The sequence below is a fragment of the Staurois parvus genome, unplaced genomic scaffold (genome assembly GCF_062004578.1).
Source record: "Staurois parvus isolate SC_StPar_1 unplaced genomic scaffold, SC_StPar_1.0 ptg000236l, whole genome shotgun sequence".
Lineage (NCBI taxonomy): Eukaryota > Metazoa > Chordata > Amphibia > Anura > Ranidae > Staurois > Staurois parvus.
Genome location: NW_028318032.1, coordinates 900,424 through 1,044,602, shown reverse-complemented (window position 1 = coordinate 1,044,602; position 144,179 = coordinate 900,424). Strand labels below are relative to the sequence as shown.

General features: G+C 43.0%; 1 protein-coding gene and 1 long non-coding RNA gene across 2 annotated transcripts; one reads left to right on the top strand and one right to left on the bottom strand.

The window, feature by feature from the left end:
* Positions 1 to 69,195: 69,195 nt before the first annotated feature.
* Positions 69,196 to 114,715, bottom strand: MYOZ1 (myozenin 1). The gene is made up of 6 exons (XM_089680197.1): positions 114,502 to 114,715; positions 89,877 to 89,976; positions 87,517 to 87,704; positions 76,621 to 76,888; positions 71,460 to 71,637; positions 69,196 to 69,867 (listed from the first exon to the last, which is right to left on the bottom strand). Exons 2-6 carry the CDS (start codon positions 89,944 to 89,946, stop codon positions 69,636 to 69,638), a joined length of 936 nt encoding a protein of 311 aa, XP_089536323.1. The 5' UTR covers positions 89,947 to 89,976; positions 114,502 to 114,715; the 3' UTR covers positions 69,196 to 69,635.
* LOC149460055 (uncharacterized) lies at positions 111,558 to 143,154 on the top strand. The gene is made up of 3 exons (XR_016313159.1): positions 111,558 to 111,724; positions 121,406 to 121,497; positions 142,710 to 143,154. It is a non-coding gene; the product is annotated as an uncharacterized LOC149460055 (long non-coding RNA).
* Positions 143,155 to 144,179: the final 1,025 nt, after the last annotated feature.

Below are 144,179 nucleotides of genomic sequence, written 5' to 3'. Positions count from 1 at the left end.
TGTGTCCCTGAGTAACAATTCTGTGGCCCTAAGTAACGGTTCTGTGGCCCTCAGTAACAATTCTGTGTCCCTGAGTAACAATTATGTGTCTGTCCCTGAGTAACAATTCTGTGGCCCTAAGTAACGGTTCTGTGGCCCTCAGTAACAATTCTGTGTCCCTGAGTAACAATTCTGTGTCTGTCCCTGAGTAACAATTCTGTGGCCCTAAGTAACGGTTCTGTGGCCCTCAGTAACAATTCTGTGTCCCTGAGTAACGTTTCTGTGGCCCTAAGTAATGGTTCTGTGGCCCTCAGTAACAATTCTGTGTCCCTCAGTAACAATTCTGTGTCTGTCCCTGAGTAACAATTCTGTGGCCCTAAGTAACGGTTCTGTGGCCCTCAGTAACAATTCTGTGTCCCTGAGTAACGTTTCTGTGGCCCTAAGTAATGGTTCTGTGGCCCTCAGTAACAATTCTGTGTCCCTGAGTAACAATTCTGTGTCTGTCCCTGAGTAACAATTCTGTGGCCCTAAGTAACGGTTCTGTGGCCCTCAGTAACAATTCTGTGTCCCTGAGTAACAATTCTGTGTCTGTCCCTGAGTAACAATTCTGTGGCCCTAAGTAACGGTTCTGTGGCCCTCAGTAACAATTCTGTGTCCCTGAGTAACAATTCTGTGGCCCTCAGTAACAATTCTGTGTCTGTCCCTGAGTAACAATTCTGTGTCCCTAACTAACGTTTCTGTGGCCCTAAGTAACAGTTCTGTGGCCGTCAGTAACAATTCTGTGTCCCTGAGTAACGTTTCTGTGGCCCTAAGTAACAATTCTGTGTCCCTGAGTAACAATTCTGTGGCCCTAAGTAACGGTTCTGTGGCCCTCAGTAACAATTCTGTGTACCTGAGTAACAATTCTGTGGCCCTAAGTAACGGTTCTGTGGCCCTCAGTAACAATTCTGTGTCCCTGAGTAACAATTCTGTGTCTGTCCCTGAGTAACAATTCTGTGGCCCTAAGTAACGGTTCTGTGGCCCTAAGTAACGGTTCTGTGGCCCTCAGTAACAATTCTGTGGCCCTCAGTAACAATTCTGTATCTGTCCGAGTAACAATTCTGTGGCCCTAACTAACGTTTCTGTGGCCCTAAGTAACAGTTCTGTGGCCCTCAGTAACAATTCTGTGTCCCTGAGTAACGTTTCTGTGGCCCTAAGTAACAATTCTGTGGCCCTCAGTAACAATTCTGTGTCTGTCCCTGAGTAACAATTCTGTGGCCCTAACTAACGTTTCTGTGGCCCTAAGTAACAGTTCTCTGGCCCTCAGTAACAATTCTGTGTCTGTCCCTGAGTAACAATTCTGTGGCCCTAACTAACGTTTCTGTGGCCCTAAGTAACAATTCTCTGGCACTCAGTAACAATTCTGTCTGTCCCTGAGTAACAATTCTGTGGCCCTAACTAACGTTTCTGTGGCCCTAAGTAACAGTTCTGTGGCCCTCAGTAACAATTCTGTGTCTGTCCCTGAGTAACAATTCTGTGGCCCTAACTAACGTTTCTGTGGCCCTAAGTAACAATTCTCTGGCACTCAGTAACAATTCTGTCTGTCCCTGAGTAACAATTCTGTGGCCCTAATAACGTTTCTGTGGCCCTAAGTAACAGTTCTGTGGCCCTCAGTAACAATTCTGTGTCTGTCCCTGAGTAACAATTCTGTGGCCCTAACTAACGTTTCTGTGGCCCTAAGTAACAATTCTCTGGCACTCAGTAACAATTCTGTCTGTCCCTGAGTAACAATTCTGTGGCCCTAACTAGCGTTTCTTTGGCCCTAAGTAACGATTCTGTGGCCCTCATTAACAATTCTGTGTCCCTGAGTAATGCTTCTCTGTCCCTAAGTAACGTTTCTCTGTCCATAAGTAATGTTTCTGTGGCCCTAACTCTGTCCCTAATACAGAGCGGTCTGCCTCTCTTGAATGACTGGAGGCAAATGAAGAATTCTAAAATGGCCGCTATTTATAGCTCGACCATTACACAGTGCTGGCTGCCTGGCTGCTGATTGGCTAATGCGATCACATGTCATTAAGGAATGCATTATGGGTCAGCGCGCCTTGTCTGCGTGCCTTCCCAGACATCCCCGCTCCGTCGCCGCACATGTCCGCCGCCATTTTAGGAAAAATTTCGATTCGCGCGTCCGAAGTAGGCTATTTTTCGGATTGGATTTTTCCAATATTCGACTCGAATTCCACTTCGCCTACTTCGATTCGCTCATCTCTAGTCAACATACTGGATTTATATGTTTTTGATGGACTTTTGATTCGATTGGACTTTATACATTCAGACATTTATTATTTATTTATTGATTATTTATTATAAATCTATTTTAATTTTTAATTATTGATTTGGGATATTTAGAATATTTATTTAGATGGTTTGAAAGTACTTGTATTGTCCATTTGGATTTGGAGAGATAGGTGAAGGAAAAGTTTATATTATTCTATTTACTTTCAAGGGTGAAAGTGTCACTTTCTTTTTTGGGGTGATTGTGGGTTTTTTTTCACGTATTTAGGGTTATTGAGGTAAATTTACTCATGGTTAAATATTAAGACCTCTGAGCTGCAAATACCTGTGTCACTTCAGATCCACCACGCAGATATACCTAATTATTTAATATATTGCCTCAGAGAAATTACACAATCAAGGAGGATTCATAAGTTACTTTGACATCAAAGAGCAAGAGATCAGATCTGTGTGACTCTACAAGACATATGGTATGTTGTAATCTCATAAATATCAGTCTCTCAGGGTTCAATGACAGCCCAAAAGATTACAGGACCTTGTGACCATTTTCAAAGCTGAAATGGCTGACCTCAACACTACTGCTAAGAATCTAATTTGCTTATTGAGTGCCTAGGGCCAGAATCTTCTGATTGTATAAAGAGAATGAGGGCAGTATGTGTGGACTACTCAAATGGAGGGCTTGCTGCTGCATGGGCAAGACTTGAGAAAACCTTTGGTAGCTCTGCAACCATACATAGTGCTTTATGTAATCACTTGAGTGGTTAAATAGTGATGAAATAGCAGCTATTCATCCCAGCACTGTTTTAAAATGGCCTTGGGAATTGTTTGCTTCTGTGGGTCCCCCAGCAGGGGTTCAGACTGGAAGTACCAACTGTCTAAAACGATTAGCTTCTTACTTCCCATGCTTCTACAGATCACTGTATAGGAGTGCACAGTATAAGTGTATGTAGATGTATACTCTAGCCCTGGCCAAGGAATGAACCAGCATCTCACAGTGTCAGTTGTAAAAACCATGCCTATAATGGGAGCTGCCCTCCTCCGGACCTAAGGCTGCGGAAGGGAAAGTTCTTCACGAAACGCGTCCCATTTGTTATTGCAAGGAGTGCAGTCAGCTTCACATACTATCTGCTAGGTACAGAGGTGGTCAGCTCCACTCACTGGTGTGGTTTCTGCAGCTGACTGTGAAATGCTGATTCATTCTCCAGCAATGGCTGGAGTACACACAACTGTTTCATTAAGCCTGCTTTCTGAAACCTTCTCAACCCTGTTTGTGAGTGTGATTATTACAGATTGCTTTCTAATGTTTTTGTATCCAATAAATGTTTCAATATGCTACACTTTAAGGATCTTTTTGTACTACTTCATTTTTTTTTCACCTGATGTAGTGCTAATCATTCATTAACTACATATTAAGCTATACCTCAGAAACTGACTAATGTACTGTATGTGTACATGTATTTTTGGCTATTAGTGTTTTATTATACCAGTGAACCTTTTATATTGCTGAGCGCCATTAGGGCAATTTTTCCTTCTTTTCTTTGTGTACTTAAATGTATGTAGACACTATGTATCCTCATAGTGTTTACTTTGGAAGTATAGTGACATCATGGGTGATGCCAGAGGACTTGCTGTCAGTACAGAGGCTCAGACAGAGCTATTGCAGCTCTGTCCATCCTCTCCCTACATCAATAGATCACTGCTATATTGGTCTATTGCTGGCTGAATGCCAACGTATGACAATAAAGCAGGTAAACACAGAAATTTAAAGTGGAAGTAAAGGTAATAAATATACTTACCTCATCTCTAATGGTCCAGGTTCTTCTAAAAAAAATTCTTTGGGCTTAGGGGGCTTTGCAAGAGTGCAAGGAGCTTCTCTTTCATTTTGGAATAGTTTATAGGAGCTGTGCACCACAAACAAAGGATTTCCCAGCACACTTACCAGCCAGCCTGCAAAAAAGCCAACTTGGCCCTGTCTAACAGTTTGCGTTAAAAACAGAAGGTTTTGCTTGCACACATTTGGTTGAACTGGATGGACTTTTGTCTTTTTTCAGCCAGACTAACTATGTAACTATGTAACATTTGCAAATACATACATAAGCTGTAGTCCCATGTCAAGGAGTCTCTGTATATTACGGTTCTAGTTCTAAAATTTCCAGAGCCTCCACAGTGGGAGAGGCATGTATTTGCAGATTGAAACAGTGTTAATTAGCTGTTTCTTGGTACAATGCTGTATCATTCATTCAGAATGACACTGCACTGTACCAACACATGTAGTGCATGTTGCAGTAATGCAGACAGTAATGAGATCAATACTACAAAACAATAATGTGACTAGTCCCAAATAAATGTCAACTCAATGCTCCTTGCTGACGTTGGTGGGTTGCACTGCACTGTCTTCTCTCTTAAACAGCTGTCACCAGAACAGGTATCCACATTGGAATATTTACCATCACCCTCTGTTCTGGTGAAATTGATAGACAATAAAGAGAGAAACATTCAAACAGCAATAAACACCTGGCAAGTGTTCTACTTCTACCACAATCTCTCCGAAAAAAACCCAAAGTTTTGTCATTGGATACATTTTGACAGTGAAAATCAGTGCAAACTTGGTATGTCAGAGTGTGTTGTAGCACTGAAATGTGTGGGCATAGAGGCATCTACCAACCATAGAGATTAAAATAGTTTAAATTACAAACTGATATATCGGGTCTCAAACTATTCTTTCTTATAAGGTTCAGCAGCTCAGTCATAAGTCCTTTAAGGGTCATATACTATACAAAGACAATTTGTTTTTAAAGGTGCTTTGCTTTAGTCTCTTGTTGCTCTGTACAACACACGTTGAATAGAGTTCAGTTGGCACTGTATGTTTGGCTAGTGAACTTCAGTTTTAATCAAGCTATTGTGTATACTGTTTTGCTGTCGCTCTAAAGCAGGCCATAGATGAGGTAATATTCTTTCTTGCAACCACTGTCAGTAATGATGGGGGAATCCTCCCCACGGAGCTATTGCGCTCTCCCAGCAGGTATGGCGGGGGTTGGCTGTTATTTTTGCTATCGGCTATAGCCACTGCCAATAATCGCACGAAAAATCCAACATGCTAGTTGCACCCAAGATGTACAACAATAGAAATACAATCAGCACGCCCATAGATGGTTTGAATCTTGGCCGGTTCATTTGTGAACATCTATGGCCGGCTTTGATCTGGTTTATCTACCTTAGAGGTAGCAATGCACCATTAAACACCTTGCATGCATTAAAATGATACTAAATACACACTGTTTATTTTACATTTTCTTTTTGTGTATGTGGATGATGGCACTGTAATTATTTTAATAAAGAAAATTTAAGTATCTTTTTCCTAATCAATATACAGCTGTCACATGACCCAGCTCTTTCCCAGCCTGTCTGCAGGGAAACATAAGCAGGAGGAGCTTCTGCTGAATGCCAAGGATTTCCTAGCACACTTACCAGCCAGCCTGCAAAGCAGCCAAATTGGCCCTAGTCACATGTTCATAATGAAAAATAACAGCCTTTGGGATACAGAGTAAAAACAAATAATTCATATCAATAAACTGTTTTAATTTTGACTTACAAATACATATTTTAAATCACATCTTTATTATTTTTTGGCAATAACATGGTGGGGGCAGATTTCTTCCTGTGTCACTTCCCTCCAGCCTGTGTCTTAGAATAAGAGGGAGGTGAAGCCTCTATCAATCTACATGTAATATCCCACCCAGGGGCAGACTGACCATTTGGAAACTCGGGCACTACCTGAGAGCCTGGGGTCAGTAGGGGGCCCCATGAGATGCCCCTGGTACCTTTTTCATAGGCTTTTTTGAGTTTGGGCAAGGACACAGGGGCCTCATGATTCCATATTGCCCGGGGCCCCATGAGTTGTCAGTCCGCCCCTGATCCCATCCCCCTTGTGTTTAGCTGGTTAGTGGGCATGGAGGAAGTGGGCTGTCATTTACCACTGTGTATATGCCCACATGTGTGACTGTATAGTCACATGGGCTGCTCAGATGTGATAGGGAGGAAATGCTCAGCTTAGAAACTCACTGAAAACTAAGTGCAGACACTGCTCTGCAAAATCCCCAGCTGCAATGGGGACATAGACAGAAGGGGGAGACAGAGAACTGCAGGATCAACCAGATTTTTTTCAGAATACAGAAAATGAATCTCAGAGTATGAACAGCATATAATACAGCTTTTATTTATAGTTTTTATTATGTGGGTTTAGTGGCACTTTAATGTGTTGTGGTGCCATTCATTTTGAACAATACCCCAAAGCCCTAAAGTAATACACCAATGTTGTAGCACAGCACAACACGTGTTAATGCATTACAATAAGTTATGGTGTGCTGTGTTCGTAAAAATAGTCCAGATGTGGTTTTTTTGCCACTCCTGGAGCATTGGTATCCCATTTGCTGTGCTGTTGGTGCTACCTTCTGAAATCTGTATACAACTGCTACAAATCCAAGAAAGCTGTTTGAGTTTATAATGTTCATTAAACATTTCCCTGACGTTGTATCTGTATTTGCAGTAAAATAGTGGATTTCCTACATACAGCTGTAATTAAACTTTAATAGTTTCCACAAGATCTAAAAATAAGTTAATGTTTTACAATTTCTTTCTATTTATGAGCAGTGTGCTGTTCATCTGCTGTAATTACAAATAAGAGAGCATAATCCATTTTACCACTTACAGGATGCTGGAAATCTTCACAGGAATGATAGCGCAAATTAAAGCAATGCAGCACAGTTCATAGTTGTAGTGAGATGAGGTGCTAAAAATGTAATCTCATTAACAGCAGGGACTTAGACCAGATACTTTCAGGGCTCAGGATGAAGCTGTGACATTTTATCTCTCCTTACTCTATTAACACAATCTATACACATCTTTTAAGTGTCACTGAGATCTAAGAATGCTTACATGTAAGGGGTTGCATCCCAAAGTCGCCCTTAGTAGCCTTAATTTACAAACAGAAAATCAGTGGAGCTGTACACCCCGGTCACATCAAACACTACTGTGAAATCATGCGACTTACAGTGAAGTCGCATGATTTCAAAGTTGGATGACATGCCGATTTCAGGTGCAATTTGCAAAACATCTGATACAAACTTCTATGCAAATAGCACCAAAAGTAGTGCATGTACTACTTTAGAAGTCGGTGCAGCTCCGACTAAGTCGGAACCGCACTGATATGGCTGCTTTAATTACAGACAATAGGCTGCGATTTGGCATGCGATTTGCAAGTCGCATGGCATGCAAATCACATGCCAATTCCCATCCAGTGTGACCAAGTTATTAGAGTATCACAACACATAACACTTTTTTCTTTTACAGCCAACACCTCCTTTATATTTGCTACTTATTTTCATTCAAATAACATAACTTAAAAACAAATCTAAAATGTATCTCTTTTTACGTGCTCTGTTCTAAAAAATTCCAAACTGAAGTTTTCCCCTCCTATGTAATGAGGAGGGGGCTAAGGATTTAATCTTTATCATAATTACCCTGTCTGGATCAGAGTGGCCAGCTACCTCCTCCTCTTCATGGCTGGCACAAACAGATTGGCTTTCTACTGAGCAGACAACTTCACCACTACATGTTCCTGTAAAATTTCTGTTAAATGTGAGTGGCCCATTTGTTGTTTCCAAGGGGGGTTGCCTCTCAGGACATTTATGCATGCCAGGAACCTCAGCAGATACAGACACTGCCCCTTCTGCATCATCCATGAGGAAACGTCTCACCACGTTTTCTGGGAGTGTTAATTTGCTCAGGCCCTGTTGGGGGCCCTGGAACCTGAACTCAAGGACTTTGTACCACAGACAGCCATCACTCACTTTGGGGTGTTGAATGGACTATTCTGTGGGACTTTTTCTCTGGAGGACATTGACGGCGCCTGGCGGGTGCTGTGTTGTTTTAAGGACGCTTTATGGCCAGAAAGCGCCTCATCCACCAGCGGGAGAGGATGTCCATTGAGGACTGCCGCAGACTGATCCTCAGTCTGCTCAGAGACTATACCTTGATGGACTTTAAGGAGGAAGAGGGCGTCTGAAGATTCCCCCCTCCCCCTACTCCCCCTTGCGTGTCTTTGTCCCTTCAATAAAGCTTCGGGCCTGTGTTTCCCCCTTTTTTCCCCCTCCCCCCCCCCCCACACACCCGATGCCTATTGTAGACTGTAACGTTCGGTTTTTTGTTTTTGCATGATTTTGTGACATTAGGAAAAGTATTGTGTATTAGGATGCTACGATTTTTGGGGTAAGCGGCGTTATGCATGACGTGGTGGTCTGGAGATTCGTCCTCCACGCACATCACGTCAGGCATCATACCGCTGAGCGAATGTATTTATTTCTGAATGTATTTATTGTATGCTTGGAACTGTATTGCAATGTGGTGTGCTGCGTTGCAGTACAGGGTGAGATGTACCCCGATTACAAGTATCATGTTGTTTTTGATGCTTCTGTAATAAAAGTATCTTTTCAATCAAAAATTTGTTGTTTCTAACAAACATTTCATTTGTTACTACATTTTCCCCTTTCCTTCCTATTTGCTTGTTATAGAGTTGGCTTTCTCTCTCTTGGATCAGCTTGCCTATAGTGGACTTCAAGAGGATTATAATCCTTCAGATTAATTCATTTTTTTGGGATATTATAGATCCTACATGGACTTCTGTTGAGTGCCTTAATATTGTTAGAAGTTTGTGGTTATCCACATGTGTCTACAAATATTCTTTTTCTTCTAATTACCCTGTCTGTACTGTGCTGGTTAATCTCGTTATCACTTGTGCTGAACTGTCTGTCCTCACAAAAGGATAATGATCTCATAACTTGGGTCAGTATGTCTAGCATTACTTGTACTTGGAACAGAAGCTAAAGACACGCTGAAAAGAGAGTGGGACAAGCTATACAGGGCATCCCCTAGCTAGGAGTGAGGAAGGGACAAAATTATTTAAAAGAAAACAAACAACATTGCATGTTGTTAAAGTTAAAATCAATTTCTATATACTGTGAAAATTTTTTTAACTCCTTATTGTGCACAGGGGGAGAAAACGCACACAGAATTGTTGCAAGAAAGATCTCTCATCTATTGAGAATGTTACAACCGCTTTAGAACAGCTAATTTATAATGATGCTCTATATCCCAGCACATATCTTTCAAACAAATGATAACCAGTAGTCTTATATCATTAGACTTGCATTGTCGATATTGATGTTTGCTCTGCCCTATGCCATTTTCTCATAATATGTTCACCATGTTTTGTTCCATAGTAAAAATTATAACTACAGAATAAAAAAAAAAATAATGGGGGCCTAAAAGGAAAATGTTAAAACTCACTTGTCATCCATGGTGAAAATATGATTATGAGATATGCTTGATTTAGAGCCATGTCATGTTAGGGATTCTGTCACTGGCAGACAAGATCACTTGAAGAGCACGTGCCTCTTTTACAGTCACTTCCAAGCTGGCTGATCCAGCAAAATTTTGCTCTGTGTTGCTGCTTTCTCAATGGTAACTGAGATTCTGCAACAATGGAGCAAGATGTTAGGGGCAAATGAGTAGTCTTTTCACCTAGCCTTTTGCTGGCAGGTTGTCACCAGCAACAGAACCCCTGTCAGGGTTATTTTTCACACCTCTCTCCCATTAGGGAGATTTTTGTTAACTTCCTGTCTCATTGCCACTCCAGACACCAGGGTCACCAGAACTAGTGTCCCCACTGGAAGATTTGCACTTTAATCCTGTTCTGGTAACTACTCAAAATGTGGGATTTACTTTCACTTTCTGTAATAATGGCCACCAGGGCAAATAGAGAGGGTGAATCTCCCAAACAGGGTTCTAATCCATCTCCTTTCTATGTAAATCTAAAAAAAAAATCCATTCAGTTTAAGTTACTGTGCCATGATAAAACATCTCACTAATGTACATAAACCTCAGCAAAAATTATTATTCTTAATAAATGACATTTCTTCATGACTAATCCTTTCCTGCATATGTTTTTAGTGTATATGATTTTCTAATATGTTTTGATAGTCACAGTGGCTCTATTGTTAGGTTTAGTAATGGTCACATTACCATTGCACAGGAACCAATAATATTATATATCTATTATATATCTATAAAGGGTGGGAAGATGAAGAAGGAGCTTGCCCTTTGATGTTAGCCACCAAGGACATGTTGAAATGACCCCAAAAGACCAGTTCAGAGTAAACATATATTTTGTGCTGCTGGATAGACTCACATTTGAGTTTCAGAAGAGAGCTGAAGCGTATCAGCTTCTTTGAGAATATTACAGCTCTTGACAGTGATGATTTGATTACCAATGCTACAAACCTTTGCAAGCAGTACCCTAGTGACTTCCAACACAATCTTCCATTGAGTGTGCACGCTTCTCATCCTGGTTGAAGAGTACTGATACATTGAATGTTGCCGTTTTTCATTTCAGCTGAAATATAATTAACGATTCACTACAAGTAATTTACCTTTATATATTGTATTTCTTTTATATATATATATTTACACACACACACACACACACACTATGTTGCCAAAAGTATTGGGACACCCCTCCAATTCATTGGATTCAGGTGTTCTAATCACTTCCATGGCCACAGGTGTATAAAATCCAGCCCCTAGGCATGCAGACTGCTTTTACAAACATTTGTGAAAGAATGGGTCGCTCTCAGGAGCTCAGTGAATCTAAACGTGGTGCCGTGATAGGTTGCAATATGTCCATCCGTGACATTTCCTTGATACTAAATATTCCCGGTCATCTGTTAGTGGCATTATAACAAAGTGGAAGCAACCGGGAACAACAGCAACTCAGCCATGAAGTGGTAGACCACGTAAAGTGACAGAGCGGGATCAGCTCATGCTAAAGCGTACAGTGTATAGAAGTCACCAACTGTCTGCAGAGTCAAAATCTTAAGACCTCCAAACTTCATATGACCTTCAGATTAACACAATAATGCACAGAGAGCTTCATGGAATGGGTTTCCATGGCTGAGCAGCTGCAGCCAAGCTTTACATCACCAAGTGCAATGCAAAGTGTCGCATGCAGTGGTGTAAAGCATGCCGACACTGGACTCTAGAGCAGTGGAGAAGTGTTCTCTGCAGTGATGAATCACACTTCTCTGTTTGGCAATCCGATGGACGTGTCTGGGTTTGGCAGTTGCCAGGAGAACGGAACTTGCCTGACTGCATTGTGCCAAGTGTAAAGTTTGGTGGAGGGAGGATTGTGCTGTGGTGTTGTTTTTCAGGGTTTGGGCTTAGCCCCTTAGTTTCAGTGAAGGAAACTCTTAAGGTGTCAGCATACCAAGACATTTTGGACAATTTCATTCTCCAGGCTTTGTGGGAAGAATTTGGGGATGGCCCTTTCCTGTTCCAACATGACTGCACACCAGTGCACACAGCAAGGTCCATAAAGACATAGATAAGCGAGTTTGGGGTGGAGGAACTTGACTGTCCTGCACAGAGTCCTGACCTCAACCTGATAGAACACCTTTGGGATGCATTAGAGCAGAGACTGTGAGCCAGGCCTTCTCGTCCGACGTCAGTGCCTGACCTCACAAATGAGCTTCTGGAAGACTGGTCAAACATTCCCATAGACACAATCCTAAGCTCATGTGTGTGTAAAGTGTAAAGGCAGGCGTCCCAATACTTTTGCCAATATTGTGTGTGTGTGTGTGTGTATGTATATATATATATATATATATATATATATACATACATACATATACACACACACACATATATTTATACACATATATTCTTTTTCACAACCTAAGCTTGTGCTCTTAACCTTCACATGCAGGGCTTGGTTTACAGGTGAAACTCGAAAAATTAGAATATCGTGCAAAAGTTAATTTATTTCAGCAATGCAACTTAAAAGGTGAAACTAATATATGAGATAGACTCATTACATGCAAAGCAAGATAGTTCAAGCCGTGATTTGTCATAATTGTGAATTTGGGGTTTTCATGAGCTGTAAGTCATAATCATCACAATTATGACAAATCACGGCTTGAACTATCTTGCTTTGCATGTAATGAGTCTCTCATATATTAGTTTCACCTTTTAAGTTGCATTACTGAAATAAATGAACTTTTGCACAATATTCTAATTTTCTGAGATTGTGGATTTGGGGTTTTCATGAGCTGTAAGTCATAATCTCAGAAAATTAGAATATTGTGAAAAGGTGCAATATTCTCGGCTCAAAGTGTCCCACTCTAATCAGCTAATTAAGCTATAACACCTGCAAAGGGTTCAGTAGGAATCACAATCATGGGAAAGACTGCTGACCTGACAGTTGTGCAGAAATCCATCATTGACACCCTCCATAAGGAGGGAAAGCCTCAAAAAGGTAATTGCAAAAGAAGATGGATGTTCCCAAAGTGCTGTATCAAAGCACATTAATAGAAAGTTTTGTGTAAGGGAAAGGTGTGGAAGAAAAAGGTGCACAAGCAGTAGGGATGACCACAGCCTGGAAAGGATTGTCAGGAAAAGGCCATTCAAAAGTGTTGGGGACTTTCACAAGGAGTGGACTGAGGCTGGAGTCAGTGCATCAAGAGCCACCACACATAGACGGATCCTGGACATGGGCTTCAAATGTCGTATTCCTCTTGTCAAGCCGCTCCTGAACAACAAACAACGTCAGAAGCGTCTTACCTGGGCTAAAGAGAAACAGACCTGGTCTGTTGCTCAGTGGTCCAAAGTCCTCTTTTCTGATGAGAGCAACTTTTGCATCTCATTTGGAAACCAAGGACCCAGAGTATGAAGGAAGAATGTAGAGGCACACACTGCAAGACGCTTGAAGTCCAGTGTGAAGTTTCCACAGTCTGTGTTGATTTGGGGAGCCATGTCATCTGCTGGTGTTGGTCCATTGTGCTTCATTAAGTCCAGGGTCAACGCAGCCGTCTACCAGGAGATTTTGGGGCACTTCATGCTTCCTTCCGCATATGAGCTTTATGGGGATGCTGACTTCATTTTCCAGCAGGACTTGGCACCTGCCCACACTGCCAAAAGCACCAAAACCTGGTTCAATGACCATGGGATTACTGTGCTTGATTGGCCAGCAAACTCGCCTGACCTGAACCCCATAGAGAATCTATGGGGCATTGCCAAGAGAAAGATGAGAGACATGAGACCGAAAAATGCAGAAGAGCTGAAGGCCGCTATTTAAGCATCCTGGTCTTCCATAACACCTCAGCAGTGCCACAGGCTGATAGCTTCCATGCCACGCCGCATTGAGGCAGTAATTGCTGCAAAAGGGGCCCAAACCAAGTACTGAGTACATATGCATGCTTATACTTTTCAGAGGTCCGATATTGTTCTATGTACAATTCTTGTTGTATTGATTGCATGTAATATTCTAATTTTCTGAGATTGTGGATTTGGGGTTTTCATGAGCTGTAAGCCATAATCATCACAATTATGTCAAATCCGGCTTGAACTATCTTTCTTTGCATGTAATGAGTCCATCTCATATATTAGTTTCACCTTTTAAGTTGTATTACTGAAATAAATGAACTTTTGCACGATATTCTAATTTTTCGAGTTTCACCTGTATATGGTAACAATTTGCCAGAATTTTACTTTATATCTTTTTTTCATGTGTTTTATCTTAGAGGTTAATGTATTAAAAATACATGAAAATTTATTTCTGGCCATAACAACTTGTTAGCATCCAAATGCATTTTCTGCAGTACAGAGTTAATTCAAGCAATATATAAAAAAAAATGCAATATATTGCGGTTTACCAGTCCTTAAATGTGATGACTGCATTAGTTTCCTTTTTTTGGGCTTTTTTTCCTTCGGTTTTACTTGGTGATCTGGCCAGTAACACACTTCCTGTCTTAGGGTAGCTCCACTCTGCATGGAGAAGCAACAGAGACACCCTTGGACAGCAGCATTGTCAGTTTGGGGGAGAATAGTGTTGTACTAGCAGATTTAGATGCACTTGACTAACAAATTGAAGCTGAACTCCAGCTAACACTTTTTAAGCAGTCACAGCAACATATTTTTTTCCATTGTGGGATAAAGGTTTTACATAAATTAATAAATGCTGATCATTGTAAGCCCCCGTCAATGGTAAATAGTCTGTGTCAACCCTTTAACTGGACACTTTTGCTGGACAGCTTGGTCTGTTGGCAGAAGTTAAAAACAGACTTACTGAATGGATCACCAGGTAAAAAGCCTAAAAAAATGCAACCACTACACCAAGAATTGGTAAGCTGCAATATGTCACATTTTTGTTATTGGGTTCAATAGTACTTTAAGCTAAGATTCTAATTGGTTGCTATAATTTCCTTGCTAACGTCTTCCTTATACATACAACAATGGCTGGAAACAGGCACAAGTTAGTTGGTCTGTGCGTCAAAAGTGTAAGTCCAATTCTGGCAACATGTTGATCTTGGCATACAGCATTACTAGTTATCATTGTTGTCTACACAAGCTTTTATCGAGTCGCTTTGTACAAACTCTCCCAATAGATTTTCTAGGCTACATGTCAGTAAGCAACACTCATCGCTGTTTCTGGTTGGGTGACTCTGCCTGCGGCTGTTCTGATATATTTTGGAGTGAACAGATAATCACAGAAAGTTCTGTATTGAACAGGGACAATACATACTTTACATGTCAAACATATGTCCTACAGTATATAATTTATCTGTAGACACAATTTAATAATTGTAGAAGCACAGAATGTGTAAGAACTGGATTTCCTGTCTCATTTTATATTTAGTAACTGCAAGGTGCAAACAAATTGCACTGGTAAAAAACCTACAAGAAAAGTCACCTAGAAAATAACTTGGAAGTGCTTTAATTCAATCATCAGACGATGAATCATCGTGTGTGTGTGTGTGTGTGTGTGTGCGTGCGTGCGTGCGTGTTTCAGATAATAATTTGAAATGGCAATGACCAGGCAAAAAATTCTATATACTGTATCTAATATATATATATTAGATACAGTATATAGAATTTTTTTTGCCTGGTCATTGCCATTTCAAATTATTATCTGTTGTGTCCAGGTACAGCAATGGTACTAGATCTCAACTCTATGCAACTTATTAGGATTTAACCTCTTCCCGTCTGCCCATTGACAGCAGTGGCAATGAGGGCTGACATACAGGAACATTTCTGTACGTCAGCCTGCATCGTTGGCTCCTGCACCGCACAAAGAGCGCGTACCCCGGAGCCCGGTGATTGATGTGTTGCCCAAACACAGCGGATCACACTACCTCTGTGTTGGGCGATCATGTGGTGTTTTACCATGTGACTGCTGCGACCAATTACAGCACTCACATAAAAAACAATGAAACTGAAAGTAAAGATCTCTTCTCTCTGCTCTGTCAGGCTGCTTGTACACTCACACTGTGCCCCTGTGTCCCTGATCACTGCCTCACAATATCAATAATAAATAATAAATAATGTAGGGAGGCCCTGTTACCTGTCCCAGTGCACACAAAACACCACCATACACCATTCCAATGTTCTCATCACTGCAATATTCCAAACCAATACCCTGATCACTGCTATATGCCATACCAGCATCCTGATCACTGCCATACCCCATACTAGCATCCTGATCACCACCATACCCCATACCATCACCCTGATCACCACTATACCACATAACAGCATGCTGATCACTGCCATACCCCATATCAGCATCCTGATCACCGCTATACCATCACTCTGATCACCACCATACCACATAACAGCATCCTGATCACAGTCATACCCCATACCAGCCTCCAGATCACCACCATACCCCGTAACAGTGTCCTAGCTACTGCCATACCAGCGTCCTAATCACTGCTATACCTCATGCTAATGTACTGATCACTGCCATACCCCGTACGAACATCCTGATTACTGCCATACCTCATGCTAATGTCCTGATCACTGCCATACCCCATACCAACGTCCTGATCACTGCCATATGCCATACCAGCATCAGGCATATTAGGATCAACTGATCAATTTTCAAATATATATCCCATAGTTTGTGGACTTTATAGCTTTCACACAGACTAAATAATATAAACTGTTTTGGGTTATTTTTACCCCAAAAATGTAGCAGAATACATTTTCGCCTAAATTTATGAAAAAAGTTATCTATTTGTAAAATTTTAAAACAAAAACTAAGCAAAAAATGATTTTTTTCAAACTACTTTTTTTTTCTCATTTATATAGAAAAAAATAAAAATCCCAGTGGTGATCAAATACCACCAGAAAAACTCTATCTGTCTCAAAAAAAGATAAAAATCTCATATGGGTACGGAGTTGCATGACTGAGTAATTGTCACTCAAAGTGTGATAGTGCTGAAAGCTGAAAATTGGCCTAGACTGGAAGGGGGTGAAAGTGTCCGGACTTGAAGTGGTTAATAAAATATTTAAATTGCAGATTTTTATATAGTTAACTACTTGGTAATAGCAGTATAAGTTAAAATAGTGACGTTTTTACAGTCACAATCTACTATACAATGCTGTGAGCTTGCATTTTGACATTGTTGCTTGAACACAGGAGAATAATAGAACAAAGCTTTTTGGGTGTATCTTTTGGCATGTAATTTTAAATTGTGCATTTGCATTGTGTCATGTTACTGGAAATATTAATACTGAGGTATGAGTTTATTGCACTTGAGGCACTGCATTCTTAGAGGCGAATATACAGTATGAATACAAACAAAAAATAGTGTAGCGCAACCAAATCAACATTCAGATAACACATAAATCAATAAATAAAGTGTCAGTGGGTCAAATTCAACAAATTTCATAAATGTCCCAAAACCCAATCACCAATAAGCGTTTGATGAAAATCTCCTTAAAATAACACTCGTTTATCAATCACCTCCATCAAAAAGAAAATTGGCTGCTCACCTCCAGAATCTGACCTCTGAGCTAACTGTAGGTCAAAAGCACTTTACCTTTATGTGCATTAGTTCTCATTCAAATGCTGCTCCCCTGCAAAAACTGGTCATAGGATCACTTTTCCACTAATTATGGTGATACCCGATCCGCAAGAGAAGATTGGTATTTGCAAGGTCATAAAAAATACCCACAACAGAGGCGTCTGTCCCGGGGGCTGTGGCGATCGGGAAGTAGACCCCCTGACAAACCAAGGGGGACAGGGAGAGGCTGAGAGCAAGAAAAGGCTCATGCCCTCACCCAGTGAAGTCACTTACTCATATAAATTAGAAGTTTCTTCATGAAACCGCCAATCCTTAAAGAGTAATTCCACTTTTTTTGAAAAAGAAAAAAAAAAAACATTCCCCTCTCGGTGACCTATGTACATTGCAAGGATTTTGTCAGAATTTCTATGAGAGAAATTATATTTTATCTTCTCTCCATCTCAAACTATAATTGTTTTAAACTTAAGAGGCCCAAAAAATCCAGAGTCACTTTCAGGTCTCAGTTCAAGCAGGATACAGTCTCGTTCCTTTGTTTTTTCTGCAAACAAAGCTATTTTACAGAGCTCATCTTGTTTAACAATGGATCTCTCCCCACATAATGTATAGGAGAGAATCATCTGATTGTCGTGCATATAGTATCTATTTGACAAATACAGAATTGAGAAAAACAAGGACACCTCAGAATAGGAACAATGGGTTTCTGTCCTACTGCACCTATTGGGCTACCTCCTAGGCTGGTATATTCAAATGTTATGAATGTATTGTGTGCCAATAGATAAAAGGGAAAGTCAGGTAGACAGAGGGGGGAAGATCAGATCATCAGATCCGATCACCATTTCATTCCATCCGATCCCATCCCATCCATCTGATCACTTTCCATAGGGACACTACCTTCCATCTGACCATTCATCTTACTACATATCCGGCACCCAACTCCAGCCTGTCCAGAGGCCATTTTGTGAGAGCTCAACTCCACCCATTAATCGGCAGCCATCGTTTGATTTACCTGAGAATTGGAGGGTAACTATAAACTGCCATATTTTTCACTCCATAAGACACACTTTTTCCCCCCCCAAAAATGGGGAAAATGTCTGCATCTTATGGAGTGAATATGGAGCGCCCAGACAGGTATTCTCGCCGCCGCCGTGCTAGAATAGCAGGCCGGCTGCTCGTCTCTTCTGTGCAGCAGAACCTGCTCCTCAGTCGTACCTGTTCCTCGGTCCAGCGGTGTCCTCACTGTCTTCTCTCCCTGGCGCCGGCATCTTTAGTGTGGGCACCCGGCTGTTACAGCTTTCGGCTTCACAGCTGGATGCACATGTGTGAGAAGCGCTGCGCTTTGTGAATGGTCTGGCAGTCTTCTAGGACCTGTAACGTGTCCCAGAAGATGGGGAGCGAGGACAACTCTGCGGAATTGGGAGCGGGTACCTGCCAAAGGTCTGCAGTCTCTGGTCATCTCCTGTACTATGTCCGCAGTCTCTGGTCATCTCCTGTAGTATGTCCGCAGTCTCTGGTCATCTTCTGTACTATGTCCGCAGTCTCTGGTCATCTGCTGTACTATGTCTGCAGTCTCTGGTCATTTCCTGTAGGATGTCCGCAGTCTCTGGTCATCTCCAGTACTATGTCCGCAGTCTCTGGTCATCTCCTGTACTATGTCCGCAGTCTCTGGTCATCTCCTGTACTATGTCCGCAGTCTCTGGTCATCTCCTGTACTATGTCCGCAGTCTCTGGTCATCTCCTGTACTATTTCCGCAGTCTCTGGTCATTTCCTGTACTGTGTCCGCAGTCTCTGGTCATCTCCTGTAGTATGTCCACAGTCTCTGGTCATCTTCTGTAGTATGTCCGCAGTCTCTGGTCATCTCCTGTACTATGTCCGCAGTCTCTGGTCATCTCCTGTACTATGTCCGCAGTCTCTGGTCATCTCCAGTACTATGTCCGCAGTCTCTGGTCATCTTCTGTACTATGTCCGCAGTCTCTGGTCATCTCCTGTACTATGTCCGCAGTCTCTGGTCATTTCCTGTACTGTGTCCGCAGTCTCTGGTCATCTCCTGTAGTATGTCCGCAGTCTCTGGTCATCTCCAGTACTATGTGCGCAGTCTCTGGTCATCTTCTGTACTATGTCCGCAGTCTCTGGTCATCTGCTGTACTATGTCCGCAATCTCTGGTCATTTGTTGTACTATGTCCGCAGTCTCTGGTCATCTGCTGTACTATATCTGCAGTCTCTGGTCATTTCTTGTACTATGTCTGCAGTCCATTGGTTCAGAAATTTTTTTCTTGTTTTCCTCCTCTAAAACCTAGGTGCGTCTTATGGTCAGGTGCGTCTTATTGAGCGCAAAACATGGTTTATCCTGGTAATTCTGATTGTCCAAATTAATAAGCCTAATGTCATTTTGTGGTAACGTAATTGTCTCCTTAGGATAAAATCACCCCCCACCTTTATATAGTTTAATTTTTAGTCGCAATATTATTCTTATTTTATTCTTGGGCCATATTGTCCTACGGTTTTGCGTATTTTGACACTTATTCCTTCTGCAGGGGAATAACCGCTGAAATTCCATAAAACACAGACTATTGTCTGATAGTTAGATATTAATGTTTATTTTGTCTATGGGGAGAAATTAATTATCGATTTTATTTGTGTTATATATATATATATATATATATATGTAAACTAGTGATACGGAAACTTTTGTAAAATCTATGTAAATTACCTTAATGTCTATGTGTGTCACAATTGAGCTATTACATTATGTGTTTGTGACTTATTGTAAATAAATAATAATTTAATAATCTGTAGTCCATAATTACACTGATCTAATCTGTGTTTTAAAGGATTTTGGTTTGCTCTAAATGTCCCTGAATTATTAATTAAGTCAGTTAAATTATTTTATAAATTATTGAAATATTTGCAAGCAGCTTTAGCTGACTGAATTAATTGTCCAGGCATTACCGGACAGAACATATTATTTTTGGAGGTACTGTTGGATGAATTATTAATCAAAAGCACAATTTTAACAAACTTATAGATTTTTAGATTCCTACCTTTTCTTATTCTGAAAAAAGCTGTTTGTGTCCATCTGCAGAGTGAATCTGTATGGGAATGGTTTTATAATTATCAATAAGCTGCTGCACTGGCAGGGTCTGCATCCCTTTAGACATGATTTCCCATAGGGAGTATCTTACCAAAAATTACATTTTTGTCGCAGGGGGTGCCAAAACTCTGTCTTGTATCTTAGTGCAGACTTCTGGGAAAATCAGTAAGTCAATCACACAAACTGGAAATTACATTTCTGGGGGGACGTTCTGTACACCATCTGTGTACAAAAACACCTCCAGGTAGTCATATTGCATTGCATTTTCCAGAAAATTACAGTGCTGCAGATAGAAAAGGAAAGGTAAATTTAAGAACATTCAAATACAATAGGACTTGAGTTGCAATTATATACTATTATTTTTTTTATTTGCCAATTTCTTTCCCATGAAAGTGGAGTTACCCTTTAAGCTGTCTGGTACCAAAAACATTTCTATTGATTTATATGGGTGAATGACTTTTTTTGCTTGCTGCCTCTCCCTTTCCCCCTTGGTTTGTCAGGGGCCTGGTCCCGTCTCCACAGCCCCCAGGACAGTTGCCTCTGATGTGGGTATTTTTTGTGACCTTGCAAATACCACTCTTCTTTTTTTGGTCAGGGAAGATCATAATTAGTGGACCAGTGATCATTATGACCAGTTATCGGAGGGAAGTAGCATTTGAATTAGAACTAATGCCCTTCACGGTAAAGCGCTTATGACCTACAAGGTCAGATTCTGGAGGTGAGCAGCCAATCTTCCTTTTGGTGCAGGTGGTTGATGTACCATTGTTGTTTTAAAGATTTTCATTGTACACTTTGGTGATTGAATTTTGGGACATTTATGAAATTTATGGTTGGATTGAACCCACTGACATTTTATTTTCTTGATTTATGTGTAATTTGAATGTTGATTTGATTGCACTACACTGTTTTTTGTTTATATTTGTGAAGAGGTTTATGTAAAGAGACCATTAGTGCTTAGCGGAACATCCAATATTGTGTTCATACATGTTTTTTCACTTTAACTTCTGATTAGGGGACTGCATAAACTTATTCACTGTGTTTTCAGTTGACATATACAGTATGGTGGTCATAAAAATCTAAATATAGAATGGGTTGTGACAGAATGTGAATATTTAGTTTAATACACAAAGGTTTTAAAGATATTGGGAACCTTAATAATAGCCAAATCAGATGTGCAACCAGTAAAGTGCAAATATCTCATCAATACCAATGAGAGAAATGAAAAAATAGACAGGTGGTTTAACTCTTTAGCACCTAAAGTATTAGCTTTGGGTGGACTGACCATAAAAAAGGAATTACAAAATACAGCAGGGAGCAATCAACTCCACTGCTGACCAGTTACATACCAGTCAATACCTGTCAAGGCCTTCAATGGAGTAAAGTAATAATCCTCTATCATTTTCCAGTTTTAGCACACTTTAAAAGTATGCAAAATTCAGAGACACACCAGTCTAAAATGTAAAAAAAGTAAAGGTTACTTATCAATGGAAAACCAGAACCTGGGATACTGCACACAACTGCCTTTAATTATATTTATTTAGCATCAAAAGCCCCCTTCATGACAGAGGTCCTCCCCCAGGTCAAAGGCTGCCCATCGGGTCACAGTCACCCTATATATGAGTCCCCCTAACATGTTAGTGACCACCCCATCACCGAGTCTCCTCAATACATCATAGTTCCTCCATCACAGAGCCCCCCCAATCACAGGGCCTCCCATCACAAAGCAAGCACTCCAACCACAGAGCCCCCTCTTCATATTACAGCCCTACCTTTTGACTCCTGTAGCATGTAGAGGAAACCAAACGTTTTTATTTCTGAATGCTGGGGGTGTCCCTTCATGCCATCTGCACTAGATCAGTGCTATGAGTTGCCATGCGTACTGCCCTGGAGTGTATTTAGTTGTTATGGTGCTGGTGGCCAGCCTTCCAGCAGCATGGCAATCAGGACTGATTCAGGGCAAATTAGGTCATGTGCTCACAGCACCTAGGGGGAACCCAAACGGCACCCCAGTTAAGAAACAATGGGGTACAAGATCCTCTCCCTGTTGGTTTGCTGAAGGCTTTCACCAACCAATTAAGGCATGCCCGTCCCAGGCAAATCACTTTTAGGTAGAGATCTGCTTTAAGAAAAGGGATTTATTTACTAATTGTGTATTGAGTCATAGTTTTGTTTTGAAGCCAGAATTATTTCCTCATGACTTATTTAAAAACTAAACACAAGCTTACTATAACTGATCTCTGTCAACACACTTATAGAATAATTGAAGTAAAATACTAAATTACACTAAGCTGTGGCACTCAAGAGACAGCAGAATGACCCAGGATTGTAAAGGATAAGGCAGGTTGAGTCTTGAAGCATAATTGGCTGGATTTAGTGTAATATCATTTGTAGGTCATGATCTAGCTTTCACAAAGGTTTTTTGGTTTTAGCTAAGTATTACAACATAAACAGTATCCAGTTTATTGTCTAGTAATGTCAACAGTTAATACCATTATGGCCCATTTAATTTTCATGTGCAATCTTTTCTTTCTTATTTATTAGCAATTTATTTTTTAGTGGTCAAATGTAAAATACACTATATTCCCAAAAGTATTGGGACACCCCTCCAAATCATTGGATTCAAGTGTTCCAATCACCTCCATGGCCACAGGTGTATAAAATCAAGCCCCTAGGCATGCAGACTGCTTCCACAAACATTTGTGAAAGAATGGGTTGCTCTCAGGAGCTCAGTGAATTCACGCGTGGTACTGTGCTAGGTTGCCATCCGTAAAATTTCCTTGCTATTATTCCACAGATCAACTGCTAGTAATATTATAACAAAGTGGAAGCAACTGGGAACAACAGCAACTTAACCACAATGTAGTAGGCCACGTAAAATGACAGAGCGGGGTCAGCGAATGCTGAAGCACACAGTGTGCAGGAGTCACCAACTGTCTGCAGAGTCAATAGCTAAAGACCTCCAAACTTCATGTGGCCTTCAGATTAGCACAACAGTGCGTATAGAGCTTCATGGAATGGGTTTTTATGGCCGAGCAGCTGCATCCAAGCCTTATATCACCAAGTGCAATGCAAAGCGTCGGATACAGTGATGTAAAGCACGCCACCACTGGAATCTAGAACAGTGGAGACATGTTCCCTGGAGTGATGAATCACGCTTCTCTGTCTGTCAGTCTGATGGGCGTGTCTGGCTTTTGGCAGTTGCCAGGAGAAGAGTACTTGCCTGACTGAATTGTGCCAAGTGTAAAGTTTTGGTGGGGGGGGGGGGGGGATTATGGTGTGGGGTTGTTTTTCAGGGGTTGGGCTTGACCCCTTACTTGCTTGTCCCAATACTTGGCAATAAAGTCTGTTATTTCAGTTTTTATGTTTAGAGGTGCTTTATGATGACTCATACTGTGAAATTAAAAGTGTCAAACATGTTCATACGAAATCTCACAGTAGTGCAACAAATGCGCAACTTGCAACAGATTCATGTACGAGTCGATACGAAGTACATTAATCTGTTGTGGAATCGTCTGTGAGGATTTTTGTCTCATACAGAATTTTGTCTGTGACACATTACTTACACGTGTGACACAATCTACTCCAAAATGAAAGAAGTCCTTTTTATGGATATGGCTGTATTTCTCTATAAATTGTTCTAAAAATAGATGCAGAGAGCAAAAGTGTTAGGAATCAGCAGAATGGATGACCTGATCTACATGACTACACTCAAGAACCAGGGAACAGACTGCGTGCATGCTTTTAGTGAAATTTATTTACAGTGAAACAAAATCTATCCAAACACCAACACACAGCAAACATGAAGATAATGTGAACATAAACCCTATAATATCTGGCTAATAAACCTAACAAACAGAAAGTCTAACTAACCATTATCTATAGTATTGTCAAGTACAGTACCTTGGTTGGAGGCCGGGTTGATGAGAGGGCTTCCCTTGTGGCTCTGATCTGAGCACCCTGGAATGTGGTGATAGAGGTACAGGGTTCAAAGAAGCATGGATGCCGATAGCTTGACAGTCAAGGACGTAGTCAAGGTGAGAAAGGGTCCTACATAGTGAGACAGCAGCGTGGAGAGGAGGCAGGCTGGGCTCGGTACCAGGTTAACAAGCAGAGCGAGTGTGAGGTCCTGTAGGAAGCCGAGGTCAGCACCAGGAGATCAGACAGAGAATAGTCAGAGGCAAGTCGAGGTCAGCACCAGGAGATCAGGCAGAAAGTAGTCGAAGGTCATAATCCAGAATCCACAGAGCAAGGTCAGGAACAAACTGGGTCTGCAACAGAAGATCAGTCAGTACAAACAGGAACACAGATCATAGGAAGCTGAAGAACATCCAGCAAATAGTACAAAGCAGTCTCCTTTAAATAGGCAACTTGGCGCCAATGCAGGGTGACATGTGCGCCGATGTTCGCTGGCACATAGGAATGCACCTAAATGTCAGTGCACGCTGGATATTAGCCTGGGCTCATCTGTGTGCTTGTACATGAGCATGGGCATTAGCTGCACAGGAATGAGAAGTGGCTGCAGTAAAATGCTAAATGTAGAAGAATTAGCATTAGCTGCACTAGTTTTCTGACAAATACAGTGGGGCAAAAAAGTATTTAGTTAGCCACCAATTGTTCAAGTTCTCCCACTTAAAAAGATGAGAGAGGCCTGTAATTGGCATCATAGGTAGACCTCAACTATGAGAGACCAAATGAGAAAAAAAATCCAGACAATCACATTGGCTGATTTGGAAAGAAATTATTTGCAAATTATGGTGGAAAATAAGTATTTGGTCACCTACAAACAAGCAAGATTTCTGGCTCTCACAAACCTGTAACTTCTTCTTTAAGAGGCTCCTCTGTCCTGCACTCGTTACCTGTATTAATGGCGCCTGTTTGAACTTGTTATCAGTATAATAGACACCTGTCCACAACCTCAAACAGTCACACTCCAAACTCCACTATGGTGAAGACCAAAGAGCTGTTGAAGGACACCAGAAACAAAATTGTAGACCTGCACCAGGCTGGGAAGACTGAATCTGCAATAGGCAAGCAGCTTGGTGTGAACAAATCAACTGTGGGAGCAATAATTAGAAAATGGAAGACATACAAAACCACTGATAATCTCTTTCGATCTGGGGCTCCGCGCAAGATCTCACCCCATGGGGTGAAAATGATCACAAGAACGGTGAGCAAAAATCCCAGGACCACACGGGGGGACCTAGTGAATGACCTGCAGAGAGCTGGGACCAACGTAACAAAGGCTACCATCAGTAACACACTACGCCGCCAGGGACTCAGATCCTGCAGTGCCAGACGTGTCCCCCTGCTTAAGCCAGTACATGTCCGGGCCCGTCTGAAGTTTGCTAGAGAGCATTTGGATGATCCAGAAGAGGATTGGGAGAATGTCATATGGTCAGATGAAACCAAAATAGAACTGTTTGGTAGAAACACAACTTGTCGTGTTTGGAGGAGAGAGAATGCTGAGTTGCATCCAAAGAACACCATACCTACTGTGAAGCATGGAGGTGGCAACATCATGCTTTGGGGCTGTTTCTCCACAAAGGGACCAGGACAAATGATCCATGTACAGGACAGAATGAATGGGGCCATGTATCATGAGATTTTGAGTGCAAACCTCCTTCCATCAGCAAGGCCATTGAAGATGAAACATGGCCGGGTCTTTCAACATGACAATAATCCCAAACATACCGCCCGGGCAACGAAGGAGTGGCTTCGTAAGAAGCATTTCAAGGTCCTGGAGTGGCCTAGCCAGTCTCCAGATCTCAACCCCATAGAAAACCTTTGGAGGGAGTTGAAAGTCCGTGTGTCAGGAATCAAGGAATGACCAGAATGGTGTGGACTGACACAGGGAAACGCAGGTTTCAGGTATAGAATAATAATACAGGTTATTATTAGCCACCCAGATATATATATATATATATATATATATATATATATATATATATATATATATACGCACAGTGAACAAACCAACCTTTCACTAATCTTAGTAGGTGCAGGAACACAGGCGCAGTCAGGGCTGGAGAGGTGGAACGGTCAGGCCGGCCGTAGGGTTCTGTAATGACCGTTTGGTGGTACCTCTAGTGGTCCCCAGGACAGGATTCCCCAGGGCGCGGAGTCTAAGTCCCAGCCTGCTTATTCACCAGGGCCCCTGATGGTGGGGATGGACTTGGAGCAGACAGGAACCAGGTCGTGGCCCCTGAGTACACCTGCTAGTGGTAGAGGGATCCGCCAGAGGTATGTGCAGGTACGGCTGGATCCGTGCAGGATGGATGGATGGCAGAGTAGTTAGTGTGGTCAGACGGGCCAAGTCAGCAACGTGCGGGCAGCAAGGTACCAAAGGAGCAGGCAGAGAATAGTCAAGGTCACAAGCCGGGTTCAGTAACTCACAGACAGCGCGGTACAGGGGATCAGACAGAAGGATGGTCAGGCAAGCCAGGGGTTCAACAGGAGATGGTAAGCAGAGGTCAGAATCAAGCCGGGTCAGCAACGAAGCAGGAACACAGGATACCAGGTACAGAGGCTCATGGGAAAACATACACCAAGGCCCAGAGCACAGGCCTGGTCATGCCTTATATACACCTTTCTGCAATCAGCCCCAGGTTTGGCTGATTGTGAGCTTCTGGCTGCTAAGAGCACCCGCTGGTCAGCTCTGGTACTGCAGCCCACACGGCAGGTGAGTCCCACCACCAGTGCTGAGAGCACCCGCTGGTCAGCTCTGGTACTGCAGCCCACAAGGCATGTGAGTCCCACCACCAGTGCTGAGTCCATTCCTGACAGTACCCCCCCCTCAAGGAGCGGCCTCAGGACGCTCCAAACAGTCCTTAGTGGGCAAAATGTTCCACCGCCCGGGTCAGGTAACTGGCTGAATATCCTACTGCCGGAGTAAACCCGGCTGGCTGGGTTTCCTGCTGGTAGACTTCTCTGTGTAGGAGAACCCAGGAAGGCAGGTCACTGGGCACAGGATTTCCAGGAGCAGGCTGGGTATCAGTTATCGGCCAGTTTAACTGGACATCAGGGGCTGGCATGTCGGGCTGTGCAGCGGGCAGAGGCACGTCAGCAGGCACCGAGTCATCTGGCACGACAGCGGGCACAGAGTCACCGGGCACGTCAGCGGGCACAGAGTCACCGGGCATGTCAGCGGGCACCAAGCCTTCTAGCAGAACCGCGGGTACCGGGTCACCAAGCTCGACAGCAGGCACCAAATTAACTGGCACAACAGTGGGCACTGAATCAACTGGCACGACAGCGGGCACCTAGTCATCAGGTATCAGGTTATGTGGCTCAACAGCGGGCACTGGGTCCTCAGGCATCAGGTCATCTGACTCGACAGCGGGCACCGAGTCAACTGGCATGACAGCGGGCACCGAGTCAACTGGCATCAAGTCATCCGGCTCAACAGCAGGCACCGAGTCAACTGGCACCGAGTCAACTGGTACGACAGTGGGCACCAAGTCAACTGGCACGACAGCGGGCACCGAATCATCTGGCATCAAGTCATCTGGCTCAACAGCGGGCACCGAGTCAACTGGCACCGAGTCAACTGGTACGACAGCGGGCACCGAGTCAACTGGCACGACAGCGGGCACCGAATCATCAGGCATCAAGTCATCTGGCTCGACAGCAGGCACCGAGTCAACTGGCACCGAGTCAACTGGTACAACAGCGGGCACCAAGTCAACTGGCACGACGGAGGGCACCAAGTCATCAGGCATCAAGTCATCTGGCTCGACAGCGGGCACCGAGTCAACTGGCACCGAGTCAACTGGTACGACAGCGGGCACCGAGTCAACTGGCACGACAGCGGGCACCGATTCAACTGGCAGGATGGTACAGTGAATGGGAGCAGGGTACTGACATGTGGTAGATTGCTGGGTATACTGGGCTGTCACTGGGGGGGCTGTCACTGGGGGTGCTGTCAGGAATGCAGGAAAAGAGCTATGAGCAGAGGAATGATGAGAAACAGGACTGGTTCGTTGCAAGCTGATTGAGGCTGGGTGTAACAAGTCTGACCATGTCTGCAGTAAGGGTTGGACAACGCTCAGCTTACACAAGGCCTGTCTGGTCAAAGATTGCACTGCGTTTATACACTTCTTTAGCACATGTGGTGAACATGCTGAATAATGCTCCAAGAAGCAATCCGGATCATCCTCCAACAACCATACCAGTGATATTATTTGACTCGCCCTGAATGGAGGAAGGAATTCATCCCTGCTTTCAGGGGTACTAGATGAAGCCAACTCAACACAAGCCTGAATCAATGGTTGCACCTCAGAGAGCTCTAGGTCCTGACCTACTAGGGAATGAGCGACCCGTATGCACTCTAGTAGCTGATCCCTGGTATACTCCCGCAGAGTCTGATAGGCATATTCTCTGTCATCAAAGACTAGCATAGACAAATATATAACCTCATCAGGATGCATCCTTCACAACAAGTCAAGATGGCTTCCCTGTGCAGCCACTTCTGGTCAGGAAAGGCCTTGGTGTGATGTCAGGAATCAAGGAATGACCAGAAAGGTGTGGACTGACACAGAGAAACGCAGGTTTCAGGTATAGAATAATAATACAGGTTATTATTAGCCACCCAGATGTATATATATATATATATATATATATATATATATATATATATATATACGCACAGTGAACAAACCAACCTTTCACTAATCTTAGTAGGTGCAGGAACACAGGCGCAGTCAGGGCTGGAGAGGTGGAACGGTCAGGCCGGCCGTAGGGTTCTGTAATGACTGTTTGGGGGTACCTCTAGTGGTCCCCAGGACAGGATTCCCCAGGGCGCGGAGTCTAAGTCCCAGCCTGCTTATTCACCAGGGCCCCTGATGGTGGGGATGGACTTGGAGCAGACAGGAACCAGGCCGCGGCCCCTGAGTACACCTGCTAGTGGTAGAGGGATCCGCCAGAGGTATGTGCAGGTACGGCTGGATCCGTGCAGGATGGATGGATGGCAGAGTAGTTAGCGTGGTCAGACGGGCCAAGTCAGCAACGTGCGGGCAGCAAGGTACCAAAGGAGCAGGCAGAGAATAGTCAAGGTCACAAGCCGGGTTCAGTAACTCACGGACAGCGCGGTACAGGGGATCAGACAGAAGGATGGTCAGGCAAGCCAGGGGTTCAACAGGAGATGGTCAGCAGAGGTCAGAATCAAGCCGGATACCAGGTACAGAGGCTCATGGGGAAACATACACCAAGGCCCAGAGCACAGGCCTGGTCATGCCTTATATACACCTTTCTGCAATCAGCCCCTGGTTTGGCTGATTGTGATCTTCTGGCTGCTAAGAGCACCCTCTGGTCAGCTCTGGTACTGCAGCCCACACGGCAGGTGAGTCCCACCACCAGTGCTGAGAGCACCCGCTGGTCAGCTCTGGTACTGCAGCCCACACGGCAGGTGAGTCTCACCACCAGTGCTGAGAGCACCCGCTGGTCAGCTCTGGTACTGCAGCCCACACGGCAGGTGAGTCCCACCACCAGTGCTGAGTCCATTCCTGGCACCGTGTTGCCCAGCGACAGCCCCAAAACATCACTGCTCTAGAGGAGATGTGCATGGAGGAATGGGCCAACATACCAGCAACAGTGTGTGCCAACCTTGTGAAGACTTACAGGAAACGTTTGACCTCTGTCATTGCCAACAAAGGATATATAACAAAGTATTGAGATGAACTTTTGATATTGACCAAATACTTATTTTCCACCATAATTTGAAAATAAATTCTTTCCAAATCAGCCAATGTGATTGTCTGAATTTTTTTTCTCATTTTGTCTCTCATAGTTGAGGTTTACCTATGATGCCAATTACAGGCCTCTCTCATCTTTTTAAGTGGGAGAATTTGCACAATTGGTGGCTGACTAAATACTTTTTTGCCCTACTGTATATACAAAATTAGGAACACAAAAAGGCAGTAGAAAACTGGAAGTGCAGGTAGCAGATGGGAAGGGGGAATAAAACTAGGAAAAGGAGTGAAGGAGAGCAGGAGGAAGGCAGCAGGGCAATGGGTACAAGGTACAGGGCAAGAGTAAGATCAGGATAACTGGCAACGAGATCTAGCAGCAGCAAAATGCTAGATCGAGGACCTAATTACCCTTCCAGCAGTCAGCATCAGGTGGAAACTGATTACTGGGATCTGCTGACTGCTGTGAGACACCGCTTGTTGACATTAGAGTTAAAACCCTCCATTCAGGGAAACAGTGTCACCAGCTGCTGATCTAGGTCCTGACAAAAAGTATCACAAGTAAGAGCAATGTTAAAGCGGATCTACACTAAACACCACAAAACAAAAACACTTTTAATATTTTTTTAGTATTCAAAGTAAACTCCCCCATCCATGTCTCCGTGCTTTATTTTGCTGAGAAAACACTTTCTAACATTTCTGAATGTGGCCATCTTGAATAAGGGCAGATGATTTATGTAGTATTTACTTCCTGAAATCTGTCTTCCCATAGCTTAAGCATGCAGGCAGGAGGGTGTGGCCCATCCTCCCTTTCCGAAGACTCCTGGGATGTATAACATCATTTGTCTAGGCATAGAAACCTGGAAGTATCTGAAGAAATGAATAAAAACAAGTTTAAAACAAGTAAATATAATATATCGTCCTATCTACTTGCTAATGCTAGCAGCATAGGGGTTGAAAATATTCAATGCTGATTGAGAGAGTGAAGTTCCACTTTAATTTGTGACATACGTCTGAACTAACAATGAAAATGTTGCACAGGATTCATGAATTTAGCACAAGGCGTACAACTACATTCACACTACTAGAAATGCATCACAAATGCCTTCCTGATTTGCCCCCAATCAGTTATCAAAACAACTAGCCTTATTTATCACAGCACAACACCGCAATATCAACCAAGAGCTTCTTCCATTTGTCAGCTGGTAAATATCATCATGAAACAGAGCTTTTCATGGAATCAGTCCACCCAGCAGAGTCCATTTTAGAGCTTCTTGCCCACTTTTTCTTCATCTATGAAAGGGAAAAAATATGTAATCCATAATATACTGTCCTGCTAATCGTTAGCGGACAGCTAGCTAACAAAACTGACAGAAGCAGCACTGTTTCATTCCAAACCTGAATGTACTTCTGTGAAATGGCCTGTAAAACTGCAATACAATCACATAAACTGAAGTTAAAATATGCTTGTATACATGTCTCTTACAAATGCATACAATAAACTCATTTCTTACAAACAGCTACCTACAAATTACATTGAATACAATGAAATATGATCTAGTTATGTATGTGACTTTGACAAACACAATGAAAGAATTCACAGGTATATGTGTATCAAAGGAAAAAGGAGGCCTTCACTGGTGTGTTCTTCTGGAAGCTAAACTGGAACTGGACTGATGTGTGAGTGAAACTTCCTGTTTCAGAAAAGAAGACTGCAATTGCAGGGAATGCCCATTAGATGACTCCCTACTCAACACAATAATGTGATACAGAACACTCTCCGCCTTGTATAAATATATACCACTATATATAGGTGAACTGCTTAAATTAGTCTGCTACTGTGATCTGCTGGGTTCTGATTGGTGGTAACATAATGCCACTGATGTACTGTACCTCAATTAATTTTCTGATGTGGTTTGATCTGTTTGAAACATACAAATAAAATCTTCTAGAAGTATTGTAAATACAGCCTAACACAATTTTTCTGCCAGTGTAATATTTAATTGCATCAAGCTCAAAGTCCATTTCTGCAAGAATCAGTTCTGCATATAACGGCTCTAAAGAACTCTAAACATGGCACTGTTTTGGATGGTCTTGGAGCTAGTTTAAATTTACCCATAATACTGTAAAGCCTACATGACATTATTCATTATTGTCTATGACCTTGAGATACGCTACAGCTGCTATCGCCACAGTAGGAGCATCAGAAAAGACACAAACCTCTCTTTGCACTGTAGATGTTAGCAACATTGGCACATAGGGTCTGGAAATACTGAGATCTTCCAGATGAATCAAGTCTTCTGCCCATGTTCTCCACTGGGTTTCTCTTTCTGGCAAGAGTTGGGAGTCCCAGTCACATTGATCTTTTGAGGGCTCTCTAAATAAGGCTTTGCCTTGCATAGTGATTGGGTCTGTAAACTCAAGTGGGTCATAAAGACTGTTTACTGTGACTAGGACACCTCTCCGTGTGTATGGCTTCACCTCATTGGACACTTGAAAGGTAAAATTATTGGTCTGGAGATTCCAACTTACTCCTAAACTCAGTTGAAGAGGCAGAAGATCGACACCTAGAACAAGGTCTTTTAACTCTTTAGCTTTGTCATCTGCAAGAAATGCTTCCATTACTGAGCTTCTTTTGGACGCTACCTTATGTAGCTTAAGATTTGATCCTGCAAGCATCCAGTGGCATTGCTATAGGGGTATGGGGGGTGTGCACCGCACCCGGGTGACACCCTTTAGAGGGGTGATGCCAGGGTTTCCATCCATCCATAAAAAATGGCCAATGGATGACTTTGGAACTGCGTGTATGCCAACTGGGTTCGGACATATTCAGACATTTAGGACATTCCACAGGTAGCTCAACTACCTTGTGAAAAGAGATTCACAAGAAAGCGGCTACATTATGGACAGAATGCGATACTCAGAAAAATTTCCAAAAATTATACTTTATTACACATTAATAATTGACACTTGGGCAATCGCCCTGGTTTACCATCACCTCAGTATGAGACAATACACACAGACCTAAAACCATTAAAATCACACCAAGACCGGTCTGGATACATATGTGCTGCAGAGGCTATGACCACCATAGTCTAAAGCATTTGCAGCACCGCACATTGGTTACACTCCCTGTAGGAGGTTGACGTCATACGTCAGATACGTCACTTCCAGTCATGCGCATTGGCGATATGCACGCCGACCTACAAGGAGGCAGCCATTTTCACATGCCATGAGCTATGCAAAAGCTGTACAGGCGCCATGGAGAGGTTGGAACCCGCGAAATGTCGGCTGATGTAAGCGGCAGTTCCCTGGATCAACACGGCAGTACCTATGAAGGATATCTCTATTTTCTACTACCCATTGCACAGGTGGTGAGTGGACTGTTACAGGATTAACGAAGAAGGCTCCTTGCTACTTATACACTATATATTCAATAGAGTGAGAATACCCAGAGTGACTATTCCTATATTGTTTGTCTTATTACAGGATGGGGACATTATGATGCTTTATCTAGATGCAAGGCATACTACATATATTGCAACAGGCGGAAGACCTATTGGGCCTCATCTTATTTCAAATATTAAAGTGGTTTGTAGTCCACATGCTGTGGTGAAGAAACCATATAAAGCAGGCCTCTGCTATTTGCATCCATCTCTCCATCAAGACACTAACAGGGACTCTTTCATCTATAAGAATCTTTGCAATTATTTACGTATATTACAGATAAATGGGCCCCAACCACATGTGCCTCTACAGGGTTGTACTGTATGAATCCATTATCATATCATTGGGGTTCATCCCCCTCTTTTTTTCAATTTTTTACTCATATTGCCTTATATAGGCTTAGGGTTATGCTTCTCTCCAGGTGGTAACTGTATTTGCCTTTATGCTTGCATGTGATATTATATACCTATGGTACAATTTTTGAAAACACCTCCTTTAGGGAGTGTAACCTATGTCGTAACTATATGTGCTTATATGCATAGCATGTGACATTATATACCCATGGTATAATTTTTTGATAATACCTCCTACAGGGAGTGTAACCAATGTGCGGTGCTGCAAATGCTTTAGACTATGGTGGTCATAGCCTCTGCAGCACATACAGTCAGGTCCATAAATATAGGGACATCGACACAATTCTAACATTTTTGGCTCTATACACCACCACAATGGATTTGAAATGAAACGAACAAGATGTGCTTTAACTGCAGACTGTCAGCTTTAATTTGAGGGTATTTACATCCAAATCAGGTGAACGGTGTAGGAATTACAACAGTTTGCATATGTGCCTCCCATTTGTTAAGGGACCAAAAGTAATGGAACAATTGGATTCTCAGCTGTTCCATGGCCAGGTGTGTGTTATTCCCTCATTATCCCAATTACAGTGAGCAGATAAAAGGTCCAGAGTTCATTTCCAGTGTGCTATTTGCATTTGGAATCTGTTGCTGTCAACTCTCAAGATGAGATCCAAAGAGCTGTCACTATCAGTGAAGCAAGCCATCATTAGGCTGAAAAAACAAAACAAACTCATCAGAGAGATAGCAAAAACATTAGGCGTGGCCAAAACAACTGTTTGGAACATTCCTAAAAAGAAGGAACGCACCGGTGAGCTCAGCAACACCAAAAGACCCGGAAGACCACGGAAAACAACTGTGGTGGATGACCGAAGAATTCTTTCCCTGGTGAAGAAAACACCCTTCACAACAGTTGGCCAGATCAAGAACACTCTCCAGGAGGTAGGTGTATGTGTGTCAAAGTCAACAATCAAGAGAAGACTTCACCAGAGTGAATACAGAGGGTTCACCACAAGATGTAAACCATTGGTGAGCCTCAAAAACAGGAAGGCCAGATTAGAGTTTGTCAAACTACATCTAAAAAATCCTTCACAGTTCTGGAACAACATCCTATGGACAGATGAGACCAAGATCAACTTGTACCAGAGTGATGGGAAGAGAAGAGTATGGAGAAGGAAAGGAACTGCTCATGATCCTAAGCATACCACCTCATCAGTGAAGCATGGTGGTGGTAGTGTCATGGCGTAGACATGTATGGCTGCCAATGGAACTGGTTCTCTTGTATTTATTGATGATGTGACTGCTGACAAAAGCAGCAGGATGAATTCTGAAGTGTTTCGGGAATATTATCTGCTCATATTCAGCCAAATGCTTCACAACTCATTGGACGCCGCTTCACAGTGCAGATGGACAATGACCCAAAGCAGACTGCAAAAGCAACCAAAGAGTTTTTTAAGGGAAAGAAGTGGAATGTTATGCAATGGCCAAGTCAATCACCTGACCTGAATCCGATTGAGCATGCATTTCACTTGCTGAAGACAAAACTGAAGGGAAAATGCCCCAAGAACAAGCAGAAACTGAAGACTGTTGCAGTAGAGGCCTGGCAGAGCATCACCAGGGATGAAACCCAGCGTCTGGTGATGTCTATGCGTTCCAGACTTCAGGCTGTAATTGACTGCAAAGGATTTGCAACCAAGTATTAAAAGTGAAAGTTTGATTTATGATTATTATTCTGTCCCATTACTTTTGGTCCCTTAACAAGTGGGAGGCACATATGCAAACTGTTGTAATTCCTACACCGTTCACCTGATTTGGATGTACAGTCAGGTCCATAAATATTGGGACATCGACACAATTCTAACATTTTTGGCTCTATACACCACCACAATGGATTTGAAATGAAACGAACAAGATGTGCTTTAACTGCAGACTGTCAGCTTTAATTTGAGGGTCTGGTCCAACAGCAGCGTCCAGCAGGGCTGGTAGGTGACTCCATTCACCTGATTCCAGCAGTTGCCGGGATCTGTATTCCTTCTTAACCATGCAAGAGCCCATCAGAACAGCTGTTTGGTCTTGGGACCGGGTCAATGAGTCATCCTCCATCCCAGGCTCTGCAGATGTCCATGTAAGGTTTGTCCTTTGTACAAGAATTTTTCATTCATGATTTTAATGGATTGACAATTAATGTGTCTTTTATTTTAATTTACTTGGGAATTACTTTTTTATTACCTTTTTTTACTGACCCTATGGACTATCATGCATTGTTGTTAATTTGATCGACTTGTAGGCACTCCATGACAATTTGCGTTTTTTCCGCAGTCTCTAATCATCCCTTGTATTATGTCCACAGCCTTTAACTATCTGTTGTATCATGTCCGCAGCCTTTACCCATCTCTTGTACCATGTACGCAGTCTCTAACCAGCTCTTGTATCATTTCCTCAGTCTCTGACCATCTTTTCTATCATGTCTGCAGTCTCTAACCATCTCTTGTATTATATTATGTCTGCAGTCTCTGACCATCTCTTGTGTCATGTCTGCAGTCTGACAATCTTTTGCATCATGTCTGCAGTCTCTAACTATAATTTGTATCATGTCCGCAGTCTCCAACCATCTCTTGTATCATGTCCGCAGTCTCTAACCATATCTTGTATCATGTCTGCAGTCTCTGGCCATCTCTTGTGTCATCTCTGCAGTCTCTAACCATCCCTTGTATCATGTCTACAGTCTCTAACCATGTCTTCTATCATGTCCACTATCTCTGGCTATTTCTTGTATCATGTTCACGGGGGGGGGGGGGGGGGCATGGGGGGGTGACACCATGTTTTACCGTACCAGGTGACACCAACCCTAGTGAAGCCACTGCAAGCATCTCCCTAGCTCTCTGCAGGAGACTGACTGCTTCTTTGGGTTCAGTAGGCACAGATGTATGTCTGTCATCTACATAGAAATTTCTTAAAATGAACTGTTTTACATCTTCATACTCATCTGCTCCCTGCTTAGTTATATTTTGAAACCAAAGGAACCTCAAGTAGTTGCAGTGATCTTCTTTAATCACGAAATAGTAAAAGATTCGCTGCACATCATTAGTAACTGTAACTTTCTCTTTGTGGAAACATACTGTATAACAACACTTAACAGCATATTATTGAAACCAGGTCCACTAAAAGGTACAGTTGTGTTCAAAATAATAGCAGTCAGACATCATTAACCTGATCAATCACTATTTTTGGTAGAAATTATATTTCTACATGGCCAATAATTTACTAGCAGGTGTAGTAGAGTAATAGAAATCCAACAGACCCAACAGTCATGACATGCATGCTGCTGATTCTGTGTAATTGAATCACTAATTGAAAGGGGCATGTTCAAAATAATAGCAGTGTGGAGTTCTATTAGTGAGGTCATTCATTCTTTGAAAAACAGGTGGCAATTATTGCCCTTATTTAAGGAAGGAAGCAGCAAATGTTGTACATGCTGGTTACAGTGCATTTCTCTCTGAAATTCTGAGGAAAATGGGTCGTTCCAGACATTGTTCAAAAGAACAGCGTACCTTGATTAAAAAGTTGATTGGAGAGGGGAAAACATATAAAGAAGTGCAAAAAATGATAGGCTGCTCAGCTAAAATGATCGCAAATACTTTAAAATGGCAACCAAAACCTGAAAGACGTGGAGGAAAGCGAAAAAACTACCATTCAAATGGATATGTCAGGGATCACGGCGCCGGAATCCTGCATCACGGCGCCGTCCCCCCGCGCATGCGCACTGGCGGCGAGCCGCGGCTGACAGGACGCCGCGCATGCGCAGTAGAGAGTCGAGGGCGCGCCTCAGGCGTCCAATGACAGCCTGGGGCGCGTCCCAGCCAGCCAATGACAGTGCAGGGCGCACTATTTAAAGATGCCCTGCACTGTCACCCATTGCCGCAAGGTCTTATGTGATCCTGGATACCTGCTCCTGTTCTGTGACCCTGTTTTCGACCCTGACTACGCTGCCTGCCCCTGTGTTTGACCCGGCTTGTCCTGACTACTCTGCCTGCTCCTGCGTTTTGACTCGGATATCCTGACTATTCTACGGACTGATTTACCTGGCTGACCCTGCATGTGACCTGACTACTCCTTGCCCGCTGATTTGGTACCCCGCTTACCCCCCACGGAACCACTATCCGTGCCACCCTGCTGGGGCCGTCATCCGCCTCATATCTGGCTCTCCCGGTACCTACACGCATCCCCGGAGGCCTTCCCAGCCGCTGGTGGGCCCGCCCAGAGGTCGTGACCTGGCCCGGGACTGTTTCAAGTCCATCCCCACCATCAGGGGACCTGGTGAAGGCACAGCCCGGGCTTAGACCCCACGCTCTGGGTTGGTCTATCAGTTGGCAGCCGGAAGGCTCCGCCTGGCGGATCATAACAGTACCTTGCGGCCATGACAGAGCCAGGAGGTGGACCGGCGTCCCTAGAGGATATTTGCCAGCACCTGGCAACTTTGACCCAGGCCTTCCAGAACTTCCACAGTCGCTGCGCCCGACTGGAAGACCGCATGGAGACATTAGCCCCCCAGACTCCCCCTGCTCAGAGTCCCCCGTCTGGGGAACCTCCCGCTACCCCGACATCCGGAGCGGTTGCCACACCCTTAGCTCCTGAGCCCCGCGTTCCCCTGCCGGAACGGTTCCGTGGTGACCGGAGCCGCTTCCGAGCCTTCCGGAATGCTTGCACACTATATTTTGACTTGCAGCCCCGCACATTCTCCTCCGAGACCGTCAGGGTGGGGTTTATAGTCTCTCTCCTTCAGGATGAGCCCCAGGATTGGGCTCACCGTCTGATGGAGAGGCGTGACCCCCAGCTTGACTCCGTGACCAAGTTCTTTCAGGCCATGGCAGTATTGTATGACGACCCTCAGCGGGCTGCCTCCGCAGAGGCTACCCTATACTCTCTGCGGCAAGGCCGCCGGGCAGCCGAAGAATACGCGTCCGACTTTAGGCGATGCATGGGAGACACCAGATGGAACGATGCGGCCTTATGTCACCAGTTCCGCATCGGGCTGTCTGAGTCTCTCAAGGACGAACTAGCACGAGTAGGCCTACCAGACTCCCTGGAAAGACTGATTGAGTTGGCCATCCAGATTGACCGTAGGTTAAGGGAACGTCGGCTGGAAAGGAGCAGCCAGGGTCAAAGGGTGGCATGGATCCCACCGAGAGACACAGCTCCAACCCCAGGGAACCATCCCCGAGGCACGGAATCGGGGGACAACCCGGAACCCATGCAGCTGGGACTGGCCCGTTCCCACTTGTCGGTCGAGGAACGTCAAAGGAGACGATCGCTGAACCTATGCCTGTACTGCGGGGAGGCTGGTCACCAGGTGCGCTCCTGTCCTGCAAAGATGAGTAAGTCCGCTTCCTTTTCTTTTACCTTACCCGCAGGAAGGGATGATCAGTCCAATTACCTGGCCATACCTGTGTCTTTGCAGCTCCCGGGAAGAACACTATCGGTGACCGCAATCGTTGACTCTGGAGCTTGTAGTTGCTTTGTCGACCTGACTTTTGCCCACCGGCAAAAAATACCACTGCAGACCAAAGAAAGGGGGTTCAACATCTTCTTGGCAGACGGCTCCAGTATAAAATCAGGGGTGGTGGACCAGGAGACACCACCCATTTTTACCACAATAGCAGACCATCACCAGGAGTTCCTCCGTTTGGATGCCATCGCATCACCCCTATTTCCAGTCATTCTGGGGCTCCCTTGGCTGCGGGCCTATAACCCCCAGGTTGACTGGGAAAGGGGGACGATTCAATTTAGGTCACCCTACTGTTTGAATCACTGCCAGGTCACGGGATCCGTGGGTCCCCGGTTCCTCCTGTGCTTGGACGGTGATGCCAATCTATCCCAGACTATTCCCCCGGCCTACCATGACTTTTTGGACGTTTTCAGTAAGCGAGGGGCTGACGTTCTTCCCCCACACCGTTCTTACGATTGTCCTATAGACCTCCTACCCGGATCTGAGATCTCGTTCGGCCGGATCTTTCCCTTGTCAGAAACGGAATCGGGTGTACTGAGGGAATATATTGACGAGAACCTGCGGAAGGGGTTTATTCGTCCTTCCACATCCGCAGCCGGGGCCGGGCTGTTCTTCGTAGAGAAGAAGGACAAATCGTTACGGCCCTGCATAGACTACCGTGATCTAAACAAGATAACGGTAAAGAACCGTTATCCCTTACCGTTAGTCCCCGAGCTCCTCCAGAGATTAAAATCGGCAATGATATTCACTAAACTAGACCTGCGGGGGGCCTATAACCTTGTCCGTATCAGGGAGGGGGATGAGTGGAAGACGGCCTTCCGTACGAGATTCGGTCACTACGAATATCTAGTGATGCCATTCGGGCTCTGTAATGCACCGGCAACCTTCCAGCATTTCATCAACGATGTTTTTCGTGATTTCCTCGATGTCTTTGTAGTAGTTTATTTGGATGACATCCTAATTTTCTCCCCTTCACTGGAGGTTCATCGAGGTCACGTAGTACGGGTATTAGAACGGTTGCGTCAACACGGGCTATACGCCAAGGCAGAAAAGTGCTGTTTCGAACAGCGCGAAATCACGTTCTTGGGACTGGTTCTCTCTTCCGCGGGGGTCGCGATGGATCCCCAGAAAGTCACGGCGATCTTAGATTGGCCAATACCCGCCGACAAAAAGGGGGTACAGCGTTTCATCGGCTTTTCCAATTTTTATAGAAAGTTTGTTAGGAACTTCTCCGGTCTGGTCTCCCCGATCACGCAACTGACGAAACAAGGGGTCCGTTTTAAGTGGACTTCCGAAGCCCAGACGGCATTCGAGAAGCTCAAAAAATTATTCACGTCTGCGCCCATCCTCTGCCATCCGGATACTTCCCTCCCATATGTCTTGGAAGTGGATGCCTCTGAGAACGCGGTAGGAGCGGTTCTGTCCCAAAGAAATGGAACCAAGGAACTACTGCACCCCGTGGCGTTCTTCTCCAGGAAGTTGACGCCGGCTGAACGTAACTATGACATTGGAGATCGGGAGCTCCTGGCCATCAAATCCGCTCTAGAAGAATGGAGGTACTTACTGGAAGGAGCCACACACCCAATCCTAGTCTTCACAGATCACAAGAACCTGGAATATTTAAGAACAGCGAAACGACTGAGACCTCGCCAGGCAAGATGGGCTCTTTTCTTCTCGCGATTCACTCTCCATATTACGTACCGACCCGGTACTAAGAACACAAAACCAGACGCTCTGTCCCGCATGTTTGAGGACCCCGATGACACAGTGGCACCTGACACCATCTTACCTTCCGGAAGTTTCCTTGCTCTACAAACAGAACTTCGTTCCAGACTCCTCGACGCTTCTACAGGACTACCAGTTCCGTCGGGGTCACCCCTCCTGAACCACGGCGGGCTGTTTTGGAAGGAAGACCGGATCATGGTCCCAGAAGAGGTGCGAACCCTGGTCCTAGGGCACTGCCACGACCATCGAATGGCAGGTCACTTCGGGGTTTGCGAAAACTCTGGAACTACTACGGCGCTCGTTCTGGTGGCCGAACATGAATAAGGACTGCGAGCGTTACGTCCAGACCTGCTCCACCTGTCAAAGGAACAAGCCCTCCAGGAGCCGGGCATGGGGATTGTTACGTCCATTACCAATACCCAAGCGGGCCTGGCAAATGATTGCCATGGACTTTGTGGTCGAACTCCCACCATCCCAAGGCTACACAGCAATAATGGTGGTCGTGGACCGCTTCTCAAAGATGGCACATTTTATACCCCTGGAGAAAACCCCATCGGCACCTGAAACGGCACGGATCTTCATTAAGGAAGTAGTCAGGCTTCATGGGGTCCCCGAAGATATAGTGTCAGATCGGGGAATCCAATTCACCTCCAGGTTCTGGAACTCCTTGTGTAAAGCACTAGGAATCAAGCTGTCGCTTTCATCCGCCTACCACCCACAGACCAACGGCCAAACCGAGAGGACCAACCAAACGCTGGAACAATACCTGCGATGTTACACGTCCTACCTTCAGGATGACTGGTTGACGTTGTTGCCGTCCGCAGAATTCGCGTACAACAACTCGAGTCACTCTGCAACGGGGCAATCCCCGTTCTTCGCCAATTACGGGTATCATCCCACATTTCTCCCTGACCTGATGCCTGAAAACCCGGTACCGGCATCTCAGGACGTCTTAAACTTCTTCTCTGTCAATAACAAGACAATTCAGGAAGCCATCGCCAAAGCCCAAGGGGACAGTAAGAGGGCGTTCGACAGGAAAAGAAGAGGAGAATTACTGCTTCAACCAGGGGATCGGGTATGGCTGTCAACGACCAACTTGAAGATGCTGCATCCTTCGAGGAAGCTGGGACCCAAGTACATTGGCCCATTTCCGGTAAAGCGTGTAGTCAACAAGGTGGCCTACGAGCTTGAGCTTCCGCAGACCTTCAGGGTACATCCTGTGTTCCATGTGTCTCTCCTGAAGCCATCCAGACCGGATCCTTTCCCGGACCGTGAGTCCAGACCTCCCGAGGCAATCTCCGTAGATGACCAGGAGGAATACGAAGTGGAGACTATCCTCAGTTGCCGACGGAGGGGGAACCAGACCCAGTTCCTGATAAAATGGAAGGGTTATGGCCCTGAGGAGAACTCATGGGAACCCGCCCAGAACATTCACGCTCCCCGGCTCATCCGGGAATTTTTTCGTGGACACCCGCGGTGGAGAGATCAGTGGGGCTCCCGGAGGGTGCCCATTGGGGGGGGGCAGTGTCAGGGATCACGGCGCCGGAATCCTGCATCACGGCGCCGTCCCCCCGCGCATGCGCACTGGCGGCGAGCCGCGGCTGACAGGACGCCGCACATGCGCAGTAGAGAGTCGAGGGCGCGCCTCAGGCGTCCAATGACAGCCGGGGGCGCGTCCCAGCCAGCCAATGACAGTGCAGGGCGCACTATTTAAAGATGCCCTGCACTGTCACCCATTGCCGCAAGGTCTTATGTGATCCTGGATACCTGCTCCTGTTCTGTGACCCTGTTTTCGACCCTGACTACGCTGCCTGCCCCTGTGTTTGACCCGGCTTGTCCTTACTACTCTGCCTGCTCCTGCGTTTTGACTCGGATATCCTGACTATTCTACGGACTGATTTACCTGGCTGACCCTGCATGTGACCTGACTACTCCTTGCCCGCTGATTTGGTACCCCGCTTACCCCCCACGGAACCACTATCCGTGCCACCCTGCTGGGGCCGTCATCCGCCTCATATCTGGCTCTCCCGGTACCTACACGCATCCCCGGAGGCCTTCCCAGCCGCTGGTGGGCCCGCCCAGAGGTCGTGACCTGGCCCGGGACTGTTTCAAGTCCATCCCCACCATCAGGGGCCCTGGTGAAGGCACAGCCCGGGCTTAGACCCCACGCTCTGGGTTGGTCTATCAGTTGGCAGCCGGAAGGCTCCGCCTGGCGGATCATAACAGGATAGAAGAATAGCCAAAATGGCAAGGACTCAGCCAACAATCAGCTCCAGGAAGATCAAAGAAGGTCTAAAGTTACCTGTGAGTACTGTTACAATTAGAAGACGCCTATGTGAAGCCAAGCTATCTGCAAGAAACCCCCACAATAGTCCCACTGTTGAAAAAAAGACGTGCTGAAGAGGTTACAATTTCCCAAAGAGCACATTGACTGGCCTAAAGAGAAATAGTGCAACATTTTGTGGACTGATGAAAGTAAGATTGTTCTTTTTGGGTCTAATGGCCGGACACAGTTTGTCAGACGACCCCCAAGCACCGAATTCAAGCCACAGTACACTGTGAAGACAGTGAAGCATGGTTGCGCAAGCATCATGATATGGGGATGTTTCTCATACTACGGTGTTGGGCCTATTTATCGCATACCAGGGATCATGGATCAGTTTGAATACATCAGAATACTTGAAGAGGTCATGCTGCCTTATGCTGAAGAGCAAATGCCCTTGAAATGGGTGTTCCAACAAGACAACGACCCCAAACACACCAGTAAACGTGCAACATCTTGGTTCCAGACCAACAAGATTGACGTTATGGAGTGGCCAGCCCAATCCCCGGATCTTAATCCAATAGAAAACTTGTGGGGTGACATCAAAAATGCCGTTTCTGAGGCAAAACCAACAAATAGAGAACTGTGGAATGTAGTCCAAACATCCTGGGCTGGAATACCTGTTCACAGGTGCCAGAAGTTGGTTGACTCCATTCAACACATATGTACAGCAGTTCTCAGAAACAGTGCTTATACAACTAAATATTAATTAAGTGATTCAAAGGAAAGCAAAATCTTCAAACATTTTTCAGTTTATATAGTGAATGTTTGAGTTTGTAAAGAAGAATACAAACACTGCTATTTTTTTGAACAGTCTAATATTCACTATTCTTCAATTTTTTTAGAGGAACAACACAAATGTGATATATTTTTTGTCATGTTTTGATTTGGAATAGAATGTGTAGTGTTCCCAATGCATTTGTGTGTATGGAAATAAAAGCTATTAGAAGGATTTTGAGCTTTATTCACTTTTTTCAACACACTGCTATTATTTTGAACACAACTGTATGTCATTCAATGAGATGCCGTCATACTGAGCACTAGAATCCAATACTACTTTGATCTGCTCTGGTTTTTGAGGGTGTCAGATGCCACAGATTGGTAGGTACCAACTCTATTCACCCGATTTCAGGGGTGGGGCAGGTTCTGCTTGGTCATGGCCAAAGATCTTTTGCATAAAGTTAACAAAATGTACTTTCTTTTCAGGTTTTCTTGCAAGGAGTGCTGTAGAACAAGGAGTCTCTTTTGTGCTTGCTCCTTGTTGTTTGGCAGTATAAGGCATGGTGAGCAAAATGGTAGGGGGGGTTACCTTTGTCCACAAACATCTTTTCAACTACATCAAGGAACATATGATTTGTGATGGATATAGCAGGTGTTTCATCGTTTGGAGTTCCAGTGAACATGTCACGCTGTGAGCTGTGGTCCCTGAATAACAGATTGAGGGAGAACATGGCTGTAGTTTGCAAGCATTACTTTTTACTTGCATATAGCTGGTTCATGGACTGAATAGAGAAGGGCGCCCATTAGGCTGCATATTTGTCTTAAATGAGTTCATATCTGCGGGTGTGTGAGCCCTACCTAAGCATACTTCTCCAAATATGACCCAACCTAAATCTAAACGTGCATAAGGAGCATTATGGGTCTGTTAATCTGCTCATGCATCTTGTGCAACCTGAGCATATCTTTCCCTAGCAAGAAGAGTATTTGTGCATTAGGGTCAAGTGAAGGGATCTTTTCATACCTCCATACACATGGATACAACAGTTGATGGGGTAAGTTCATTTTCCTCATTGCCTTGCTCTTTGTTGGTTACCGGAGTCACTGTTGCCCAAGGACTGGACCTGGATGCATACCTGGAGGTATGCTGATCACTACTGCACTCTTTACATCTTATATTGACCTTGTAGTCTTAGCAATGTGTTTGGTAGATGCAGAACATCTGAAGCAGATAGAATTTTTTTTCAGGTAAGCTTTATGTTCATCAATGTGTTTGCTTCAGAATCCACGGCTAAGAAACTGAATGGCGAAGAAAATGATTGGAGAAAAGAAAAACATGATGATCTTCCTTGTACTTAGAGGCTTGAGAAATCCACTTATCTTGCAGACTGTATGGGAGCTTTTCAATTATTGGTTTAATCCAGCCTGCTGTGTCTAGGTATCCCAATCCTGGTAGCCTTCGGTCTTGGCTGCAATGACCAATGACAACATGTCACCAATTTCTCTTAACTTTAGGTTGTCTTTTTTAGATTTTAGGGAAGTCTCCCAGTTTCTTCAACAGAGCGTTCTCAATAGCTTCAGTGCTACCATAACAGTTCTCTAATATCTGCCACACCATTTTAACCCCAGCAGCTGGATCATGAATGTGTGCAGACCTGATTTTCTTGACTCTGGTCTGAGCCACTTTGTTAGTGGATCCAGCTCCTTTCTAGCAGTAAGACTGAGATCTATGGTGATGCCTTGGAAAGATGTCTTCCATGCCCAATGGTTCAAATATTAGTTCCCCAATGCCCACTAATTCTCGCCAAAGTAGGTGCTTTGCTAGATCAGTTGTCTCTGAGGACCCATTTTCGAAGGAGGATACATGATAACACATTAGGAATGGGCTAGATGGTCGAGTCAAACATAAGTTTAACTCGAATATCAGTTGTTCATGTGTTCACTGAGCATACAAACATTACAGGCTTTCAGCGGGCAGTTCACTCGCCTTGCCCCACAATGCACTGCCCTCACACAGTGCATTGTGATTGGCCAAAGCATTGCACCTGACTGCTTGTCAGGTGCAATGCTTTGGACAATCACAGCGGAATTCACTGTGAGAGTCATGATTGGCCAAAGTCTCGGTGACTTTGACCAATCATGGCTCACAGGCTAAGTCCACGATCCACACTTGATAAGGCTGCTTACACAGCCGCCTTGTATAGTGTGTTGGTGGAGTTAGTGAGGTGAGGTTAGTTAGTGGTGTGATAGTAGACAGTGAAGTCAGTGTAGTACAGTGTTGTGGAGCAGTGCAGCGGTGTTCTATTTTTTTTTTTTTACAGTACTTCTGCATCACCGCAGTTCCCATTTTTTTTTATTAATTTTTTTTTTTAATGCAGCATCAGGTTCTGTTAGTGTTTCCCCTTCTGTGTTGCAGGTGATCCTCCTTCTGCGTCAACAGGGGTTTCCTTTTTTAATTTAACTTTATTTATTGATTTTGGCCGCAGCAACAGCACTAAAACTATTTAGGGCATAACTGCTGTTCCCCCTTCACCATCGCAGGTGTTCTTCCATCAGCAGTGGTTCCCTGTTGTTTTTTTTTTTGTTTTTTTTTCTGCAGCTTTCTAAATTTTTTTTGTAATTGAATTTGTTTTTTGCTTGTTGCCGCAGCAGCAAAAAATATTGAGGGCATAAATGCTGTTCCTCCTTCTGAGCCGCAGCTGTTCTTCCTTCTGCGTCACCATTTTTATTGGCTTTCTTAATTTATTTTATATTTATTTTACTTTTTTTTTCTTTTGCCGCAGCAGTAATAAAAAAAAATCCATAATTGCTGTACCCCCTATTTTCTGTAAACAAAAGAAAATAATACTTTTATAAAAACTGTTTATAATGCACCAAGCACAGAAGTATTGCATCCAAGCACCAAATTCCCATCCCACACTCAAAATAAAAAGGTATAAAAATCCCCTAAAAAATCCCCATGCCCAAAAAGCCAACAAGGACAGGCAAACGCTCACAAGTAGCTAAAAGAGGGCAAGCAGTCTCTGTCCACAGTGAAACGTGGTGGTTGTGGACATGGTGTATCCTGTGCAGGCAGGGCATACTTTTCCTTTTTTTTCAGTGCTGGCCTTGTTATTGAGCCGCAACATGCAGGTGGTGGAGTGGATAACTAAGCCATCCTCATCCTCCTCATCCTCTGTCACCCAGGCTCATTGGTTTGCCTTCTACCGCAGCTGCCAAAGTGGTCTATTCCACAGGCTCCTTGTCCAGCTGCTCCTTCTGTAACCCCACCATCATGCAAGGAGGAGTCACCAGAATTATTCGATCATAGTGTCAGTTACAGGGCTTTTTTCAGTGGGAACGCAGGGGAACGCAGTTCTGGCACCTTCAGCACTGTAAGTATGTCATAGCAAGGGGTGCTGGTGTGTGCTGGAGGATCTGTTGTTACTGGCTGCTGGAGGATCTAATGTTACTGAAAGGGATCTATTTTTGTGTGGTGGTCTATTGTTGCTGGGGAGGTCTTTTGTTGATAGTGGGGGTTCTATTGTTGATGGGGGTCAATTGATGCTGGAAGGGATCTACTGTTGAGGGAGGGGTCTATTTTAGTTGCTGGGTGTCTATTGTTGCTATGGTGGTATTTTGTTTTGGGAGTTCATTGTTGCTGAAGGGATCTATTGTTGCTGGGGGGAGCTTAATGTTGCTGGCAAATTATATAGCACCACAAAATACTTGGCTCTGTATTCTCTAAAAGGAGTGATACTCGGAGGTGGGTATGGGGTGGAACCTAGTAAGGTGCGGGGGTTGGGTGGGGGCCTAGACTTAGTCAGTGACTCAGAAGGGGGAAGTTCCTGTACTTATTTTTTGAGAAAAAAAAGCCCTGGTCAGTTATATTCTGCTGGAGGACGCACAGCAATTTCAATGCTCTGATGTCGGTTCCCAGGTTGAGGAAGGGAGTGATGTGAGCCTAGTGAGAGGGGGTGCCAATGAGGGAAAATAAACTGACAGTCTTGTTCCCCCAGCTGCAGCACACTGCCAAGTTGGCTGCAGTGACGAGGAGGGAGGGGATGATGAGGTCACTGACTGTACTTGGGTGCCTTAGAGAACAGAGGAAGAAAGTGAGGAGGAGGCACAACTCCAAAAAGGCAGGATGTCCACCAGGGGCAGGCGCAAGGGCATCCACCTTATTGCATCACATGACAGAGCTCCACAGGTGCAGGGCGCTCCTGATTCCTGGCTGACTTCCAAAAGGTCAATGGTGTGGGCTTTTTTCAACACGTGCAGCAGACCACAGCATTACTGTTTGCAGTCTCTGTCTGAAGCAGATCAAGCATGGCCAAAACACCAGCCATTTGGGCACCACATGCTTGACAAGGCATATGACGATCTGCCATGCAGCCTGTTGGCAACAGCACCTGAAAGACCCACATTCTAAAAAAGTGCAGACTTCTCCTTGCTTCTTATATGGGATCTCTTCTACTTTAAAACCTCAAGTCTTCTCAATAGCCTCCACTGAGAGGGGTGATGGTATAGCAATGAGTACCACAGGTCCTTGCACCCAATCTGTTAGCAGTACACCACCTGTTGATTTTACCAGGCAAATTTCGCTACCACAGTTGCTGAGCCATAAAAAAATACTGTCCAACCATCCACATGCTCAGCGTCTAAATACTAGCTTGGCCAAATGGCTAGAGTTACAACTGCTGCCTTTCCATCTGACGGACTCTGCCCCCTTCCGTGAATTTGCAGAACGTGCTGTACCACAGGAGCAGTTTCCAAAAAGACATTTCTTTTCATGTAAGGCCATTCTAACTCTGTACCATCATGTTGAAGGCAATGTTTTGGCCTCGTTGGACAGGGTGGTCAGCAGCAAGGTCCACATTACTGCTGACACGTAGTCCAGCAGGCATGGTCTGGGACGTTACTTATCCTTCATGGCGCTCTGGGTAACTCTGCTGGCAGCTAGGAAGGATGCAGGACAGGGTTCAGTGCTGGAGCTTGTTTTGCCACCACTCTTCCAAAAAGCTGGTGGTGATTCTGTCACATCTTCCTCTTCCTTTATGTCCTCTTCTGCTGAATTGGCCTCTGAACCAGCAGTGCTCCCTTAGCTTTTAAGGTGCTATGCAAGCAGTCAGCTAAAGATGCCATGAGGTGCTTCAGCTGGTCTGTCTAGGGGACAGGAGCCACACCGGGGCAGAGATTTTGTCAGCTCTGCAGGGGCAGGCTCAGAGGTGGTTGACGCCATGCCAGCTTGAGCCAGGAATTGTATGAGACAATGTCACCAACCCTCCCTCCGAAAGGGACATTTGACACATGTTCCATGCTTGGCACACCTGAATTTGGTGGTAAAGCATTTTCTTGAACAGGTACCCCGGCTTACAAGATCTTCTGAGGCACGCCAGAAAAGTCTGTGGCCATTGTCAGCGGTCATACACAGCCAGTGTTCGGCTGGCTGACATTCAATGGGAATTTAACCTGCCCACCAACTGCCTCATTTATGACATGCCCACCAGGTGGAACTCAACATTGGCAATGCTGCAGCGGCTTCACACGCAGCAAAAGGTCATCAATGAGTACCTGTGTGAGTATGGCACAAGGACAGGCTCAGGGGAGCTTTGTTTATTTTCGCCATGCCAGTGACTGTTGATAAAGGATGCATGCACTGTCTTGCCACCATTTGAGAAGGCCACAAGGATGGTGAGCCATGACAATGCACTCATCAGTGACACTATCCCTCTAGTCTTCCTGCTGGAGCACAGGCTGCATGGAATCATGGACAGGGCACTTGAGGCAGAACAGCGGGAGGAAGAGAAGGACTTATTTTCCTCTTAAGGCCCCCTTTAGGCAGATACCATTTCTGCGGGGCGACAGAACACACAGGAGGAAGAGGTAGATGAGGACTGTAGCAGCATGGAAGTAGAGGATAACATACAGCAGTTTTGAAAGTATGGTTTTCAGTCCCCAAAAACACAGCCTGGAGTAGTACATGGCTGGGAGGAGGTAGTTTCTGACAGTGTCAATGATCCAGAGGACTCAGAATCTCATGCCTCCTCAAACTTACGCTGCATGGGCTCCCTGATTCTGCAAAGTCTGCGAAAGGACCCGAGGATTCGTGGTATAAAGGAAAGGGATCAATATTGGTTGGCAACCCTTCTTGATCCACGTTACAAGGGTAAAGTTGCAGAGCTCATCCTGCCTTCGCATAGAGAGCAGAGGATGAACCATCTTGAGGATGCCTTGAAGAAACATTTATGTAACACCTTTCCAGACACTGGGAGGTTACCATTTCCTGGACAACGTGTTTCTGAGGCTTCATTCAGTCAAAGGAAGAGCGGTGGAGAAGGCGGCCGGCTGACTGATGCCTTTAAACAATTGTTTAGTCCTCAGTGCCCAGGGCTGTTAGGTTTAAGTACCCATAGGCAGTGTCTGGATTATATGGCACAGGATTATTAGGGGCAAGAGAAGACTTGGAGATCTTTCTGAGCATCCACTGGGTTACTTTCTCTTGAGGATGAATCACTGGCCAGAACTTGCTCAATATGCCATCGAGCTACTGGCCTGTCCTGCATCCAGCATGCTTTTCAAACAGACATTAAGAGCTGCAGGAGGTTTTGTGATGGATAAAAGCGTGCGTCTGTCCACAGACTCCGTTGACATTTATCCATTTATCGTTGATTCCGGGTGACATTTATCAAAATCAATCAGTCCTGGATCAACTGCAGCTATCAAGCCCCAGATGCTGATGTAACTTATTAAATTTGTTATGAATCTGGGATCACTTGAAGACTGCCTATGCTGCCTATCCTATTCCTGAATTCTGATTATGCTAGCTTCTAACAATGTTTTTGGTTTAGGGCACCACCAACACCCAAGGCCCAATTTTTCTGCAACTGTTTGACAGGTGCATCTAATTTCAATTTTCTTAAATTTTTTTCTAATTGTTAACAGTGTTTAACAGCAGGGCCAATTCCTGCACCCAGCAAGAGTAACTGTGGGGGATTACAGTGTTCAGGCACCACCAACACCCAAGGCCCAATTTTTCTGCATCTGTTTAACAGGTGCATCTAATTTAAATTTTTTTAATCTTTTTTAATTCCAGTATATATACTGCCATTTGTAGATGCTATAATATTCACAATTGTTTAGCAAAGACATGTAGCTGAATACATTGTGGCCTAAATTTATGAAGAAATTTGATTTTTTTAATTTTTTTACCGAATATGTTTTATAGTAAAAAGTCAAAAATATTGTTTTGTTTTTCAAAATTGTTGGCCTTTTTTTGTTTATAGCGCTAAAAAACACAGAGGCAATCAAATACCACTAAAAGAGAGCTCTATTTGTGGGAAAAAAAGGACGTAAATTTTATTTGGGTGCAGCGTTGCATGACTGCGCAATTGCCAGTTAAAGTAACGCAGCGCCATATTGCAAAAAATGGCCTGGTTAGGAAGGGGGGTAAATCCTCTAGAGGGCAAGTGGTTAATGATATATTTTATTACCACACCTCCGAGCTGTGCAGCTATCAGCAGTTGGAAAGCCTAATATAATATTATAGCCACAGATTAGCTGATTCCTAATCGCTCTACCATATTTTAACAAGCCAAATTCAACTTTCCTTCAATTAAAATCAAAATACTCACATTTCAGAAGGATTAGTTGCTGCACTAGGCAATATAAAACTTCAGCATTTTTTTATTCAAACGGTTATCTATTTGGTTTGATAAAGCACAATATTGAATGAAAATTGTATAGGTATTGGATAATCTAATCAATACTTCCTGTATATTTATTCCCATCAAAAACTTACAAAAAAAATGACTCATTATCCTGTTCAGCCATTCCTCACAATAAGCTGGAAATGTGATGAGGAACTAAACAAGCAGAATAGTTTATTTCTGAATAAGAGTTCCAAAATCCTGATTGATCCAGGGATGATCAATTCCTATCTCCCAACACCCAGGACCAGTAGTTCTGGGCAAGAGAGGTTTTTTTTCACATTTAGCCCTGCTGTGGGCAAGTAGCAGGGTCTAGAGCCGACGGTCGGCCCTCTTGTAAACACAATTTGAACAGCTAACTAGCCACTGGATCACTTTTACAAGCAGCGGGAGGGGATGTCAACCCCCCCTCCTGCCGCCTTCTACAAGCTGTCCCGTCTAGGGTTGCAACCAGGGGTGGACTGACCATTCGAGCACTCGGGCACTGCCCGAGGGCCCGGGGTCAGTAGGGGGCCCCATGAAATGCCCCTGGTACCTTTTTTATAGGCTTTTTTGAGTTTGAGCAAGAACACAGGGGCCCCATGATCCCCTATTGCCCAGGGCCCCATGAGTTGTCAGATTATGGCTCTGAGCTCCATCTGCTCAGCTGGGGGCTGAAGGAAGAAGAGGAGAAATGTTTATCAGACACAAGCAGTCTAATCCTTTTTCAGCACTTCCAACAATTAGTGTCCCAACCTCTACTTCTAAATTAGATCTGCTGTGGCACATAATTGTCGGGAACTGCAGGAACAAGGATTATTCTGCCGGGAATATTTGATGATTTTCGGGCACAGGCAAAGTAATCCTTTTGCTGAGGTTCCCGGCAATTACATGCCCCAACGGATTGGTATACAAGTGGAGGTCAGGACTTTAATTGTCAAAACTGCTGCATAAGGATTAGTGGAAGTTGGGATGATGAAATTGTCAGAACCGTTGCACAAACATTAGACCACTAGTACTTGATAAACATGGAACAGTGCAGACAATTACAAGAGATAAGCACTTGAGCTCAGGGGTTATATAGTCCTGTTTCTTCCCCTGGCCCCCAGCTGAGCAGAAAATGTTTTTGTAAACGCTGCAGACAAGAGGTTACTCAGCAATAGTCCTGTTCCTGTCCCCAGTTCCCTGCTAATTGTACAGAAAATTCTGGAATAGCTGAACAGCCTTAGGGCTCATTTACACATGTGGTGCCCTATGAAGAGCAAACCATGTTTGGATCACTTTTCAAAGGGCACTTGACAGGCAGTGAGGAGGTGTTATGTAGCCTCCTCGCCACCTATTTAGACCACAAATCAGCACCTGCAGCCGCATGCATTGCACATGGATGTAGGAAGCCCCTTGAATAGGCCGCGTTGTATCCTACTGACACCGTCCATTGCCATGCTGATACTGTCCATGGCTCTACTGACTGACGCTGTCCACTTTTAAGGTAGGCCAGTGACGGAACAACCAGGGTCACAAAGGTTGCACTTGCTACCGGGCCCTGGCATTTCACCACTGTGGGGGGGGGAGACAAGAGCCAAGACTGTTACTCCACAGCAGGGTTGCTGGCTGCAGTTGTAAGTAGAGAGTGTCTGTTACACACTCTCACTGCACACACAGACACAGCACTGACAGACCGCCCCCCTCCCTCCTACGCACTGACGGGAGAGGAGAGAGAGAGCAGGAACTGCTCCTCCTCCCTGCCTCTCTCCTCCTGTGTGTGCCCATCATTTTGCCCACATTCCAATCCCAGCAGCACTGTGCCTCACAAAGGGGATGAGTGGGTGGGAAAATCCAGCAGCCGGCAGCTAGATCATGGAGGAAATGTGCAGACTGCCAGAGCCTCTTTCCTGGGATGAGTGAACTTGCCATCCATTGTAACTGAAGTGTCCCCCCTCCCTTCTCTCTCCTGCCTCTGAGTAAACTAAAGTAAGGGGGAGCTCTGTGGACTGTAATGTAAAGGGGACTCAGATGAAAGGGGTGCTCTGTGGACTCTGATGTAGGGGGGGGGGGGGCTTTGGTGAGCAGAGACCTCCTTGCATCAGAGTTGCCCTTTACCCCAGAGTCCATAGTGTTCCCTCTTACAACAATTGGGATTCCCAGGACACCCATTACATCGGAGTTCCTCTTTATATTAGAGTCCAAAGAGCTCCCCCTTACATTGTAGGTGGAAGGTCTGCAGACTCTGATGTAACGGGCTCTGTGAACCCTGATTAAGGGGAAATGCTGGGAACTATGATGTAAGCGGGGGCTCTAGTTACCAGAGACCCCCTTATACCAGAGTGACCCTTTACACCAGAGTCTTCAGTGTTCCTCCCTTACATCAGAATCCCCTTCTTACATCTGAACTCACATCATTCCCCTGTAAATATGAAATTGCAGTGTTCTCCTTTACATCAGAGTCTGCAGAGTCCCCCCTTACAATGTAAGGGAACTCTGCAAGTTCAGATGTAAAGGTGAACTTGGCAGACTCAGATTTAAAGGGAAACTCTGCAAGTTCAGATTTAAAGGGAAGCTCTGCAAGTTCAGATGTAAAGAAGAGACTCTGTGAGTTCAGATGTGAAGGGGAACGCTGCGAGTTCAGATGTAAAGGGGAACTCTGCGAGTTTAGATGTGAAGGGGAACTCTGCGGGTTCAGATGTAAAGGGGAACTCTGGGAGTTCAGATGTAAAGGGGAACTCTGTGGATTCAGATGTAAATAGGAAATTGCATATTTGGATGTAAAGCAGAACTCTGTGGATTCAGATGTAAATGGGAAACTCTGTGGACTCTGATATAAGGGAGGGACTCTTGCTATTAAATCCATATAATTAGAATTGATATTTAATCACACAACAAAAAAAGTTTGCTGTTTGCCGGGTGTGGCTTGAAGAAAAGGTGGCATCCCTACCCAAGATGGCATAAAGTGGTCCCACTGCAAAACCAAAATATAGTGTCACGTGACGGAAATAAATGACCTGGGGATCTGTGGAAAGGGCCCTGGGCTCAGAGGGAAGGGTACTGGTGTTAAGCCATGTACCGGGGTGGGCTCCCCAGGATACAGTGAAGTCACGAACGAGGAAAGCAACCCCAACACCAGCTTTTGCCACAACAGGATTTTACTTAGATGTGGCAAGTAAACACAACCACAAATGCTGGAAACATACAATACATTTACATACACCCAGCCCAAAGGCTGAGACCCTTGAGCTGCACAGCACGGCGCCTTCTGATGGATGAAGGTACAAAGTGAAGTAATTTACCTACTGGCGGGCACAAATAAGCTGCCACACCTTACCTGTTATTACCTTAAAAGAGCAGGAATCAGTGTATGGGTGTATGGTATGGGCTAGCCTGCGGTGCAGCACAACAGCTTACAATCTTCTACAGTATTCCCCTTCCCATAACTGGTCCTGCAGCACGTGCCTGAGTATTCCTTCTGAGCAAAACGCCAGTCTGGCTTGAGTTTGTAGGATTTTATCAGCTCTCCAATGTGAAATGTCACTTTAAGTAGTGGAGTCCTTCCAATGATCAGTAACAACACTTGCGGCCTGACACAAACAGAGACCCTAACTAACTTACTATCGGCCTGGACTCGGTCTCTGGGTGCCAACACTGAAATGAGGTGCGTGCATGATCTTACCGACCCGGGTCTGCTTTGCATCTGCTGGTGAGTCTGAACAGAACAAATGTTGCTTAATTCTTTTGCTCTCATCAGCCTTCCTGGCAGCAATCTCTGGTTAGTGAGGGATGCTTTCACACCTGGATGTCATCGGATTCTCTGCTCACATGGCCCCTGCAATCAGCATCGTCCAAAACATGGCTGCAGTCTCCTCTTCCTGTTCACTAAAACCCCAACTCTGTGTGAAAACTCCACCTCTTCCTGAATATACAAATATCTATGCAGTCTGAGCCTGTGTTAGAAAAACAGTGACATCTTGTGGCTAAACCGCAGAATGTCAGTCAAAACATTAATTTACTCCACACAATAATTTACTGCACACAAACAGTGTTCAAACAATGAGAGCTGTTTCCCAATCTCACACTGGGACCAGAGGTCAGGGGCGCGCTTCATAGTTTCTTGCACCGCGGCCTAGAATGTTCTAGTTACACCTCTGGTTTATATTATTATATCATGTTGATTAATGAGAAAAAAAATCATAAAATGAGACTGATACAATTGCTGTTCATTATCATAATAGCAGCCACCAGGCAGCTCCCGTTGTGCCAAGTGTGCCGCCACTGATGCCCAGGGCTACCTGCGGTGCAGAACTACTCTTCATTGTAAAACATAGCAATATGCAGCGTTAAGGTGTAAAGTGCATGACAAACAAATAAATAAGCAAAATACATATGAGACGCTACAGAGCGCCCAAATAAACAATAAAGTGAATAAACGTCCCAATATGACGTATAAAGTGCTCAAGGTGATAAAATAATTATATTAAAGTCCAAATACAGAAAAAACGCCTTAAGGTGCAAATCTGTGATAATACCATAGATGTATATTGCACTAACCAGAAAGCACAATAAAAAGCTCATGTGAGTAATTCAAACCACTCCTGGTCAACTGGATCTGGGCAGCAGGATTCTGGGGGTCAATCTGGCAAATCTCAGCATGTCAGGCAACACTCAGCACATATCTCCAGGCTCCAGGGACGTGACATCCATCCAGCAGGGGGGGAACACTCACATAAGTGCAGTGAATACCAGGAACTTAACCTTGAGGGGGGGGGGGGCTCATGAAGAATGAGCCAGAGAAAGTGCTTCCAATAGTGCAGTATTTTTATTAATATGGATCAGAAAGCATAAAAATAAACATATGCACTCACATCTGGCATAGGACAGGATCCAAGATGGCCACCGTCCTTCCACGAGGAGCGTGTGGCGTGACGTCACCAACGTATGGCACCTCCCTGACACGTTTCGTGCCCAAGCATGTTATCAAAGGGTTCCCTTTGTGTGCTGAGTGTTGCCTGACATGCTGAGGTTTGCCAGATTGACCCACAGAATCCTGCTGCCCCGATCCAGTTGACCAGGAGTGGTTTGATTTACTCAAATGCGCTTTTTATTGTGCTTTCTGGTTAGTGCAATATAATCACTTTATTGTGTTATTTGGGCGCTCTGTAGCGTCTCATGTGTATTTTGCTTATTTATTTGTTTGTCATGCACTTTACACCTTAGCGCTGCATATTGCTATGTTTTATTGATTAGGAGGTTTGAGAGGTCCGCCATTTATTCCAGCTGCTTTGACAGATTTTTTACCTTGCGCTCGTTTGTGAACTTACTTGTACCCTACATTGTAGTTTCATTATCTTTTCACCTTGCCATAAAGCAGTGTTTCTCAACTCCAGTCCTCATGGACCCCCAACAGGTCATGTTTTCAGGATTTCCATTATTTTGCACAGGTGATTTGATCAGTTTCACTGCCTTAGTAATTACCACAGCTGTTTCATCTGAGGGAAATCCTGAAAACATGACCTGTTGGGGGTCCATGAGGACTGGAGTTGAGAAACACTGCCATAAAGTAACAAGTATGCTCTATCCTTCCCTTCATCTGTGCTCTGCAAGGCACAGCAAAAGAGCTGTCTGCTGATCCAGTGCAACAGGCTGGGAAGCACTTTTCCATTTTGTGTAACACCCAAGAGCCCTGTGTTCAGTTTCAATAATTGTCACAGGGGGTAATATTGGGCACAGTTGGCCATTTATGTGCCCAGTGTTCTACATCCCAATCTTCCTGCCGGTCACCAGTATTTCATCCTTGCCACTTCTCAAAGGCCTATCCCAAAGCTGCTCATACCAGGCTCAAGTGCTTCTAACACTTTGGTGTTTATTACAGCAGCAGAACACAGTTTTTTTATTGTTTTCACAGGGGAAAGTGTGTTTTTCATTATTTATCTCGCAACTACTATCCAGACTTCAGGTGTCCTCACCTCCCATCTAATAGGGAACAAGAAGATGTGAGACTGTACACCGCTTCAAAAGAAACTTGATTGAACAAGTGGCTGAGACACTCTAACCTGTTCTTTTTCTTTGACTGTTTTCATGCACAACTGGACCTTTCTGCTTACAGACAGTGCTTATCTTTGCAAATGTGCTGATTGCACTGCCTGCTGTTAGGCAATGCATTAGTCAAGTATGTGTAGACTGTACACACAGTACATCAACAGCAGGTGATCCTATAAAACACTCCAGTCAGACATTCAGAACTGAAAATCGATCCATGAAATGCATCCAAGGCACATATCCTACCTGCTTATCACTTCAGATTAGTATCCAGATTTCGCTGTAGTACACCAGTTGACACTACTTTTTTATGTGGGAACCTGTGTTCTTACCTGTTTGCAATAAAGGAGAGCTGTCTGAAACACACCCACTGTGAAATCCTTGCTTTCTCTTATTTACAGAAAGCTTCCTTTTTAATATTATTATTATCTATATAGCACCAACAGTTTGTGAAATGCTTTACAACACGAGGGCAAACAGTACAGTTACAACACAGTTCAATACAGGAGGAATCAGAAGGCCCTGCTCATTAGAGGTTACAATCTAAAAGGGGAGGGTCAAGTGATACAAAGGGTGATAACTGTGGGGAATGAGCTGATGCAGAAAATAAATGTACAGTTGTTAGGTGGAGGCAGAATAGGCTTGTTTTTGGGAATCACCTAAAAGTGGACAGAGTAGGAGATATCTGGACAGATAGGGGTAGGGAGCTCGATAGAATGGGAGAGGCTCGGTAGAAGTCCTGGAGGTGAGCATGGGAGGAGGTGACAAGGGAACTAGAGAGCAGGAGGTCTTTGGGAGGAATGAAGAGGACAACATCTTTTGATAGTAGGTTAGTGATGTAGCTGGGGGGCAAGTTGTGGATGGCTGACCACTGCTCTCCTTTTTGTTTGCATGGGCGGTGGGTTGTCGATAGCTTATACACAAGTCCAGTATATAACACACAGCTAGACTGGAAATATTTGTCTCGTCTCAGAGCTGCGTTAAGCAAGCGTCTGTGGTCACCTGTGTGCCATGTCATATTGGAGGGACCCATGGCGGAAACAGCATTTTCAGTTAAAGAGGAGTTCCATCCAAAAGGGGAAGTTCCGCTTAATGCACTATCCCCCACTCCCCATTAAGGATTGGCACCTTTGGGGAGCGGGTACCCGAATTTGGCAGGTACCCGCTCCCACTTTCGCTGCGATCACCTAAGGCGTTCAGAAGCGGAAGTTGTCCCCCCCCCCCTCCCTCCCCATAGTCTTCTGGGACACGTGACAGGTTCCAGAAGACTACGGGACCATTCACAAAGTGCAGCGGTACTCACGTATACGCAGTGGGCACCCGGCTGTGAAGCCACAATCTATATCTGCCATTACTTGTAATAAATGTTATACTTATAAGTATTTGTGTGATCTATCTTTGCACATATCGAAAACAACCCCAAACCCCAACAAAACAAAAGTGATACTAAAGGCTTAACTTTTTTTTTTTTAAATAACAAACATGTCATACTTACCTGCTATTTGCAATGGTTTTGCAAAGAACAGCCCGGATCCTCCTCTTCTCAAGTCCCCCGCAGGCTCTCCTGGCCCCTCCTGTTGGGTGCCCCCACAGCAAGCAGCTTGCTATGGGGGCATCCACTGCTTCATGTGTCCATTCACACAGGATGCCGCCCCCTCTTACTTCTCATTGGCTTACTGGCTGTGATTGACAGCAGTGGGAGCCAGAGCTGCTGTCTCAGCCAATGAGGAGAGGGAGTCCTGGGATAGCCGAGACTCCAGTGTACATTACTGGATCGAGAGGGGGCTTAGGGGAGTATTGGGGGGGGGGGGCTGGGGAGGGCTGCTGCACAGAGAGGGTTTTTTACCTTCATGCATGGAATGCATGAAGTAAGAAACCTTGACCCTTTACAACCACTTTATTTCTTGGGGTGAGTGGCAGCCAATGGAGGTATTGGCAGAGAGGGGTGGCAGACACTGAACAGTTGATAAGGTAGATGAGTCTGGCAGCAGCATTCATGATGGACTGAAGGGGGGTAGCCTATATATGGTATAATTATATATGCTGGTTTGACTCCATACTTAATGTATGTGGGTCCCCTCACTCTGGTAACTGTGTATGGTGTGTAAGGGTGGTGGATCACTGTTCAAGTATTTTAAAGTGCCACTTCTAACTGGTTGGAATAATTACGGTGACCCCATCTGGAATTGAATTTTAAATACCACAGCCGTGTTGACATAATCTTGACTTTATTCACTTTTAACTATTTTTCAATACTGTATAGTTTTGTATAGGTAGAAGAATGCAAGGTTGAGGTTGTTGCCATCAGAGTGAGTAGAAGCATGTACCCATTGCTTCAGGTCAAATGAGAAGGTTAGACTAAGAGGTTTAGAAGTAGCAGGAGTGTTAATATTAACAGGGATGTTAAAGTAGCTGAGAATGATTGTGGGAATTTCAGAAGAGGAGAAAGTAGGGTAGCCAGGCAAAGAAGTCATCAAGGAAAGTTGATACCAGTCCAGGGGTCCAGTAGAGCACAGCCATTCTTAAAGAAATTGGAGAAAATAGATGTATACGGTGAGCTTCAAATGATGAGCGGGACAGAGAGGGAGGAAAGTGAAGAACCTGAAAGGTTCTCTGTGGGGATAGGTGGATTCCAACTCCACCTCCCTTGTGTCCACTGGGTCTGGGAGAATAAGTCCAGAGAAGGCCACCATGGGAAAGGTAAACAGGGGAAGCAGTGTTGAATTCATGAAGTCAGGTTTTAGTGACAAGTAGATATAAGGAGTTAGTGATAAAATGAACAGTTTAGGTGAGTTTGTTGCAGACAGAGCGGGCATTCCACAGGGCACAGGAGAAAGGGAGGTAGGTTTTGGGAAGAAGAAGAATGGAAACTAAATTGTGCGTATTGCAGCTGCTGCCAGAGGGTATAGGGTGATGGGTGTGTTGGGTACAGTTAAATAAAGGCAGCCCAGAGTTTTGGAACATATCTCCAGAGGTTAGTAGAAGCAGTAGACTGAGGGAGGTAATATGAGAGTGCAATCTATATGAGGGGACATGCCTCATCATCCTGGAGGTTTTTTTTCTTTAATGGGAAGCACAATGGCTAAATGGTTAGCACTCCCGCCTGGCAGTACTAGGGTCGTTGGTTCAAATCCCAACCATGGCACCTCCTGATTGGTACACTAGGCTTTAACAGACGATTTTCAAGAGATGAATCAGAGTACTGTAGTATTTTAATCTCCTTGTATCTTGAAAAACAAGAATCCCAGGACAGGTACTCTTGAACTCCAGTATTCAAATTCCTCCTCCTAATACTGCATATTCAAATGACCATATAAGAGAAAAAAATGAGAAAGCCCCAATGGTGCAGTATTAACTAAAAGATTATTTTTTGCCACAATAGAGTGCTACTTACAAGGTGTAAATGAATAAAAAGCTCAAAGATGTTAGCTTAAACAAGCTTTAGAGTGAAGAAAGCCAAATCAGTGCCCTCTCCACCGCTGGCCCTTGATCTCTGACACTCCCGCGTCACTTTCGGTTCCAGTCAGCGTCACTTCTGGTCGATGCACAGCCACGGCGCTGCACAGCCACAGCCTGACACGTTTTGTCACTTCCGACTTAATCATAGGGGATCCCATATGATTAAGTCGGAAGTGACAAAACACATCAGAGCGTGGCTGTGCGGCGACCTGAAGTGACGCTGACCGAAGCTACCATCTATGGGCTTTTTCTTCATTTACATCTTGTAAGTGGCACTCTATTGTGGCAATAAAGAATATTTTAGTTAGTACTGCACCATTGGGGCTTTCTCGTTTTTTCCTCTTACATGGTGATTTGAGTATGGAGTATTAGGAGTAGGAATTTGAATACTGGAGTTCAAGAGTACCTGTCCTGGGATTCTTGTTTTTTAAGATATAAGGAGATTAAAATACTACAGTGGTCTGATTCATCTCTTGAAATCATCTGTTAAAGCCTAGTATGCCAACCATTAGAGTGGGAGGCAACACTTGTTGGTGAGTGCACACCTGAGAGGGGAGCACTTAACACATATATGCAGTTGTGTTCAAAATAATAGCAGTCAGACATCACTAACCTGATCAATCACATGGCAAATAATTTACTAGCAGGTGAAGTAGAGTAATAGAAATCCAAAAGACCCAACAGTCATGACATGCATGCTGCTGATTCTGTGTAATTGAATCACTAATTGAAAGGGGCATGTTCAAAATAATAGCAGTGTGGAGTTCTATTAGTGAAGTCATTCATTTTTTGAAAAATAGGTGGCAATTATTGCCTTTATTTATGGAAGGAAGGCAGCAAATGTTGTACATGCTGGTTACAGTGCATTTCTCTCTGAAATTCTGAGGAAAATGGGTTGTTCCAGACATTGTTCAAAAGAACAGCGTACCTTGATTAAAAAGTTGATTGGAGAGGGGAAAACATATAAAGAATTACAGAAAATGATAGGCTGCTCAGCAAAAATTATTGCAAATGCTTTAAAATGGCAACCAAAACTTGAAAGACGTGGAAGAAAGCGAAAAACTACCATTCGAATGGATAGAAGAATAGCCAAAATGGCAAGGACTCAGCCAACAATCAGCTCCAGGAAGATCAAAGAAGGTCTGAAGTTACCTGTGAGTACTGTTACAATTAGAAGACGCCTATGTGAAGCCAAGCTAAATGCATGAAGCCCCCGCAAAGTCCCACTGTTGAAAAAAAGACATGTGCTGAAGAGGTTACAATTTGCCAAAGAGCACATTGACTGGCCTAAAGAGAAATGGCGCAACATTTTGTGGACTGATGAAAGTAAGATTGTTCTTTTTGGGTCTAGTGGCTGGAGAAAGTTTGTCAGACGACCCCCAAACACTGAATTCAAGCCACAGTACACTGTGAAGACAGTGAAGCATGGTTGCTCAAGCATCACGATATGGGGATGTTTCTCATACTACGGTGTTGGGCCTATTTATCGCATACCAGGGATCATGGATCAGTTTGAATACATCAGAATACTTGAAGAGGTCACGCTGCCTTATGCTGAAGAGGAAATGCCCTTGAAATGGGTGTTCCAATAAGACAACGACCCCAAACACACCAGTAAACGTGCAACATCTTGGTTCCGGACCAACAAGATTGAAGTTATGGAGTGTTATGGAATCTTCAAACATTTTTCAGTTTATATAGTGAATGTATTTTTTTGAACAGTCTAATATTCACTTTTCTTCAATTTTTTTAGAGGAACAACACAAATTTGATAGATTTTTCCTCCATGTTTTGATTTGGAATAGAATGTGTAGTGTTCCCAATGCATTTGTGTGTATGGAAATAAAAGCTATTAGAAGGATTTTGAGCTTTATTCACTTTTTTCAACACACTGCTATTATTTTGAAAACAACTGTATGTATTCATTTATTTTGCACAAGATTTGTTCATGTGGTGATCGTCTTTTAGACTGATTTATTTGGACTTTGTTTTCATTATAGAATATTATTTTTTAATTTTAATATATTTTTTTTTTAGTTTAATTTTTTTTTCACTTTTATATATTTTCACTGTTCTTTTGCACAGAATATTGATTTATGTGCCACTTAAATACTCGTTATAGTGTTTTTCTTGATGATTTTTTTACTTTTAAAGTGGCAGCGTAGTTTATGTGGTTATACACAGTCATCATTTATTTAATAGTGATATTTATCACTTGTTTATATATTCAGCACAGTTGTTGGTCATACACCTTCATCACTCTTAAGGTTTGATTTCATGCACCTTGCTAGTAGCACATACTCACCTTTCTTCAGGCTCCCCATCTCTGTATTTAGCCCCCGGAGATGGGGGCCAGTTGTTTCAGGTATGGAGGAGTATAGGTTCACTCTCCTTCTTTTCATGTGAGAGCTTTTGGTGCTTGGCCAATGGCACAAATGTCACTTGGGGATAGGGAGAAAGCTCCAACTAGAGAAACGTTCACATGGCTTCCTTTGCTCCCTCCAGGTAGCTAAATTGAGAAAGTATGTATTTGCTGATAGCGAAGGAAACATTAAACTGAACATGTTGCTTTCCTTACCTTGGCAAAGTCCATGTTCAGTCTTTAACTCAGGGCCGTCTTTAACATGGGGCAAAGGGGCAGCTGCCCAGGGCCCAGTCATTGTTGTGGGGCCCAAAGCAGCTTCCCCCTGAGCCCACACTGCCCACATGGGGTTTTTTTTTTCAGCCTTCCACCACCTCCTGCACTGCTCACTTCTGTATTTACAAGTGACAGCTTATAAGGAGCTCTCCCAGCAGCCACTCAGAACCCTCCCTGCTCTACACATCGATCTCCATAGGAGAGCAGAGGAGGGAGGGGGCGGTGAATCCACACAGGCAGAAACTCCTCCTCACTGGCAGCCTGCATGGATACACTGTAAGTATTCCTCTGCAGCCCCACTGTGAAAATTGTGTATGTGTGTGTGTGTATATCTGTGTGTGTGTGTATGTGTGTGTCTGAGTGTGGTGTGCGTGTGTACAGGTATGTGAGTCTGTGTATATGTGTGTGTATCTCTGTGTGCGTGTCTGTGTGTGTGTATGTGTCTGAGTGTGTGTATGTGTGTTTGTCTATGTGTGTGTGTCTCTCTGAGTGTGTGTGTATCTGTGTTTCTGAGTGTATGTGTGTGTGTATGCGTGTGTCTGTGTTTTCAGTGGGTGAGCTCTTAAATTAAATCTGTAAGAAGAGAGGTTTGTACTTGGGAAGGGGGGGTGGGGAGAACTTGGATGTACACAGCACACCTCTCAACCCTGCACTCCATACACAGTGCACCCCTCAATCCTGCACTCCACACACAGCACACCCCTCAACCCTGCACTCCATACACAGTGTACCCCGAACTCCATACACAGTGCACCCCTCAACCCTGCACTTCATACATAGCGCACCCCTCAACCCTGCACTCCATGTACAGCGCACCCTTCAACCCTGTACTACATACAAAGTGCACCCCTTAACCCTGCAGTCTGTACATAGTGCCCCTTCAACCCTACACTATTTATGTACCTTGGCAGCCCATCCTCGGAGATGCTGCTCACATTGGCCTCTGTTCCTACCTGCACTCAGTCAACCTTCATAGTTGTGTATTCTCTGCTATGCTCATTGCTAATAACAACTTTTAGAATTTTCTGTCTATTGGTGGGTCTTGTCCCCTCTGCAGTCTGTGGTGTGCAGAAAGGGAGAATATTGTGTGCTGTAACCTCTAGCAACCAATCAGTGAGCTGTAATGATGTGCAGTAACCTCTAGAAACCAATTAATGAGCAGTAATGATGTGTAGTAACCTCTAGCAACCAATCAGTGAGTGGTAATGATGTGCAGAACCAATGGGTGAGCGGTAAAGATATGCAGTACCGTCTAGCAATTAATCAGTGAGCAGAAATGACGTGCAGTAACCTCTAACAACCAATCAGCAAGCAGAAATTATGTGTTGTAAGCTCTAGCAATTGATCAGTGAGCTGTAATGCGTGCTGTAACCTCTAGGAATCAGTGAGTTGTAATGAAATGCTGTAACATCTGGCAATCAATTGCTGCCAAATCTGTTGCAGTAAACTGATTTTGAGTCTATCTGCTATTTATTGTATGTCTCAGAGTTGGGGATGGCTAGGGGGCCCCCAAAAAAGTGTTTGCCCAGGGTCCAATCAATATTAAAGGTGGCCCTGCTTTAACTGTATCTAAACCCAAAAGCAAAGATCGTGTATATTGCAGCTTACTAGACCTTAAATGTGGCTTCAACATTAGTATTGTTTTTCAGAATTTTTCCCTTTTATTTTGACCTGGTAATCCCGTCAGTAACAAGCTTCCTGTCCTAGGGTGATTATGCTCATTCAATGTACTGTATCTATGCTGGAGAACATTGTCACCATAGTACTGGATGTGTGTTAGAATTACAGAGGTGTTCTGTAATTCACAGAGAAAAATGCTAAATGATATAGACCTGGTGAACAAACAACCAGACAGATGCCTAATAGCATGCAGTTTCTTCAGAAGACCCAGCTACTGTTGGGAGTACATCCACAAATGTTACCAGAGTACTTAATACCAAGTAGGGTGGCCCTTTTTTCCTTGGATCACTCCAGCTGTTCACCTGTGTTACCAGAGCTGCCCTGGACTTTACTGAGAGGGATTCTGTTTATGAGGAGAATCACAAGCAGCTGTTATGATCAGAACTGTTTTAGCGATTCTCAGACACTATTGTTATAGAATCTTATAGATACCATGCTATGATACCAAATATTACCCTGACGAAGTCAGTGACATTGCTGGAAGGAGTCCATGTTTGCGTATATTTAATAACCACTTTGGTATTATTCTGCAGTGTATGCTTGCTCTTTGCTATCCTAAACCTGTTTGCATTATTGCTTCTAACTTTGCACCTGTTTTGTAAGCTGCATATTACCATTACTCCCTATCTGATTACATATTCTGGTTACGTCCTGTTGACGTCCTGTCAAAACAAGCCGCTCACATGGCCGTGGGGCCGCACAGCGGTGCGATCTGTCACCGGCTGTGTCCACGGGACACAGCCAATGACATACCACTACACCAGCCCGTTGCAAATGTCATATGACCACTGTGAACAATCACAACAGATCACATGCCAATTGTATACAATGGATGGCTTCCTGACATGCCATCCATTGTATACAATTATGTTGTTAGCTGTGACTGGTCAAGGCAGTCACATGATACAGACAGGGCCAATCACAGCACATCTGTATCATGTGATCAGCTTTGCCCAATCACAGCTAATCACAACAAAAGATTGAATGAATCAGTTTCATTCAGTAACAATGATTGCAAATATCAGTGAAATACATTGGTATTAGCAATCAGAGTGTGTTTAAAAAAAAAAATCCTGATCACTTGCCCAGAGTAGTTCAATGTTACTATGGTAACATTGTATTGCTTTGGTCACAGTGTGCTGAAATAAAATGTAATAAAAAATTAGAAACATTTGAAAAAAAAATACAAATTCAATTATTATTTTCATGAAAGAAATGTAGCAGAATAAATTTTGACCTAAATTTATGAAGAAATGTTGTTTATTTGCAAAATTTTATAACAGAAATTAAGAAAAGTGCGTTTTTTTTCAAAAGTTTTAAATGTTTTTTGTTTTATTTAGCAAAAAATAAAAACTCAGTGGTGATTAAATACCACCAAAAGAAAGCTCTATTTGTGTGAAAAAAATGATAAAAATTTCATATGGGTACAGTGTTGCCTGACCGCAATTGTCATTCAAACTGCGACAGCGCTGAAGCTGAAAATTGGCCTGGGCAGGAAGGGGGTATAAGTGCCCTGTATTGAAGTGGTTAAAGTAACATTTAGCACAGGCAGAATGCACAGGAAGTTATCATCCCACATGATATCTGTCAGGATGGATCAATGGGTATTTTTTCACTTATCAAAGAGATATAATAAACTACATTTAATGGTATACATAAAAGACAAATGGGAAGCAAATAAAAGACCTTAATGGTTTACTTATACCTTGAGCATATTTGCACTGTTTTCTGTTTAGCCTTAATTTGATGATTAGTTTATCTTGCTATCTGGAATTGCTTTTAAGGCACTACCAAGATGAAATCCCACAAATTTATAGCATGCCCACCCCTATTGGTTTATTTGAATGGTGGTTGTGTTGGTGAGGAAGGGGGTGGCAGAACAAAAATTAATCAATATCTTAAAGAGACCCTGTTGCCAAACTCTTTATTTAAATTACAATTTTCCCACAATATACTGTATGTGCACTTAATGTATTTAAGGCATGTTATTTACAGGTAAAATCCTCCCTTTTGTAGACATGTAAAATCCCTAAGACTGCTGCTGAGTGGTGGCATCATGTGAAGGCGGTAGCTGCAGCAAACTCAGAGCTGTCATTCAAGTGACAATCTACAGTACTCACCTTCCTTCCTTCTCTAGCTCCTATATAAAAGCATATGTAGGGAGGTGAAGGTGAGGGGCAATAATGTTGGGCCAGCACAGACACTAATTAGACAATCCCAGAAGAGGGAAAATATATGGCAGGGAGGGAGGGGACTATGTAGAGCGATTCGGAATCAGCCAATCGGTGGCTATAATATTATATTTGGCTTTCCAACTGCTGCTAGCTGCACAGCTCAGAGGTGTGGTAATAAAATATATCATTAACCACTTGCCCGCCAGAGTATTTACCCCCCTTCCTGACCTGGCCAATTTGTGCGATACAGCGCTGCGTTACTTTAACTGACAATTGCGCGGTCATGCAACACAGCACCCAAGTGAAACTTATGTCCTTTTTTTCCCACAAATGGAGCTTTCTTTCAGTGGTATTTGATCCCCTCTGCATTTTTATTTCTTGCGCTATAAACAAAAAAAAACTATATTTTTGACTTTTTGCTATTAAACATGTCCAGAAACATTTTTAAAAAAATCAAATTTCATCATAAATTTAGGCCAAAATGTATTCTGCTACGTCTTTGCTAAAAAAAAATCCCAATACATGTAAATTAATTGGTTTATGTGAAAGTTATAGCGTTTACAAATGGCGGTGTATATATACTGGATTTTTTTTTTTTTACTAGTAACGGCGGCAATCAGCGACTTAGAGTGGGACTGCGGCAGGCATTCTGACACTGAGGGGGAACTGACTAACTGTCACTGACATCCCCAGTGACACTAATAGTGATCAGTGCTAATAAAAAGCACTGACACTATACTAATGACACTGGGCAGGAAGGGGTTAACATCTGGGGCGATCAAAGGGTTAATTGTGTGCTGTGTAGTGTGTTTTACTGTTTAAGCACATTCCTTTGTATTCATTTTTGTTACGACAAGGAAAAAAATACTGCAAGTAAGTATTGGAAGTGTATTTGAACTTTTTTAGTCAAATTTGTGAAATTCTTATTCTATGTTTTTACGTGTTCCCATTTATACAGCATACAAAATTGTTTTAAATATTTCTTCCCTTTTATGCCCATGGCACATTGCAAACATTTTTGCGGATTGTCACAGTGTCTCTGTCCCCACACAGACTGGGGACACACTGAACTATCATTATTTAACATATAATGCAGGAGACCAGCGTCTAAGTCTTTAACCCTTTGTTAGGGCAGACATTGTTCAAATCTAGGTTACTGATAATGAAAATCTGTCAGCACAGTATAGACAGGGTTAAATATGGTACACATTAACTCAACATCCACAGGAAAATTCCACAGGAAAATTCACTTTAGGAGTAAAATGTATGAGCAAGTAAAAAGCTAAGCAGCAATTTCTAAATATTTTATGCTATGTCAATAAGAACCTGTAACAAATATAAAGTATTTGTTATCTCAATTCGGTTGCAAATGTGGAAATACAATTTAAATATTCAGTCCTTCTGGGCTTTTGCTTGCAATTTTTCAAGTTGGTGAAAGAGTCCCTTACTCTGTGGTTTATTTTAAAGTTACTTGAGCAACTTCGTTTTTAAATGTGGTTTAATTTGTATTCTCTTAAAACAAAGACGGCTTGATACTGTAGGTTCGGTATGTGTTTATTCAGATATACTAATGAAAAATATTTAGTATTAAGCATGGATTTTGAGGAGAATATAGATTACATGTTTGCAGTCTGTCCCTTTTGCCACTGTATACAAAACATTAAGCTTTCATTCCATTTTCTATCTATTGTAGTACATTATCTCAATCCTCTCTTACTAACCAGCTTAAATTTTTCTTGCTTTCCATTTTAAGAAACACCACCGCAAAGAGCTATGTTTTTACATTAACATACAGAGGGAAGCCTGGCTGCTTTATGGACAAACACATTAGTATGTGGCGTTGATGTGACCTGTACCAGTGGCTGATATTGTATCACACATTTCCAGTGATTGAGGGCCAGGGGAACAGGTCACATTCGTAAATTCTTTAACACCTACAGGCTACAAATTTTTTTTTTTGTCTTGTAGGTTGATCACTTTAGAGTTCATCCGTTTCACCACCAACAGGCAACACATTAAGTTCAATGTTGTAGTTTGTGGTGTCACCAGATCCCAACCATCCGATTGGTGTCCTGTTGAAGGACGGTCTGTCGGTGACATTCGGGTTGAAGACAGTCACAGGCTCAGGTTCAGGTCCAGCATCAAATTCAGGCATCTGAAAGGTCATCAGTTTTGATGCTTTTTCATACCCTCCAAAAGGCATTGCTGTCCTACAGGCAGACGATAATATAAGCCCAGTTAGACTAAAACATTTTATTAATTTCACAAATATACTTAAACATTTTTAAAGAGGTATTACTGCTTTTATTATATACAAAATGACTTAAAATGTATGGCTAATTAAAACCAGTCACTTTTGTTGGATGTCATGACCTGCAGCTTTGATCACCTTTTGCCTTCTTATGACGAGAAGTGATCCCATGATGAGCGGTATGGACTCATAGGGGTTTATTTACTAAAGCTGGAGAGTGCAAAATCAGACTCACTTCTGCATAGTAACCAATCAGCTTCCAGGTTTCATTGCCAAAGCTTCATTGAACAAGCTGAGGTTAGAAGCTGATTGGTTTCTATGCAGAAGGGAGTCTGATTTTGGACTCTCCAGCTTTAGTAAATAAACCCCATAAAGTCTATTGGAATGCTTACTGCCCTTTTGTATGGACATTGCAGCAGGGAATATGCAACCGCACTACATGGCATGTGGTCTAAATAGGACCACTACAGGGAGGTGGAGTCAAGACTTATTGTGTAGCCTCCCCTGATAGTTTGCCCAAAAGTTATATAGTGAAAAAAGCTCATGAAATGAATTGCAGATCTGAGAATAATGAGTGCTGAGGTCCACTTTCCTGCACATAAATTCAGAGAAAGCATTGTCAACAAAAGACACAGAAAATAACTGAATGTTTCAAATCAATTTTGGGTAAACAACAAGTATAAAAGGATACAAATAAAACGTATTCCAATAATCACTTTTCTTAAGGATAATAAATTCACTACAGTTAATCCTTCCTCACAGTTAATGTCCTCCGTACCCCATATTGATTCAGGTGTGTTACTCTGCATTCATTCCAGTTCCAGGAAACCATTTAATGACCTGTGCCCAAATGTAATTGCATATTCAAGATAATGACATGAAAGAATTCTAGCTTTAGAAGGTATGCATTGTATGCTGTCTACAAATTACAAATGATCCTGTAGTCATGTAGAAAAATGTATGAATACTCTCCATCTAAAGTGCAGCATATGACAGACTTAAATGGATGTATAGGCCAAACATTTTTAGTGTTGGATAGAGCAGAGAAGGGTTATACCCATGGCAGTTTATTTTTTGCTCTTTCTTGTTGGGAAGATTTCCCTTCTTGTCCTAAAGATGCAACAGGAAATAAGAGAAAATCTCTCAAAAGTTAGGGGCATTCCCCTCTTACACTTCTGTCACTAGAACATGTGTCCTCATTGGGCCAAATAACCTCACAGCTGTTGGGAACTGTAAAACTTTGAATCTCCCATCACTTTCTGTCACAGTCAAAATAGTCATTAGGACAAATGGAGACCGTGAATCAACCCAGCATGGACACACCGATATAAACTTGACAAAGGCTCTAATTTTTCCCTAAAGGTTTCGGCTATACATGCGCTTTAAATTGAATGATACAATTAAGGAATCGCAAAATGTCTAATACAAAATGTCTAATACAAAATGTCTAACCAGCAACCTGTGATACATTGTTTCGTAATAAACACATGCCATCTAATATGTATGCTTTGTAATGGCTTGGATTGGTAAAATTAAGACTGTTGTTCTTACCTATTAAATGATTTGTATTTGCAAAGATCAGCCTTGCTACCATATTCCAACAAGTTGACATTAAGTTTAGTTGCCTGTTGTGGGTCAATTCCCATGGCTTTGTCCCATGGAGAAAGGTAGGTCTTAAATATAGTGATCTGTTTTCCACCTTCACTTCCTGGCTGTCCTGACTGACCATCTGAAATGATACAATGGGTAAACCATGAAATAAAGTATTTTTGTCAAAGAGGGGCAAAAGGCAAACAGAGAAATATAAATTTCTTCCAGAAAAGCAAAAACTACAGAAAAGGGAGTAGCAGAATAAAAGGAAGCAAAATTAATGAACAAGGCATAAAAGTAGTACAATAGGACCGGCATAGGGGCAGTGTTCTGTTGGATACCATTAAAATAATACATTTGTATATGCTGCTTCTGGTTGCTGTACAGTAACAATTTACATCTGTTGGAGTGTAAATAAAGCTCTAGCAAGCAGAATTAGGTAGTGGAAAATGCCATAGATAAGCCTTATTCATCCTTTCTGGGGTTGGATATTTGCAGATTTTTAAATTTTAATCACACTCAAAGTTTACTAGTAAATTAGTCCCACGAAACCCTTGTTAGTCCTCTTCTGTATTCCTGTGCTCACACTTTTATGTAGTAGCAGGAGCAACAGTCCTCTTGATTTTCCACCTTGCAATCAGAAAGTGAGAAAACCAATACAGATCTACTTTTTAAAAATTATCTAACCAGCTTCAAAGCATTATGTATACATACATATTTTGCCATAAATTCTGCCCCACAGTCCACTATGTGCAGAAATGATCTAGGAAGGCATCTATTCACTCAGAGTAGGAGAGCATTAAATCACCTGGTGGATTAGGGAAGATTTGTAAATATACAAAAATTTGCATAGTTCAAGTGGAATATCAGTTTTGACATCATGATTTGCTTTTCTCTACTAGCAAGATTTTGCTAGATAAGGAGAATAAAATTATGAAGGATGGAGAAGGACATCCCTTGCCCTGTCCCATCACCCTCCCACAGTCCTGGGACACATCACATGTCCCAGGAGGCTGCAGGACCATTCACAATGCTCTGCACAAGCTTGCACATGTGCAGTGGGAAGCTGGCTCCTGTATCCAAGAAGAAAGGGCCATGGAAAGACAGTGCTGGACCTCAGGCACTGGAAAGTACCTGATTTTAATTGTCAACTACAGTATTTGTAGCTGCTTATTTTTTTTATTAAGCTAAAGTTCCTTTTTAAAGTGTACGTAAACCCTCAAAATTAACTTCTCTTATTTGCTCTCTTTTGGTCTGCTAACTATACCAGTGAAACATTTTTTTTATCTTGTTGATATGTGCACAAAAATACCTGCTGATTCTGTCAGAAATCTTGTAAACTGATAACTTTCCGTGCATGATGAGGGGTTATGAAGATGAGGAGGAGGGAAAAAAATGAGAAAAGGGATGTGATCTTTGTAATCCATAAAAATCTAACTAGCATGGCTGACATTACGTGGTTAGGATGTCAGATCTCAAAAGGTAGAAGCACAATACATTTATATAGTTATACATAGTTATTCTGTACTTGCAATATGTTTTTAAGGGACAGATTTTCCAAATTGTTTGTTTTTACAAATGTACAAAATATGTTTTTCTTTCTCTTGACATATGCTTTAACATGCAAAGTCAGAAATCAGAAAGTTTGCCTTTTACTCATAGTTAGCAGGTTATAACTTGGAAGCAGTCTCTAGCAGGTTCTTGTAATTTAGAAGCAGTCATTAAAGAAGAACTGTAGGAATTAACTTTCTATTTAGATTTGCTGTCTTACAATGGGTTACGTCCAACGAGGTGTATGCCACTTCTCTCTTTTATTTACAACTGACAGTTTTGCTGAGCTCCAGGAGTACAGTTATAGCAACACTCCTGGTGCTCCGACAATGAACCTTTCAGCAACTCTGTAACATGGAATTAGTCTCTATAATGACAGCCTCTTGTAGCATGCTTGCCCCTCTAACATGTCAGTTTCTTACAGCATGAGGTAGTTTCTTATACCCTAACGGTGATAAGAGCTTCTCTTGGGTAAGGCTGGAGTTACAAACTCTGTGAGTTGGGTTCTCAATACAAGAAGGGGAGATATGATCAACATGTATAAATACATCAGTGGTTCATATAGTGAACTCGGTGTAGCGCAATTCACCCTGAGCTCATCACAGAGGACAAGAGGGCACTCTTTATGTCTGGAGGAAAAGAAATGTAATGTCCAAGCACGGAAAGGTTTCTTCACAGCTGTGAAAATGTGGACAAGACTCCCTCAAGAGTTGGTTCTGGCCACCTCAGTGGATTGCTTCAAATAAAGCCTAGATTCTTTCCTAGATACACAGAATATAACTGGATACTAACATTGATAGGTAAAGTTGATCAAGGGAATATCCGATTGCCTCTCGCGGGATCAGGAAGGGATTTTTTTCCCTGCAGGAGCAAATTGGATTGTGCTTTGCTGGGTTTTTTTTGCCTTCCTCTCAATCAACTGTGGGTGTAGGATTATAACTTTTTTTTTCTATGGTTGAACTGGATGGACGTTTGTCTTTTTTCAGCCAGACTAACTATATAACTATGTAACTATGTAACCATGAAAGCAAGGTTACAAGTAATGTTGAAAAGTTGAGTTTTCTGGGTGTAATTAAGATACAAGGGCTAAGGAAACTAGCTTTATCTCATCTAGTAAAATTTGAACAGCTGAAACTAAAATCTTATTAGTTTTGTTTACTGTACAGTAGCAGATTAAAATTCCACTATAGATCACACAGTGTGTTTTATCTTTGGAAGAATTAGGAAACTTCCATTAGCAACCTGAAGCATAAAATATTATAAGTTGGATTTTAAAGGTAAAATTTTATTACATTCCCTGTGTGTTCCAAGCCTGTCCTTATAAAAATGTGCCAAGGGTAATTCCTAGCAGCTACATGACCAAATTCATAATTACTTTTTCTGCTAAAAGAAATGATTGGCAAATGCTAGGTTAAAATCCCATTTCACTAATCAATTAGAATATTATACTGCAGAGGAAAATAGAGACTTGCATTGTGTATGCCAAAATTCCAACTGGGATCGTGTTGCTTTGGGTCCATCACCCAGCTTAATTGCTACGCTTGACTGATACGATGATGAGAGATTAATTAATTCGATTAGGTCATGTTTTAAAACTTTGCTGCTCTTATCTATGATGGCCAAAGTTATAAAGTATCCAAAATGGAAATAGACTGGTTGTGGAAAATAATCTGAACCTGCACATTTTAAAGTGTTCTTTTCATTTGTTTACTGTATTTCTATTGAAACATACAAACATGCATGGGATGATTTTGAGTTATTATAGTTTCAAAATAGTCCATGGATGGGCATATTAAAACAGAGAATAGTATTCCATGAAAAATTAAGTCTTTCAAAAGTGAAGTCATTTCACATAATTGATCAGGATGAGATGCTATTACAAAAATGATGTGATCCCTAGTAGAACACAAATAAATAATGCTGACCATGGCCTACATGCCTGTGCTTTATCCGTGCGATGGTACAACAGGTTCACTTTCATGTGGGCCCTTACAGCACCGTACTCACCTTTTTCCACCACCACCCAGTTCACCACTGTGGGTTAAATACCCCGTACGTTAGGGTATATGGGAACATTTTACTTGCTTCACAATTGGCTGCTAATTCACCATTGCCATCACATAGAAGTGGATAAAGAATCCTTTGCCTTGTATATGCTGCAACTGGGATTGAACAGCAGGAAAGGTACATAAAAGGTGCTGTGGGGTTAGCTTTAACGTGAACCCACATAGACAAAGTGCAGTTTTTTTTAACATTACAACATTAAGGTCTCTGCTCAATGGCCAAGTCTCCAAACATGCTGCCAAGATGGCATCTATTGTTATGATACCATCTGCAGGTTTTGTAATATTTGCATTTGATCTAACTAGCTGTATGAATCACATATACTACATGCCTGCAAACCATTGCAACATAGCAGAAACCTATGATTAGCCTTTTGGACTTCAGCGTGCATTTTCAGCATTATAATGTGAATCACAGAATAGCTCCTATGTCAGAAAAAAGAATATGCATAATTAATATTTGCTGGTAATGCTATAGATCCAAACATCAATAGAGAGATAACTGGGTACGTGAGTAAACTTTACTATTATTTGCAAATATTTGTATTTATTATTTGATTGTGCATTTTTACTTAGGTAGTGTGGGAATATTGCAGCATAAACAGACCCTGGATTTTCATGCAGGGTCTGCTTTATGTTGTGCCCTGCTTCACTGCCGATATGATTATAGTATGCTATAACGCTATATATGCCACACAATGTTTTTATTTTTATGTTTGTGAATACTATAATACCTGGAGTATGCATGCTGGGACATTCTGACAGCTGAGGCTTCAGCACTTCCTGAAGTTTGCCTAATCCTTCCTGCCCCATGCAAGACAATTGGGCAGGGAGGCAGTCCATTATGAATGTAAGGGGTGGGAGGTAGCCTCATTTCCTGGGGGTTTTGACGTTTTGACTGCTAGAACATTCCAATATCTGTCTGTAACAGCATACTTTTGAAAACTAAGTATGTACATGTATTTCTAACATAGGGGGATATTTACTAAAACTGGAGCAGTTGTGCATTATAGCCAATCAACTTCTAAATTCAGCTTATTCAATTAAGCTTTGACAATAAAACTTAGAAGGTGATTGGTTTCTATGTAGATCGGCACCAGATTTTGTACGCTCCAGGTTTAGTAAATGCCCCCCAAGGTCTCCTTAGGTTTTCTTTAGCGCTCCAACCTCTGTATGTTATGTTTAAGTCATCTCAACTTATTGTTCACAATTTACAAATTCAGTAAAATGCTTTTCCAGTGCAACTGATGCATTCTGGTCCCTCCTATCAAAAGTCAAACAATTATTCCAGCTGTGTAGTATACAATGTATAGGTAGCATTGGGAAGTTGAAATTTCTTTTTTTTTTTTTTTTGCAGTACATGCAAGTAACCTGCATTTCAGGAGCGTTTTAGATTTTTAGGAGTTGGAAGTTTAATGTTATATTAAATAATCTATATTCTTGGGTCAGGTGTTAGTTTTACCTGTGTATAGTTTCAGTGCGTATTAGAGATATTATCACAAAATTACCTTTGCCTCCAGAACCATCAACACTTCCGATGCCACCTTGTCCACCAGGGCTACCAGTGCCTTGCTGACCTCCTGCACCACCTTTACTTCCTGGCTTTGGTGGAGGAACAGGTGGGTGCTGACCTCCAGCTCCATGTTGCCCTCCAGATAGACTAGATACCAGATGAACACTGCCTTGTATTAATCCATAGCCACCTCCACCAACACCTGTTTGTCCACCGACCCCTAGCTGTCCTCCAACAGATGGTATAAACTTCTGGAAGTGGTCCTGCAGAAGATACCAGAGTTAATCACAGACTGTTTACTCATAAAACCAAGTACCTATTTGTCATAGATCTATTTTCATACCATCACTCACAGTGGTGTTAAATTAATCGACTGTCAGCATGTAACCTTTAATTGAACTTTATTAAAATCATTTGGGTTTATATAACCCTAATCATTTAAAAACACAATTATGGAAAGCGCTGTTGAAAATGAAATGGTAGGTATTGAATGCACACTTGCATTATTTATTCATATATATTATTCATTTGCTTCATCATTAACAAATTATTTCATTTGGATGGGGGAAAAATAACATACCTTGTATAACTGTAAGCTGCTTAAAGTGTATAATCAGTTAACAGGATCTGATTAAAAGCTGGTAGGTGAAAGAATGAACATTGTTGCCACTGTACCTACTAAGGGTGGTGGTAGCAATGATCGCTAAAGTGATGGCATTAGTTCCAAAGTGGTTTTCATAAGAGCCCAGCGGACAGAAGTATTCCCTATACAAGTTGGGTCCAACGGTCAGGGTGAAGTAGAAAAAGGGTATCTCTCCATTCACCAGTTCTGTCATCACTTTAGCGTTCACTGCTGCCACTCATTCCTGCCTCCTTCCCAATAGCACAGGTACAGTATATCAATAGTCAACCTGCTGTGAAAGCCCCTTAAGTCCATCCAGTTCAACCATAGAAAAAAAAAGTTATAATCCTACACCCACAGTTGATCCAGAGGAAGGAAAAAACCCCCCAGCAAAGCATGATCCAAATTGCTCCTGCTGGGAAACAAATTCCTGCCTGATCCCCCGAGAGGCAATCGGATATTCCCTGGATCAACTTTACCTATAAATGTTAGTATCCAGTTATATTCTGTGTATCTAGGAAAGAATCCAGGCCTTTTTTGAGCTGGCCAGAACCAACTCTTGAGGGAGTCTATTCCACATTTTCACAGCTTTCACTGTGAAGAAACCTTTCCGTGTTTGGAGATTAAATTGCTTTTCCTCCAGATGTAAAGGGTGCCCCCTTGTCCTTTGTGATGACATTAGGGTCAGTAACTCTACACCGAGTTCACTATATGATCCACTGATGAATTTATACATGTTGATCATATCCCCCCTTAATATCCTCTTCTCAAGAGAGAATAAATTCAGTTCCTCTAATCTTTCCTCATAGCTGAGCTCCTCCATGCCTCGTATCAGTTTAGTTGCCATTCTCTGTACTTTCTTCAGTTCCCCAATGTTCTTTTTGTGAATTGGTGCCCAAAACTGAACTGCATATTCCAGATGAGGTATTACTAATGATTTGTACAGGGTAAAATGATATATCTCTCTCTCTGGAGTCTATACCTCTTTTAATACAAGAGACTCAAGTCTGTTTACACCCTCCAGTCCAGGGTGAATGGAAGGCCCGCTCAGGTCTGCCTGAAAAAACTGTCAGGCAAAACTGATCAGACCCATTGTGTGAAAATGGCCTAAATACTTCTGTGATATAGATTCCTTCACTGTTTGTGTGCACTATGCAACCACTGAATACATTCTGACATACTGTTTACATCTGCTCCCAAACCAGTGCAAAACTGTTTCTATTCTCTTTTCATTTATCCCTACTGGTGAGTGCTGTTCTTTGTACCCACATCTGTTTATGTTTTTTTGGGAGTACCCCAATTCTTTGCAGCTGCAACACTTTCAGTTCACTTGGATGCTACTGTTTACTCTAAGCTCCAAGAGAATTTCTCATATTGGAATATTGGAACAATGTTTACTATTTGCTGTGATCTGTGAACTATAAGGCTACATTCAAGGACGATGGGAGGTGGAAGTTTGTTGTATTCAGAGGAGGTTAAACGCCTCCTCTGGATGCAGCTGTCCTCTGTGCTATGGCTGTATACAAACTGGCCAGTTAGCTGTGGTCAGGTTTTTGTGCTCAGAAATTCCACAGAAATGCCATCCATGGACACACACTGTATGTGTCCAGGGTTGGCCAGAGACTCAAATTGCATGTACTGCTCAGATGAGCGGTTACATATGAACAACAGCAGTGGCAGCCATTGATGTGTCTGTACACATCTGACAGCCATTTCTGACAGCTGCTGCTGTTTGCACACACACTGGAGATTTAGTAAAACTGGAGCACTCAAAATCTGGTGCAGCTGTGCATGGTAGCCAATCCACTTCTAACTTCAGCTTGTTCAATTGAGCTTGACAATAAAACCTGGAAGCTGATTGGTTCCTGTGCAGAGCTGCACCAGATTTTTTGTGCTCCAGTTTTAGTAGATCTCACCCACTGTGCACCGTGCATGCAGCATTTAGATCCACTTGCAAGAATCTACTGGTTCTTGCCCCTGGCCTCCTATGTGCGCCTGTGTGAATGTAGCCAAACTGTGTATTAAAACCACATTACAGTTTAGAATTTATGTTAAACTGTTGTATTATGAAGGGAGAAAGTCATACATTATATACAGTAGCTGGACGTAGACTATTATATTTTTTATTCCAAATACCAAAGACACGCATGGGCAAATCCCCCTTTCCAGGCTATTGTATTCTGAAAATTCACACAACAGCTAATTAATTTGCACAGAATGAATGTACAGTTTTAAGTTACTGGCTTGGTTATTTCCAGTATTGGAGTTTCAGATCCAATTTCAGCAGATAAGATTTCAGCGTACAAAACTTTAACTACTGTACATGTATTGCACACATTTGAAAAATTAATGAATCACCAGAAATACTCAACATAATCTGCCCCTTATGCAAATGATGGAGCATAACAAGATTCTAAGGCTGGCCATGTCCTATACTATCTGATTCTACAATCTCCTTTAGATTTACTATTAAAGAGGTTGTAAAGACCGAAGGTTTTTTTTCCTTCATGCTTTCTATGCACAAACTTTCTGTGTGTAGCATTCCCAACCCCCCTAATACTTACGTGAGCCGCAATGTGCACAAGAGCCTTGGCTCTCAGGAGACTCTCTCTCCTCATTTGCTAAGACAGCAGCAGGAGCTGTTGTCAATCACAGCAAGTGAGCCAATGAAGAGAGAGAGGGGGTGGGGCTGAGCCGTGACTTTTTGTGTGAATGGACGTGCAGAGCAGCAGTTCAGGAGTGAGCCTACTTGGGTGCCCCCAGAGCAAGCTGCTTGCTCTGGGGGCACTTGGCAGGAGGGAGGGTCAGGAGCGTCATCGGGGAACCCGAGAAGAGGAAGATCCAGGCTGCTCTGTGCAAAACCATTGCACAGAGCAGGTAGGTATAACGTGTTTGTTATTTTAAAAAATATATTTTTAACTTTAATATCACTTTACCAACTGTATGTAGTACAAGGACTGGCATGATCTGATTTGTGATTTGACTAGCTGAATGGATTTCTTAGGTTTCTCCTCATATTACATAGTTTTTGTAAGTTAAAAGAGATTGTACTGAGATTGTGCAATTAGAATGTATAGGGTATGACCAGATTAAGAGGGAGATTTAAGCCTTTGACTCCTGCGCTCTTAAGTCAAAAGAGCTGAAGCCAAGGGGTTACAGAGAATGCCAGGCCCTGCAGTTTGCCTGCACAGGCAGCTGGAAGACCTGGAAAAGCTACCAGAAATGGGATCAGTGATTATGGCATTCACTAAATATTCACAAGTGTAGCTTACTGATGCATGTGTTTTAAATTACAGTGGTTGATTCACCCGCAGCAAATGTTTGGTAAATGTCACATTCACTGCTTTATAAATACATTTTGGAAATATTATCACAGCAATGTTAATAGTAAAAAATCTTATCACATCAAAAATGCAGTTCCTTAAAGGAATTTGCAACTATTTCAATAGACCAAATCATTAGTGTTAAAAAGCCTGTTACAAAAATAAATGATTCACAAATATAATTGAAATTTGCATGTTCTAAGAACTGTGAGGCACTTTTAAATTTGGTTATAGCACAATCATATTGTGACATTAATAATAGGGTAAAGGCTAAGTTCAGGAAGTATATTATACCATAATTATAATATATATAACATTAGCGGGTCTGGGAATGTTTTAGAAAAAGAAGATAGACACTTTATTCTGCTGTGAGAATGAATGTTTATCACCCACTGATATGCTGGAATAATTAATTTGATTTGTAGCTGGTGAATGTTTTCATGATTGCATGGAAGTGCCATCTTTATGTCCATAGTACATATACCATGCCAGCATTTACCACTATACCTTGTCCCGCATGCATTCTTGCATCTCATAAAGAATACAACAGATTGTCCAAGAAAATTGCACCCAGCAGATCTACTAAACTTCATTTGGGTTCCTTAGATTGCCAAAGTATATAAGAGTTGGACAGGCCAAAGTTTTTGTTTTGGATAAAGTAGGCAAGGATTAAACCTTGGGAGAGCTATTCCCAGTTTAATGGGAAGATGCTGTGATTAGACCTTTTATTATTTTAAGGTCCACCTTGGAAGGTGAGAATGTGTCCACTGGGGGTGGTGATGGTTACACTGAAATATATATTCATGGCATAAAACCTTTATCAAATAAATGCTGTTTTGCTGCTTTGCCAACTGGAGGAAATTTCCCTTCATTTTGTGTCTTGGATGCACATCAGGAAATCTACCCAAAATGAAGGAAATGATTGTCCCATTAGATGACTTACTCTTAGCTCTTGTTCTGGTGACAGTTCCACAATTTTGGTTTCCCTGTCAGGTAGGGCCCATTTGTAGCTTTGTATTGCAGTAACATTTGCATTTTGAATGGCACCCTAACGCACTAAATCAGGGAACATACAAAAAGAAGTTTGGCTGGTTTAGCAGGGTCCGGCTGCATTTTGATCTGTGTGTAGCCCTCCCTGTTCAACAGAAGTCAATTGTTAGATTGACATCTGTTGAACAGACACTCTGAAAAACCTTTGATTAACGCATTGCAGCCAATTGGATGCAACACTGACAATGGAGAGTCCTCGCTGAAGAAATACAATGGGAGAAATCCTGCAGCTACCTTGCCTGTGTGGATGCAGGAATCTGTTATTGCCGAATGAGAAAAAAAAGAGGAGCCATGTATATCCCGCATAAGTCAAGGCACAATGCACCATAATATGTTGCCTTAAAAATTTTGTGAATCGAAACATCCAATTTTGGGTTAATACACGTGCATTAACACAGGGCAAAAATGTAATGGAACCTTTCTGTCTCAGTGACTGTGTTCACCAAGACAAATAGAGCGTGAATTTCCCGAGCAAGGACACAGGCAGCAATGAAAACCCTTCCCAACTCTGTCTAAACCTACAAAAAAAAAGTTTTGCCTTTACATACTTAAAGTTTAAATCTAGGCAAACAGCTAAATATATAGATGAAATTCATATAAGGGAGCTCTTTTACCTGACAAAGATTTACATAACTCTGATCTCATTTGTTTTTTTTCTGCTGCAGTTATGTAACACTTATAGGTCTCCTCTCCACCCTCACCCTCAAACTGAGGAAATAGAAGAAGTACATGCAAAGAGCTTATCCCATGTCACTCTGCTCTCTCCTCCTATTAGCATACTCATTACACTTCAAAAGTAACTCCACTTTTGTTGAGAAAAAAACTTTCCTACCTTTTGTTATTCTGAAAAAATAGCTGTGTGTTTGTCTTTGTTCATGTGCAAAGTGAATGCAAGTGGGAGTGACTTTCATTAGTGATCAGCTGCTGCACTTACAGGGTTCTAATGAGGAAAGTGGCAGGGTCTAAATCCCTTTACTTTGGGAGTATCAAATCAAAACTGAAAAGTTTGTTGCAGGGGACGCAAGAATGCCCAAAATCGAATTTCTACTTTAATACAGACTACTGGGAAAATCAGTGAGCCAATCACACAAGTAGGAAATTACATTTCTGTGGGGCGTTCCATACACCAACTGTGTACAGAATGCCTCCAGGTTGCCATATTACATTGCTTTTTACAGAACATTACAGCACTGCAGATTAAAAAGGAAAGGTCATTTTTAATAACCATATAGTCCAATATGGCTTGTGTCACAGTTTTATATTCTATATTATTTTTTTAGTTGCGATATGTTTTGACAAGGAAAGCGGAGTTACCCTTTCAGCATAACTGCATTAGTAAATAGGTAGGAAAGTATATCATATCTACTTGTTTTTAAACTTTTTTTTTACATTTATTCAGTTACTTTCTGGTTTCCATGCCTAGGCAAATGGTGTCACACGTCCCAGCAGTCTTCAGGAGGGGAGAGAAGATTCTCAGCTCAGCCAATGCCTGAGCTAAGAGAAGATTAATTTCAGGAAGCAAATGCTACATGTACCATCTGCCCTTACTCAAGATGGCCATTGCCAGAAATGCCAGAGGGTGTTTTTCAAAATGATTTCTTAGCATGGAGACATGACTGGATGGGTGAGTTTGCTTTGAATATTAACAATTAATTAAATAGCATTTTTGGTTTGTGGTGCTCAGATACAGTGCGGTTTCACTTTAAGGATGTCTTAGGGAATATGGAGCTGTATGAATGTACATCTGTGTAGATTTCAGCTTTAAATATTATTATTATTATACAGGATTTATATGGCGCCAACAGTTTGCTCAGTGCTTTACAATATAACGGGAGACAATACAGCAACAATACAGTTCAATACATGAGGGATTTGAGGGCCCTGCTCCTTGGAGCTTACAATCTAGGAGGGAGATGCTAGTGGTACAAAAGGTAGTAACTGGGGGGGATGGACTGGTTGGAAGAGTAGAAGATTCCAGTATTAGCTGAGGGCAGGATAGGCTTCCCTGAAGAGATAGGTTTTCAGAGATCGCCTAAAAGTGAGCAGAGTAGGCAATAGTCTGATAAATATGTGAGCACAGTTTAACTTTTACACGTTTTCTGATGGTACATTTACTGTCATGTGAGCACACAATAGGACAGAGCTGGATGGATGTGCTTTTGAATTAAAATTACAGTTCTTCTTAGATTAGCTCTTACTCACGTTTTTATTATTCTGCATAAAGGGTTAAAATGTCAGGATAGAAATATAGGAGCTCCAAGCTTGATTTTTTAAGATACAAGTTCTGGGGTTCTCACTCTAAACATTATCACTAAGGTGCAGGTGACTATCCAAGTATGCTGCCAATGAAGTCCAGACTTCTTATATGCATGCCTTTTTCAGGTCCGTGATTCACGAAGCAGCAAAGCAAACATTACAATGATAGACTCTGAGCTTGCAGTTTTAAAAATCAAGTTGGCTGCTGCAGTTTTTCATTATATTATCTTTAAAGGTTTCCTTTAAGAACAATTCATTTTCCGAAAATATGAGCATTATTTTTTGCATAACATTTGTGCATAAATGACCTATAAGCTTGTACATCTCACTACAGACACCACAGTGTAAATGCAGCCTCTGAAGAGAAAATCTGTAAACCAGCTTTCCGAACAGCTGTTCCAACATCTAAATATAGACAAAAATGCAAGAAGTAAAAAGCTGGAGACTCATTGGGATTATATAACCCTTTGAGCTTAGAGGCTTAACCAGCAAAATAAAATACACCAGACAGATCAGAGGAAAAAGGTGCAACAGACCAGTAACCTGTCCTGTATCTAACACCCTGCAAAGTATATTAAAGGTATAGCTTAACCATGAATAGGCTCCCACTAGAGTCATTCTGTACCAACCATGATGCCCGAATGTTGCTTTTTAAGACAAAAAAAAAAAATTTAAGCCACTGTAGGTTTTTTTTTTTTTTAAAAGACAATATACTATTTTCGTTTTCTGTTTTTTTGTAACATATGTCAGGGAAATGTGTTGAGCTAAGCAATCAACCTGCAGTATTTACTTATTCAATATAAAACTTAATAATAAGAGTTTGCAAAATGAAATAAAATACAAACTATTAAAAGTAGGCTGCCATAACTGCATTTTCATTAGTTGAAAATGTTTGTTAGCTATTACTAATATCTACTTTAAGTTCAAAGGGTGACACAATAAATTTCCTAGCTTCTTTTTCTTTAAAGGGATGATTGAGCCTGCCATGTGTGTTTCTATTTCCACCATCCTGATGAACAGTCCTGAAACATAGCAGGAACCCTTCTAAATGTTACTGTCTACCAACAACACATGCCAGTTGAGTTAGACAACTCTCAAGGAGGACCTTCTGTTTAAGCCTCAGTTCTTAGTCTCTTAGCATGAAGCTTGTGATCTAAATTTAATACCATTTTCACACTGGTACAGAAGAGATAGGTGGGAACCCTTCACTCAAAAAAGGGCTTTGCTACTATAAATATCTGGATGACTTTCTAATTTGAATGGAAATGAACCTGCTTCATATCCATCTTGAATTAATACAAAAAGATGTTACACTCTTTCTGGTAACAATAGTCCCTTTCTCCTGCTTGATAGTAGCAAGTGTTGCTTTTCATATTCTGTTATCATACACAGTTTGCAGTTTTGGGGTTGTTTCTGATGCATTGGGTGGCTATTACAAGGGTTCAGGTAGTAGGTAGAAGGCACCTGATTGTTTACTCTACAATAGCGATGATTTAAAGTATATGTAAACCTTCACCTTGTAAAGCAACCCATTCAGTTTAAAATAGAAATCAAAGGGAAAATATTTTTGTACAGATATTAGACATGTGCACGCTGTAGAGTTTCATTTTTGTTTTGTTTCATATGCATTTGTTCATTGAAGAATTTGTTTCTTCATATTTGTCATGTTGATTCATTTTCAGAAATCATTTCGTATCTTCGACATTCATTTCGTATATTCGTTGGTCTGGGTGGATTCAAAAAATGTTGCATTTTTTTCTGGAAGATTGCTAAATAGTCTATATGTTACCGAATTGGATGGATTTGAGTTGGAAGAATTACATATTTTTGGATGCTAATCCAACCCACCAGGAGAAATGGCATGAGCTGATTGAACAGTATTACAGGAGTCAAATGCATGCAACTTAGCAAATGGAATGAAATTCGAATCCATTCGAATTCCCCAGCACACCATTCGTCGTCTCATTAGGAGCATGCCCCTATATTGTCAGGCATGCATACAAGCACATGGGGGCCATACAAACTACTGAGTACTATTTTGAGTTGCTGCAATGAAATTTCAGCAAAATGGACTAGCCTGCTGCAACATTTTTTCACTTAGATATTTGGGGTGTCTGAATTCAGTCCTCTGTAGGTTTACAATTTTCTTTTCCATCAAACGATGGGGCATACTTATGTTCCTAACACATTACCCAGTCCATATCAGTATAGATATCAAGCATGATATTTTACCCCATTGAGATCTGATGTGTTTTCAAAGTGTTTCTTTAATTGTTTTGAGTAGTGTACTATCGCATCATGTGACGTCATCTGAATCAAACTAATGCATTCATTAATTTCATTATAAAGTTTTTACGAATTCGTTGACATTCGTTAGTATGTCCATTCAAAGATTCATATACAGTACACCCGAATCTCCATAAATTAAGTTTTCATCCAAAAAACAGATCGAATAGAAATGTACATGTCTAATAAATATATAAAAAATTATATATACCCTTTTTCCCCCTTTTTTAAGTGATCACAAACCCTCTGTTCTCACAACACAGCTGCATAAGGAGCTCAGAGGGGAGAAACAGCATACACTGATCTTCATGCCTGCGCAGGGGGGGGGGGGGGAGCGTGTCATCAGAAGCCTGATCATGGGAGGAGAGCAGGCTGAGTTCCCAGTACAGCTAGAGAACTGACTATGCTGCTTGTTGTGGTCAGTTCTATTATTAAAGCAGGGGGGACTGGCAGTAACACCAGGGATTTTTACACAAAGAAAGCAATACAGAGAGAACAGGGTACTTTTTCATGGTACATCAGGCACATATCAGGAATATGAAATGTTGGGTTTACACATTCTTTGAGAATTAAATTACTACTTTTGTACCACCATCATGCTAGAATCCTGGAGGGCTCTGGTGCAAATTAAATTGGCCCACATACAAACATATATCTGCCCCTGTCCCTTCCTCCACAGGAGATATATGACCAACTGTGTAGCTACTATATCACTGAATTTCACTAGAAGGGCTAAAACGACTATCTGTTTTATATAACATGCCAACATAATGTCATTAGATCTAAATGGAAGATGGATACCAGGTTTCTTTGGAAGGAGCTGCTGAAGGTAAAATCTGCAATTGCGGATTTTGGATTCAGAAACTTCTGACCAGAGATGAATGTTACATAAGATTTTCATGGTGATAAAGCACACAGCCATCAGTTGTAGAAAAGGGTAAAAACAACCTTATTTGTAAGCTCTCATTTTGGTTATGATTATTATCTAATATATATATATATATATATATATATATATATATATATACTCCACTCTTTTGATCTGAGTATAGGTAAACTAATCTCCATGTGTTAAGTGTGCACCATGCTGTGAACTGCTACAAAATATGCTATACAAATAAAAATTAATAGCTGAAGGTCTGTGTTAATTAGATTCCTTGAACCCTTTGCACACTTGCATAGCTGAAGAGTAATTATAGCGTGCGCCTTCATGCTTTAAAACACTGCAGCATAAATACATTCCAGCCACGTCATATTGGTATGTTTGACCCCAAGTGACCATTTGAGAACTCAAAATGTTAATGATAAATATGTAAAATTGCTGTGTGAATATCTTAATGTTTTACATCCTTACCAAGGAGTTGTCACTGAACACATCTGGATTGTTCTCATAGATGAATTTTTCCACTCTCTTTTGGCGAAGCTTGAACATTTTGGAGCCTTTATTGCTCAGTAAAGAAAGCTCCTCCAGCATAATGTCCCTGGGGACACTGATCTTCTTCCCTAAGTTTAGCCTGGAGCTATCTTGTTCTTCTCTTGAAGCTAAAACAATAACAGTCGTAGGATGTTAAATACTGCTCCTTAAAATCGTATCCACATATTACTGTCAGTAAAAAACATTATATTGTGATCCAAGCCTTCAGCAAATTCTGTAAGATTATCATGGTATTATCATGAGATTATATGGATTTCAGAGTCATTGGATAGTTCTGTTCTCTAATGTCTCAGTCTGCACTGCAGGAAACATCTCCTTATTCATTCCCTTCGGTAGCAACACTGATTTCTGTTTCTCCCTGCTCTCAGCGGTGTCTATCCCGAAAATTAAATAACTGTTTTTGGAATTAGGACAGTGGTCTGGGCCTCCAGTAGTTGTGGACTGCTTTTATTTTGATGGCTAAGCAATAATCCCACTGTCAGTTGAAATAGATGGCAAATCTAGATATGACATGTATATTATGAAATTATAGTGTATTTCTGCCTTCTCTTTTTTCATGTAATATCTTTTAAATACTCTTTTCTGATACCTTTGCTAGTGATCACATGACCAATTTTCCCCTTCCGTAAGCAGAACTGATGTCCCTATGCATCACTGTAATTCATAGAGGATATGCTGGAAATGAGAATCACAACACTGCAGTAATTTGTGTATCCATGTAAGGCTGATGTCAAATGGGCTATTCTGCTGTTAGTGAGACATCACTAGAAGCAAGGCTACCCAGGACAGGTGTTCAGTTACTTCTATGGAATTTCTCCTTCACTAACCTGAGATGCTACCTAATCTCACTCAACTACATTAAGGGAATCCCATTAAAACAAGTTAGGAGCAAGTTAGTGATCCTGTCGCTGGTGACAACTGGATTGCTCATAGCCCTTTAAAAAAAATGATGTTGCAGTTGCAATAGTTACAAACAAACTTCGGTGATCAGTATATTGCCAAAAGTATTGGGACACCCCTCCAAATCATTGAATTCACGTGTTCCAATGACCTCCATGGCCATAGGTGTATAAATTATAACACCCAGACATGCAGACTGCTTCTACAAACATTTGGGAAAAAATGGGTCACTCTCAGGAGCTCAGTGCAAACGTGCACAAAGCAAGGTCCATAAAGACATGGATGAGGGAGTGGAGGAACATCACTGGCCGACACCTCAACCTGATAGAACACCTTTGGGATGAATTAGAGGAGAAACTGGGAGCCAGAGCTTCTCGTCATACATGCCAGACCTCACAAAATCACTTCTGGAAGAATAGTCAAACATTCCCATAGACACACTCCTAAACCTTGTGGACAGCCTTCCTAGAAGAGCTGAAGCTGTTATAGCTGCAAAGGGTGGGCCAACTCAATAATGAACCCTACGGACTAAGACTAGGATGCCATTAACATTCGTGTGTGTGTAAAGGCAGGCATCCCAATACTTTTGGCAATACAGTGTATAAGGTGGGTTATATTTTCAATGTTTTTTTAACCATTTAATTCAATTCTAATTCTGTATAGTGTAAAAAGGTGTGGATTTGTGATGCTAAAAGGACTTATGGCTACAATTTATGGCACTGTTCCTGTTTGTGCTGTCCAAATTTAAAATTGTCAGGTCTAAGCAAATATCCAGAGATGGAGGGTTGCACATTTTGAATTCCCTAATTGGTGCCATGGTGGGGAGAGTTTTTACAGAAGACTTTATTTTCTAGGCTAGTTACATAATATCCGGTCTTAGATGGAAAAATCACACAGAGGTGCTAATGCAGTTGTGCTGTGTAATTTCCAAACATTCCTGGGAAAAATTACATATTGTTGGATGGTAAAACAGTATATACAGAAGTAGGCCTTTCCAGTAGGCCAGTCCTGTCAAATTACTTTATCATCAACTTTTGTTAAAGCTGTAAGGTTAGACTGCAGCCAGTTGCAGTTCTTATTGCCTGTTGCGCACTTCACAAGTGCATACATGGAAGCCACTGACATTTCCTACAAGTGTGATAGTGGAAGGTGGGTGGTGGGGTGATGATAACTGAAAAACTGCCCAGTAATCTAAAGGAATGTTTATGATGTCATTGTGCCATTAAGGAACAAAATCATGCCTGTGCTGTGTTTAATATGGGGTCATTGATAAAGGCTAAAAAGTATTATTTTAACCCATTTCTATATACCCTATTACTGTGCAAAGCTTCCCAATTACACAAATAACATAGCTAAAAATAAATTGTATATATACTTACCAGTTATTTCCATGATGACTTTTGTGGACTTTTTCCTCTTGTTGGGTGCTGGAGTTCCTGATAATGGCATTATGAAAAAGCTTTGCTTTGATTTTTCTTTCTATTGAAGAAGAAATAGATTAATAATTAGTAATTCAACACATATTTAATATTAAGGACAACAATGCAAAGTTTATCCTACTGACAAAAGAACATGACTTTTATATTTGATAGCTCCAGTTTGTGAAAATATCATATTGTTGAGGTTTTTTTTATCACACTTACTCTTTAGATAAACCTAAAAGGGTTGAGCAATATACAGTAAAATAAATTAAAGGGGCAATTTATAATGCAGCAATATGACGTAATCATGACCTTACAACGGCTTTCAAAAACAAATACTCTCACACATTTAAAAATCACAGTGTTCCACTTTACATATGTAAAGGGTAGAGCTGTGGAAAATACCTCTGGGAAAGCAAAACTAGTTAAACATTCTTTTTAAATAATTTTCAGTAAGTGTTAGAGGTCTAAATAAAATATGTAGAAATGTTGGCAAAAATGGTTGGCAAAAATGATGAAGTGACCACCACAATAATGACATGTTAAATCTCTTCCTCTTCATGTCTCCTGATGAAATCATTAAATGAAAAACATATTGGAGGTAAGAACATTATCATGCATCAATGTCATCATGCAAGGCAGTAGATACTGAATGCTGTACGCATCCAAAAGTGTTGTTTGCAATATTATATCTCTCAAATTACTAATAGAGTGAACATAACAATATCCACAAACGATAAACACGTGATCACCTCCACATACTGCACACTGATAGTGAACACTTCAAAACATATCACAGTGACTTATCAAGTGATCTCCTCCAACTAGTGAAAAGAGGATAATTACCCTTATACAAATATGACAGGCTTTATACACATAGATAATGGCACTTTCCAAACTTTCTATTCCTCTTGCTTCCACTCTTCCATATTCTCTTGGAGTAAAGGGGAGATATTCAGCGGTATGTATTAAATATATAGACTTTTATTAAGATATCTTACATTAAAATTGAAGACATTCAACTTCCAATCCTCAGAGTAGTATAGATGTAGTCCCTGGTATGGAAAACCAGCATGTTCCCACTTTCAAAATGGCCACGACCGCACTTCCGGTTTGCGTGAGTGCGTCAGACATCACGTGTTCCGACGCGTTTCATCACTTCCTCGACTTTTTCCTCAAGGCCCAAGGGATTATTGAGAAAAGTTGATATATATATATGTGCCACATGTTGCTGTCAGGAATGGACTGGCCAGCAATGGTGGGACTCACCTGCCTTTTGATCTGCAGTACCAGGGCTGGCCAGCGGATGCTCCCAGCAATCAGAGACTCAACTTTGCAGCCAGCTAACACCTGGAACTGATTATGCTGGGGTATTTAAGGGATGGCCAGACCCACAGACTCTGCCTTGGTGTTGTGTTTGTCCTGGGCCCTGTATCCTGTTTCTGTCCTGCATCCTGTTTCTGAACCGCTGCTGACTTCTCCTGCTCTGATCCCGGCTCGCTCCTGACCATCCCTCTGCCTGACCCTCTGTACCACGCTGCTTGCTACCTGTTCTGATCCCTGGCTTGTGACCCTGACCATCCCTCTGCCTGACCCTCTGTACTACGCTGCTTGCTACCTGCTGAACCTGGCCTGTGACCCCGACCAATCTCCGCTTGCTCCCCCTGTACCTACCTGCCCTATTGATATTGACCCGGCCTGCCTGACGACGCTTGCTTGTATGTACTGTTATCTGTGGGTGGTTGGTTTGGTTTGGTTTGGTTGCACTGTATTGTGTTTTAGTATTGCACTGCGTTAATGTTTGTATTGTTAGTGTTAATAAATTATATTGTTTATAACTTATCTGAGGTCTGCGTTTCCCTGCGTCAGCCACACACCTCTGGTCACACCTGGGAGCCCTGACATTACACCAAGGCCAATCCTGACCAGAAGTGGCTGCACAGGGAAGCCATCTTGGCTTGTTGCTGGGAAGGATGGATCTGGATGAGGTTGTGTATTTATATCTGCTAGTGTTTGATGACAGGGAGTATGCTTATCAAACTCTGAAGGAGTATCCCAGGGATCAACTACTAGAATGTATACGGCTCGCTCATGTTCTAGTAGATTAGGGCACAGAGTTCTCTGAGGTGCAGCCTTTGATTGAGGTTTGTGCTGAGTTGCTTTCATCTGGTTCCCCCGAATGCAGGGATGAATTTAGTGCAGACCAGGTAGAGTCCCTGGTGTGGTTATTAGAGGATGATGTGGGTTACTTTCTGGAGCGTTATTCCACATGTTCACCACAGACAGTAAGAGATTGTATAAACGCAGTGCAGTCATTGACCAGACAGGCTTTGTGTAAGCTCAGCTTTGTTCAACCCCTACTGCAGACATGGACAGACTTGTTGCACCCAGCCTCAGTCAGCTTACAAAAACCCAGTCCTGCTTCTAACTCTACTCCTGTATTCCCACCAGCTCCTCCAGTTACAGCCCAGTATACTTGGCTATCTACCGCATGTCAGTACCCTGTTCCCACTCGCTGCACCTATCCTGCCTTTAACCCTGTAAAAAAGCCCTCTGTAGCAACTGCTCCCTCCCCTGTTCCATCCTCCAGTTTTTCTCTGTCTCCAGCTGCTCCATTCGTTTGCAGACCTGCGTTTACTTGCAGTGCTCCAGTAGTTAAAACCAGAAAAAAGCGAAAATTCTTTCCAACCAATACCATCCTGCTAGTATCCAAACCGGTGAACCTGCCTTCCGTGACTCAGCCTGAAGCCTCTCTTCAGCCGGATGCCTCTCTTCAGCCGGATGCCTCTCTTCAGCCTGATGCCTCTCTTCAGCCTGATGCCTCTACTCAGCCTGAAGCCTCTACTCAGCCTGAAGCCTCTACTCAGCCTGAAGCCTCTACTCAGCCTGATGCCTGCATTCAGCCTGATGCCGCTACTCAGCATGATGAACTGATCCAGCCCGACGATCCTATTAGGCCAGTTAACTCGATGCCCGCTGTTGATCCAGATGATCCGGTACCTGACTCAGAGCCCGCTGTCATACCTGGTGACCCGGTGCCCACTGCCTTGCCAGATGACGCGGTGCCCGCTGGCAAGCCAAATGACCTGATGCCTGGTGACCCAGTGCCCGCTGTCATACCTGGTGACCCGATGCCCGCTGTCGAGCCAGACAATCCGATACCTGATGACTCGGTGCCCACTGTCTTGCCAGACGACTCGGAGCCCGCAGTCTTGCCAGACGACTCGGTGCCCGCTGTTCCGCCAGTCGACTCGGTGCCCGCAGTCTTGCCAGACGACTCGGTGCCCGCAGTCTTGCCAGTTGACTCGATGCCCGCTGTTCCGCCAGACGACTTGGTGCCCGCAGTCTTGCCAGACGACTCGGTGCCCGCAGTCTTGCCAGACGACTCGGTGCCCGCAGTCTTGCCAGACGACTCGGTGCCCGCAGTCTTGCCAGACGACTCGGTGCCCACTGTCGTGCCTGGTGACTCGGTGCCCGCGGCTTCGTCTGGGGGCCTGAGACCTGTTGCTCCGCCTGAGGGCCCGAGACCTGTCGCTCCATCTGGGGGTCCGGCGCCCGCCGCTCCGCCTGAGGGCCCGAGACCTGTAGCTCCGCCTGGGGGTCCGGCGCCCGCCGCTCCGCCTGGGGGCCCGATGCCTGTTGCCCCGCCTGGGGGCCCGATGCCTGTCGCCCCGCCTGGGGGCCCGATGCCTGTCGCCCCGCCTGGGGGCCCGATGCCTGTCGCCCCGCCTGGGGGTCCGATGCCTGTCGCCCCGCCTGGGGGCCCGATGCCTGTCGCCCCGCCTGGGGGTCCGATGCCTGTCGCCCCGCCTGGGGGCCTGAGGCCTGTTGCTCCATCTGGGGGTCCGGCGCCCGCCGCTCCGCCTGAGGGCCCGAGACCTGTCGCTCCATCTGGGGGTCCGGCGCCCGCCGCTCCGCCTGAGGGCCCGAGACCTGTCGCTCCATCTGGGGGTCCGGCGCCCGCCGCTCCGCCTGAGGGCCCGAGGCCTGTAGTTCCGCCCGGGGGCCCGAGGCCTGTCGCCCCGCCCAGGGGCCCGAGGCCTGTCGCCCCGCCCGGGGGCCCGAGGCCTGTCGCCCCGCCCGGGGCCTGTCGCCCCGCCCGGGGGCCCGGTGCCTGCCGCCCCGCCCGGGGGCCCGGTGCCTGCCGCCCCGCCCGGGGGCCCGGTGCCTGCCGCCCCGCCCGGGGGCCCGGTGCCTGCCGCTTTGCCCGGGGGGCCCGGTGCCTGCCGCTCCACCTGGTGGCCCGATGTGCCTCTGCCCGGAGTCCAGCCCGATGTGCCTCTGCCCGGAGTCCAGCCCGATGTGCCTCTGCCCGGAGTCCAGCCCGATGTGCCTCTGCCCGGAGTCCAGCCCGATGTGCCTCTGCCCGGAGTCCAACCCGATGTGCCTCTGCCCGGAGTCCAGCCCGATGTGCCTCTGACCGATGTGCCTCTGCCCGGTGTGCCTCTGCCCGGAGTCCAGCCCGGTGTGCCTCTGCCCGGAGTCCAGCCCGGTGTGCCTCTGCCCGGAGTCCAGCCCGGTGTGCCTCTGCTCGGAGTCCAGCCCGATGTGCCTCTGCCCGGTGTGCCTCTGCCCGGAGTCCAGCCCGGTGTGCCTCTGCCCGGAGTCCAGCCCGGTGTGCCTCTGCCCGGAGTCCAGCCCGGTGTGCCTCTGCCCGGTGTGCCTCTGCCCGGAGTCCAGCCCGATGTGCCTCTGCCCGGTGTACCACTGCCCGGAGTCCTGCCCGGTGTGCCAGTCTTTGATATCCCGCCAGTTACCAGACCCGGGCGGTGGAACATTTTTCCCAGCTAGGACTGTTTGGAGCGTCCTGAGGCCGCTCCTTGAGGGGGGGGTACTGTCAGGAATGGACTGGCCAGCAATGGTGGGACTCACCTGCCTTTTGATCTGCAGTACCAGGGCTGGCCAGCGGATGCTCCCAGCAATCAGAGACTCAACTTTGCAGCCAGCTAACACCTGGAACTGATTATGCTGGGGTATTTAAGGGATGGCCAGACCCACAGACTCTGCCTTGGTGTTGTGTTTGTCCTGGGCCCTGTATCCTGTTTCTGTCCTGCATCCTGTTTCTGAACCGCTGCTGACTTCTCCTGCTCTGATCCCGGCTTGCTCCTGACCATCCCTCTGCCTGACCCTCTGTACCACGCTGCTTGCTACCTGTTCTGATCCCTGGCTTGTGACCCTGACCATCCCTCTGCCTGACCCTCTGTACTACGCTGCTTGCTACCTGCTGAACCTGGCCTGTGACCCCGACCAATCTCCGCTTGCTCCCCCTGTACCTACCTGCCCTATTGATATTGACCCGGCCTGCCTGACGACGCTTGCTTGTATGTACTGTTATCTGTGGGTGGTTGGTTTGGTTTGGTTTGGTTGCACTGTATTATGTTTTAGTATTGCACTGCGTTTATGTTTGTATTGTTAGTGTTAATAAATTATATTGTTTATAACTTATCTGAGGTCTGCGTTTCCCTGCGTCAGCCACACACCTCTGGTCACACCTGGGAGCCCTGACAGTTGCCCTGAGTCTATGTTTGTGCAGCAGTTATGATCAGTTTGTGTTATCCCGCAGTGTATGCATGCTCTTTGCCATTCTGATCCTATTTTGCATCTGTTTAGTAAACTTCAAGTTACAGTTACTCTCTGTTCGATCATTTGATCAGTTATGCATACTGTTAGATTACTTGTGTCTGTCTACAGAATTGCTGGTGGCTGGTGGGTTGGTCTGGTTCAGTCTTTCCTGTGGTGTACAATGGGGGTGGTAGAGGTGTAGAATAGGAGAGGTAAAAGGCTGGAAGATTGGCTACAGATGTTAGAATGAAGAGGGCGTGGTGGCTTCAGTGCTGTGCTATATCTCCCCCTGTTGCGGATCCGCCAGGTGGTGCCTCTGGCAGCCCACTGGACAGGAATACCCAGAGCATGGAGTCTAAGTCCCGGTCTGTGTGTTCACCAGGGCCCCTGATGGTGGGGATGGACTTGAAGCAGACCAGGACCAGGTCACGACCTCCGAGCAATCCCGCCCGTGGCAGAGGGAACCTCTGGGGATGGATACAGGAGGAGAGTCAGATGTGAGGAGGCCGGCAGGCCCAGGCAGGATGGATGGATGGATGGACGGATCGTAGTAAAACTAGCCAGTTGTCACCGTGGGGCAGCGAGGTACAGAATCGGCAGGCAAAGGATAGTCAGGTCACACGCAGGGTCAGTATAGGAATGGTCAGTCCGCAGAGAGGTCAAACAAGCCGGGGGTCAGGACAGGAGAAGGCAGCGTAGTCAGAGCAATCCGGGTCAAAAGCAGGAGAAGGCAGCGTAGTCAGGGCAATCCAGGTCAAAATAACTCACTCACAGGGGTACAGGAACTCAGGTAACAGGATAGACCTTGCGGCGATTTGTGACAGTGCAGGGCATCTTTAAATACCGCGCCCTACGCTGTCATTGGCCGCCCAGCGTGTACTCGCGGGGCCTACTGCACATGCGCAAGTCTCCCTCAGCCGCGGCCGACCAGGACCTAGTGCCCGTATCCCGGCGCGAGCCGCCGAGACTGCGCATGCGCCGGATGAGACACCGCGGTGGACCCTGACACCCCCATAGGAACACTCACCATAAACTGAGCTTCAACCTGGGTTGGCACTACAGTTTGCACAAATGAAAAGAAATGTGTTTTTATTTTTAAACCACTGCACAGATCTGAACAGGACAAAATGTTTTGTGCGTTGGGTCACCTAGGGGGTTCAACAAGGATTTACAACTTTTGGTGCTACTTCTTTATCAAAGGGCAGATTGGAAAGGTTCAGGTGCTTTGACTTCATAAGCATGACCTTTTCCCAATGATACAAGTCTACACCTGGGGGTGAGTGGCTGAGGAGAAATAGTGGATGCATGCACAAATTGACTTGTGTTGGCTAGAAAATCACAAAATGTTCATTTGCAGTGAATTGGACTCTTTGACTGGATTGAATTTTGATAGTTATGTACTATATAATTCACATAATTGTTTACCTAATTGTGTGTCTAGTAGTATTTTTTCTGGATTGGGTGCAATTGATGTTTAGGGATGATAATGCTGCATTAATGCTGATTTATACATCTTCATTTTAAGAGCTTGGGGTTCTGCCCTTTTGCAAGAATGTAAGTTTAAAGGAATGTTGAACTTGGAGAAGGGATGTGTGTGGGTGCAAATGTCATCATAGGAAGGTGTGTAAAAAGATAAATATATATACTAAAGTTTCATGCAGAATGCATAACATTTGCCTCACCCTAATAAAGAATCTTCCTTTGTCAGACTCTTGCTCTGGTTAGGCGTTTCAGAGGTGAAAAGTGCAGTTTCCATCATAGCTGTGTTTCAGTTTAAATTAATTAGATAAACTTTTTTGTACCAGGAACAGTTGTTAAAGCTATGTTTATGTCATCATGTCTTATTGTTAATATTAGGGTGTTTACTAGAGTTTATATTGTTTATATTCACACACGCAATAAATGTTTAATTTAGTATGGGGTAAGTACATAGCTAAACCAATGAAAACACAATAGAAATTTTCAAACTCATGGTAAGGATTGATTCACACCATGGTGCAAGTGATGCACGTTTCTGATATGTACTTGCATTTGGAGTGCATTTCTATTACACTACATTGAGCTGTGTTATCTTGTTATCCCATACTATCCCCTCTGTCACCCTTCCTCGCCACATTCTTGTCTCTGGATCTCTTAACACACTGCCATACTTTCCTCTTTGCTCCTCCAGGACAGAGTGAAAGTAGCCTCAGCGAGAGCGCAGCAGGAAGGGGAAACACTTTTTTTAAACCTTATTTATATTGCATAATAACGTGTGGATGTGTGTGTTGTGTTTGACTTACATGTGTGTGTGTTTCTGATTTCCTCAGACTTACGTAGATGAGTCTGTTTGTTTGTATTAGAAGCAGAAATCAGGTTACTTTGAGTTTTTGAGTAGACAATTCTCAAAAAAATGCTGTTGGAAACATTTACACAAACTGTCCTCTAAAGAGACAAAGAGACAATAGATACTATTGTTGTATGTTGGGCTAATGTCAGTTGGTAGTTAAATGCTTCTGTTGTTGTAACCAAAATCAACAATTCAGGTAACCAATGGTCAACAATAGCCTGACCTTTTGACATATATGACCTATGTCATGTGTGATTAAACAGTGGCATCTAGAGGTTGAGTTGGGAAATGTTCCCCCAATACAAACTAAGTAGGTAAAAAGGATATGCCCATGTGGGATTGTCTACCTAAACATTCTAAATAAAAGGCCAACAACTGAGGGGAGAGGATCTCCATAATTAGATAACAAGAAACATATATGCCAGTGGAAACCTCACAGGACCAAAGAAGAAATCGCACTAGAAGATGACACTATCACTCTCTTGTAATAGCTTATAGAGTAAGCCTGGAGCCTTGGTTGTCTATGGAGATTGTGAAGCCGCCGCTATAACCTGAGCTAAGTAACTTTTAGCATATTCATATTGTATAGATAGGCAGTGTTTGTGCATGCTTGTTGTATGTAAAAGCACATTAATACACTACAGAGCTTTAATTGCTTCCTAGGGTTTACTGTAAGAACCTTAAGCCCTGGTTCATACTGCTTATCATGCGACTTGCGACACAAAGTCACATGACAAGTCAAAACACGTTCATTTCAATGGTGCCATCTTAATCAATGTGACTCAAGTCGCAGCACTACTATAAATGTGCTATATAGCATTATTACAGTAATGTATTGTGCAAACATTATCATTTTAGCACAGGACATAGCTGTAAAGAACACCAATTGAAGGCAATGTTATTTCTCTTGCTGTTGCATTGTGCTCGTGTTGGACAATGCTGCCCAATGCTGCCCAATGCACCACAATGGCTTCAGTGTGAACTGGCCCTAACTCCTTAGTGTCAACAACTGAAATGCAGTTAATGGGTTAACTGAGGGTTTATACTGATAGATTTATATAAATGCAGTAAATGTTAACGAGGTTTAGCATAAAAATTAAATATTTAGCATGCATTGCTAAAAGGAAGAATTAAATATTTAGATATTGCAAAATGCCACCCACTAGTTTGTTTTGGGTAGAGCGTAATTAGAGTGCCTGCCATGTGAAGATATACATAATCACAGAGCCCTCTGTAAAGATTCACTTTTCCTGTGTTGATTTTCTGTCTTCTTGTTCATATATAGTATATCTGAAGCAAATATTTATTTATTTATTTTTTTAGCAGGAAATATTTAAAAGCCCTGTCAGTTTTTTTTGTTATGTGTTCCTTTGGGAACATTTCTCTTCACTGTCTGTCCCAAATATGTAACAGGATGTTAAGCAGTCTTTACAAAGTGAGGAGAAATCCCCTCTTAGGCAGTTGTCACAGAATCAGCTCCTGTATTAATAATAACTGTAAAATTTTGAATTTCCCACTTTTTTTGTTCCTGTAATGATGTTTACCAGGACAAACAGGGTGAATCTCTTCGCTGGGTATATCACTGGTACAGTTGCTATAGAGTATGAAAGCTTTTCAATGAAGTTAGTGGAACTTATAACTTTTAGCATTATCAGTAGTTGGAGCAAAGGGTGGAGATCAAAGGAAGAACGTTCAAAGCACAACATTCTGAGTGGGTTTGTAGAGCTCTCATAATTATCCACACTAAACATTTTCTTTAACAATATACAAAATAATTCTTAAAATAAATTTGATAATTAAATACTACATTTGTTTGGAGAGAATATTACAGAAACCAAGTATATAAAATTGCTGCATTTTTTTAAACTCCTGTCTATGGTATGTTTACTTTTGGAATTATTATTGCTTCTTTTTTGTATATGTGTGCCATTTCATATTTGTGTGAAGGTATAGGCTGGTACATTCTCCCTCTAGTAGCTAGTTTCACATCAAGGTGTGGGATCATCATGTCTGGTAAATCACTGTAAAAGAAAATCAGCTGGCCTCAGTTTTTCATTTCATCTGCAATAATTGATAGACTTGTATTAAGAGCAGAGCATTGTAGCATACTCCTTGTAAAAGAGCAACGTGTAATGAAAAAACATGTCTGCCCCCAGACAGGCTTTCAATTAGTTAAACACAAAAAGAAGGTTTTGAAACACTATTATTAAAAAAAAAGTATTCATTCAAGCAGCTTTAAAAAGAATATAGAGTCTTTTTAATAATTTATATTTGTAATTCTAAAATTGACGGAGGCTCATGGCCTTTGTAAATGTTGTGTTTTGTTACTCTAGACCAGGGGTCTCCAAACTTTTCAAGCAAAGGGCCAGTTTACTGTTCTTCAGACTTTAGGAGGGCCAGGTTGTGGCCAGTGGGGGTAAAAATGTCCTGAGCCCAGCATCAGTGACAATAAACATGACCTCAGGGTTGGTGGTCAGTAGGAGGAAGAGTAGTGCCCTATCGTTGGTATTAGTGGGAAGAATAGTACTCCGTCATTTGTATCAGTGGGAGGAATAGTGCCCCATCATTTGTATCAGTGGGAGGAATAGTGCCCTGTCATTTGTATCAGTGGGAGGAATAGTGCCCCGTCATTTGTATCAGTGGGAGGAATAGTGCCCCGTCATTTGTATCAGTGGGAGGAATAGTGCTCCATCATTTGTATCAGTGGGAGGAATAGTGCCCCTTCGTTGGTATCAGTGGGAGGAATAGTGCTCCATCATTTGTATCAGTGGGAGGAATAGTGCCCCTTCGTTGGTATCAATGGGAGAAATAGTGCCCCATTGTTGGTACCAGTGGGAGGAATAGTGCCCCAAAGGCCATATAAAGGCTAGCAAAGGGCCGCAGTTTGGAGACCCCTGCTCTAGACTATATATGGACTAAAGATCACTTACAGTGTAGCAGATTCTTGCTTTGCAGTTATTGGATAGTTGAAAGGCACTTGCATCTTTACAAGTCATAATGAGAATGTTTGAGTGCTGGTTGATTATTTCCTTTTCTATGGAAAAAAACTATATAACCCCTGCAGCATATTTGTGTCGAGAAACCATAGCAGGTTTAGTACTGTAGCAGTTCTGAGAAATGTGGGCAGACTTCCCACCCTGCATCAATGTTTTGCCAATTTATAGCCAACCTTAAAATGATGCTGTCCTAAGAAAAGTATATGGTCTGCAGTTGCTTGTCCCCATTTTTGAAATTCCAGTTTTCTTTCTGTTTCTGACTTCAATAACATTGAGTCTAGGAATTGGAACAAATATGCTGTGAATCAGAAAAGTGTCAAAATGAACTATCTCTATACTTGATCCAGGTCAGAGACTCAAAAAGCATTAAAGCCAAAGTAGCAGCTTAATAGCCGAACAAATAACACTTTTAGTCATCAATGGCTGCCTCCCATACTCCTCATGACAGTTACTTTAGGATGTCCTTATATGTGAAATAGTTGTTAAAGGTTCAAAACATTTCAGTCATATGAGGTATTGATCTTTCAATGATGGGAGGCCCTTTATCTTTTTGGGGGAACTATTGATTGGGCAGATTAGAAAACCTATGGGTTTGGGGAGGCATTGGCTCCTCCCTTCCCTCTACATTAACAGAACAATGTTCTTTTTCATGGTTCTTTTGGACCTTGGATATGCCAGAGAACGCTGGGACCATGCCTGTCTGGCCAACCTCCCTTCTGTGTCTGTGGGCACCCTTGGACTTGTGCAGATTTGTTTTTTTTGGTGCAATGGCTGGATATTTTTCTGTAATCTTATGTGCCCAAAAGTGTGGTAATGCTGATTACGTTGTTTTTTTGTTTGACTTCAGTTTTGGATGATCTTTCTTCACTGTCTTCAGAGATCTGATCATACCATGTTTGTATAAATCTGACAGATCTGGACTACTGGTTCCCTTATCAATTTACCATGTTTTTCTTAGGACAATAGAATCAGTCTTATGGTGATTACATACATACATAAATGTGGCCATCTTGCAGCAGCATCTTCCATCCTGGCCATTCGATATCCAAGTACTTTCCTATCATCTTCCAAAGTCGTCTTCTCTTTCTTGGCCCAATTATTGGTAGATTAGTAATTCTTCCCAGTAAATGGGGCATGAACAGGCCTATTGAATTTCACTCCAGATGACAATTAAAATCAATTAGTGAATTGCTGTCCAGGAAACACCACAATCATGCTAACTTCAAAAAATCCAGTAACTTTGTTCTTAATGTGATATTTATGTAATCAAAAGCAACCATAAAATTCCTATATTTAATTCTAGATGTCACTGCAAACTCACATCATGTGTTCCTGTGCTGTGCATCTTTCTTTTTTTGGTGCTAACATAAAAAGTACCCACCAAGTGTTCAGTATAAATCTTATTTATTTAGTATGTCATGCAAGATAAAAGCCACACCTGCTTACGTGCTCAGTCATACCAGGCCTTAATCAAAAGTTAAGAACATGTCACATATAAAATCCTTTTTTGGCAATTGAGACACAGCAAGAATCCTACAATGGGGAGATAACAAAGAGCTCTTTAACTTAGTAGAATTTCTTGGTAGAGCATCCAGCTAGGAATGAGAAATAAAAGATTGTGGTAGGCACCTATAGTTTATGCATTTTAGATATTTATGCAATTTTGTCTTTAATAAAGTTAAGCTCACATTGCCAGCAAGACAAATCAATGCTCTCTTTTGTCAGCAAAATAATGCATGCTTGTACATGGATTTATGTGCTTTTGTTTTTGTATTAGTGAGCTCATCTGTGCTCAGTGAATTTCACACTGGGGATCCTGTCTCTGGCAGCAACTGACCAGCAAGAGGATTGATAGAAATTATTTAAATTTTCTAAGGCGTCACTTCTTTGCTGGCCAACATGCTGCAGAATATACACTCACCGGCCACTTTATTAGATATACCTGTTCAATCACTTGATAACACAAATTGCTAATCAGCAAATCACATGGCAGCAGCTCAATGCATGTAGACGTGGTGAAGACAACTTGCTGAAGTTCAAACCAAGCATCAGAATGGGGAAAAAAGGGAATTTCCCAGCAGGTACAAATTGGATCGTGCTTTGCTGGGGGTTTTTTTGCCTTCCTCTGGATGAACTGTGGGTATAGTATTATAACTTTTTTTTTGTTCTATGGTTGAACTGAATGGACTTTTGTCTTTTTTTTTTTAGCCGAACTAACTATGTAACTATGTAACTGACTTTGAACATGGCATGGTTGTTGGTGCCAGATGGGCTGGTCTGAGTATCCCAAAACCTGCTGATCTACTGGGATTTTCATACACAACCATCTCTAGGGTTTACAGAGAATGGCCTAAAAAACAAAATATCCAGTGAGCGGCAGCTGTATGGACAAAAATGCCTTGTTGAGGTCAGATGAGAATGGGCAGACTGATCTGCGACTTTCAGATGGTAGGGATGTAAACAACATGAAAGCATGGATCCATCCCGCCTTGTATCAACGGTTCAGGCTGGTGGTGGTGGTGTAATGGTGTGGGAGATTTTCTTGGCACTGGCAAGGTCTACCTAATAAAGTGACCAGTGAGTGTATATTCCAGTGAGGGAACAACACTTTGCAATTCCAGCCAGTCCTGCAATGCTTGCAATGTCTAAAGACCCTGTTACTGGTGATTTGCTGCCACTGACAGTATCAACAGTGTGACATAAGCCTATGATCTCAGGTATGAAGCTGATATATTTTCAATATATTAATTTTTTGTTTTAAAAATGCAGAAAGAAAATGTTAAAAGAAAACTATGAAATAAACTGTAAAAACAATTTTGTGAATAAATTAAAAAACAACCCATCCATTTAGCAAGCTATGCCCATTTGTCTCATTTTTAATTTTTTGAGATCTTACTTTTCTATAAATTTATCACAGAAATGCAGGTCTCAAGAGCATGCATGTGTATGTGTGCATAAATTACATGGCAGAGCCAGGTACACACATGGGAGTTAGCTTTGCTGAGGCACTGTGGAACTGTTTTAGGTCAGTTAGCTATACGGTTTTCCAGACATATAGTCATGTACATAACATCAGATTCTGATACAGTATGATGAATATTAAGAAGTGTTCTCATTAACATTGCTTTTACGGTTTTACACTGTATTTAAAGAAATATAAGTAGAACATTATTACTGAAATCTGCTGATACCTTGTCAAATCAGTATGTTTTAGGTGGCATACTAGAGTTGCCAGCTTTTGAAAATAAATAAATAAATATATATATATATATATATATATATATGTATATATATATATATATATATCATAAAATATTGCAAAAAGTCATTGTAAATCACAAATGACTTTTATTTTAATAAAAGAATGATGAGCCATGCCAATTAAAATAAAAATGGCCAATTCTTTTAAAATGCATTATAAAAACAAATTTCTACATTTTCAATAATTAGTAAATGAATAATAATAATTAGCAAAAATTATTTTATTAGTTTCTAAAATACATAAACATACCTGCAAGTCAAAGAAACATACACACACACATGGAACACAGAGCACAGACACAGCCCAGTATAAAATGCAAAAACAGAAATACACTGTGAAGAGCTGTACAAGGGGAGGGGGGTACAATGATCTTCCCAGTGAAGAGCTGTGGAGAAGGATGTCAGCACATGTCTGATAACTGGACTACAGGCAGGATGTGCTCCCAAATGGAATTCTAGGCAGTAAACTGACCATGCTGGGATGGATGTGTTTCCATGCCTGGCCTGAGCAGTTTGAAAGAGTAAAGCAAGAGTACTGGCAGGATCACCAGTTGTCTCACATAAAGGAGGCAATACAAAGAGAACAGGATATATTTTAATACAATTATATGGTAACACAGACTCATATCAGGAATATGAAATGTTGGTGTAACATGCACTGTAAGGCTCCCTTAGACAGCCTTACTTTTGTCCGATTCCCACTGGATTGGCTGAAATTCAAGCCAAGGGTTGCGCTGCAAGCACTATCCAGCTTGCCTGTTCAGCAGTGACCACCTGAATACAACGGCAGGCATATTCTTCCATCTGTAAGCCATGTATTTAAATTAAGATGCCATTAATTGAGCTGTGTATGGTGGCCCTTATTAATATATTCAAAATATCTGACATCATACAACCAGTGTTAAGGCATGTCTAAACTGGAGGAAGGGTATAGAACACTTTGCCCACTCTTGCAAACTGTTAAAAGACACATTGGGGGTTATTTACTAAAACTGGAGAGTGCAAAATCTGGCACAGCTGTGCATAGAAACCAATCAGCTTTCAGGTTTAATTCTGAAAGTTTAATTGAACAATTCTGAGTGCTCCAGTTTTAGTAAATCTACTCCAGTATTCCACCAACAAAGCTGCACAAGCTCAAAGGCAAAGTAAAAATCTAGGACTTTTTTTTTGGTTTTTATAAACTAGACCAGATTATTACACCAGATGCACTGCTTCAGATCAAATATTTGGTGAGCAAGCCTATTACCTTATTAAAGTATAAGTAACCTTTGGGAACAGATTACATATTCCACCTGTTTTTAGGGAGGAACATGTAACATGTTTTGGATCCTGCAGCTCTCAGCCCTGATTCCCCTCCTCCCCCCATCCCTGCGACAGCAGACCGGGGATCGTCTATTCCTCACCCGCAATCACAATTTTTAAAAACACAGCTGTGCTGCAGTGTTAGTTCTGTGAATGGGAGAACTACAACTGCCATCAGCCTTTGCGGCTGACGGCTTGCATTGCTGATCACATGTGCAATGCTGTGCAGGCTCCTAATAAAAAAAAAAAAATAATATTTTACCTACAAGTAGATAAAAAAATCTGCAAAAATGCAGCAAAAACGCAATACATGCTTTTCTGCAGCGTTCCCGTTGAAGTTTATAGAACCAAAAACGCAACGGTTTGCATTAAAAAAAATCCCTGACCCTTTCCAAAAAATGCACTGGGTGAAAACACAGAGATGTGAACCTGTACTATAGGAAATCACGTTAAATGGACTGTACTGCGTTTCTGCAAAGCGCTGCAGAAAACGCATAGGTGTGAACCTAGGGTAATGCAGATGGAGACAGCAATAAAAACTGAAAAAGTGACTCCAGGGGTCCAGTGGTCCAATTATATTGCATTTCTTAACTAACCTATCAATGTCAAGTATAACAATATGTCTTCTTTAATTGTTAATGACATTTATTTCTGGTGCCTTGTGAAATAAAAAACCAAAAAACTGACAAAAGGCCCTAATCCCTTAACACTTTATACAAATAAAAAACAAAAAAGTTGTGATTTTAGATGCATTTCAATTCCACATTATTGCTCTTATTTAGAAATATTTTACGTGCAATTACAAGAAGAGATAGATTAGATACAACCCCAATTCCAAAAAAGTTGGGACGCTGTGTAAAATCTACATAAAATCAGATTGCAATGATTTGCAAATCCCATAAACCCATATTTTATTCACATTAGAAAATATATCAAATGTTTAAACTGAAAAAATGACCCATTTTAAGAAATAATAGGATCATTTTGAAATTGATGGTAGCAACACGTTTTAAAAAAGGTGCAACAGGGCCATGTTTGCCTCAATGTAGCATATCGTCTTCTTTTAACAATACTGTAAACTTCTAGGAACTGAGGAGACCAGTTACTGGAGTTTTGAGAGAGGAATGTTGTGTCATTCCATATTCGTGATATAAGATTCTAACTGTTCAGCAGTCCTGGGTCCTGGGTCGTCTTTGTTGTATTTTTCATTTCAAGATGCACCAAATATTTTCAATTGGTCAAAGGTCTGGATTGCAGGCAGGCCAGTTAAGCACCTGGACTCTTCTACTATGAAATCATGCTGTATGCAGTATAGATGCAGTATGCTGTTTAGCATTGTCCTGCTAAAATATGCAAGGCCTTCCCTGAAAAAGACATCATCTAGAGGGGAAGAAATGCTGCTCTAAAACCTGGATATATCTTTCAGCATTGGTTCCTTTCCAGATGTGCAAGCCACCCATTCCATACGCACTAATGCACCCTATATCATTAGGAATGTAGGCTTTTGAATTGAATGCTGATAACAAGCCGGAAGGTCCCTCTCCTCTTTAGTCTGGAGCACACAGCACCAATAGTTACCAAAAAGAATGTCACGTTTCGATTCCTCTGATCACAGAACAGTTTTCTACTTTGCAACAGACCATTTTAAATGAGCTTTGACCCAGAGAAGACAGCAGTGTTTCTGGATCATATTCAGATATGGCTTATCCTTTACTTGATGGAGCTTTAACTTGCATTTTTGGATGGCAGAGCAAACTTCATTCACAGACAGTGATTTTTGGAAGTATTCCTGAGCCCTTGCAGTGATGTCCATTATAGAATCATGCCTGTTTGTAATGCAGTGCCATCTGAAGACCTGTAGATCACAGGCATCCAATATTGCATTTCGGCCTTGTCCCTTACACAGAGAGATTTCTGTACTGTAGATGATATATTTAAAGTCTTTGCAATTTTACGTTGAACATTATTCTGTCCCAACTGTTTTTAAATGTATTGCTGTCAACAATTTCAAAACTACCTTATTTTTTTCCTAAAATGGCACATTTTCTCAGATTAAACATTTGAAATGTTTTCTATTTCCTATTGTGAATACAATATGGGTTTATGAGATTGGCAAATCATTTTATTCTGTAGATTTTACACAGCATCCCACCTTTTTATAAATGGCATCCTTTTATAAATAAAAACATATTTTTAAAATTCCTATTTCTGTTACAATCAGGCTTTCAGATCCGACATGTACAAGGCTGCATGTAATGTACATTCCAAAATACAGGCATATTTATGACAAGTGCCAATATGTTATATACAATTACAGTTAGCAGAAGGTAGTGATCAAATATTTTAAAACCGCAGCCAATTTATATACTTAGCACTACAATGCCTGGCCTTTATAGGCCGGGGCCTAATAAAGACCATTGTTTGATAACACTTTATGTAGCCATACACTAAGTACTTTATTTGCCTGTTACAGTTAAGTGTCTATATGGACATTATAGTTTTGTATATTTAATGGTATGTAACTCTACACCTTACTCATCTGGTAGCTTGTGTTCTAAATGACCAGTATGTTCCTTGACAAAAAAAATGTTCCTTTCATGATCCTCGGAATTTCACATCACTACCCATTGCTCCTCATAAACCAATCCATACCAGGAAGATTTAAAAAAAAGTCCTGCAATGACTGCAGTACAACGTAATAGAATATTGTGTTAACGTTTTTCAGTTTTAGGGGTTTTGAGTGAAGGTACCCTGGCCAGAGTTGTAGGAGTTGACTTACTACAAGAGTGAAGAAGAGAAAGTTCTATTCACTTTGCAAAGTGAATGTTTATTTATTACAGGTACTTATATAGTGCCTTCAATTTATGCAGCGCTTTACATATATATTGTACATTCACATCAGTCCCTAACCCTCAAGGGGCATACAATCTAAGGTCCCTAACTCACATTCATACATACACATACTAGGGTCAATTTAGACAGGAACCAATTAACCTACCAACATGTCTTTGGAGTGTGGGAGGAAACCGAAGTACCCGAAGGAAGCCCACGCAGGCACAGGGAGAACATGCAAATTCCAGGCAGGAGGTGCCATGGCTGAGATTCAAACCAATGACCCTAGTACTGCCTGGCGGAAATGCTAACCATTTAGCCACTGTGTTGACATAACTTAGTGAATATAGTGAAACTGTATTTACTTTGAATATCCAATCATGTTCAAGGGAATCGACAAATTGTGTTTGCATCTATGTAATAACCTAAGACAGCATTTGTCATTCATTCTATTGAAGCACAACCCCTAATGGTGAGGTTTCATGTGCACAGACGTTTTGAGGCATAAAAGTATGACTACAGTAAAATCCCATCAATTTTTCAATGCCAATGTAGCTGCAGGTGGCAAGTACATTGAGCCCTAGAAATGAATGGCTGTACATGACTGTAATGGTGATGTTTTAGTATAGCAGCATAAACAGGTGCCTGCGCATATGATGTATTCCTCGAATGCAGAAACTCTGTGTTTGGGATCATATGTGCATGCGCCTGTTTACACTGAAGTATGAAAGCATAGACATTTACCTAAGAAGAGCCGTGTATAGCTATTCAGTTCTAAGATTGGCTGTATGTTCCACCTGAGGATCCCCAGGCAGAGAAATATCTCAGGATTTTACGCTATGCACTTTTTTAAAACAAGAAATACCAGGTACAATTGAGCCATTAGCACCACATCTCAGATTGTATATAATTTCAAATAGGAAAATAGTAAGGTGGACTTTATCGGTGCTTATCTTTTTACCCTCAGGAAGAAATGCACTATACAATCTTATATAAAAAACATCAAATTTTATTTTACAATTATGTTAAAAAACATGGAATCCCCCATAAAAGCATATATTGGGTATTTGTAGTAAACAGTCAATGCAGCAACCCCGTACGCCTTTCTTCATCAACATGTAATTATTATAGTCTTGCATGAAGAATGTAACATATTCATAGCAATAATATTAAAACATAGAATAGACCAAAAAAGTAGGAAGGTGCTGTACTTTGACGCGTTTCACAGGGTAACCTTCTTCAGGGGTTCACAGGGTGTATCTGATAACAAAAGAGCATCTTGAACATACACGCATAAAGTCAATATAAGCATATTAATGGGCACACATCCTAAAACATAAAGTGCCCCATTATTTATAAATGACTATTACAAAATACATACATTTTACCACTACTACAGTAATGGAGACCAAAGGCAGAGATGGCTGCAGAGGAGAGCACAGTTGGCATTCAGATGGGCCCAGCTGGACAGCGTTGAGGCAACATATGAGGGGAAAAGGGAAATCTCCACCCCAGACTACACAATCTATAAAAAATGAGTGTATATATATATATATATATATATGTATATATATATATATATATATATATATATATATATATATAGGCAATGCTGACACACTCTTAAGACCACTGGTGACCCCAATATTGAGCAGAAAACACAAAGAGAGGGAAAGACCGAAGTGGTACTAAAATCTATAAAGTATGAGAGGTGCCCTATTCAGAATGGAAAACTGTGTTTGGGAACCTTTCCATGATATGACTAAGAAACAATCTCAAGTTCATCACATTTACCCATTATATAAAGCTAGGTACCTCATATAGATTCTTTCCTCCATACATGAAATTGGTCCACAATATAGATGTTATGATGTTAAAGGACACAGCCTGGCACCTTCAAACAAGCAAACAGCTTTCTGGCTGGGCCCACCTGAATGTCTTTGTATTTTTCCAACCATGCTTTCCTGCTCCGCAGCCATGTCTGCCTTGGGTCTCTTATCAGTAGTGGTAAAATGTATGTGTTTTGTAATATTAATTTATGTTTTATGTTGTGTACCCTTTAATATGCTTTTATTGACTCTATCCTTTTATGTTCAAGATGCTCTTTTTGTTATCAGCTGCACCTTGTGAATCCCTGAAGAAGCTCACCCTGTGAAACGCGTTGGAATACAGCTCCTTCCTACTTTTTTGGTCTATTCTGTGTTCCAATAATATCGCTATGAATTTGTTACATTCTTTATGCAAGACTGTAATAGTTACATATTGACAAAGGAAGGTATATGGTGATGCTGCATTGACTGTTTACTACAAATACCCAACATATGCTTTTATGGGGATGCCCCATTTTTTAACATATTTGTATAATAAAATCTGATGTTTTTTATATAAGATTGTATAGTGCATTTCTTCTTGAGGGTAATAGAGTAAGCACTGATAAACTCCCACTTACTCTTTTCCTATTTTTATATCATAGGCATATTTATTTTTGTTTAAAAACTTCCATGTGTTCAAGGACTTAACTGGAAAAGAAAAGGCTTGTCACTTGGTAAGCATATTCTTTTCCACAATTCTAAATCCTAGCATTTTATCTATTCAGTACAACATAATATGTATAGCAATAAGAGATAGTGTGTTCCTTCAATGAAGCACCGCTGCACTGATGTAGAAACAATCTGTATAGTTACCTAGTTTACAGGTGTCTTTAGTTGTGTCTTATGGTGTCATGGGTCTTCTTTACCCTTTTGTTCTTCAGTGAGCAGATAGTGGAGGGCTGAATCTTGACACCTTGAGCTCCCAGGAAATAGATTAAATTACACTGGGAGTCATTTAACCTGAAGGAGAAGAGCAGTATCACTGGATTGCTGAGTCTGTGAGGGACAGTGCAGGAGATCGGATGTGTATCACAGCCGGAGCTCCTTTTTTATGTTTACAGGGTGCCAGGGATTGAACATGTTGCTTTTCTGCTCAAGCTGGATTTGGATTTTAATGTGTATGTTTTTTAATTTGTGGCTTGAATCAAAATGGACTAGAACTCATGTTTAGTTTTTCGCTGTTGTTCGGTCTTGGTTAGAGAAATTTTCCTTCACTTAGGCCTCCTTCATATGGTCATTTAGATGCAGCCACCAGATTCCAATGATAAGAATCAGCTGATTATTGCTGCTGAAATGGCCAGGGTATGCAAAAAGCAATGGCCACTCAGCCCATATAAACTAATGGCAAGCTCACAGCGACCACCACTGTTTGCATGTCACTGCACATAAAACAGTTAGCTACAGACAGGGATGGATGTCGAAGCCGGTATAAAAAAAGATATGTATACCAACCTATTTTTAATCAGCTTTGGTCCAGTCATGTGATTCCCCAGCTCTTGCTCTCCTATGTCAGTGAGTGACTGCTGCAGGGGAGAAGAGGTGCATGGGAGACTAAAGATGATGTCATGGCTCCTGGAATTCCCAGCTGTTGTCGAGTTCCCATAAGCCAGAGCTGCAGGATCACATGACTGCACCAGAGTGGATTAAAAATAAGTAAGTATATACAGTACATCTTGTTTATACAGGTTAGTTAGGATAAGTAAGATGGGCAACAGAGCATTTTTTTTAAGATAGTTAGACTTTTCCACTTTAATGTCACAATATCATCGATTTCAACAGAAAGGGAGGGAGAATCTTTAACAGAAACACAGATATCAATAACATCATTACAGGGGTTCTAGCCTTCCCTTATGCTGCTAAAAAAATTTACTTTCATTTCAATCTGTGTGGCTATAGGAAATTTTCCCCCACTTTCTGTCAGATTTTCATTATTATTATTATTATTATTAATAATAATAATATTCAGGATTTATGTAGCACCAACAGTTTGTGCAGCATTTTATACTATAAAGGGACATAGTACAGCTACAATTCAATAAAATAAAAGAGGTTTAAGAGGGCCCTGTTCATAAAAACTTACAATCTAATAGATGAAACCATTGTCATTGGAACAAAAATGAGTAGAAATTTCTCTCCTTCACCTCTCTGGCCTAAACTAAAAAAAAACATTTGGGCTGGATATACACTTTAAAAGGTCCCAATCAGGTATGAAGAATACTAAAATTGCAGATATCATATAATACCTATGTGGCCCAACAGCCATTCTGAGTTCTTGTAAGACAAGTGGCATACTCCCATGCTGAACTGATGCTGTACTTGCCATAACAAACCATATACAGTTCTCTCAATCCAATTGCACAGCAAGTACAAGCTGGCCCATCACACAGGGTATTTTTAATCGAAGCTGTACAATATAAACGTCATACTTAACACATACGTGGTATAAAATGTCACCAGAGTTGTCAGCTGGAAATGTTTGAAATGTTTTATTGTGGTATTAAATATGGCTTCCTGTCAAGGAGAGTAAGCTAGTAAATGAATTCTGATTGAACAATATTCAATCCTAAACATTTAATAATTTAAGGAAAAACCCAGAAGTACTGTACCCTTTTTAAGAATCAAAAATTAGATCTTATCAAATAATTTCAGAAACGGAATCATATTCATACCCTTATATAAGAAACTGGAGTTTCCCATAGTGGAAGTTATCGGTCCCATTGTACATTTTGCAATATAGGTGGTTGATACAAGCACATTTTGTTTCTGGTGAGTTTCCTAGTGACAGTGTGATCATGTACATGGCATGCCAGAGGCAAGGCAACCAATTTAAACCTAACTACACTGCCAGGACCCAAGGGAAGGCAGTAATTCTATACTGCCTCAATGTGATCTCTATGGCCATAAAAAGACTCAGATTAGATGTTGCATTGTTACTAGTGGGGAAACACTGGAATTAACCTACTAAACTCTGTCAATTAGGTTCAGCGATAACAAACTGACAGCTCTAAACATTGGAGTAAAGCACACCAGGGCTTATTTAGTAAGCTATATAATGAAATGAACCTGTCCACACATCAAACATCCAATCATGTGTAAGGGAAAACTTTTTTATTGGGAAAGAGGTTATGAAAGCATTAAAAACCCAAAGTTATCTATATACAAATAAGCCAAATTTCAAACTCACCAAGAAATACAATCTCATTATGTGGCAGCAGATTTAGGATGTGTTTGTTGTTGCACTCTATACATTGTGTTGTATAATATATAGTAGCACACAACAGCATTATATAATTACATATGGTATCTATTATACATAGTTATACATAGTTCCCAACTGTCCTTCATTTGGAATCAACTCTCTGCCCCCATTTATCCTCATCCTCTATTTGGTCTGATATAGACTTCTAAAAAAAAAAAAATCTATATTGTACAACCAAATACATTTTATACTATGCCTTTAATCTAATATTTAAAGTATCAAATTTGTTTTTGAAAAACCAGTATAAAAAAAGCATCAGTGGGTTTAACAAATCCCTATCTGCATGTTAATTCTCCACGATTCAAATATATGGGGGTGTGGCAGGGGTATGTCCATTACCAATGTACTTTGTTCTAAAAGGAGGGTTCTCATCTCAAAACATTGGGAGATATGCACATACAATTGCCATGATTATTAATGGGGTGGCCATTGCAGCAGTATTCTGCATATAGCATATGTTGGATATTTTAGAAAGCCCTAACTTCACCTTTACATCATTAACTGTTTGAGCTGAGCACAGGTGTCCTTAAATGTTGATCATCGCCCTTCACCTCTGTTAACATTTCAATCTTAAGGCCCACTGTGTTATAAACTGTTAAGAAGTGATAATAAACTATTTAGTACAGACTGCTTAGCACTAAATCTTTCATAGACACAATTCAAATATTTATCTGCATTTTCTCTTTATTATATGAGCAGATGGAAAATTGAATGCTGTCTTCCTAAAAATACTAAACACTCAGGACAGTCTGTTAATTCTAAAATAAAGATAGTATGTAAAAGAAAAAGGTAACGTGTTGCAAATATCACAGCATTTTTGGCTTTTTGACAAAAGTGAGCGGGAACAAGAAGTGATTTTATATACAACATTAAAAGGTCTAAGGTACAACCAAGAGAGCCAACCTAGAAAAAGTCTCTGAAGGGATCTTACGTTACCCTGGGAGCATTTGGCTGCTGTCTATATTCATCTCATACTCGAGAAGTTTGCCTTGCAGGCTCAGCAGTATTCCCTTGCACAGAGCTTCAATTTCAGCCCAAGCATTTCTGCACTTATAAATAATTGTGCTTATTTTCATATTATGTTCTTACATAGCAAAGTACATTTCCTGTGAATTCTTTCAGACTTTCTCTGCTGCTGGTTGAAAATCGTATTATGAATAAGAAACCTTACCTTAGAACAGTACTTGGGAGGTCACTCTTAAGGTCAGCTTATTAATCTTTGGCTTGATGAGTGCACTTATCTAAATGTCCTTCTTTTTGGGTTTTCGTGTCTTGATTTCTTGGGGTCCTGTTTTTCAGAGAGCAGTTGGAGAAAGAAGAACGTGTGCACCAGGGTGTCTGCACAGCACAAAGTGCTGATGCAAAGTGCAGTATATTTGACTCTTGGATGTTGCTTGCAGTGGCATCCTGGATGTTATTAATAGCCAAAGGAGTAAGGGGGATCTCAGATGGCAAGAGGACAGAAGAGGGAAGGAAAAAGGTGGAACTCAGCAGCCCTGAAGTCCAATAAACCTCACTTTATGTCACTTAACCTATAGCCGGCCCATTATATTTTGAATATATTCTGTATTTATTCATTATCATAATTAGGTGAGATAAATTGGCACATTTTGCCTTTCTGCAGGGTACTGCGTTTAATTGCAACCGAATGTTTTAAAATTATTAACATGTCCACTTGTACATGTTGCTGACTGATATGTAAGAGCAGTCGAATGATTTGAGCTATATCAATAACTTACTCTCAGTTATTGTTAACATAGACATGACATTTGTTAGTTTTGGATCCACAGTGGCGGGAGGACTTCAATGAGAGTGTAGTTATTAAAAAACATTGATTAAAAATTGATCCTCCGAACAGAGAGGTTTATGTACTACTTTTTAAGCCTTACCCAGCATATCCGCATTCACAATATCCTATAATGGAAATGTTATAATACCTTCGCCATGATTGGGTATTTAAAAAGAATATAAACCAATTGGTCTGAATAAACAAAATACTACTTTATTAAAGTGTTAATAAATCCATGATCCTGCATTCACTATATCTGGTCTCCCACCGTACACAGAACATGGAAGTGCAATTATTTTAGCCAATATAAACTGCTAAATATCTTTTCTCATCAGCAGTTAGAGCAGTCTTTTGACTTCTATCAGTGTCCAGCAGAGCACTGGTTAAAGCTTGTAGTAGGACTTTTCTTTCTGCTCTTGGAGGATGCAGAACCCCTGACCTCTGTCTGGACAGTGCTGATTGGCCCTGTGCTGATCCCATGCACTTTCCCAAGAAAAAAAAAAACCTTTCAAGCAATACACACCAAACTGAGCATGTGCCGAGTGTCTCCACACAATATGTCTTATCAGGAGATAAGAGGGGTGCACTGGAAGAAAGGGAGGATCAGAGAAGTAAGGATCAAACAGCATTTTTACACAATGCAGAGGATTAACCCCTTAGGTTCCATAGTGAGTATATTAAGCATGCTTTACTGCATATACAGACTGATTTTACTGTTGTTGGTTTACTAACACTTTAAGTCATCTTTTAATGTCTGTACTATTCTCCCATTTCATGCCAGGGTATGTGAGATACAGCATACACTGTGTAGGAACAGAGTTTCAGCAGTTGCAACCATTCAGGACTGGGCCAATGTTCAAAGCAGGCTTGTTCCCTCTACTGCCCATGCATCTACAATTCCTTGTAATGCCAAACAGAGTGTTGGCTGGCACAAAATTGCAGAGGAGGGTTGGACAGATAAATGATAATGGGCCATCTTAGGACATAGTGATGCTTTCCCATGCCACACATTTCCGTGGTCTGACCCAAAACTAAATTGGGAAACAGGTCATTATTACTGCACCACTTTATAAATAAAACATTCATACTAAACACTAAATTGCCAAAAGTATTGGGCCGCCTGCCTTTACACGCTCATGAACATTAATGGCATCTCAGTCTTAGTCCAAAGGGTTCAATATTGAGTTGGCCCACCCTTTACAGCTATAACAGCTTCAACTCTTCTGGGAAGGCTGTCCACAAAAGGTTTACGAGTGTTTCTATGGGAATGTTTGACCATTCTTCCAGAAGCGCATTTGTGAGGTCAGGCACTGACATCGGACGAGAAGGCCTGGCTCCCAGTCTCTGCTCTAACTCAGCCCAAAGGTGTTCTATTGAGTTGACGTCAAGACTCTGTGCAGGCTAGTCAAGTTCCTCCACCCCAATTTTGCTCATCCATGTTTTTATGAACCTTGCTTTGTGCACTGGTGCGCAGTTATGATCCGCCCTCAACCAAACTTTACACTTGGCACAATGCAGTTAGGCAAGTACCGTTCTCCTGGCAACTGCCAAACCCAGACATGTCCTTCAGATTGCCAGACAGAGAAACGGGGTTCGTCACTCCAGAGTGACGGTGTGCTTTACACCACTGCATTGCTGGCATTGGACTTGGTGATGTAAGGCTTGGATGCAGATTCTCAACCATGGAAACCCCTTCCATGAAGCTCTCTACACACTGTTGTTGTGCTAATCTGAAGGCCACACAGAGTTTGGAGGTCTTTAGCTATTGACTCTGCAGACAGTTGGCGACTTCTGTGCACTGTACAGCATGCGCTGACCCCGCTCTGTCAGTTTACGTGGCCTACCACTTCATGGCAGAGTTGCTGTTGTTCCCAATTGCTTCCACTTTGTTATAATACTACTAACAGTTGACTGTGAAATATTTAATAGCAAGGAAATTTCACGGATGGACATACTGCACAGGTGGGAACCTATCACGGTACTATGCTTGAATTCACTGAGCTCCTGAGACCCATTCTTTCACAAATGTTTGTAGAAGTAGTCTGCATGCCTTGTAGCTTCATTTTATCCATGGAGCTGATTGGAACACCTGAATTCCGTGATTTGGAGGGGTTTCCCAATACTTTTGGTAGATCAGGAAGAAAAAAGTGGTGCCCTCTAAGTGCAGTATAAAAGCTGTTTAATAAATAAATTTGTAGTAATACAGGCCACTCACAAAGTATTGGAAGAATAGAGCTTGTAGTATGCAATCATCCACTTTTGGTGAAGGAATGTAGATCCTTTAGGCAAATAGGGATGTCCGGCATCTGGCGGTGATCTTGGTGGCTTCTAGTTCTGGGATTCCCTCAGCGCAACAGAGACGTCACGTCCGGTCACATGATGGCGGGGTCTGGCGCATGTTCGGAGCATGCGTGCTCCCTCATTAGGCCGTGACACAGCCATCTCGAGACTGGTCATTTGTACCCACAGCGAGGGGAGGGGTATTAAAACTCTTCCTGCTAGCTGGCGCAGCTTAGGGAACAAAGGACCAGCAGCAAGAGAGCTGATATAATAGTGCAGCAGTGGGTAATACACGGAATGTCTTAAAATACATATATTGAAAAATTAAGTATATAAATAAATAAATAAATAATAAAAAATAATAAAAAGGCATATAATAAAGGGAAGATATATAACAGGATGTATCGATATACAGAAATCACAATGTTGTGTATACACCTTGAAAACTAATACATGTGGTATCTGACAGGTGTAATCTAGTAATTTTGTAGATGCCAATTGATAAACAAAGCATGAAAGAACTATGCCGAAAACCCACAGAAAAAACAAACAGTAAAAAATGCACGGTAAAGAATGTTCAGTGTGCTGGTTCAATGTGATATATAGTGAAATGAATGAATGAATTGAAGGATAAATAAATAAAACATATTAATTATTGAGGGGTGAGTAATGGAATAAATAAATGTAACCTATGTTGCAATTGGTAATAGATATATGAGAAATGTGAAAAAGCATGTATGCTTGTTAAGGCGTTCAAATGTAGACTTAATTTTATATATATACAAAAATATATAAGAAGAATACATGTATACATATATGGAAATATATATACGCATATATATCTATATCGGTAAATAAAGTCCAACGGATAGCTAAGGCCCTAATAATCTGGTCCGTAGATATATGTACATGAAAAATATAAAAAAAAGTGTATGTATATTCTCGATAATCGTGTGAATAAGATGTTGTGTATGGTCGGGATTGTATAAAGGACAGCATGAAGACATAATCGCCCTCATTGTGTGCACAAAAATGAACAAGGGTTGTGATAAATTATGATAACTAAAGCTGGATGGTAGAAATGAACTATAATAGATGGTTAACTTTTGATTTTTACGGAGAGAACCGGGTGTTATATTGTTTATTATATGTTATATGATGGTACTAATCTCTAATTCGTCGTTCAGGCCTCCAGGGACTAGGTTCCCAGGAAATAGATCCAGTAGGTCTCCTTTTCGCACAGGCACTAGAAGCATTCTGCCATTCTGGAATGTATGGATTTGATGGCCCACACCTTCAGACCTTCAGAAGATTTAGAATGGTTCTCCAGAAAATGTCAGGGTACACTATGTGAATCAGAGCCATCTTCTACTAGTCTCCTGTGTTCACCAAATCTTTTTGGTGGAGGGCATGAATGGCAGGTCTGACATAAAGTAGGCCACATGGTCAAGTGAGAAAATACACTACAAATTGACTGGAGCAGTTGAAGAAGTCGGATATAGGGCAGTTCTTCCCTTTGGCGTGGAATTCTTTTTGACCATGAGTATCATGTTTACAGGTGAGGCATCTAGGTTTGCAACACTGAAACATGCCTTTGATGTTTAAGAAAGTAAGAGGAAGTGTTGGTGGGCAGCCATTTGATTTTGCTGGGAGCTATTTTGGTTTTGATGTTTCTGGCTCACCTGTAGGTCACTTTGGGTTTGGCTGTGATGACAGATGTGAGGTGTGGGTCTTATTGTAATATTGAACAATGTTTTTATAGTATGCGTTCCATTCTACTGAATTGGTTATGGAATTGTGTGGTAAATCTTAGGGAAACTGGTTCTTGGCTAAATGCAGTGTTTGGTTCATGTTTGAGGTACAGAGAAAAAGCTTCCTCAATTAGCGAGTCAGGATAACCTTTGTCAAGAAATTTGTTTTTAAGTAATTGGCTGTGTGTAATATATTCCTGTTCTCTGGTGCTTTGGTGTAATTTTGGGAGAAAATGGTGTTGGCGTCAAGGCAAAGTACAAGGTCCAAAAATGCCAGTTTGTCAGGATCACAGACTGAGGTGAAGGATAGACCCATGTTGTTGTTATTGAAATGTTGGACAAAGGGTATGACAAAGGGTTGGACACATGAACCTGTGTGGAGAGACCATCCCAGATAATGATGATATCGTCTATATATCGACTATAGAAAATTAAATGATTGACGAAAGGGTTATTGTTCCAGATGTATAATTGTTCCCAGAGTCTCATGGCCAGATTGGCATACGTGGGGCCAAAGTTAGCTCCAGTTAGCTCCAGTTTTTTGAGATAAAAATATCCTGGGAACTCAAAATAATTGTGGGTTAGACAGAACTCTGTAACGTCTAAAATTAATTGGGCCTGTCGGGGATGCAGAAGTGAATCAGTATTGAGAAAATGGTGTATTGCTTGTAGACCTATCTCATGTGGTATGGATGTGTATAGGGAGCTGACGTCCAGAGAGAGCCAGAGGTAAATGGGTTCCCAAGAGTATGTTTTTAGCATTTGCCATAGGTAAATGCCACCTCTGATGTATGAGGGGAGATTTTTTTACCGAGGGTTGTAGAAAATGGTCTATATATCTAGAAAAAAAGCTAGTGACACTACCCATGGCAGCTATGATGGCCTCCAGTAGCCACTTCCCCACAGCTTCATCTATTGTGGCTCCTTTTTTAGGAAAGATCCCTCTGTTTGCCCCAAAAAGAAAACTCGTAGAAGAGGTAAGAGAGGGGGAAAATGTAGACATCACATGAAAAATGTGCAGACTATAAACATTTTCAACCTACCAAACCATGCTTTATTCCCATCAGAAACTTCACTTTTGCCCCCTCAACCCCTCCCTACCCCTTTACTTTATTTGTAGATCTAAATAAATTTGTTAGACATCTCACTGTAAAAAGATACTTCAATATTCAAGCTTCTAAAAATTCCAAAAATACCGATACATTTAATAGCCTTCATCCTGATGACAACTCAACTCTTGATTCCACATTTGAATTCTCTATTGACAATCTATCCATGAATGAATCTATCCTAGTTGATATAGAACAAGTATACACCATGGATGATCATGAATACTTCAATCTACATCAACAAATGAAAAATGCAGAGCAACAATATATATACAAAATATACTACTAAACAATAAATACGTGTAAAAACAAAAGACTATGCTTCTGAAAATCAATGTGTGCTATGCCAGACGTCTAATCAATACATACATATAGGACCATAAACTGCACTTAACCAGTGCTCTAAATAAATTGTGCACACAAATAACAAATAAATATCCTTAATAGTGAACTGTCCCTTTAAATCTTGGCTATCAGCACGTGGACTTGTGTGGTGTATATATCCCATAAATTGTGATCCAAATACACCAGTTATAAGTGTCATCGGAATATGGTCTCAAAAAATAGTGAACCGTCCCTTTAAATCCACTGTACTCCAAATAGACCAGTGTAACACACTACTGTATACACGTGTACAGTGCTCCTGTGTTACCCCTTAGTGCTCATCCACTTTCAACACTCTATTGCACTCACCTCCAGGTTTGACCCGTAATGACAGGTTAAACTGTGCTTTCCCCTTTAACCCAGGAGGGTATACTGGTACATAGATCTTCACCACCATTAGCCAGCACTTTTAAACATCTCTAGATCTCTCCACATCCATGTGAAAAAAATGCTCCATATAGTGTAATATTGCCACTCAAAACAGCCTTTATTTATATCAATCTAGCAAAACTCACATTAAAATGTGTCCTCCTGGGACACTACAGGGTTAAAACTCACTACAGTGTTTGCTGTAAGAAGTGAAGGTTTATGGCCTGGCATCATTGGCGCACCCTACTCATTACGTCATATCATGTGACTTCATCAGGATTACGTACACTTACTTGTTCAGTTAACTTTATTCATACTTGGAAAAACAAAGTAAAAATGATTGAAATGAACGTAGATGGAGGTAAACTAATCCTTTTTTGTTTTTGTAATTAGGAATCAAACATGTCCAGTATGATGTTTCTGCCCCTCTCACTGTAAAAAGCTTCAAATATCATAAGCTTCTTGATGAAAGAGCATGTAGGAAGGTAAGTGATCGGATTTCCATTTTCTATGATTTATATTCATAGGACAGATAGGGAGGAGTGATAACTCACTTTAAGGTTACATTCACACAGTTATGGCACTTTAATACCTGTTGTGGTTGTGCCATAATTTACATCATGCTAAGGCGGTTCATTCATTTAAGTAGGCTTCCTAATGTTTCAAGATTTACCATAAAATGTGTATTAGTAGGGTGCATTGGGCTGCCAGTAAAGTAGAATTCCTGCTTAAACCTAACTAGCCTTAACTACTTGAGCCCCAGCCACTGCATGAAAACGTTTGCAGTGCGGCACGGCTGCTCAAAACCATGTTTTAAAACATGGTTTTGCAAAACAGGGGCGCGCCCTCCCTACCTGTCCCGCGGGTGTCAGCAGCGGGTCTCAGCCGCCGGGTCACGGCCGGTCGTTACCGACCGTTTCCCGGAGATTAGCGGCAATCGCTGACAGAGAGCAGGGCTGCATTGTTTACACACAGCCCTGCTCTCTGTCAGTTGCCTGTCAGCTACTCACAAGCTGAACCGGAGAGAAGAGTTTATCTCTCCAGATCAGCCTGTCCCTGTCCAGCACCCCCCTCGCCCCCTAGTAAAACACTCCCCTCACACAGTTAACCCTTTCAGTGAATAAAAATGTTAACCCCTTCCTCCCCAGTGCCATTAGTACAGTGTCAGTGGGGTTTTTTTTCTCTGATCACTGTATTGGTGTCACTGGGGATGTCAGTGACCCCAAGTCAGTTCCCCCCCAGTGTCAAAATGTCCGCCGCAGTCCCGCCATAAGTCGCTGATCGTCGCCATAAGTCGCTGATCGCTGCCATATGTCGCTGATTGCCGCCATTATTAGTATAAAAAAAATTAAATATCCTAGTGTCTTTCCCGCCATTTGTAAACGCTATAACTTTCATGTAAACCAATTAATTTACACGTATTGGGGTTTTTTTTTAGCAAAGTCATGTTGCAGAATGCATTTTGGATGAAACTTGTGACAAAATTTGATTTTTTAATTCTTTTACTGGACATGTTTTATAGCAAAAAGTCCAAAATATTGTTTTTTTTTCTCAAAATTGTCAGCCTTTTTTTATAGCGCAAAAAATTTAAAACGCACAGGTGATCAATTACCACCAAAAGAAAGCTCAATTTGTGGGAAAAAAAGGATGTAAATTTAATTTGGGTGCAGTGTTGCATGACCGCGCAATTCTCAGTTAAAGTAACGCAGCACCGTAACACAAACCTCTTCTGTAACCGCTTTCTGACCACCCTACAGCAGAAATACTGCTACAGGGCGGCATAGGTACGCAAAATCACATATATATATAAATACGTGATTCGCGCTCCCGTGGTTTTCACACCCCTCCCAGATAGCTTCAGATTGCCCGTCAGTACATCAGTCATCACATTTAACCCCTTGATTGCCAGGAACACGCTCATGTACAATAATCCTCCATTGCTAGTATAGCGTCTGAACTGGTCAATATCTTTGATCAGGTCAGCACTATACCAGCGTTCACATTAGTATAGCGTCCCCAAAAATGCAGCGTTAGCGGGATCAGCCCCGGCACCTGCCAGTACCTGCGTTTAGCCCCTACGCTTACCCCCCCCTTCTCACCCAGCAAGTGCAGTGTCAGTAGGTCACTGTCACTTGATACATTGCACACAAAACGGCAGTGTTTGCAGAATCAGGCCTGATCTCTGTTAGCACTTGCTGGTAAATTTTGATGACTCTCATATGCAGCAGAGTGCCAGTACTAGTGCCGTCTACCTTTTGGTGAACTGGCAAGTACCAGCAGTCTAGTACATCCTGGTCTTTCACATACCTCCTTGATTTTTGGAGCTGTTTTTTATGGAATATCTGTATGCGTTGATTGTGGATCAAAGCAATTTATATGCACAACAATTTATCACCACCAACCCAAATTCAAACCTTGCCAGACCATTCGCATTGAAACTCATTACGGTTTTCAAATTTACATTTTTTTTGGGCCTAACCCTCAACACGGGCATTACTAAAAGAAATGAATTGCGGTTGTGTTGGTCCGCAGACCCGATTCATCATATGCCGTGTTCTCTGCTGCCATGGCCAGGCATAGATATGAGAGTATAATAGGTTTTATGCATTTCAGCGACAATACACTCTGTCATCCTCGGGGTGACCCTGAATTTGACCGGCTCCACAAAATTCAGCCCCTCGCAAATCACCTTAACCTAAAATTTGCAGATGTCTGTACTCCCCAGCAAAACATCTGGGTTGAGGAGTCCCTCATTAATTTTTCTGGCCGCCTTGCATTCAAACAATTTCTCCCCTGCAAGCGTGCCAGATATGGGGCAAGATGTAGAAGACCTGTGAGAGGACAACAGGCTATACTTATAAGTTTTGGATTTACGAGGGAAAAGATAGTCACTTGGAGCCCAACAGATGCCCAGACTACATGAGGAGCAGTGGCAAAATAGTTTGGGACTTGGTGTCATCATTTCTCCATATGGGGTACCAGTTATACGTGGACAATTTTTATTCAAGCGTGCCATTATTTAGACAGTTATTCAATCTTGGAACTGGCACTTGTGGCAAAGTGTGACCTAATATGTGCCCACCATTAGAAGTGGGTGGATGCAGGGTGGTATATTCTAATGGTGGGCATACCACACACTTTTTCTGGCAGAGATTTCGTCTCATTTTTTTTATTCATTCCACAGGCTGCATACAAAAAAAAAAGAACATAGCATATATAACCAACAAGGACCAGCGATGTACTGGTACATCACTGGATTTGAATGGTTATACCAGAATGATGCCTACAGCTGCAGGCATCATCCTGGTATCGTTTTCTTCAGCCGGCGATCGGCTTTCATGTAAAAGCAATCCTAGTGGCTAATTAGCTGCAAGATTGCTTTTACAAGCAGTGGGAGATCATGTCCCCCCTCCCCTGCTGCCTTCCACGGCCTTCTCGGGCAGCCCCGTGCCATCAGGGGAACCTGAGAAGGCAGCCGGTGTTTCTGCCAGCTGACCATTGAGCACCAGAATGGTGCCAATCATCTCTATAGTCTAAGAATTCGGAAGCTACAAGCATTTCATCACTTCAGTTTTGCAGGATATAAACAGCGCCATTTGTAAATTGGGAAAGCATCTGATCACACCGATTTTGCTTTGATTAGATAATGTAAGGGCAGAGGAGATATCTAGAGTCTGATAGACCCCAGATTTCTCAAAAAAGAATATATGACAATGCCCATTGAAGTTATAGGGGTTATTTGCATTCCCTGTTATAGCATTAAAAGTGATAGAAAAAAAAAATGAAAGGTACAATGTAAAAATAATAAAAAAAAAATCAAAAGAACTAAAAAAAAAAAAAACAATTGCCCCTCCCATGCGCGCACACCTGTGTGCACAAGCCTTGACCCTGTGCCGTTATGTAAACAGCGGTTGCACCATGCATGTGAGGTATTGCCGTGAACGTCAGATCAAGGGCAGTAATTCTAACATTAGACCTCCTCTGTAAATCTAAAATGGTAGCTTTTAAAGGCTTTTAAAGTGCTGCCTATGGATATTAAAAATGTTTGCAGTTTGTCGCCATTGCACGGGGCATGCGCAGTTTTAAAGCATGTCATGTTTGATATCTATTTACTCGGCATACCATTATCTTTTGTACTTTACATAACAATTGGCCAATATATTGTGTTTTTGTGCATTAAAAGTAAAAAAAGTGTATTTCTTTTTAAAAATTTGCTTTTGAAAAATCGCTGCGCGAGTACTGTGTGCCATAAAAAATTGTAGTACCCACCATTTTATTCAGTAGGGTGTCTGCTTTAAAAAAATATATAATGTTTGGGGGTTTAAATTAATTTCCTAGCAAAAAATACAGATTTTTTTCATGTGAACAAAAAGGCTTGGTCTTCAGGTGGTTAGAAGAGTGAATGATGTGTGGCATAAACTTCTAATGCTGGGCATAAAACGCCCCCACCCCCCAAAATGACCCCTTTTTGGAAAGTAGTCACCCCAAACTATTTGCTGAGAGGCATGTTGAATCAATAGAAAAATTTATTTTTTTACCACAAGTTTTTGGAAAATGACAAAAAAATATATTTTTTTTACACAAAATTGTCACTTAAATGATTTACTGCTCACACATGCCATGGGTATATGTGGAATTACTCCCCAAAATACATTTTGCTACTTCTCCCGAGTATGGGGGTACCACATGTGAGAGAATTTTTGGCAGTCTAGCCAAGTACAGGACCCCAAAATCCAATAAGCACCTTCAGGCTTTTAAAGGGCTTTATTTCCTCATTACACTTCCAGACTACCTATCACAGTTTCAGAGGCCCTGAAATGCCAGGATAGCACCTAACCCCCCCAAATTACCCCTTTTTGGAAAGTAGACGCCCCAAGGAATTTGATAAAAAGCACGTTAAGTATTTTACAGATCTCATTTGTTGCCACAAGTTTTTGGAAAATGAAGAAAAAAAACAAAAACATATTTTTTCAATTTTTTTTATATTTCAAAACCTTGTGAGAAAAAATGAGATCTGCAAAATACTCACCATGCCTCTTTTTAAATTCCTTGGGGTGTCTACTTTCCAGAAAGGGGTCATTTGGGGGGGGTTTGGGGCTATCCTGGCATGTCAGGGCCTTCGAAACTGTGAAAGGTAGTGAGGAAGTGTAATGAGGAAGTTGCGCACCTTCAGGCTTTCAAAGTGGTCATTGGATTTCAGGCTCCTGTATGTGGCTAGCCTCCCAAAAAGTCTCACACATGTGGTATCCTCATACTCAGTAGAAGTAGCAGAATGTATTTTGGGGTGCAGTTCCACATATACCAATGGCTTGTGCGAGAAATAAATCATTTAAATGACAACTTCGTGTAAAAAAAAGTTTCCAGAAACTTGTGGAAAAAAAATAAATCTTCCATGGACTCAATATGCCTCTCAGCAGATAGCTTAGGGTGTCTAATTTCCGAAAAGGGGTCATTTGAGGGTGTTTGTACTATCCTGGTATTTTAGCACCTCAAGAAATGTGATGGGCAGTCAGAAAGTAAAAGCTATGTAAATTCCATTATCTATACCATAGTTTGTAGATGCTATAGCTTTCACAAAAAGCAATCAAAATACACTTATTGGGATTTTTTTTAACCAAAAACATGTAGCAAAATACATTTTGGCCTAAATTTATGGCGAAATTTTAGTTTTTTTAGATATTTTGTATGACCAAAATGAGAAAATATTGTTTTTTTCAAAAAAAAATTTTTTTCTTCAAATATTTTCTGGTTATAGCACCAAAAATAAAAAGTGCACAGGTGATCAAATACCACCAAAAGAATTCTCTATTTGTGTTAAAAAAAGGACATAAATTTCATTTATGTACCGTATTGCATGACCGCGCAATTGTCCGTTAAACTAGCGCAGCGCTGTATAGCAAAAAAATGGCGTAAATTGCAGTATCTATACCATAGTTTGTAGACGCTATAACTTTCACACAAAGCAATCAATATACACTTATTGGGATTTTTTTTACCAAAAACATGGATTGGAATACATTTTAGCCTAAATTTATAACTAACTTTGAGTTTACTATATATTTTTTATAGCTGAAAGTAAAAAATATTGTTTTACTTCAAAATATTTGGTCTTTTTTTGTTTATAGCGTGAAAAATAAAAAGCGCACAGGTGATCAAATACCACCGAAAGAAAGCTCTATTTGTGTGAAAAAAGGACGTAAATTTCGTTTAGGTGCAGCATTGCATGACTGCACAATTATCAGTTGAATTAGTGCAGCGCCGAGCAGCAAACAGAGGCCAGGTCATTAAGGGGGGTAAATCCTCAGGAGCTCAAGTGGTTAAAATGCACCCCCACTCCTAACACTTACACTGATTAACCTGTGTGAGAAACATACATATACAGTGCTCAGCATAAATGAGTACATCCCAACAGATTTGTCAGAAAACCTTTAGTTTCCTTTAGGAATCAACATTTTCTATGGGAAAATTGATTGCAAACAAGATTTGTTCATTTGCACACACAAAAAAAGTATTTATCCTAACAATTTCATTTAAGACCATGTTGCCAAAATGAATACACCCCAATGAAAGTCTTAGGAGTAATGCAGGCCATAGATGGGTCGTTAATCGTCGGCTGTTTTTCGTGTATTTTGCACTTTCAGATTATTGGTTATGTTGGGAAATTTGCTGCCGATTTGGACGATCGGCCGATTTTCCGGCAATGATGGCCAAATCGGACGATCGTTTTAACAATAAAAAATCTGCGCATGAGCTGTGACCTGAAAGGGACAGAAGTTAATGGGTGAACTTTATGATTTAGTCCAACGATTTTTTTATTCGTTGGTGGTAACGTCGGCCGAACGAACGACCGATTTTTCGTTTATCATTCGAAAAATCAGCCGATGTTTGACCCGTCTATGGCCTGCATAAAGCTACATTTTAGACAACAAAATCCTAATTAACAAGAATTGAACTACAGGTGAGTCATTTTGTTCATTAAACAGGTGTCCAGTAGACAGTTGATTATAAAATGGCGTTACTTAACAAAGAAAACACCTTTCCATTTCATGCTGTCAGCAATAGCACCATATGGAAGAGAAATGTCACAAAGCCTGAGAAAGAAAATCATTTCTTTACACAAGAAAGGTGAAGGCTACAAGAAGATCAGCAAAGCTTTACTTATCAGTAAGAATACTGTAGCATAAGTGATACAAAAATGTAACATAGATGGAACTGCAACCATCTCACAGAGGTGTTCAGGCTGTCCATGGGAGTTAACACCTCGACAGAGGTGTCTTTTGATTAGAAGGGTTGAAGAAATCGCCATGCATGCTCACTGCAGTTAACTAAAGAAGTAGAAAGCCAAACTGAGGTGATTGTTTCCAGTGACACAATACCGTGTACACTGCAGAGGAATGGCATGCATGGGTGTGGTCCACGAAGGAAGCCTCTCAAATGTTCTATACAATTCAGTTTTGTTAAAATTTGGGAAATTGTTCTTGTGTTCATTGAGATATTGACTGAAATCTTACTTTTCAAAAGGGTGCACTCATTTATGCTGAGCACTAGAGATGAGCGAATCGAAGCATCCGAAGTGGAATTCGAGTCGAATATCGGAAAAATTTCGATTCGTGCCGAATCCGAAAAACAGCCTAATTCGGACGCGCGAATCGAAATTTTTCCGAAAATGGCGGCTGACATGTGCGGCGACGGAGCGGGGATGTCGGGGAAGGCGCGCAGACAAGGCGCGCTGCCCCATAATGCATTCCTCAACGACATGTGATCGCATCAGCCAATCAGCAGCCAGCCAGCCAGCACTGTGTAATGGTCGAGGTATATATAGCGGCCATTTTGGAAATCTTCATTTGCCTGCAGTCATTGAACAGAGGCAGACCGCTCTGTACTAGGGACAGGGACAGAGTTAGGGCCACAGAAACGAGAATTGGGGACAGAGAGAAGTTACTTAGGGACAGAGAACCATTACTCAGGGACACAGACTTGTTAATGAGGGCCACAGAATCGTTATTTAGGGACAAAGAAACGCTAGTTAGGGCCACAGAATTCATACTCAGGGACAGACAGAATTGTTACTCAGTGCCAGAGAATTGTTACTTAGGGCCACAGAAACGTTATTAGGGCCACAGAATTTTTACTCAGGGACAGACAGAATTGTTACTGAGTGCCAGAGAATTGTTACTCAGGGACAGACAGAATTGTTACTGAGTGCCAGAGAATTCTTAGGGCCACAGAATTCATTCTCAGGGACAGACAGAATTGTTACTCAGGGACAGACAGAATTGTTACTGAGTGCCAGAGAATTGTTACTCAGGGACAGACAGAATTGTTACTGAGTGCCAGAGAATTGTTACTCAGGGACAGACAGAATTGTTACTGAGTGCCAGAGAATTGTTACTCAGGGACAGACAGAATTGTTACTGAGTGCCAGAGAATTGTTACTCAGGGACAGACAGAATTGTTACTGAGTGCCAGAGAATTGTTACTCGCACAGACACAAAATTGTTACTTGCACAGACACAGAATTGTTACTCGCACAGACACAGAATTGTTACTCAGGGCCACAGAATTCATACTCAGGGATAGACAGAATTGTTACTGAGTGCCAGAGAATTGTTACTCAGGGACAGACAGAATTGTTACTGAGTGCCAGAGAATTGTTACTCAGGGACAGACAGAATTGTTACTGAGTGCCAGAGAATTGTTACTCGCACAGACACAAAATTGTTACTTGCACAGACACAGAATTGTTACTCGCACAGACACAGAATTGTTACTCAGGGCCACAGAATTCATACTCAGGGACAGACAGAATTGTTACTGAGTGCCAGAGAATTGTTACTCAGGGACAGACAGAATTGTTACTGAGTGCCAGAGAATTGTTACTCAGGGACAGACAGAATTGTTACTGAGTGCCAGAGAATTGTTACTCGCACAGACACAAAATTGTTACTTGCACAGACACAGAATTGTTACTCGCACAGACACAGAATTGTTACTCAGGGCCACAGAATTCATACTCAGGGACAGACAGAATTGTTACTGAGTGCCAGAGAATTGTTACTCAGGGACAGACAGAATTGTTACTGAGTGCCAGAGAATTGTTACTCAGGGACAGACAGAATTGTTACTGAGTGCCAGAGAATTGTTACTCAGGGACAGACAGAATTGTTACTGAGTGCCAGAGAATTGTTACTCAGGGACAGACAGAATTGTTACTGAGTGCCAGAGAATTGTTACTCGCACAGACACAAAATTGTTACTTGCACAGACACAGAATTGTTACTCGCACAGACACAGAATTGTTACTCAGGGCCACAGAATTCATACTCAGGGATAGACAGAATTGTTACTGAGTGCCAGAGAATTGTTACTCAGGGACAGACAGAATTGTTACTGAGTGCCAGAGAATTGTTACTCAGGGACAGACAGAATTGTTACTGAGTGCCAGAGAATTGTTACTCGCACAGACACAAAATTGTTACTTGCACAGACACAGAATTGTTACTCGCACAGACACAGAATTGTTACTCAGGGCCACAGAATTCATACTCAGGGACAGACAGAATTGTTACTGAGTGCCAGAGAATTGTTACTCAGGGACAGACAGAATTGTTACTGAGTGCCAGAGAATTGTTACTCAGGGACAGACAGAATTGTTACTGAGTGCCAGAGAATTGTTACTCAGGGACAGACAGAATTGTTACTGAGTGCCAGAGAATTGTTACTCAGGGACAGACAGAATTGTTACTGAGTGCCAGAGAATTGTTACTCGCACAGACACAAAATTGTTACTTGCACAGACACAGAATTGTTACTCGCACAGACACAGAATTGTTACTCAGGGCCACAGAATTCATACTCAGGGATAGACAGAATTGTTACTGAGTGCCAGAGAATTGTTACTCAGGGACAGACAGAATTGTTACTGAGTGCCAGAGAATTGTTACTCAGGGACAGACAGAATTGTTACTGAGTGCCAGAGAATTGTTACTCGCACAGACACAAAATTGTTACTTGCACAGACACAGAATTGTTACTCGCACAGACACAGAATTGTTACTCAGGGCCACAGAATTCATACTCAGGGACAGACAGAATTGTTACTGAGTGCCAGAGAATTGTTACTCAGGGACAGACAGAATTGTTACTGAGTGCCAGAGAATTGTTACTCAGGGACAGACAGAATTGTTACTGAGTGCCAGAGATTTGTTACTCGCACAGACACAAAATTGTTACTTGCACAGACACAGAATTGTTACTCGCACAGACACAGAATTGTTACTCAGGGCCACAGAATTCATACTCAGGGACAGACAGAATTGTTACTGAGTGCCAGAGAATTGTTACTCAGGGACAGACAGAATTGTTACTGAGTGCCAGAGAATTGTTACTCAGGGACAGACAGAATTGTTACTGAGTGCCAGAGAATTGTTACTCAGGGACAGACAGAATTGTTACTGAGTGCCAGAGAATTGTTACTCAGGGACAGACAGAATTGTTACTGAGTGCCAGAGAATTGTTACTCGCACAGACACAAAATTGTTACTTGCACATACACAGAATTGTTACTCGCACAGACACAGAATTGTTACTCAGGGCCACAGAATTCATACTCAGGGATAGACAGAATTGTTACTGAGTGCCAGAGAATTGTTACTCAGGGACAGACAGAATTGTTACTGAGTGCCAGAGAATTGTTACTCAGGGACAGACAGAATTGTTACTGAGTGCCAGAGAATTGTTACTCGCACAGACACAAAATTGTTACTTGCACAGACACAGAATTGTTACTCGCACAGACACAGAATTGTTACTCAGGGCCACAGAATTCATACTCAGGGATAGACAGAATTGTTACTGAGTGCCAGAGAATTGTTACTCAGGGACAGACAGAATTGTTACTGAGTGCCAGAGAATTGTTACTCAGGGACAGACAGAATTGTTACTGAGTGCCAGAGAATTGTTACTCGCACAGACACAAAATTGTTACTTGCACAGACACAGAATTGTTACTCGCACAGACACAGAATTGTTACTCAGGGCCACAGAATTCATACTCAGGGACAGACAGAATTGTTACTGAGTGCCAGAGAATTGTTACTCAGGGACAGACAGAATTGTTACTGAGTGCCAGAGAATTGTTACTCGCACAGACACAAAATTGTTACTTGCACAGACACAGAATTGTTACTCGCACAGACACAGAATTGTTACTCAGGGCCACAGAATTCATACTCAGGGACAGACAGAATTGTTACTGAGTGCCAGAGAATTGTTACTCAGGGACAGACAGAATTGTTACTGAGTGCCAGAGAATTGTTACTCAGGGACAGACAGAATTGTTACTGAGTGCCAGAGATTTGTTACTCGCACAGACACAAAATTGTTACTTGCACAGACACAGAATTGTTACTCGCACAGACACAGAATTGTTACTCAGGGCCACAGAATTCATACTCAGGGACAGACAGAATTGTTACTGAGTGCCAGAGAATTGTTACTCAGGGACAGACAGAATTGTTACTGAGTGCCAGAGAATTGTTACTCAGGGACAGACAGAATTGTTACTGAGTGCCAGAGATTTGTTACTCGCACAGACACAAAATTGTTACTTGCACAGACACAGAATTGTTACTCGCACAGACACAGAATTGTTACTCAGGGCCACAGAATTCATACTCAGGGACAGACAGAATTGTTACTGAGTGCCAGAGAATTGTTACTCAGGGACAGACAGAATTGTTACTGAGTGCCAGAGAATTGTTACTCGCACAGACACAAAATTGTTACTTGCACAGACACAGAATTGTTACTCGCACAGACACAGAATTGTTACTCAGGGCCACAGAATTCATACTCAGGGACAGACAGAATTGTTACTGAGTGCCAGAGAATTGTTACTCAGGGACAGACAGAATTGTTACTGAGTGCCAGAGAATTGTTACTCAGGGACAGACAGAATTGTTACTGAGTGCCAGAGATTTGTTACTCGCACAGACACAAAATTGTTACTTGCACAGACACAGAATTGTTACTCGCACAGACACAGAATTGTTACTCAGGGCCACAGAATTCATACTCAGGGACAGACAGAATTGTTACTGAGTGCCAGAGAATTGTTACTCAGGGACACCTAATCGTTGAATTAAATAGTATGTCAGACAACATGCAGAGGAGTGGCAGAGGAGGCAATGTTTTAGGAGCGAGCAGACGTGGCAGCAGAGGAAGGGGTCGAGGCAGCAGTATTCGCAGCCAGAGGCCAGTGCTCCCGGTGTCATCCAGCGGTCGTGTCTCCACCGACAACCCTGCCGTCATTGATTGGTTGGCTCGGTCGTCTTCCTCTTCCCAGGTCACCTCTGACACCTACAGCCAACGGTCGGTGGGTACGTCAGACACAACCGTTAGTTGGCATGGCCCGGGACCAAGCCCACTGAAATCACGTGTCCTCTACCTGCCCCTGTCCTTTGCTGTTCCCTCACCAAGCGAAGTATCGCATGCTGTGGGCTCAGCCCCACTGTACAGTGAGGAAGAGCTAACAGAGGGCGGTCAGGAACGGGGGGAGACATCGGCCTTTTCAGCAGCCAAGCGAACAAGTACTGGCGAGGAGAGTGGCTCGGTAGCCGGTCTAGAGACAGGTCTGTCTCCTGACCCAGACGCAGCCGAGGGGGCTAGTAGTGAGGCGGAGACCCTACTTGATGATGAGGAGGTTGATCGCACTTGGCAGCCTCGTCGTCATCAGGCAATTTCTTCCGCATCATCAGGAGAAGAGGGTGGCAGCTTGGCAGCGAGCAAAACAGTCGGTGGGTTGCCCAGGAGACAGCAGCAGGGTCGCATCAGTGTCAGTGGAGCCAAACGTCCACGGAGTAGAGCACCAGCTCCACTGCAGCCTACCACCACGGCCAGTAGTGGTGCCGTTGCGCACGGAGGAAGTAGCAGTCAGCCAGTGAAGAGTAGCGGGGGCAAAGTTTCCTACTCGGTGGTGTGGCAATTTTTCCTCAAGCCGCCCGAGGAAGTAAACGTAGCCGTATGTCGACTATGTGGCCAGAAATGCAAGCGTGGCCAGGGGGCCCATGTTGGGACTACAGCGTTGCGTCAGCATATGCAGCGTCACCATTCGGTGGCCTGGGAAAACCGTGATAAACATACGGCGGTTCTGCCTGCCCCAGCCCCCGCTCCATCACCCGCTCCGTTACTTGCTCCGTCACCCGACGTCGTCAATCGCCCTCTATCAGCCAGTCAAGGCTCCAACACCTCTGCTGAGGGGAGTTGTCGCTCATTGGCATCTTCCGCTCGTTCAGATGCTCCTTCTCCTGCTACTCCTCTTCTCGGATTCCGTCAACAGTCTTTCTTGGAATCCGTATCCAAGAGACAACAGTTTGCGAGCACGCACCCGACGGTGCAAAAGCTGAACGTCCTCCTGTCCAAGTTGCTGGTGCTGCAGTCCCTCCCTTTCCAACTGGTGGACTCAGCACCTTTCCGAGAAATGATGGCTTGTGCCGCGCCGCGGTGGAGAGTGCCAAGCCGTCATTTCTTTGCCCAAAAGGCAGTGCCAGCCCTGCATTCACATGTAGAAGAGATGGTGGGCCAGTCTTTGAGCATGTCGGTCTCTGCCAAAGTGCACGGCAGCGCCGACGTGTGGAGCTGTAACTACGGTCAGGGACAGTACATGTCATTTACGGCCCACTGGGTGAACGTGGTGCCGGCACAGCCGCACCAGCAACTTGGACAGGTCACGACGCTTTTGCCTCCACGTTTGCACGTCCTTGGTCCAGCAAGCATGTCCGCCTCTACCACCTCTTTTTCCGCCGTGTCCTCAGCCGCCACCCCCGTGCCAAGTCCCATTACCCGACCGGCATATCACATGTGCAGGGCGCAACGGTGTCACGCTGTGCTGCACCTGGTATGCCTTGGCGAACGTAGTCACACAGGGGAGGAACTGCTGAGTGTAATGAACAGAGAAATCGACAGATGGCTGTCTCCGCGCAAACTAAAAATCGGAACCATGTTGACTGACAACGGAAAGAACATGGTGTCTGCTCTGCGTCAAGGAAGGTTGTGCCATGCGCCATGCATGGCTCACGTGTTCAATCTGGTTGTCAAGCGGTTCCTAAAATCCACCATCCCACTGCAAGACATCCTTAAAATGTCACGTAAACTGTGCATGCATTTCAGCCATTCCTACACCGCAAAGAACACCCTCATTGAGCTGCAGCGGCAGAACGGAATTCCACAGCATCGCCTGATCTGCGACGTTGCAACAAGGTGGAATTCAACCCTACACATGTTAGACCGCCTTTACGAGCAGCGAAAGGCCATCACCGATTTCCTGATGTTACAAGCGGATAAAGGTACTCCCCTGTGTAACTTAGATGTCAGCCATTGGCAGCTCATGCGTGACACCTGCCGCTTGCTCAGGCCCTTTGAGGAGGCCACGCTATTCGTGAGTCGGCAGGACTATGGGATGAACGACGTCATTCCTCTGTTGCACGTCCTGGAACAAATGCTGTTAACAATGGCTGGTCAGGGTGCGGTAGACGTGGCGCACAGATCTCAACGCCACATGACCCCTGTGGGGGCAGGACAGGAAGAAGAGGAGGAGGTAGAGGAGGACATTTGTGCTCAGGAATTATTGAGTGAAATGGGTGGTTTTTCCACTCAGCGGACAGGAGTGGAGGAGCAGGAGCATCTGGTAGAGGAGGAGGAGGAGACAGAGGACCCAGACGCACCGTGGCAGTATGCTGTGGAGATGGAGGCAGGGAGTCCCTCGCATTCCTTGGCACAAATGGCCCATAGCATGCTCGGTTGCTTGCGTAGCGACAGCCGAATAATAACCATCAGACAGAGGGATGACTTTTGGCTGTCCACCTTGTTGGACCCTCGCTACCGGTCCAAAATGGTGGCCTTTTTCACACCTGCTGAGAGGGAGGCCAAAATTACGTACTATAAAAACCACCTATGTAGTCAGTTGGTCTCTGCCTTTGTGCGCCAACGTCCATCCTCAGACACTGTGGGCCCTGTGCGCTCGCGTTCCGCTGGCATGGCAGCAGGGGAGGGGTGGGGTGGTAGGAGCAGTGGCAGCTCCACCAGCAGCGGCTGCCTCAGTCTGCAGTCGATGATGAGTAGCTTTCTTCACCAGCGCAGTGAGGAAACTACTAACCAGCCGCAGCAGCAGCAGCAGCATCAGGTGGACCTGGAGCAGGAGCTCAAACAACAGGCTTGGGCCTACTTGGACAGCACCCTGCCAACCGAGGTAGACAATCCCCTTGACTACTGGGCAACGAAACTTGACCTTTGGCCCCAACTAGCTGAATTTGCCCTTGAAAGGCTGTCATGCCCGGCCAGTAGCGTGGCATCGGAGCGCGTGTTTAGTGCGGCAGGAGGTATTGTAACTCCGCGGAGGACACGACTGTCCACCCAAAGTGTGGAGAGACTCACGTTTGTGAAAATGAATCAGGCGTGGATTAGTCTGGATTTCAAACCACCAGTTCCTGACACAACTGACTAAATCCGCCATGAATCATGCCTCAAACATGTGCCACTTTCAGGTCTCCTCACACTGCTGGTGTGTTTAATTTTTTGACATAGGGTGCTGGCAGATTACGGGCCTCCTATAGCTGCTGCCAGGCCCCTAATCTGCCATAGGCCCCTATATACCGCCTCCTCATGCTGCTGCCAAGTCCAGAGTCTGTCATGGGTCCCTGTATGGCCTCCCATTGCTGCTGTCTCCATCGCCACACTCTGCTGCCATGTGCCACTTTCAGGTCTCTTCACACTGCTGGTGTGTTAAATTTTTTGACATAGGGTGCAGGCAGATTACGGGCCTCACATAGCTGCTGCCAGGCCCCTAATCTGCCATGGGCCCCTATATACCGCCTCCTCATGCTGCTGCCAAGTCTAGAGTCTGTCATGGGTCCCTGTACGGCCTCCCATTGCTGCTGTCTCCATCGCCACACTCTGCTGCCATGTGCCACTTTCAGGTCTCCTCACACTGCTGGTGTGTAGAATTTTTTGACATAGGGTGCTGGCAGATTATGGGCCTCCTATAGCTGCTGCCAGGCCCCTAATCTGCCATAGGCCCCTATATACCGCCTCCTCATGCTGCTGCCAGGTCCAGAGTCTCTCATGGGTCCCTGTACGGCCTCCCATTGCTGCTGTCTCCATCGCCACACTCTGCCATGTGCCACTTTCAGGTCTCCTCACACACTGCTGGTGTGTAGAATTTTTTGACATAGGGTGCTGGCAGATTATGGGCCTCACATAGCTGCTGCCAGGCCCCTAATCTGCCATGGGCCCCTATATACCGCCTCCTCATGCTGCTGCCAAGTCCAGAGTCTGTCATGGGTCCCTGTATGGCCTCCCATTGCTGCTGTCTCCATCGCCACACTCTGCTGCCATGTGCCACTTTCAGGTCTCTTCACACTGCTGGTGTGTTAAATTTTTTGACATAGGGTGCAGGCAGATTACGGGCCTCACATAGCTGCTGCCAGGCCCCTAATCTGCCATGGGCCCCTATATACCGCCTCCTCATGCTGCTGCCAAGTCCAGAGTCTCTCATGGGTCCCTGTACGGCCTCCCATTGCTGCTGTCTCCATCGCCACACTCTGCTGCCATGTGCCACTTTCAGGTCTCTTCACACTGCTGGTGTGTTAAATTTTTTGACATAGGGTGCAGGCAGATTACGGGCCTCACATAGCTGCTGCCAGGCCCCTAATCTGCCATGGGCCCCTATATACCGCCTCCTCATGCTGCTGCCAAGTCCAGAGTCTGTCATGGGTCCCTGTATGGCCTCCCATTGCTGCTGTCTCCATCGCCACACTCTGCTGCCATGTGCCACTTTCAGGTCTCTTCACACTGCTGGTGTGTTAAATTTTTTGACATAGGGTGCAGGCAGATTACGGGCCTCACATAGCTGCTGCCAGGCCCCTAATCTGCCATGGGCCCCTATATACCGCCTCCTCATGCTGCTGCCAAGTCTAGAGTCTGTCATGGGTCCCTGTACGGCCTCCCATTGCTGCTGTCTCCATCGCCACACTCTGCTGCCATGTGCCACTTTCAGGTCTCCTCACACTGCTGGTGTGTAGAATTTTTTGACATAGGGTGCAGGCAGATTACGGGCCTCACATAGCTGCTGCCAGGCCCCTAATCTGCCATGGGCCCCTATATACCGCCTCCTCATGCTGCTGCCAAGTCTAGAGTCTGTCATGGGTCCCTGTACGGCCTCCCATTGCTGCTGTCTCCATCGCCACACTCTGCTGCCATGTGCCACTTTCAGGTCTCCTCACACTGCTGGTGTGTAGAATTTTTTGACATAGGGTGCTGGCAGATTATGGGCCTCCTATAGCTGCTGCCAGGCCCCTAATCTGCCATAGGCCCCTATATACCGCCTCCTCATGCTGCTGCCAGGTCCAGAGTCTCTCATGGGTCCCTGTACGGCCTCCCATTGCTGCTGTCTCCATCGCCACACTCTGCCATGTGCCACTTTCAGGTCTCCTCACACACTGCTGGTGTGTAGAATTTTTTGACATAGGGTGCTGGCAGATTATGGGCCTCCTATAGCTGCTGCCAGGCCCCTAATCTGCCATAGGCCCCTATATACCGCTTCCTCATGCTGCTGCCAGGTCCAGAGTCTCTCATGGGTCCCTGTACGGCCTCCCATTGCTGCTGTCTCCATCGCCACACTCTGCCATGTGCCACTTTCAGGTCTCCTCACACACTGCTGGTGTGTTACATTTTTTGACATAGGGTGCAGGCAGATTACGGGCCTCACATAGCTGCTGCCAGGCCCCTAATCTGCCATGGGCCCCTATATACCGCCTCCTCATGCTGCTGCCAAGTCCAGAGTCTGTCATGGGTCCCTGTATGGCCTCCCATTGCTGCTGTCTCCATCGCCACACTCTGCTGCCATGTGCCACTTTCAGGTCTCTTCACACTGCTGGTGTGTTAAATTTTTTGACATAGGGTGCAGGCAGATTACGGGCCTCACATAGCTGCTGCCAGGCCCCTAATCTGCCATGGGCCCCTATATACCGCCTCCTCATGCTGCTGCCAAGTCCAGAGTCTCTCATGGGTCCCTGTACGGCCTCCCATTGCTGCTGTCTCCATCGCCACACTCTGCTGCCATGTGCCACTTTCAGGTCTCTTCACACTGCTGGTGTGTTAAATTTTTTGACATAGGGTGCAGGCAGATTACGGGCCTCACATAGCTGCTGCCAGGCCCCTAATCTGCCATGGGCCCCTATATACCGCCTCCTCATGCTGCTGCCAAGTCTAGAGTCTCTCATGGGTCCCTGTACGGCCTCCCATTGCTGCTGTCTCCATCGCCACACTCTGCTGCCATGTGCCACTTTCAGGTCTCTTCACACTGCTGGTGTGTTAAATTTTTTGACATAGGGTGCAGGCAGATTACGGGCCTCACATAGCTGCTGCCAGGCCCCTAATCTGCCATGGGCCCCTATATACCGCCTCCTCATGCTGCTGCCAAGTCCAGAGTCTGTCATGGGTCCCTGTATGGCCTCCCATTGCTGCTGTCTCCATCGCCACACTCTGCTGCCATGTGCCACTTTCAGGTCTCTTCACACTGCTGGTGTGTTAAATTTTTTGACATAGGGTGCAGGCAGATTACGGGCCTCACATAGCTGCTGCCAGGCCCCTAATCTGCCATGGGCCCCTATATACCGCCTCCTCATGCTGCTGCCAAGTCCAGAGTCTGTCATGGGTCCCTGTATGGCCTCCCATTGCTGCTGTCTCCATCGCCACACTCTGCTGCCATGTGCCACTTTCAGGTCTCTTCACACTGCTGGTGTGTTAAATTTTTTGACATAGGGTGCAGGCAGATTACGGGCCTCACATAGCTGCTGCCAGGCCCCTAATCTGCCATGGGCCCCTATATACCGCCTCCTCATGCTGCTGCCAAGTCCAGAGTCTCTCATGGGTCCCTGTATGGCCTCCCATTGCTGCTGTCTCCATCGCCACACTCTGCTGCCATGTGCCACTTTCAGGTCTCTTCACACTGCTGGTGTGTTAAATTTTTTGACATAGGGTGCAGGCAGATTACGGGCCTCACATAGCTGCTGCCAGGCCCCTAATCTGCCATGGGCCCCTATATACCGCCTCCTCATGCTGCTGCCAAGTCTAGAGTCTGTCATGGGTCCCTGTACGGCCTCCCATTGCTGCTGTCTCCATCGCCACACTCTGCTGCCATGTGCCACTTTCAGGTCTCCTCACACTGCTGGTGTGTAGAATTTTTTGACATAGGGTGCTGGCAGATTATGGGCCTCCTATAGCTGCTGCCAGGCCCCTAATCTGCCATAGGCCCCTATATACCGCTTCCTCATGCTGCTGCCAGGTCCAGAGTCTCTCATGGGTCCCTGTACGGCCTCCCATTGCTGCTGTCTCCATCGCCACACTCTGCCATGTGCCACTTTCAGGTCTCCTCACACACTGCTGGTGTGTTACATTTTTTGACATAGGGTGCAGGCAGATTACGGGCCTCACATAGCTGCTGCCAGGCCCCTAATCTGCCATGGGCCCCTATATACCGCCTCCTCATGCTGCTGCCAAGTCCAGAGTCTGTCATGGGTCCCTGTATGGCCTCCCATTGCTGCTGTCTCCATCGCCACACTCTGCTGCCATGTGCCACTTTCAGGTCTCTTCACACTGCTGGTGTGTTAAATTTTTTGACATAGGGTGCAGGCAGATTACGGGCCTCACATAGCTGCTGCCAGGCCCCTAATCTGCCATGGGCCCCTATATACCGCCTCCTCATGCTGCTGCCAAGTCCAGAGTCTCTCATGGGTCCCTGTACGGCCTCCCATTGCTGCTGTCTCCATCGCCACACTCTGCTGCCATGTGCCACTTTCAGGTCTCTTCACACTGCTGGTGTGTTAAATTTTTTGACATAGGGTGCAGGCAGATTACGGGCCTCACATAGCTGCTGCCAGACATGTAATCTGCCATGGGCCCCCGTACCGACTCCTCATGCTGTGACGTTGCAACAAGGTGGAATTCAACCCTACATATGTTAGACCGCCTTTACGAACAGCTAAAGGCCATCACAGATTTCCTGATGTTAAAAGCGGATAAAGGTACTCCCTGTGTAACTTAGATGTCAGCCATTGGCAGCTCATGTGTGACACCTGCGCTTGCTCAGGCCCTTTGAGGAGGCCACGCTATTCGTGAGTCGGCAGGACTATGGGATGAATGAGGTCAAATCGGCCATGGGCCCCCGTACCGCCTGTTCACGCTGATGCTGGTCCCACAGTGTGACCTGGGTCCCTGTACGGCCTTCCATTGCTTCCACTCTGCCATGTGCCACTTTGAAATCTCCTCACACTCCTGCGGTTGTCCATTTTGTCATAGGTTGCTGGCAGATTACAGGCCTTCCATAGGTGCCACCAAGCCCCATATCGGCCATGGGCCCCCGTACCGCCTGGTCACGCTGCTGCTGGGCCCATAGTGTGACCTGGGTCCCTGTACCGCCTCCCATTGCTCCCACTCTGCCATGTGCCACTTTCAGGTCTCCTCACGCTCCTGCTGGTTTCCATTTTGTCATAGGTTGCTGTATGGCCTCCCATTGCTGCTGCCTCCACCGCCACACTGTGGCTCCAAACACTGGTTTTGGCCCCGTGACTGGCCAAAGGAGTGAAGTGTGCAGTGATTCTAAGATCGACGGCACTCATCTGCATGTCATACTGACAGACAGTATTATTTCTCTTCCCCAGCAGACTCCAAGGGCATTTAAATTAAAGGTACAGTGTTCTGCACTAATATTAAGTCTCTCTGAAGCCTAGAAACACCCTTTTTTAAGTTAAATTCACAGCGAATTTATTCGACTCGAATCGAATATTGTCCACGAATTCGCCGAATCAGTCGAATCGAATTTTTCATTTCTTCGCTCATCTCTACTGAGCACTGTACTCACCTATTTTCAGCACGCAGTCACCTGATCACCTGTGTCAGCCAGCTTAAACTGTGGGAAAGAGAAGAGTGCACTTGACAACAGCTGGGAATTCTGAGAGCAGTGACGTCACCCATAGGCTTCCATGTCCATGCTGTTGTCTGCGCTCCCTCTTCTCCCCTGCAGCTGCTGCTGTCTGACAGGAGAACTAGATCACGTGATCAGACCAGAGTGGGCTAAAAGTAGGTAAATACATACATCTTTTTTTTTTTCTTTATAAAGATAAAGCATCTTTATTAAGGCTGGGTTACACTGTATGTGCATTGGGGCACTGCGGTGAAATTCATTCTAAGTGGCACCACAACTCATGTCAGCCACAGCACAACTCACAGAATGTCACTACCGCTGCATTACAAGAAAAAAATGCATGTACCTTTTTTTTGCAGCATAAGGGTGCATTTGGAATACATAGAAATGATGAAATGTATGGTAGTCTATTAATTCAGCCAAAAGCCCAGATGCCATGTCTGAATGTATGACAATATAGGGATGGGTGGGAAGTGGTTTCACTCTCTCTGGTGGATTTTCCATTGAATTTACATTGCAGAGAATGCAGCGGGAAGCGTAAGATTTCAGTAAAAAGGGTGGGTGCAGATGGGAACTCCAGCTGGTAAATTTCACCACTGCAGAGCCATCGGGTGTTTGGCATATTTATATCTACTGTAACTAAAAAAGAAATATCAGAGATGGGTGAGACAACTTTTGATTATCACATCTAATATTCTATTACTTTTTCTCCTTTAGGTGTGCCTCGCATCACATCCTGCCATTGATCAACTACTGGCAATAAAAATGGTCCCAAAACCTCCCTGGCCTCTTAAGAGCTTTGACAGAACACCAAGCCATGGAAGCGATGGAGGGTAGCAAGTTCTTCCCACAATTATATGCTACTTTTTAGACAGAGATAAACAACTTTATCTTTCACTTATTTTGCTGGACTTTTAGGAGAGTCCAAATCAATTAGAATATCACATCTCCTACCCATTATAGCTCCCCAATCACTTGTGTTGGTAAATGTTAATGAACCTGACTGGTTCTGTAACCTTGAAGAGCTTTTTATCCAAGCAGGTTGTTCGGTTCTTGCTGCTTGGAGAAAGGATCATAATGTCTTCAACATCACAGAACAAGCCCTGTAAATGTGACTATTACTAGCTATAAAATAACCTGAATAAATGAGACCCTTCAAAGACATGTTACTAAATTTTCACTGGAACTCTCCAAATGTGAGGAGACAGAGGTGAAGAGTTAAATATGGACTTCCATAGTGAATAATGAATGCATTATCATTTTTATGTTTTATCCTCTTCCAGCCATACCTTTGCTATGACATGGAGTATGTGAATGGTCAATGGTGTGACCCTCGATGATTTCCTAACCCAGAGGAAACCTCTGGATAATGACACCGTAAGGTACTACAATGGGTCTAGTTGGTAGTGGGGAGGGAGGTAGAACATACAATTTTAGATAGATTACTTTTAAGCTATGGGGCCTCTATATTTAAGGGGGTCATGGGACGTGCTTACTTTCCCTAACCACCGCCAGGTACACTAGTCAGGAGCCTTACTCCTATGTTTTAATTGGTTCAATATTTTTATTTAGAAAATGCAAAGGGAATAGGGAAGGAGGATAGCTGAGATGCCAAACATTGCCTGTATTGTTTACCTAGAGAAGTAATGCTACCTATTGGGCCTGAATTCATACCCTGACCAATGGAGTCTGCCAAAAACCATGGGAGGGACCCATAGACTTGAGATCATAGCTTGATCTTTCAAACAATATACTCTAATATCCATGGGTAGTTTTAGTCTGACATTACTTATGAGTTGGGATTTGGGAAGATCTCTAGTGAGATTGGTATAATGAAGGCATTCATGGTTGCAGTGCAGTGCAAGGTCCACATACACTGTCCGAGCTCTCTCCCCCTGCAAAGAACTTGCCCATAGAATTACTGGGAGTCAGATACAACTGACTGGATTGTACAGGATGCCAGGGATGGGTCTTGGACAGGGGGTATATATCTCCATCTTTTGGGTTGTGGTTTCTTTAAGAGGGACGAAAAGAAGAAATTTTGGAGTACTGAGGAGTTCTCACCCATGAAGGGTTCCAGGGTGATCAAATTAAAAAGGAGTTAACGGATTTATGGTTTTCTCAGGATTGGTAAGTGCTCATTTGGGACCTAATAGCTCCCGCTGATGCCTCTGTGTCATGGGAGAG

Coding starts and splice junctions, on each gene's coding strand:
- MYOZ1 (XM_089680197.1), bottom strand. CDS start 89,946: ATGCCATTATCAGGAACTCCAGCACCCAACAAGAGGAAAAAGTCCACA. Junction 76,889..87,516: donor TGTTCAGTGACAACTCCTTG/GTAAGGATGTAA, acceptor TATCTTCTGCAG/GACCACTTCCAGAAGTTTAT. Junction 69,868..71,459: donor AAATACAAATCATTTAATAG/GTAAGAACAACA, acceptor GTCTGCCTGTAG/GACAGCAATGCCTTTTGGAG.